At 36.4% G+C, this 144179-nt stretch overlaps 8 protein-coding genes across 15 annotated transcripts in view; 2 read left to right on the forward strand and 6 right to left on the reverse strand.

The window, feature by feature from the left end:
• LOC100892039 overlaps positions 1-5286 on the reverse strand; it is a 14830-nt gene extending 9544 nt beyond the window's left edge. Inside the window, exons 1-2 of the mRNA XM_030975734.1 lie at positions 4984-5286; positions 1-135 (exon numbers count right to left, since the gene is read on the reverse strand). The exon at positions 1-135 is cut by the window's left edge and continues 33 nt beyond it. Coding sequence (XP_030831594.1) covers positions 1-48 — 48 coding nt within the window. The 5' untranslated portion in view covers positions 49-135; positions 4984-5286. The remainder of the gene's footprint in view (positions 136-4983) is intronic.
• An 8894-nt stretch (positions 5287-14180) lies between these two features.
• Positions 14181-36061, reverse strand: LOC574654 (centrosomal protein of 76 kDa). Of its 2 annotated transcripts, none has more exons than XM_775003.5 (13): positions 35646-36061; positions 31515-31785; positions 30508-30732; positions 29196-29381; positions 28616-28713; positions 27210-27338; positions 26601-26792; positions 25824-25987; positions 24886-25006; positions 23220-23324; positions 22218-22325; positions 14761-14978; positions 14181-14535 (listed from the first exon to the last, which is right to left on the reverse strand). In XM_775003.5, exons 1-13 carry the CDS (start codon positions 35712-35714, stop codon positions 14397-14399), a joined length of 2025 nt encoding a protein of 674 aa, XP_780096.3. In that variant the 5' UTR covers positions 35715-36061; the 3' UTR covers positions 14181-14396. The 2 variants fall into 2 exon arrangements, with proteins under 2 accessions (XP_780096.3, XP_030831321.1); XM_030975461.1 differs by lacking the exon at positions 35646-36061 and adding an exon at positions 34096-34234.
• Positions 36062-37620: 1559 nt separating this feature from the next.
• LOC574714 (adenosylhomocysteinase) lies at positions 37621-47795 on the reverse strand. Its single transcript, XM_775079.5, has 8 exons — positions 47663-47795; positions 46270-46460; positions 44310-44538; positions 43366-43478; positions 42280-42487; positions 40354-40556; positions 39339-39533; positions 37621-38730 (listed from the first exon to the last, which is right to left on the reverse strand). The coding sequence occupies exons 1-8, from the start codon at positions 47685-47687 to the stop codon at positions 38599-38601; spliced, it is 1296 nt and encodes a 431-aa protein (XP_780172.1). The 5' UTR covers positions 47688-47795; the 3' UTR covers positions 37621-38598.
• Positions 47796-49776: 1981 nt separating this feature from the next.
• On the forward strand, positions 49777-60582 carry LOC574666 (V-type proton ATPase subunit d 1). The gene is made up of 7 exons (XM_774842.5): positions 49777-49993; positions 53959-54130; positions 55044-55222; positions 55963-56120; positions 56721-56897; positions 57306-57383; positions 57848-60582. Exons 1-7 carry the CDS (start codon positions 49873-49875, stop codon positions 58007-58009), a joined length of 1047 nt encoding a protein of 348 aa, XP_779935.2. The 5' UTR covers positions 49777-49872; the 3' UTR covers positions 58010-60582.
• A 1058-nt stretch (positions 60583-61640) lies between these two features.
• Positions 61641-68338, forward strand: LOC763415 (dual specificity protein phosphatase 22-like). Of its 2 annotated transcripts, XM_001199374.4 has the most exons (7): positions 61641-61699; positions 63264-63297; positions 63915-63997; positions 64376-64425; positions 64791-64865; positions 65667-65838; positions 66970-68338. In XM_001199374.4, the coding sequence occupies exons 1-7, from the start codon at positions 61679-61681 to the stop codon at positions 67273-67275; spliced, it is 741 nt and encodes a 246-aa protein (XP_001199374.3). In that variant the 5' UTR covers positions 61641-61678; the 3' UTR covers positions 67276-68338. The 2 variants fall into 2 exon arrangements, with proteins under 2 accessions (XP_001199374.3, XP_030831132.1); XM_030975272.1 differs by lacking the exons at positions 63264-63297; positions 63915-63997 and having other exon boundaries at positions 61658-61699.
• A 4352-nt stretch (positions 68339-72690) lies between these two features.
• LOC574839 (arylsulfatase A) lies at positions 72691-79374 on the reverse strand. 2 transcript variants are annotated; one of them, XM_011677918.2, is made up of 5 exons: positions 79270-79374; positions 78107-78385; positions 76340-76963; positions 75674-75926; positions 72691-74934 (listed from the first exon to the last, which is right to left on the reverse strand). In XM_011677918.2, exons 2-5 carry the CDS (start codon positions 78340-78342, stop codon positions 74464-74466), a joined length of 1584 nt encoding a protein of 527 aa, XP_011676220.2. In that variant the 5' UTR covers positions 78343-78385; positions 79270-79374; the 3' UTR covers positions 72691-74463. The 2 variants fall into 2 exon arrangements, with proteins under 2 accessions (XP_011676220.2, XP_030831133.1); XM_030975273.1 differs by lacking the exon at positions 79270-79374 and adding an exon at positions 78987-79061.
• Positions 79375-90142: 10768 nt separating this feature from the next.
• On the reverse strand, positions 90143-116984 carry LOC590813 (cytoplasmic dynein 1 light intermediate chain 2). Of its 4 annotated transcripts, none has more exons than XM_011677916.2 (12): positions 116851-116984; positions 116697-116770; positions 114195-114311; positions 113104-113334; positions 104516-104697; positions 103772-103865; positions 103118-103253; positions 102317-102428; positions 101429-101527; positions 100471-100578; positions 99380-99500; positions 90143-97061 (listed from the first exon to the last, which is right to left on the reverse strand). In XM_011677916.2, the coding sequence occupies exons 1-12, from the start codon at positions 116949-116951 to the stop codon at positions 96958-96960; spliced, it is 1479 nt and encodes a 492-aa protein (XP_011676218.1). In that variant the 5' UTR covers positions 116952-116984; the 3' UTR covers positions 90143-96957. The 4 variants fall into 4 exon arrangements, with proteins under 4 accessions (XP_011676218.1, XP_011676217.1, XP_011676219.1 ...); XM_011677915.2 differs by having other exon boundaries at positions 99380-99497; positions 100471-100581; XM_011677917.2 differs by having other exon boundaries at positions 99386-99500; positions 100471-100581.
• A 6096-nt stretch (positions 116985-123080) lies between these two features.
• On the reverse strand, positions 123081-134670 carry LOC590859 (nuclear factor of activated T-cells 5). 2 transcript variants are annotated; one of them, XM_011677914.2, is made up of 11 exons: positions 134425-134670; positions 133083-133118; positions 132310-132769; positions 131872-132064; positions 131329-131695; positions 130951-131147; positions 130650-130788; positions 126786-126836; positions 126071-126331; positions 125585-125899; positions 123081-124690 (listed from the first exon to the last, which is right to left on the reverse strand). In XM_011677914.2, exons 1-11 carry the CDS (start codon positions 134561-134563, stop codon positions 124665-124667), a joined length of 2184 nt encoding a protein of 727 aa, XP_011676216.2. In that variant the 5' UTR covers positions 134564-134670; the 3' UTR covers positions 123081-124664. The 2 variants fall into 2 exon arrangements, with proteins under 2 accessions (XP_011676216.2, XP_795539.3); XM_790446.5 differs by lacking the exon at positions 125585-125899 and having other exon boundaries at positions 134425-134668.
• Between the last annotated feature and the right edge of the window lie 9509 nt (positions 134671-144179).

Here is a 144179-nt window from a genome sequence, read left to right on the forward strand (position 1 = left end):
TTTCTTCCCACCTTTCTTCTTTCCTTTCCCCTTTTTCTTTGCCGGCATCGTCCAAGTGGTAATTTCACGAAAGAGATCTCAGCATTAGTGTGTAAATCTCCCGAGGAATTTGCTGCTAATTAAATCCCACTCATCCTGTAGAAATGAAAAGGACGCAAACTTGCTTAAATTTTGCCCTTTTTTTTTTCTCCTCACAATTTCATTTGATTAATTGCTATATATACATGTACATTGATTTTTGTGTACGGTAATAAGTTTCATGAAACAGGGCCATGGGCTGACAGTGGGTTAATATTCCACAGAGACTTGTAATAGACTTTGAAAGTTCAAATTCAAGGGTAACATCACTGGGTTTCTAGTTCCAGAGAAATGCAATTATATACACCTGTACATAGAGAATTGTGAATAATATAGATGACAAGGGAAAGTATATTACTAGGTAGGAAAACATAAAGAGACAAGAAAAGGAAACAGTACGTAAGAGGCCTAGTAATAGTATTAGTATTACTAATTGTATTAGTATTAGAAAAATATCCCCAAAAATGGAAATATAAAAGGAAAAATGAAAGAGGCCTGAAAGAAAGGGAAGTAACCATTAGACTATACATTAAGATAACTGAGAATAAAACTAAAGGAAGAAAAGAACGTGGAGAAAACAAAAATGAAGCGAAAATGGGGACTAAGAAAGAAGATCAGGAACAATGGAAATAGAAAAGAACATCGGTAGGCCTAATTAGATGTAAAATATTATAGTAAAACAGATGGAATTAGAACAGAAGATGAGAGGAATCAATCAAAGACAAAGCAAAGGATATATTAAGATATAGAATAGATCTATGAGATTAACACTGTAAATGACAGAAGGAAGAAAATAAATGCATAGAGTCTAGATCTAGTCTAAAGAAAAAAGAAAAAAGAAAAAATTAGATAGGGTCTAGCTAGAACTGCATAGATTCTAGAAGTAGAAGGGAAAAAAATAACATAGGCCTAGATTACCTAGGTCTAGATCTACATAGACCTACAATAAAAGGAAGAGAAGATGAAAAGAGAAAAACAAGGAAAGGTAAAAACAGATGATACCATGGCAATAAGGATAAAAACAAAGAATAACATAGGCCTAGAGGCTAGACTCTAGTCATAGGAAAGATTTTTTTGAAGATAAGCAGTGGCGGATCCAGGGGGGGGCCGAAACGGCCGCGGCCCCCCCTATTGGCGGCGCAAAAAAAAAAGAGAAAAAAAAGAAAGGAGAAGAGAAGAAAAAAAGGAGAAGAGAAAAGAAAGGAGAAGAGAAAAGAAAGGAGAAGAGAAAAGAAAAGAGAAGAGAAAAGAAAGAAGAGAGAGAGAGAGAGAGAGAAAGAAAAAAAGAAGAAGATCCCCCCCACCTCACTCCCACTCCGGGGTCGGAGGGACCGATTTTGTGTTTCCAAAATTTCTGATAAAGGGTTACTTTTCACGCAACGAAGTCCGGCCCGCACTGACTTTCACACCGAAGATAAAGGGGTGCTTTCAAACTAAGAGAGGGAACATACATGCGCGTACCCTAGATAACACTGAGTGGGTGGGGGGGGGGAAGAGAAAAGTCGGGTGAGAAAGGGGGAAAGACAAGGAAATGGCGCTAAGTGACAGTAACGAAGAATAAGGGAAAAACTGTAATCGGGAGATTTGGGGTCATTCCAGAAGGCTTGGGAAACGTTATTGAATAGAGGGGGCCGGGCCGGCCGCATAAAATCTAGAGCCACGGATTCAAAGTTAAACGTTACAAACAGCCCCTGCTTTTTGAAAAAAATTGAAAAGGGCACAATATTTTGGATGTCTTTCAAATAGAAGCTATATACTGAGCAGCCAAATTTTAAATTAACGGTAGGGCCGCTTCACAACTCTTATTTTGCCCTTCATTTGGATTCAGCTCATACCAACTCGCTTGTGCTTATATTTGAAGTCATGTTGGTAGTGATAATGGACAGCGGCGGCGATCCAGGGCCCGATAGAGGGACACGTCCCCCCGGAAATTTAGATATATAGCTAGAAAGAAATATACATGTAGCGGAAAGAACGTACATATTGGACTAAAGGATTTTCTAGAATGCATAATTTCAGCATTCTACACTGCAAAATCTCGCTTGGTCGCTACGCCCCGGCCCTCACCCGATAACACAAAACTAAGATGCTCCCGGTCGCGATTATTTCATGGTTGGTATATAAAAAGATTTTTTTTCCCCTTTCATTTCTACTGACCTAATTGTATGCTATCACAATCATGATTGTTTCATTTTCCCTTTAAAGCATGCGTAGCTAGGGGCGGTAGGGGCAGTAAGGGGACATAGGACGAAAAAAGGAGCAGACAAAGAAACATTTTTGACAAGTCTAAAACGGTACAACAAATCATCTTCTTTCTCTATTAACTTAATGAAACGTTAAGCTTCTGCGCTTTGCGCTGGAGGGGGAAACTGAATTCAGAGAAGGATTAAAAGTCGGGAATAGAACAACGAATTATATTCTTTCTCTAATAATTTCATTAAACTATGAAAGGTCAAAGCTTCCGCGCCTCGCGCGAAAGGGGGAAAATGAATTCAAACAAGGATTAAGAATCGAGAATGGGACAACGAATCATCTTCTTTCTCTCATAATTTAATGAAGCGTCAGAAGCTTACGCGCTACGCGCGGGAGGAGGAAAACTGAATTCAGACAAGGATTTAGAGTCGAGAATGGAACAACGAATCATCTTCTTTCTCTAATAATTCAATGAAATGTCAAAGCTTCCGCGCTTTGCGCGGAGGGGGGAAACTGAATTCAGACAATGATTAAGAACCGAGAACGGAACAACAAATCGTCTTCTTTCTCTAATTATTTAATGAAACGTCAAAGCTTCCGCACTTCGCGCAAAATAGGGGGGAACTCAATTTAGATAAGGATTAAGAGTCGGGAACGGTACTCTTTCTCTAATGATTTAATGAAACATCAAAGCTTCCGCGCTTCGCGCGGGAGGGGGTATGGAAACTGAATTCAGACGATGATTAAGAATCGAGAACGGTACAACGAATCGACTTCTTTCTCTAATAATTTAATGAAACGTCAAAGCTTCCGCGCTTCGCGCAGGAGAGAGGGGGGGAGAGAATTCAATTCAGACAAGGATTAAGAGTCGAGAACGGTACTCTTTCTCTAATGATTTAATGAAACGTAAAAGCTTCCACGCTTCGCGCGGGAGGGGGTATGGAAACTGAATTCAGACAATGATTAAGAATCGTGAACGGTACAACGAATCATCTTCTTTCTTTAATAATTTAATGAAACGTTAAGCTTCTGCGCTTTGCGCTGGAGGGGGGAATCTGAATTCAGAGAAGGATTGAGGGTCGAGAATGGAACAACGAATTATCTTCTTTCTCTAATAATTTCATTAAACTATGAAGGTCAATGCTTCCGCGCTTCGCGTGGGAGGGGGAAAACTGAATTCAGACAAGGAATAAGAGAACGGAACAACGAATCGTCTTCTTTCTCTAATAATTTAATGAAACGTTAAGCTTCTGCGCTTTGCGCTGGAGGGGGGAATCTGAATTCAGAGAAGGATTGAGGGTCGAGAATGGAACAACGAATTATCTTCTTTCTCTAATAATTTCATTAAACTATGAAGGTCAATGCTTCCGCGCTTCGCGTGGGAGGGGGAAAACTGAATTCAGACAAGGAATAAGAGAACGGAACAACGAATCGTCTTCTTTCTCTAATGATTTAATGAAACGTCAAAGCTTCTGCGCTTCGCGCGAGAGAGGGGGGGGGGAGGAAACTCAATTCAGACAAGGATTAAGAGTCGAGAACGGTACAACGAATCGTCTTCTTTCTCTAATAATTTAATGAAATGTCAAAGCTTCCGCGCTTCGCGCGGGAGAGGGGGGGGGGAGAATTCAATTCAGACAAGGATTAAGAGTCGAGAACGGTACTCTTTCTCTAATGATATTATGAAACGTAAAAGCTTCCGCGCTTCGCGCGGGAGGAGTATGGAAACTGAATTCAGACAATGATTAAGAATCGAGAACGGTACAACGAATTGTCTTCTTTCTCTAATAATTTAATGAAACGTTAAGCTTCTGCGCTTTACGCTGGAGGGGGGAATCTGAATTCAGAGAAGGATTGAGGGTCGAGAATGGAACAACGAATTATCTTCTTTCTCTAATAATTTCATTAAACTATGAAAGGTCAATGCTTCCGCGCTTCGCGCGGGAGGGGAAAAACTGAATTCAGACAAGTATTAAGAGTCGAGAACGGTACTCTTTCTCTAATGATTTAATGAAACGTCGGGGAGAGCAGGGGGGGGGGGGAGGAACTAAATTCAGACAAGGGTAGGAGTCGAGAATGGTACAACGAATCCTCTTCTTTCTCTAATAATTTCATGAAACATTAAAGCTTCTGCGCTTCGCGCGTAATGGGGGGGGAGGAGGGGAACAGCGAGCTGCCCGAATATGAATTTGTTATATCTTTTCTCGTATATTTTGGTGATAAATAACACTTTCACAAAATACATATTATCCTCAAATTTTTGCTCGCTCGCTTCGCTCACTAGCCGAATTGTGAAACCAGAAAATTACTTTTCGGGCAAGAGGCTTCAGCCCCCCCCCCCCCCCCCCCCCCGATGAAAATGTCAAAAAAATTACCGGTAGACCCTCTATGGTGCTTCTAATATGACCTCATCAGTATTGGTAGGGTCTATGTTGAGTTGAAAAACGGTCTGCGCAATTTTCAAATTTCCGGCCCCCCCTATTGGAAAATTCTGGATCCGCGCCTGGATAAGGGCGTCTTAGAGATAAAGAATAACATAAATGCAGTTAATGGAGAGTAGATCTAGGTCTACTAAAGTAAAGTTAGAGTAGGCCCCCGAGTAGCCCTAGGCATTATCTAGCCACGTTACAAGATCTAAACATTTACTAACTCTCTTTACTTTAGACTAGTCTACTCGTTGCATTGTATCTGAAAAATCTGTAGTCTTCAACTTACCACTAACCAGTAGATAGGGCTAGGCCTAGACCTATACGGTACAAACGGTTCAACTGCCGATTTGTATCCAAAGCCACATACTTTTCTAGTTAAAGACAAATGGTAGCCGCGGCTCTTGCAAACTCCCTGGGTTACGTTAGCTAGCATATGAGTGTTGATGTACGTCGTACACGTAGAGTTAGCGGCACCGGCCAGCTAGGCGACCCCGAGCTAGCGGGGCTGCTGGAGATCGGACGAGCAGCGGCAGCGCGAGCTTGGAGCTGGAGGCTAGGCAACGATGATTGTTGATGAGCTACATGTATGGTATCCTCAACCAGCAACCAACTACGATATCTTAAGAAAATACACTGAATCTCATACTGAATTTTTTGTTTGGGGGGGGGGGGGGGGTCCATTTCAAGAATATTAATTTCTATCTTGAAAGGCATTTCGCTCTAGACCATCTTCCATTATACATTTAATATTGTTTTTCAGTGTTGTAGGTTCTACCATATGGGCAGACCCATGGCACCCCCCCCCCCCCCGGCTCAACCCCGGCCTTCAACCCGCCTGCGTCATTTTTTTCCTGCAGCACAGCTAGATTGGGGCTTTTTTTTTTTTAAAGAGGTCTTGATTTAACCCTAACCCTAAACTTTCCCATAGGCTCAACACGCACTTAACCCCAATCTATGCCGCCGAAAAAAATAACGCAACCCGCCCATTCTTACACACTTGTATTGCTGAAATTGAAAAGTAGTGATGCGCTTTAATGTTTTTGTTTCCTTCTTTCTTTCGTTTGTTTATCATTTTCTTATTAAAGAATGTTAGATCCGCCACAACCTTCTAGTATTAGCAATTCTGCATCCCCGTTGTAGTATAAAAATCTTTCCAAGGGTCCTGCCCGGCCGGATCGATCCGTATGCCAATCAAACGCAAATTCATTCATTTATGTCGTTTGGGCTCATAGAGATAGTATATATCTCTATGTTTGGGCTAGCTATATATTCCTCCCCCAATGTCCTCTTCAGAGACACCACAAATGATATTTCCGAAATAAAGAAACTATGCTCAGGATTCGAGTCACGCTTCAATGCTCGTCATTTGTTTGCATCCAATAGCAACGGTCGAGGTCATTTCTACCGCAAAGGTAAAGTCCGCGGACTGCAGTGGGCATGCAGATCCGGAAAGATTCTCCAAATGTAATGATTCTGAGGAAAACAGGCGCGAGCCAGTGGGGGGGGGGGGGGCAGTGGGGGCGATCGCGGTCGCCCCCCCCCCCCCCAAAAAAAAACAAAAAAAAAAACGCCGGCTAAAAAAAAAGGGGGAAAACAAGAAGAAAGGAAGAGGACGTAAGAACAAAAAGGATTAAGAGTCGAGAACGGTACAACGAATCGTCTTCTTTCTCTAATAATTTATGAAACGTCAAAGCTTCAGCGTTTCGCGCGGGAGGGGGGGGGGACTGAATTCAGACGAGGATTAAGAGTCGATCGAGAATGGTACAATATGAATTGTCTTCTTTCTTTAATAATCTAATGAAACTTCAGAGCTTCCGCGCTACGCGCGAGGGAAGGGAAACTTGATTAAAACAAGGATTAAGAGTCGAGGACGGTACAACGAATCGTCTTCTTTCTCGAATAATGAAACTTCAAAAGAAACTGAATTTAGATAAGGATTAAGATTTCTCTAATAATTTGATGAAACGTCAAGGAAAACTCCCCCTCCCTGCACCCACCCCCCCCCCCCCAGGGAGCGCGTTACGCGCGCTCTGTAAGTGGTTCGCATGCTTTGCGTGCTCACTACCGCCCCCCGCCCCTAAAATGAAATCCGGGCTACGCGCTTGGAGGAAAATGCGGAATTCTGGAATGGTCAAGGAATGTTTAAAGGAAATTAATGTAAAATCAAGAAAAATCAAAGGGTCAAGGAATGTTTAAAGGAAATTAACGTAAAATAAAAAAAATATAAATATAAAAGAAAAAGTTAAGTTAATCCCCCCCCCTCAATTTTTGTTTTGTGTGTTTTTTGGAAGAAAACTTTCTCCACTCAATTTTTCTTTTAATTTTTAATTATAGTAATGGGTGACCAAACATAGGTGACCTTTACCCCCCCCCCCCCCAACGGAACGAAATATCGATCAGCCAAATTTTCAGGACAAACAAAAATGTGCTTCCCCCCCCCCCCTTTTTTTTTTAATGGCGACCTAGCTAAAAAAGTATCAAAATGGGAAAAGTGAGCGACGGAAGAACGAGAAAAGAAAAGAGGAATTTCAAATTAGACTGAGGAGAGAGAGAGAGAGAGAATGAAAAAGTAAAGATCATCAAACTTAAATTTACAAATACAAATTACATTTCCAATGGGTTGGCTCAAAATTAATAACAGTATGGGAAAAAGAAAGTTCTATAAACTTGTCTTTGCACTACTTGTAGCTATTTGCGGCATCATCCATGACCCCCTTTTTCTTATTTGATCGAGATAACCACCTGTCAGTGCATGACCATGCAGGGAGGTCTAATCCCTCCTGGCCAAACTAGTACAGATAGGCTTTAAAAATTAAGAGACAAAGGGAGACGATTTTTTAATGGAATGATAGTTAGGGGCTATGTAAGAAATTTGTCTAGCTCATGAAGGCCATTTTGAATTTTCTAAATTGGAAATTTTTTAGAACTTCCGGGGGCTATAGACCACCGGCAAAGGCTCTGCCCCTGGACAACATTTCGTTGGATAAAATTGTCCTTAGGAGAGTGTTTGTTTTACGTAGTTTAAGCTTTTACCAACCTTAAAGTTTAGTAGGCAAGCTTTCGTCCACTCCTGTGGACATTTGGTTATTCACACCATTTCTTGCTTTCCTTCTCAGTGGCGGATTCAGGGGGGCACAGGGGGCACGTGCCACCCCCCCCCCCCCGGTTAACAAAAGGGGGGAAGAAGGGGGAAGGGGGAAAAGAAAAAGGGAGAAAAGGAGAGAAAGGAGGGGGAAATGAAAAGGCGGGGAAAAGGAAAAGAGGGGAAGAGAGAAAGAAGAAGAAAAACGAGGAGAGAAAAGGGGAGAGGAGAAAAGGAGGGGGAAAGAAAGAAAGGGGTAAAGACGGAGGAGAGAAAAGGAGAATAATGAGAAGGGAAAAGAAAGAAAGGGGGATGATATTATAAGGTTGTTTTTTTTTGCCGGGAAAGGGGCCGGAGGGGCACGCAATTTTGCAGTGTGCATAATATGGGGTCTCTCTTGCCAGGCGTGAAACAAACAAAAAAGAGATAGAGAAAAGGGGGAAAGAGATAGAAAAAGGGGGAAAGAAAGAAGTTTTGTGAGTTAAAGGAGAAAGGGAAAAATAGACGAAAGACTTCATGTATGGCTGACTGTCAATGAAACGGAGTTAAGTCTTTTGTCAATTCTGCTCGTTGCTACGGCAGGCAGCCAGTGAAAACAAACATTTTAAATCAAATTATATGGAAATGCAAGCATCACTTTAAACAAACAGAACTTTGTTATTCCTTGTTCATTTTTCCTGATTGAGGTGTCATATATGAAAGGGCAGAAACTGAACTTTCTAGAAATGTGAATTTTTCTTCGACATTCAGATACCGGAAATTCTTTAATTGTGATTAAGTTATGATAAAACATTGATAATTCTCGGTTTCGTTTTTTCTGGGTCGCACTGTACAACAGCTTTTCCTTCTTTTTTTTAAATCAATTTAATTACTCCATGTTTCTGGGACGTCGATAATCTTCCCATATATCAACGGCTTTATTGAAAACTTCTACCAAATTTTTTTCTTTGCCCAAGATGTAAGACAAAATTCTACTGTAAATCCAGAATTTCCAACTTTCCAATGCTTCAAGAGATTCCACTTTGATAACTACCCCTTCACATGCAATTCTACTTGCATCAGTTAATTTGGGGATATTCTTACACATGTTTTCAAATTCAAATTCAAATTCAAATTTATTCATGTTTCCAACAAAACATTACAAATCAATTATAAGCATTTAAAACAAATTTAAGAAATACATGTTGGAAACAGAGGGGTCCACTAAAAAGCAATGCTTGTACAAGTGTGAACACCTCAAATGAAACTTAGGAATAATGAGTAATTAAATTATCTAATATGTAACTACAAAAGGAACTATAAAATAGGGGAAATAAAAGGGGAATGCCAACAGAGACGAGAAAGGGACAAGACAATACTTTACACGACAAAGATAGAAGAACACGGTCATAATACAAAGAGTAGACAATGAAAAAAAGAAGTGAGAGATCGAGGGTACAGAAAATAATACTAAAAGATGAGCTGCATGTGGGGTTGAGAAGAAGATAAGGAAAGAGAAAGGAAAAAGAAGTGCACGTTAGAAAGGAAATAAGCATGAGAAGGAACAATATAATATATCAAATTACATCTTGAGTCAGTGAACGGAGAATGATCGTATATTAAGCAAAAAGCAATAACGGCATATAATTCAATGAGGTGTATATGATTTTAATAAAAACAACTTCAAATTTTTCTTAAAAGTATTAATCGATGGAGCATTTTTTATTTCACTGATTTCAACGCCGAAATAATATCGTAAATGTTGCAGTATTCCCTTGAATGATCCCATTTTTCTGCATTTCAGCAATACAATATTCTCTTTGATCACCGAGTACCACCTCACATTGTTTTACCCTACATGCATACATGTACATAAAAGAGTTACTCTACGGACTACCCATGATCATGGGTGTCGATCCCGGGGAGGGAAAAAAAAGAGAAAAATTAATGATGAGAGCCCGGTGAGAGTATAGTTAATGGTTATTACAAAATGACCATGCTATCTCATTTTCATAATACATACGTAAATGAGAGAACCGTATATGAGACAAGAATAAATTGAATTCTCGCTCATATGGCTTCATCAGGAATTGATGAATTTATTCAATTTATTCAATCAACAGCATCATAGAAATGCAGTGAGTCAAATGCAAAGCCGCAGCGTTAAAAAGCAACGAGCTAAATGTTAGCACGAAGCGCAAAAGTGCAAAAAAAAAGTAGAGAGTGGGAGAGAGAGAAAATAAGAGACAGAGAGGAAACAGGCGTGTAGCCAGGTGGGGGGTGGTGGGGGAATTCGCCCCCCCCCCCAAAAAAAAATAAAATAATAATAATAAAAAAAAAATAAAAACGCCAGCCAAAAAAAGAGAGAGAGAGAGAGAGAGAGAGAAGAAAGGAAGAGGACGTAGGAAGAAAAAAGATTAAGAGTCGAGAACGGTACAACGCATCGTCATCTTCAAAGCTTCCGCGCTTCGCGCGGGAAGGGGGGGGGAACTGAATTCAAACAAGGATTAAGAGTCGAGAATGTTACAACGAATCGTCTTCTTTCTTTAATAATCTAATGAAATGTCAGAGCTTCCGTGCTACTCGCGGAGGAAAGGGAACTGAATTCAGACAAGGATTAAGAGTCGAGAACGGTACAATTAACGCATCGTCATCTTCAAAGCTTCCGCGCTTCGCGCGGGAAGGGGGGGGGGAACTGAATTCAGACAAGTATTAAGGGTCGAGAATGGTACAACGAATCGTCTTCTTTCCCTAATAATATAATGAAATGTCAGAGCTTCCGCGCTATGCGCAGAGGAAGGGGAACTGAATTCAGACAAGGATTAAGAGTCGAGAATGGTACAACGCATCGTCTTCTTTCCCTACTAATTTAATGAAATGTCAGAGCTTCCGCGCTACGCGCGAAGGAAGGGGAACTGAATTCAGACAAGGATTAAGAGTCGAGAATGGTACAACAAATCGTCTTCTTTCTTTAATAATTTAATGAAATGTCAGAGCTTCCGCGTACGCGCGGAGGAAGGGGAACTTGATTCAAACAAGGATTAAGAGTCGAGAACGGTACAACGAATCGTCTTCTTTCTCTAATAATTTAATGAAACATCAAAGCTTCCGCGCTTTGCGCGCTCTGTAAGTGATTCACACGCTTTGCGTGCTCACTGCCGCCCCCTAAAATAAAATCATTGCTACGCGCTTGAGAGGATAATAACCCATATTCTCTGAAATGTTATCTTTATTGAGGGTGACTTGAAAACAGTTAATAACTTGTAAGGGAGGGGGTGCAACCTGCCAAACGCTTCTACCTCTTGGCTGCTTTGATCCATTGCCAAAAATATTTTGACACCTATCATCCCCCCAACCACGGATACAAATCGACACCGTTGCCCATGATGCATTTCAGTCAAAGTTCACTCTTCAAAGTTACAGTCCCAGGAATAGAAAATGCACTCAGGGACATGCTATTACAGAAATGAAATTTACATAATATTTGCAACAAACAGTAACTCATAAAGTAAAAGCCATAAGTTTGATAATCAAAGCTCTGTTTATTGTCATCATGTCATAACAATGGGCATTAACTGTGACTAACAAGGAAATACAAAAATATGAAATATTTGTTAATGCATATACATGTATGTAAAAACAAATAAGGTACTACAGCTCGATTGTTAATAAATAATGGTCTCAGAATAGAGAGAAAGAGAACAATATACAATTTATTATTTAATAATAATAATAATAATATGTCTTGTTTACCCAGGGTAGCCTCATCAGTATTCATACTGTTCTCCCTGAGGGCCCTGCAATCATATTATTACCCCGGTCATCGGATTCAGGCTTACCCACACACAATGTATGCACATTTTCCACTCCCTAGGGAGCATTCCAGCCAGTGCATCATTTTTACAAGCGCACACTTGCTAATCTAAGCCCATTAGCTTTTGCTAATTCGCTATTTAATACAGCGTACAAATGTAACCTTTTAGATGGCTTGAGGTCTCCTTGATGATCTTAGCATTACAGGTAAAATACAATAATGAATACATTTTATATTCTCAAAATCTCATAGCAAAAGGGTTTCTATGCGGAGAGCATCATCTCACCGCGGCCGAGGTGGGGGTGTTAGTTAAAACCCCCGAGACCACCACACAAATTAATACACAATTAAACAGTTTCAATTACAATTTCATTTGGTCGTTTATTTTATAAAAGGTTACAATTTCTTGTGTCGTGTTTCTTCAGTGTTTATCCCTTACCTAATTACTTAACTACTTGAGCTCGTTTACCCACGCAGCCACATCAACAATCACTCACTTAAAATATAGTTATTAGTGGGAGGAGGAAGGGGAAAGGAAAAGGATTATTTAAATTACTTGGGCTTTTAGAGTCTTTACTCGATCGATAATTAATTGTCTTTAGAGTTTATAGGCCTTTTTAATTGGGGAACGGGTTGATCACTTAGCTCTTTCTTGTGTTCTCTCTCTCTCGACTCGTCGCACTCGTGTCGGGGCGTACTAGCAGACGTCAATGTCCTGGGGGCGTCGTAGGGTCTTACCGGTGACGTCAAATTTGTTGACTTTCTCCACAAAGAGCACAAAATAATCAGCGGTCTCCTTTGTCTCTTTCTATTACTCTGGGTTGAAAGTGTTCTCTCTACTGGCGAAGAGCGAAGTGCAGTATTATATATTGGTTGTTTCAGTCCCTTTCTATTATTGACTTGTCAGCACACAGTGACCAGAAGATGTGAAGTCCCACAACTTTCAAAATATTCCGTGGACGAAGCTGTAAATTGGTTGCAAGTCGGGGATCTCCAGACGTCTGTGGTGGCTGGATTAAACTTAGGGTGGAAGGAGAGGGGTGGCAAATGCTTGGGGTCCAGGGATGCAAGTCTTCTTGGGAAGGGAGGTTTGGGTCTTTTTATGCTTAATTAACACACCGTTCAGCCATCTAGCTCGCACCTCGAGTCCAACAAATTCCTTATTAATTTCCTTTGTTTTTCCATCCCATAATACTTTTTGGTCACCTGATCTCCCACCACTGTCGATTTCTTAATGGACAGGGCTAAAACTTATTCCATTGGTCCAAACTCTCTATTCCAAAACTCTCACAAACTTTTTACCTGTTTTTATTCCTGATTGGTCAAATGAAGGGGAAGTCCTTATACTTTTTAGCGTGGGTATGCTGGATTCACTCGTTGGGATATTCTCGAGATACCAGTGACAGCTCAGGCTCTAGAGTGTCAATTAACTACTGATACAATGACTCTGTTATCATTCACCATTTTCACAAACACCTAACTAAATTCTATCAAAAACAAATCTGTTGTCCAAAGTATTTTTATCGTTCTTAACCCCACCCGACCTATTGCTCGACCTATTGCTCTACTCTTTTTCCCTTGTCCCTTCACCTACATATAGTTACATAGTCTATCCCAAAGCCATTTATTTATCAATCAAATATCCCTAGGACTCATGATCCTTTTAACGCGGCTACTTTCAAGTTCAAGCACAACTCCGCATGTTCACACACATCTTTAATCCCAGTGTATTCCACCATGCTACAGTAGTATATTTTTCTTATACATTTAAAATGTAGGTTTTATATCCACCTACACAATTATGATGTCTCATTTGCATTTAATTATTAGGATTTGAGATTACAACACTGATAACCTATTGGCCTGTTCAACAAAAGTATAAAGGACTGATATACAAATACTTATACGTACAGTTCACGTGCATTTATTGGTAAATTTATATACGTTTAGTTAAAGTCCCACTGCACTACTTTTAGCTATGTGCGCCCTCTATATAGTTAATTGAGAGCTAATTTGATGAGATAACCACCTGTCAGTGACCTTGCAGGGAGGACTACACCCCCTGGCCATACTTGTGCAGGCGGGCTTTAATAGAAAGTGGGACACAGCCTTTATTGGGATCAGCATACAGTGTACTATTCAAATCAAATTGAATATATTACAAAACAGACACATCCCTCCCTATTCATGGGTTGTGAGAGGCATCTGGATATAAAATGCACTGTCTTAATACATAGGCATCAAGCTCAGATTCAAACTCTCCAAAAATAGATTTTGTCAACTAAATGAACCACTATCTCACTGCATAAATTGCTGGTCAAGGTAACAAATTTAGTTTGGGCAATCACCCTCCGGCTGATGACCAGCAGGACAATTACCGCCTAAAGACATTTACCCCCAGAAAATTATCCCCTGGAAAATTACCATCTGAGGACAACCACTCCCCAAGGTCAATTACCCCCCCCCCCCCCCCCCTGGACAATTACCCACCAAATATGCTTTTATTAAAACCAACTTATTATCGAGATAAACTTCTCCTTTACTTAACAGATGGGGTGGTCATTTTTTTTTTTTTTTTTTTTTTTTGGGGGGGGGGGGGGGTGTAATTGTCCTTGGGGTAGTTTTACAGGGGTTCCTTTTCCAGGGGTGATTATCTAGGGGGTAATTGTCCTGGTACAAAGTTACAAACAAATTTCACAATATATTTTTCCCTGTGCATCTGGATAACATCAACATTTTGTCATTTGGACCCAGAAGTGCATTAACTCTGTCAAATAACAGGAGTGAATTCGCTTCCTGCTCAAGAAAGACATTATTTTCTTCTCTACAGGACCGACTTGTACTTGCAGGCAAACATGACCCAAACTGCACAGGCCGACTCGGGATAGGTGAAAGTTCGAACTCGCACAGCCAGCCTCACATGGTCGCCACGGCAACGGATGATTTCCTCACAGACAGGTGATCTGAAAATGATAAACAAGCAACCATCAAACATTACACATTGAATAAAATAAGAGCTTCATTTCAAGGAATAAGCTTTATTCATTTTTCTCAAATAAGACAATCACTTTATTTCATTAAAAAAATAAGACCATTGAAAGATGGCTCTATATGAGTGTAATTTTCTGTGTCTTTATACATGCTCCCTTGCAAATGGAGTCAGCAGAGCAAATATGATCCATCCTTACCTGAGGCACATTGAAAACACTCTTCGAGCATTGCGATGAACAAACTGGATGGGGAATCCCTTGAAGGTGTGACCATCAGGAACAGCCTGTCTCATGGCTTGCTGGAATTCTTCGTTCCCTGAAGACAGTCCTGTCATTCTCTCCAGCTCGTACGCAGCCAAAGCAGGATTGAGTAGGTAGCTTAGCTCATCGTCCCACACACTCGTTAATCCGAGGTCCTTAATATAAAAACAAATATGTTTATCTTATGAATCTGTTAAAGAAAGGGATTTAAAAGGGGTTTTACCTTCAAATTGGCAATGCGGAACGGTACAGCAGGCTCAGCTGATCATCCCCCATGCTTTGCAATTTTCCTCTGTACGTCATATCAAGAAAATCTATGCTTGTCTTATAAACCTTTCAAATAAAAGGATTTGAAAGGGATGAATAACTTGAGCCCTCTTATTTTAATTGGCAATGCAAATCTTACAAGGTAACTAAGCTCCTCATCGCACACTCCTGTGGGTGAAAATCTAAGAGATATGAAATATAATTTTGTTTTAATTCATCAATCTCAATTGATGCGAAAGTAGGTCAATAGTAGAGGAAGGGAATTGAAGCGGGGAAATGAATTTTAAATTTGCAATGCAAGTTTCAGGAGGCAGCTCAGTTCATCTCCCCCACAAGCTTGCCAGTCCAAGGTGCAAATTTAAGAATACGCAGTGCTTATTTATATCATTTACCAATCAAATAGGTATTTCAAAGGGACAAATAAATCAGTTTTCCTTTTTTATTTCTTTTTTAAATTTGGAATGCAAGTTTTAGGAGGCAGCTCAGTTCATCTCCCCCACAGGCTTGCCAGTCCAAGGTGCAAATTTAATTTTCTTTCTGTTTTAAATTTGCAATGCAGGATTTAAAATAAGTACAATTGGTGCTGGTCTATATCAAAGATAAAAGAAAGGATTTTGTTCTCCTACATGATTCAGCTTTTCTTTCTTGAAGTGGCAAGGCAGGATTAAGAAAGTACATGATATAGCTTTTCTCATCTAATTTCCTTCTAAACTGCTTAGAGGCATTATGCAATTTGTGGTATAGATATTGATTAATCTTCCAATAGCTTGTCAATGCTCCCACTTTTGAGGTTAGGTGTATTAAAAGTTGCAAATTAAGAGTAGCAGTCTAGCAGAAATGTGAATGAAACATCTTTCTACATCATGATTACAATTCCTTTGGGGCAATGGTTTTTAACCATCGCCTCAATGTGGCTCAAATTAAGCTCTAGCTGGCGGGTAAAATAAGCAATCTTTGAGAATGAATTCTGATGACTTGACCCCAGTCACCTGATTTTACTGTGATAGTAAAGTACAAAACAGTTGACCATTTATGTTCATGATGATTACACTTGTAGCATAAAGAAAGTTTGTGAATGGAAAGTAACATCCAGTCATCTTGAAAAATCTATCTGTATTTTGAAAAGGATTTAGAACACATTTTTTGAGTTTTCAAAATGATTTGATAGAAATGTAAGTATGTAACTGTGCTTACATTGAAAACTTCCAGAGGAAATTCTACCACAGAATAAATTAAAGGCTATTTAGAGGTCCAGTGTGTGGCTTGAGCTATTGAAACCTTATCGCCTTGTAATGCTGAATTTGCCCTGGTGTGCGTTACCCAACACTGTCTAAGAATAGAGGTGGCGTAATACAGGGGGGGGGGCGTGTCATCAGTGACAAATGACAGTTTTTGTTATAAGCCACTGAAATCCTTGCTTCTGATTGGTTATCAACAGATTTGTCACTGCTTTTTGTCATTTGTCATTTGATGATTACACTTGTACTTATATCATAAAGAAAGTTTGTGAATGGAAAGTATCATCCAGTCATCTCAAAAAATCTATTTGTATTTTGAAAATGTTGCATGGAATTCCTTGTCCTCCTTTTTAAGAGAATTCCCATTTCTAAATTCATTTAAAATAAAGCTTGAATCATACCTGTTATCTTCTTCAGTTGGTTTTCATTTTCATTTAATACCTTTTATTTTACTTACTTTTACTCTTTCACTGAAATAATAAGTTAAAGCCCACGTAATATTTTGAATTAAGTAAAAGGGAAGCTTAAACAAATAATATAATAATATGCAGGTGTAGAGATTTACTGAGCTCTGAAAAGTTCTTAACAAGCTCTAGCAACAAGAAAAATATTAAGAAAAATAAGCAAATATTTAACCAAAATATCCCAACTGACAAAGCTGGGAATTTATTTGTCATGAATTTGAAGCCACTCTAATGAACTACCCTAGAGACACTTAATCCTTACTGTACTGGGCTATTTTGAGCACCTCACTGACTGGGGTTCCCAGCCCCAGCCCCCCCCCCCCCTATGATCTTGGCCGTCGAATGTCCGAAGAACACGAAAATTTGCATGTTTGTAAATATTTATGTAAGGAACAAAATGGTAAAATTGTTTTTTTCCTAATATGCAATTTTTTTTCGTTATAGCCTAATTAATTATGCAAAATGCTAATTTTTATACATTTTACAGAAAACTCTACATATTTGTCTGTAGACTTGTGAAGAAACTTGAAAATGTATTGAATAAATGTTTCCTTCATCCATGAGGTTTCCATGAGGTTTCATTATTTTTATGATATTTGAAAATGCATAAGTAAATTTGCATAAATAATGAATATGCAAATTACGCATTCATGAATATCAAATCTGGAAATATACACAAAACTAGAATCATTACAAAAATTGTCAGGCTCCACTTTTTGAATGTTGAAACTCATTATTCATATGAAACTTCTTTTCTAACACAAAATAGTTATTTTTATGTAATTAATAATGATAATTTATGCAAATTTGATGCGATTTTCAAATATTTATTTTCTTATGTATTTTATTGTTTTTTATTTCTTATTATATCTATTGTTTTATTTCTAATGTATTCTTTTGTTCTGGAATACATCAAGTTACTTTGAAAGCAACTATAACAGCTATAAAAGCAATTTGATATCAATTCATACACTGTCGCTCATATAGTTGGAATAAATTCGTTTCACCCCAATTTATGGAATTATTTTAAAAATAATTTAAAAATAATTATCTACATTATAGTAAACATTCTCAGATCATTTTATTGAATAATAATTTGACAAAGTGTGTTTTACGTGACTGCTAAAGCATGTGTACGCTACTATGCTTTTCAACCGTAGGGGACCTTCGCCCTTAAGTCATAAATGACAGTAATGAGGATTAATGCCCCACAAAAGGGCACTAATATAGCACATCGACACGGTTTGGATCCTTGGGCCTCACAGATACGAGGTCATTGCTGCTTGTACATGAATATATGCAATCATAGCACTTTTTGACGACATGCGCATATTTATTGTTATGTAACACCTTACAGGTATATCCTATTTTGACGGAAATGGTATCAAAATGTCGATAAGATTTCTTAAAAAGTCCTGAAACAAAAATTTGAAATTCCAAGCGGTTGCAGCGCAATCTCGGAAAATGTCGAGGGAGGGCCTCCCAGCCCCCCCCCCCCCAAGTACAGTAAGGGTTAAAGGTTGGGTGACATCCAAATTCAAGTTGAATCCTGTTGATGTGCAGGGCTGCATATAATTCATATTTTGTTATTCAAACATCTAAATATATTTCATGAATTTTAAATATTTTTTAAAATAAATTTCTCAGACCTGCTAAGCTCTACCCTAAAAAAAATGCTCTAGATCTCATTCATCTTGTGCCATCATCTGTCAGTCATTTATGAGCCAACAAGAGACAGTGGTATGTAGCTTCACCAGAGCTGACCACCGATTTAGGATAGACCATACAATACCAACATAGGAGTTGCTATGTCAGACGTGCTGTAGCATCACCAGGAAAAGAAAGGTAATGTGGAAGTATTGTATGAAAGAATGCAATTCTTTGTTGAGCATGGGCTGAGCTGTGGGAAATTACATACCACTGTCTCTTGTTAGCTCACTTATGATTGACAGATGATGGCACAAGATGAATGAGAGCTGGAGCATTTTTTTTAGGGGGTCTTAGGAGGTCTGAAAAAATTATTTAAAAAAATACTTAAAAATCTATAAAATAAATTTAGATAATTGAATAACAAAATATGAGTTGAATGCAGAAGTGCATATCAACAGGAATCAACTTGTATCTGGATGTCACCCGACCTTTAACCCTATCCAGCTTTAGAAGCCCCCCCCCTTCTACACATTTTCACGATAACTTGTAACACAAAAGAATCTTGCGCTGCAATTTTATGACTTTTTTTCTTTAGAGTCTTGCCCATCTCTTTAAATAATTTTTTTGAAAATCAGTCCTACCGTTACAAATCTATACACTTCACTTGACATACATGCAAATTTTCGCGGCGATCAGGGGTCTTAAAAGCCCCCCCGGCCGTGTTATGAATTTTCAATATAACCCGTGGCAGGGGGCATCTCACTGAGTGGCGAATGCTTACAAACGTTGCGAATTTTGGAACTGCTACTTCAGCAACACCATCTTACAACCGTTTGTAAAGGCTTACAACTGTTAGCAGAAAAATAATTTTGCATTGCAACAAGAAAACTAATTGCGAACTTTCTTGCAACCTTTTGCAAACTATCTTGCAACCTTTTGCAAACTATCTTGCAACCTTTTACAAACCTTGGCGAAACCCAAAATTTGCTACAGTCGCAAGCATTTACCACTCAGTGAGATACCCTCTTAAAGGGATTACTACTCAGATCATTGTTAGTAATTTAAACTTCTCAATTACAATTGACTTCGATATTTTATTCATTTGTTCAGTCACTTATTGTATTTGTTTTCTAATATGCATGCATTGTATATCCCTTGCATATCCCTCCCACACTTTACAGAATTAACAAATAGAAAAACCCACGAAAATCCACCAAAGCTAAGCAAATTCCACATCGTCTACAAGAAATAGAAATGTACATCTACAGCTCATCTATAGGCAAGTGATTGCCCCAAAATATGCCTCCAATAATGGATATAAAATTTGCTAAATATTACTTCATTTACTCATTTCTATATGTTCTTTATTTCAGCTTTATATTTTAAACGAAATTATAATAAATCTATGCAATTCACTTCACAATGTCAATGAAATTCAACAGCATAACCACAGCACTGCCAACCCCAACTGAACACAAATCCTATTCTTTTCCCCAAAAAATCATATCTTTGATCGATAAGTACTTTCTTTTTGTTGGACTGTTTTCGTCTACATTTTGAAGAATTATGCACGAGTACATTTTACAAACATTTACTTGAATATGCAAGAGTTTGTCATGAATGATTGTTCAATGAACCAATGAACATCCCCAAATTTCTGATGTGATATGCTTGTAGGATACTTTAAAGGTACTAAGTCCCATTTGCAGGCCAAAAAAAATGAAAAGGTTAAATTCCAACAGCATTTGAAAGATAATACTAATTTAGAATTTCCCTTAAAAAAAGGGGGGGGGGGCTTGAAAATGTCTTTAAGTGGGAAAATAACGACTATTAGTTGTCAAATCGACTTAAGAGCTATAGAGCCAGTAAGTAAGTCTGATTTTTATACCATTGTACCGAATGGTAGTATGTTTTATGCTGCGCAAAGATTCAATCGGTTTAATTTTGGCCATTACAAGAAGCGGGTCATTGATGTAGACAAATGCTCATGTACCCTTTACAGCTCATTTTTTGTATGTTATTACCAAAGAAGAAAAAAAGCCAGTCAGTCACTCAATAGTGTCTGACAGTGAAGTCTAGCAAGTTAACAGGTTTCCTTGCATAATTTGAATATTAGGACACTGCTAATGTTTAAATTTCACAGATAGGACATACATGACATATTCATAATTCCTGCAAAGTTCTGCAGAATTTGATGTTGGCTGCAAAAGGGACATAGTATCTTTAAAGGGGAAAATGGGCATTTTGCTAATGAAAATGGCACACATGCACAAAATACACAAGCACATTCAAATTTTCAGGAAATCGTATATTATTGAGGAAAAATCGTACTGTCGTATTAACTTCTAAAAAATGTACTGGTTGGCAGCTCTGTAACCATGCAATGGGGGCATTTGGGCACATCCTTCCTGCTAATCTCCAGTGTTTGACACCCCCAGTTGAGTGAGTAGCTCCCCCGCCCATATATTGAATGTATCCTCATCATATATGCTTTTTTAATGGTTTTTAATAGGTAGATGAAGAATATTCTATGTGGGCATAAGATTAGGATAACGATTCAACTATATATATCTACAGTTCCTTGATTGAACAAAAATAAAACAATTAGCAAAATATCTATGCCCTAATTTCAGAGGGAGAGGGGGTGTCACAACACCATGTAAAACAAAGAACTCCTTTCACACATTTAGAAACAAGACAAATGCGATTGCGTCTCCTACATGCTTCCGTGCTAAATGCAGTATAGGAAATGGATGGATGGATATTGTGCTAACGAGGCTAAAACCTGTAATTTTAGAAATTGACCTCTGTGACCTTTGACCTATTTACCGAAAAATCTGATCTGATCACCTTACTATCATGATATATTTTATAACCAAGGCTGTATACTGTATAAAATTTCAGAAATTGTCCTCCTTGACCTTTGACTTCTTAAAGGTAAAGACCAGTATTGGAAACGCCCCAATTTTAAAAAGTGAAATGGAAGCTCTCATTACCAATCATGCGAAAGAATATGTTTTGACTAATACATGATGATAAAAAATTTGCCGGGAAACCGCCTACTTATTCATATATTTGGTAAATTTGTTTCTCTCATGGTCTGTGAGAGATATAGGGTAGTCCCATATACATCTTCCTGTGTATAGTGCTTGTAACTTTACGAAGAATGGGCCAAATTTCTTATCATTTTGATGATTCCAGAACCTTGCAGATGCTAGATGCTAGATGATCAACCTTTTCTGATTGATTCCACAACGTTTCTTTCACAATGCAATCGCCTGACCATAACTGGTCTTTACCTTTAAAGGCATAGTTTAACAATGTTAAATCTGAGATGCATTGCCCTACATGTTATTAGTGTCTGTGATATGGTGTAATATTGATGCCCTAAAAAAATTGGGCTTCAAAATGATCAAGATCAAGAACTGCCTCAAAAAAGTAAAAATCTTTGAGTGACCGGTTTTACCATGCTCGTTTTGTTGTCCTGCAAGGCTCTGGAGTCATTAAAATCATAATAAATTTGGCCCAGGCAGTCTTTAAAGTAACAAGCACTGTACACAAAAAGATGTATATGGGACTACACAAATGGTGTCGGGTCTACTTACCTTGATTTCCTTATCTTTAAATGCTCATCTCAGCCAATATACATTTTCTACCCAAATTGTTTGGCAAATGACATTTATTTGTAATCTTGAACATTCAGTGTAAGTTTCATTTGATTCTGTGAGAATTCATTTTCTTTTTTTACCAGAACTCAAGTTTATCTTTAGCTCACCTTCCTGTGGTCTATGGTGAGAGCTCTAAGCTGTAGCTCCAGTTCATTGCTAACCTGTGCTGCATCCAGGTGAGATGGGACCAACGGTGGACTGTTGGGCCAGTGAGTCTGAAATCAAATATGGGAAGGCCAAGGGGAGTAACAGATATTGAATTGAATTGAATTGAACTTCCAGCAAAGAAAAATACATTGAAATATATATACATATATTTTTTAATATTTTTAAAGGGAAAAAAAAAAGAAGACATGATTAAATTTACTAATAGCATAGGATGGAAAAAGGTGCATCCGTAAAAGCCACAGGGGCTTGATGAATGGGCGCACCCTGAGCAGGTCATAATATAATCAGCAATAGAAAAAGCTCAGTCAAGTGATATGCTGAACTTTGAGGACAGATTGCTTTTCAATCTGTTAAAAGTGCATTCAAACCTGCTGCAGTAGTCCCCTTTCCATAGTGAAAACTTAATTTCACTCAAGAGAAGAAGAAGAAGAAAAAAAAAATTTCTACAGAACGGCCAGTACAAAATAGCTAAAGGGTATCTGTTTTATAGGAAACAAATCCCCCCAAATATATATTCTCATTGGTTTGGCTTTCCCTAGTACACTAAGTTCAGAATATTATACCAGTATACTAGTTTAGTTCATAAATCTTTTTGTTTGCACTACATGGCATGTGTTAAGCAACAATTATTTTTCTTTTTATAAATTCCATAGTTGACAATATATATATACTTTTTTTTTAAAGTTTCTTTATTTACTTGATTTAATGTTTGTAATGTAATAATGATTTTCGTTTCATTTTGTGCTTTGTTTGGTTTCTGTATTTGCTGTTTTCATTACTATGATTGTAAGGCAAGGGGAATCGCTGTTTTATTGCAGGCCATCAACTTTTTAATGCGATTCCCACAATTTTATTATATATTATATCGGAGTATTTCATGAAATCAAATAAATTGAACTGAACTGAACTGGACTGAGAATAAAAGTAGAAGCATTTCTTACAATGTTAGATGGCCCACAGACAGATGCTAGTGCATCAGCACTCATGGCTTTCCATACTGATGAATCTTGAAGATCAAAGCAGCACAGCTCAACGTTGTCAGATGGCTGGAATGAGAAAATAAATTGAGGCTTAGTTTTCAGTAACTCAAGAAAAATTATGATTTGAGAGATATTTTCACATCAGGATCACATCTTCTGCATGCCTTCAGTGAAGTCTTGGACTATCAACTTACATTTCTTACCTTGTTTTATACATATATGTATTTTATATTAATAAATCATAATATCTTAAGGAGCATTCCTTCATTAAAGGCATCGTTTAGCAATGTTAAATCTGAGATGCACGGCCCTACGTGTTATCAGTGTCTGTGTTATGGTGTAATATTCAAGCCCTAAAAAAATTGCGCTTCAAAATGATCAAGAAGTGCCTCAAAAAAGTAAAAAAATTTGAGTGACCAGTTTTACCATACTCCTTTTTCCCCAATAGACTGTAGTGTTATGAAAACAGTTAGGAAAATGCAAAATTTGATTTCGATTTCCAATCATAAATATTTTGATGATCAGACAGGCGATCGGCTTGTAAAAGACATGGGGTTCCTAACTGACCTGAAGGTTTATAATTATCATTGCAGCATGAGCTAAATCCAGGATTTTGTTTCAGAATCTGAGACAAAGTTACCCAAATGTTTTTGCTACCAGAAGGCTACATTATTAAACTCAGTTAACAACAATATTCTTCCAAATATGTGATGGAGTCACAATTGGAGTAAAATCATCTATTTTTCATGATGATTAGACAATACTTCTTCTATATTTTTTCTATTTCTATCTTATCCTTTTTCACTGCATTTGTGTATTTTTGGCTTACTTTTCCACTTGACTGTGTGACACCAGCAGTTCTTGATCTACAGATCTAGTTCTAAAACTGTTACTAAAATCAAACCATAAGTGTAATATCACTGATAGTAAATCATTATAGGTCCTCTAATTTTCAGTCATTTTGTGTGATGAAACAAATGTGAAAGTTGTCTGCCACTAAATCACTGAGACATAACCGATCTAGCTAATTTGAAGAGCCCATATCCACAGTGATTACAACTTTCACAAATTCAAAACTTCTCATTTTTTGTCCAATTTCTTTCAAACTTTTTGCTTTCCTCAAGAGTAGTTTGCTATTAAGGTTGGATTTCATATTAAGATTTTGTGTGTGTAGTCCCACGTATCTCAATCCATGTACAGCTTCATATTGTCCATGGATTGGGGCACGTATATAAATGGTCGAAAATGATTCCATTATTCTATTTAGACATATAATTCTAATTTCAACCATTTTGGGCATAGAAGGTGGAAGAAATAGTGATTTTAATTTTGTTTGGGTCATATGTCTCATAATGCATTGAATGCCCTTCTGCTCAAGGCAGGGTTCTTGCAATGCAAGTGGATGAAACATGTGTACGTCAAGAAAGAAAAAATATTTCAAGTAAAAAATACCAAGGGTAAATTCTTTCGCACAAGGGTGTAACAACAGATATACTAAACAGTGATTCTTACTTCCACAATTCCCAGAAAGACTGTGTCCTCCAACCCTTCTGTTTGAGACACTGTAAGGCCGTTTTATTAAATTAGAACCATTGGTAGACAAATGTCTGCCAAGAATTGTACCTACCTGACAATTGGCAAAGAATGCCTTGTGATTGAAGACACAGCCTACTGTCCTGTAAGGGTGCTGTGGTCTGGGTTGTTCTACAGAAGGAGGATCATTGGGATTCACTTGATGATGAATATACCTTGACAAAGAACAAAGAATACAATACAATACAATAAAGTTATTTCTATGGTGCTCTTAAAAACTAACTGTTTTTTCACAGCACTTAACATAAATAGTGTGCTAAACACTACATACATGAATTTCAAATGCTGTGTTATTAGTTTAGTTGAAGAATCACTACACAACAATGAAGAGAGAAATATTTGATTAGGAAGCAAGTCTGAAAATCTCAAAATAAATATTTCTCAAAAATAAAGTGAATGAACATTACCATGGTGGTATGAAAAGAGCAAATAGTATGAAAATCTTCTGAAAGGAAAATTATGCCTTAACAATATCCTAAACAAGCTGTGAATGAAGGTATAAGCTTCATACAGCCACAAATTTAGTATACCATGTGTGTGTAGCAGCTGTATCACTGTAGAATGATAAGTGTGTTGAAAAAATGAACTGCATTGGTTCTTATGATAGTTTTACTGAACATGTTGATCAGCTGTAGCTCTTTTACAAAATTTATCATGCAGGAACAGAGTTAACTTTGATTAAACTTCTGTGCTACCCTCCATATGAAAACAGTCTTTCCCTCATGCTCTTTAATCTTCAACCCTTTGAATAGTTCAAACAATATGCAAACTAGTTTTTGGATAAATGGTCCCTTTAATTTAAAAGAAGCGAGTGTGCATTAAATACCTCTGACAAGTCAAGCTTTCCCAAAAGGTGACCAGTCCATCTGACCCCAGGGTCATAACCCAAGAATGAGCTTGACCTTTGCCCTTTGTGCCCACACAGATGAAGGCATTGAGACCAAAACCAAGAAGAAAGTGTGCATTACATACCTCTGACAGGTCAAGCTTTCCCAAAAGGTGACCAGTCCATCTGACCCCAGGGTCATAACCCAAGAATGAGCTTGACCTTTGCCCTTTGTGCCTACACAGATGAAGGCATTGAGACCAAAACCAAGAAGGAAGTTGCACAGTAATACGGCATGGTCCTCACAGTCCTGAATTCAACAGATAGGGATGTAGAGAAATGAAAGTGTTTCTTTGTTTATGCCCAAGAATTCATTGATTGGGAACATATTCCAGCACTTCCACTTGAATACTGACAGAGACAGTATACAATACAAATCAAAGAGTATTTCTGTCAAAATGACCTTAGTAATTTGATGCAAAACATTACATTGAAATTCATTGAATCTACAGTGAGTAAAAAAAAAAGTTTACACCTAGAAAATTGCTAATTATTTTGAAAATCAGCTATGAACGAAACGAAACGAAAAGAGTGTTATATCCCGAATCATTTGGTATCATTTTGCTTGGTATGTGTTCACGCTTGGATGAACAGCAGGCATTTTTAAGAGAGTGCAAAAACTAAAAACTCTCCCCTCCCTGCACCCACCCCCCTAGGGAGCACACTTTGCGTGCTCACTACTGCCCCCCTAAAATAAAATCCTAGCTACGCGCTTGTTCACTTCAATAACATACCATTTCACAAAATTGGTAGATTCCTGCCAGGATTCAAATAATAACAGCTATACAGTATTTTTTTGTAAAATTTCCTGTCCAAAATTTGCATCATGCAAAAGAACTCAATGGAAAGACTGTGTGACTTACCCCTTTGTTTTTTGAGAGGAAGGCGTGGATGCTGCTCCACATCTCTCTCGGTTGGCCACCCCCTACAGCAGACACTCTCTCATAGCCCATGATGCTGACGAAGCGGGCTGCGTGACGAGACGAGTCAAGAAGACGACCTCCACGCATCGGCTTCACAAAGGCACATACCGGTCTGTTGACTCCGTTCTCGTCCTGATTAGATGGACATATGATATATGAAATGAAGAACAAAAACGTTTTATATTAAGAGGAAGGCATGAACACTGCCAACGTACACTGCACGATGAGACAAGTCACGGAGTCCCCACCTATAATGTTCCTGTATCAAAAGAAACAGTTTTTCTTTCTTTAGTCAAATCAGAGTATCATATGGGCATGATATGCTGCCTATAGCAAGGATGGGGTGAAGCTGCAAGTTAGATAAGACCAATTCTGTGATAACTGATTGTGGTAACCTCTATCATGTACGTAGCTATTGAATCTCTTTTTCAATTTCGAAGCTTCAGCTAACACGTGTGTCAAACATGCCTTGAAATCTAAAAACCATAGTCAGAGAAGAAAATCTCCTTGGAGGGAATCATTTGGTATGTTTATAAAATGAAACCTCACCTGAGCAAATATTTTGACAAGCCTGTTCTGATGAGTTGATCTGATTTGAAGGAACTCCCGCCACCATTGCTTGGCATAGACCAGAAAGAGACGCTCTCGCTCAGCAATCCGATTTCTTTCCAAAGATATCTAAAATAACAAATGGGTTTCATAATAACTTCTTGTCACAGAAACATGGGTCAAAATAAAGTTTGGCAATCAATACTCCTACTCTGCTCTACATTACCCTACTAAAATGTTACACATGGAACCATACTCGCAGTTAATCTAGAACCTGGGCCCTGTTTCATGAAATTTGCTATCAATATCAAGTTACGACAAGTATTATAAGCTATTGAAATTGTGGCATTTGATTGGCTGAGAGTAACTTTGTCATAGAAACTTAGCATTAGTTAGTGTTAACAAGTTTTATGAAACAGGGCCCAGGTTTGGAATGCAGTGATACTCTGCTATACCTGACCTAGAACAGACTTGGTATTGGATTGATTGCTTTCCATCCTGAATAACCAGAAATATGCTTGATTATGTTTACATCCATAATCAGAGCCCAATACCTTGGCGATTTGCTGGAAAAATAAGAATAATCTTGATCGCAAAGGGTGAAAATGTATATTGTTGGTATGGTTGGCTACAAATCTCATATCTCGTCGCCAAAGATTTGATACAGTATTCCTATTTGTTTCTAGGCTGAGATAATATTTGAAAGTTTTAAACATTGCATGGTATATATGATCATTATGCAAGAAGCCAATATTAACATTGTTATCCATGTCACCCGTCCTCTGTTTGTATATATTCTTAACATCTTTGACAGCTCATGCATTAAAGGGATAGTTGAGTTCTGTTTTCAGACCGCAAATGCCTTCAAAGTGCGTGGTTATTGCTCTTATTCTTTCGATGACATTTCTAGTGCCCTTTAAGGACCTAAAATTGCTATGAAGCTAATTTTAGACCCCAAAATGTGTCAAATTTAGCCAATACAATCATACCAATTAGGCTCTACTTTAAAAAAAAATATGGTGACCGTTAATTAATTAATTAATAACAATACATGGGCCGGCTGGTTGTGCGTACTATAACCAACACAAAAAAGCCAACATCAGCATTGGCTGAAATACAACGTAAAAGGCGCTATTTCGTTTTTTCAACGGCTGGTTCAAATTATCGAATATTTGTGGTAGTACACAAATATTAGAAATTGTTATATTTATGGATATTTCAGCCGTCTCTCATCCGATTTTGATCGAACAAAGATGATTTTTTCATTTAAATTGAATGTTCTTTCAAATTTGACACTCAGTTTTTCACTCAAAAATTATTTTGAGTAGTGCCCTCTGCAACAGAACTCAACTATCCCTTTAATGTCTGGGGGTTTTGATGGTTCTATCTACTTAAAAGCACCTTACCTGAGTAGCAACAACTTCTTCAGTCAGGAGTTGGTCCATTTTAGGCAGTAATTCTAACTTGATTTCTAAAATACCCACTGGAACCTTAGACTCAGACCCTGGATAAAAAAGAAATGTACAAGTTCTGGTAAAAACAAAGAGTCAAGGAAAATAAAGACACAATTATTTTAAATCTGATGAACAATACATTTTTCTTTAAATGCTAGAGTGCACCTAGCCTGAAATATGAGTGATAGGCGTACATTCTCCAATTCAAGTGATTTGTGTGCAGGATCTGCAGCTCATTGCCATGATATACCAAGAACCTGATCCCTGTTCTTATTTATTAACCATCACTATCTAACATAAAAACCACTAGCAGTTTATAACTTGTTATCTGCCACTTATGCCTTCAAACATATCACAATTAAAGGGACAGCTCTCAATCATTGTCTCCTTTCTACGAGAGATGTTGTAGAGCGGTAGTAATGGCAGCATATGATACACCTATAACCGTCCACAGGAACATTTCCAGCCAACTGCACTTTTTAACACTAATGAACCTGACAAATGTTTGGGTGGGGGATTCCTGTCAACTCACCTACTCCTAATAGCTCAACAGGGATGTTCTGACTGCCAGCGGTGGTGCTTAGAACCGTTCTCCACTCAAGAAAGTGCGAAGACATGAGAGACGTTTCTCCTGAAGGATCCGTCTTGATGAGTACCAGGTGGATGGGATCAGCGAGTGACAGGAGGGTCCCAGCATCAGCCATTCTTGCAGCATCTCCTGTATAGAGACAACCATAGTATTGAGACGTGTTGAATAGGAAACATAGTTCAATACATTATATCTAGTATGGGGGATTACAGGTGACAAGAGGGTCCCAGCATCAGCCATTCTTGCAGCATCTCCTGTACATAGACAACTATAGGATTGTATGACTTGTTGGATAGGAAACATAGTCCAATACATTATATCCAATATGTGGGATTACAGGTGCAGGAGGGTCCCATGCAGCAACAGCCATTTCTTGCAGCATCTCCTTTATACAGACAACCATAGTATTGTACGACTTGTTGAATAGGAAACATAGTTCAATACATTCTATCTAATATGTGGGATTACAGGTGACAGGAGGGTCCCATGCAGCAACAGCCATTTCTTGCAGCATCTCCTTTATACAGACAACCATAGTATTGTACGACTTGTTGGATAGGAAACACAGTTCAATACATTATATCTAATATGTGGGATTACAGGTGACACAAGGGTCCCAGCATCAGCCATTCTTGTAGCATCTCCTGTATAATTATAGACAACCATAGAATTGTATGACTTGTTGGATAGGAAACATAGTCCAATACATTATATCCAATATGTGGCACTACAGGTGACAGAAGGGTCTTAGCATCAGCCATTCTTGTAGCATCTCCTGTATAATTATGGACAACCATAGAATTGTATGACTTAATTGTTGGATAGGAAACATAGTCAAATACATTCTATCTAATATGTGGGATTACAGGTGACAGAAGGGTCCCATGCAGCATCAGCCATTCTTGCAGCATCTCCTTTATACAGACAACCATAGATTGTATAACTTGTTGGATAGGAATCTTAGTCAAATACATTCTATCTAATAATTTTAGAAAAAACAGAAAAATTCAACATGCAGTCTATGAAACTTGATTGTTCAATAACCAATTATTTTATATTACTGTATAATTAATAATGGTTTATTGATATTAATAACCCATTTATCTTTGTAAATTCAAACAGATGGTTAATACGTTATTATGATGTTGATCATAATAGAAGGTACAAATTAAGTCTATCAAAATACCACAGGAGAATGATTTTTAAATTTCCTTCAGGTACCGGTAGTCACAAATCTGTGATTTTTCTTTCTTACCTCCACTCCACCTGTGCATCTCAAGTACAAAACCCTCTCGGAAGTCTGGTTCACAGGCACAAGGGACCGGTCTGGATGTGAACCTCTGTCCTCTGAAGTGTATGTGGATTGTAAAGGTCGATGTGGTTTGACCAGGTAAGGCCTCGGGTTCCTGCAAGTGCTCTAGGAATGCCTTGCCACCGAGGAGGTGAAAGTACAGTTGGCGTCTTGTGGGGTCTATGTTTGCTGTAAGAAATCAAAGCATTTTAGGTGATTAAACTTTTAAAATCATAACCTTTATATAAAAAACATTTAATATGTCCAAGAATTGTATTGAGTATTAAACGAAACATGACAGATCGTGTGTTGAACTGAATTTTTCTGCCTGAAAAGGAAAAACAAAATTAAACGCTCGATAAAGCCTCTTTCAGATATGATGCGGCAAAACCGCAGCGTTTTTATTTTTTATTTTTTTAAAAAATAATATTGACGATAAGTGTTATACAATTAACATTTCTGTATCTTATAACACAAGGCTCAGTGAATATGCTCAAGACCTTTAATACTTGCAGTTGCCATTCATTTACACCAGAACAAAACAATATCTGAACAGGCCGTAAGTAAACAATTTCTTAATATGCTCAATCCCAATCAAAGTAGTCCATCTGAAATATTGTTTTGTAAAGTATTCACAAAGAAAAAATTATGAAAATACATGTACAACAGGAATGTCACAAATTGGTGTACTTCAGGAAGTACGGATTCGAAACTAACGTTGTGTTTGAAAAAAATTAAATTGACATCTTAATATGATATCAAATATTTTCCAGACTATAGCAATAACTCATTCAAAGAATGACAAAGTTTACGAAAGAATGAAAGGATTTACTACCTGTTTAATCTCTTTCAAGAATGACATATTTTTAAATCACATTTTGAGCATAACTTGGTGACTAAACACATAATACAGCTTTTAACACTGACATGCTCTTCAAAACCCTAAGACCAAACTTAAATAGCCTACAAACCTTTCTTGAGAGGCACTGTAGTCACTGGAGCCTCTTTATCTAAAAAGTGAGTAGCTGGCTTGACCCGACCCCTCGAAGGCTGACCCACGACCTTCGACCTCACATTGCTTCTTCCTTCTCCGATTTCAAGCCTTTCCATAATCTCCTCCACCAAGCCTCTCTGGCGGACCGCATCCAGTAGCTCCATCTCTCCAAACTCAGGTCCTCCTCCCTCTCCGTCGTCTTGTAAAGATTCAGACAGAATGTCTCGGATGCGAGTCTGGACATCCATCTATATCGAAGAAAAATTTATCATTTAATGGGATTTCTAAAAGATGGAAGAAGTAGATGTGGATCTTTATTGATAACAACATACACCTAGATTCTAATACTAATATTTTACTAAAATGTACAGATTACTATAAAAACTATGTTAAAACTTTACATGTTCTACATTCTAGCTGTGTAAAAGGCAACTGCTCATAAAATTAAATCCAGAGAGAGGTCTATATACTCCATACAACAGAGTGACCTACATTTCATCATTTTCATCAAAAACATTTATTGGACAAAATTAACTACAACACACAGGTGTATGAGTGTGCTATACGCTAACTCGAGGGAGCTCTACCAGCAGAGCTCTACCAGCAGAGCCCCACCAGGTGTGCAGGGAGATGCGAGGAACTCCCTGAGGTATGTAAACATGTACACCAAGTCACTGACACCTCCAGTTCCACTCTGGTACTATATATTTACAAAGGAAGCTAGGCAAGATACAAAATTGAAGGTACAGTACACACTAAGACTGGAGCTGATACCTTGATGCACATGCACCTGCACTCAGCTTATGGCCCGGTCCCACTGGCCGATGGACACAAAACGTTTTCCAACGGATGGCAAAAGATTTTTTTACATTTTACATCCTCTTTGCATCCGTAAGTGCAGTGGGACTGAGCCTTTAGCAGACATGCAGGCAGTCGAGCACTTGTGGGGAAATGGAATCGTTCAGAATATGCAAAGTGGTCTTTCACACAGAACACTCATCTATATGAAGGGGTGACCAAAGTTCGCAGACATTTTAGAACATATTACAAAATATGATATTCAATCTATGATTTCTCATATTATACACAAATTTTTTATTTCAATTATTACCAAATGAACGGCAAAGTTTTACTACTACAGATTGGTTCAACTAGAAAATTTATAGGCGAAGGATTTTGGAGGTATCTCAATCTAAAAATTTGATGTCCGATCGTGCGTGCACGCTGCATCTAAAAAAGTCATAAAAACGAGACCTAACTTCACGCACGGGGGTTTACAGTTGATTTATCAAAAAATATGTGTAAGGTAATATCTTAATTTGCAGGGCAAGATATTATACAATCAGTTGGTACCACTTTTTACTTACAATTTTGAGGAAATCTGCTCTCAAATTGAAGAATTTCAGACCCTTTATCGGTAAGTTGATAATTTTTCGGAACGGACGCAAAAGATCGCAAAATTTGCCGATCTTTTGTCAATATTTTCATAATTTTGTACCCAATTCCAAAGAAAATTTCATATCTGGGTAATTTTATGTTCCTCTTTCCATTTTTTGAGATAGCGAACTTAGGTCACGCGCGAACTTTGGTCACACTACCATACCCCGAGAGGGTGTCAAAGAGTCAATAAAATGATAAAACTCTACTGCAATAAAAGATTACCCGGTAGTCAAAGTTTACTGATCTGCATGCCAAGCAAACGTTTTGTTTGGGTTTCCCCAATGCCACTTTACTCAGTCTAGTCGATAGGCTAAGACAAGTTTTCTCATCACAGGTCACTACAATTAACAAGGTGCATGATGTGTTTACCTACTAGGGGACACTTAATTTTATTTCTTCATCCTACAGAAAAGCTTTTTAATGAAATGTCTTTAAAAGTTTGTGAATAACAAATAAGATACAGATGAATGAACTCTATTTACTTAGAAGCGGTGAATCCACAGCACTTAGCGAAGATCATCAAAACAATGGAACCATTCAAATTTGCATGAATAAAAAAGCCTACTCTTATTACCGGACGCTTAATTTGTCAATGAACCTCAATCAAATGCTGAGAAAGAAGTAAATCATTACACAATAATTCCAATTCCAAATGATCAACAATATCATAATTATACAAAATCTAATAATGTAGAAATAAAGACCATCTCTGAAAATGTTGTGCTTAAAATAACATTTCTCCTGTACAAATATGAGATCTCCTGTTTTCCCTATAGTATAAAAACTGCACAATTGTGAACTTTACCTATGGTGTTAGTGTAGTTAAAGAGAAGATTCATTGATTTAAAAACTAACTTAATTGACATTTTTGCAAAGGTGAAACTTTGATTGGACAAGTTATCAAAATTCAATGCTTGCCAACATTTGAAGTAGTGATTATCATCAATTACAAAACACTTAAATACAGCCCCGTCATAGCACCTGAAGAGCTCTCCGAACGCTGTTGAGATGTGTGACGTCACATGTTGAACACTATTTGCACAAGCAGACGATGTCTCATGACATCTCACACATTTTCAACTTCTTCTCTTCAGTTATTTCTCTTACTTTACCTTTACCTTTACCCAAGATTCTGGAAGAATGCTGTGTTCTCAGCAGTCGGGTAGTTGGGTGTCTTCATCTTGGTAAGTTTGTCTGGCTCAGTTCTGTGTCGGGTATTCTACTCATGTGGGGAGCAGAAACGCTTGTCTGTCCATGGCATACTCGAGCCAGTCTGGCTTTAAAGGCATTCACCGGGCCGTGGTAGCAGTGACTACCTCTTCAGGAAGTGTGTTCCAGTCATTGATGACTCGTTGGCTGAATGCATCTTGCCTAATCTTGGTTGAGCATCTTTGTTTTAAGATCTTTAGACTGTGGCCTCTTGTGTTGTTAGTTGAGTGTTCAAAGAAGGTATTAACTGGGATATGCGTTTAAGTCCATGGATGATTTTGAAAACCTGAATCATGTCGCCTCGCCATCTACGATATACGAGGGAGGGAAGGTTGAGCACCCAAAGTCAAAGGTGTGTAAGGACGGTTGTGGATGTCTTTTCATTTTGGTGGCTCTCTTCTGCACCCTCTCGATGGTTTTGGAGTCTGTCTTGAAGCGAGGGTACCATATGGAATCTCTGTAATCTATGAGAGGTCTGATAAGGCCTAATTTGTACAGCTTTGGGATTGTGGACCTTTGCTTTCTTGACAGCATATGCCACATGGTTATGGAACTTTAGCTCGTCATCAATGAGGATGCCGAGATCTTTCTCCTCTGATGTAGCTTCAAGGACATCATCTCCAAGGGCATAGGTGTGTTTGACGTTACCTGGGCCTATGTGTAGTACTTTGCATTTTTGTGTGTTGAATATCTATTGCCTCACTCTAAACCTGCGCATGGTATTATTTTGATGAAAAATGCAGCGATAAAAAATTAAGGAATCCGTCACTTGTAAACAAAATAAGACTCCCTTGTAGTCTAATTGTACTTTCAGCTGCATACACTGCGGTATATTCGGCATTGCATGATGGATCACATTTTTTTATAAATCAGCTGCAAACCCCCATGCGCGAAGTAAGGTCTCATTGTTTTTATGACATTTTTACTTGCGCGCGAGCACGCACGATTGAACATCAAATTTTTAGATCGCGATATCTACGGAATCCTTTGACAATAAATTTTCTAGTTGAACCAATTTGTACTAAGAATAAGATCTAGTAAAAAATTTCGCCGTCCATTTGGTAATGATTGAAATAAATAAATTTGTGTAGACCCTAAGTCACCCTATAAAATATGAGAAATCATAGATCGATCATATTTTCTACAAGTAACAGTTAGATCTACAACTTTGTACAAGTAATAGAATCTAGATTTCTAGTCTAACGTTAGACTAACAGTTAGACCCCAACTACATTCTAATATCTGCGAACTTTGGTCACCCATAGTTCATACATGTGTTTGAGGAAGGAGATAAATGTTAGTTTTATTTAAAGAAATTCCAATGCCAGACGGTTATGAGTTGATTTCATCACTACCTTACATCACCTCATCAGTTAAACTTTCAACTTCAAACTCAAGTTCAATCAACTTTATCAAGTTCATGTTTTTTCAATTTCCAGTTTGCATTTTATCAAATTACCTGATTAAGCTGGTTATGAATGATCTGTTTCAGCTCTGTAATTTTTTCAGGTGACAGTGCTCCAGCCATGGTTGAAAGTCTTGAAATTCTGAATTTCAATCTTTGAAAATAGGAGTTCCTCCCAAAAACAGCGAAGAGCCAGGATCTACTTAGTACTTGCTATCGCTTTATCGCGGCCGGAGATCTCAGGTCATGCTAGACGCTCGGGGCCGGGCCGGGCCGGGGGATCGGAGCTCCGGCGGTACGGTGTGTGCCGCGTTCGAGTAGATTTTGGATCGGCGGAGCGACCGACTGGCGCTGTTTTTTTCAAACGACACTATTGGCCCTCTACGACAAGTTCTCTCAAATATAATATATATATATTTTAATGTCTTTTTATGTTCATGCCTTCTTCATGCATGCATGTTTCATGCTTTATTTGATGTAAATAGTAAAAGTTTAATTGTATTATTTAGATGTGAATGTAAAATCATATTCTGTATAATAATATTAAATTGCAGATTATTTTATGTGTTGATTTTGTTATTGTTTGTGAAAAGCAATGGAAAAAATAAAATATCATTGGAAAAAAAAAAAAAACAAGATCAGAATATCACACTTTTTTAGTTGATTGCCAGTACTTCACAAACTAAGAACACCTTGTTAAATTATTTGAAATGTTTTATCATAATACACAATATTTCGGATTGTATTTTGTTTGTCTCTGTAGCGGTAACCCCCCCCCCCCCCAAAAAAAAGGAGCCCTTTTTGACGAAAATATTTTGCAACCTCTTTTTTAGTAATTCAGAAAGTTCAAAGGATTAGGAGTGTTGAGTGGAATGCAAGTAATATTCCTATAAATTGCGGAATACACTGCTCTTGTTCTTATGCACATTTTTCTTTCTTTAATGGGTGTAAGTCAGATGTGTAGTACAGGTACACTGCCTGGAAACACTGGTGCTTACCAATGTCAATGCACTTTGAAACTTTTCACTTTCGACCCTGCCCCTTATTCTGATGTACTATTCATTCTAGGTCTGCAAAATCATAACAAATATGGTATCATTTTAAAGAGGAATAAAGATACTTTCTAATGGTACCTAACAAACCATCTATGATTATCCCATGACAAGAGAGATATGATCGATCAAACTTGAGTTTCCAAATAAAAATTAGGGGTTTATATGATCTCAGGAGAAATGTTTCTGAAACCAAAATGCAATTTGTTTTTGTTAATTTGAGCCAGGAAAATTTCTATCACTAGACACTCAATATTTTTGCCTTTTCTCTTTCCAACACCCTTGCCTTTTCCCTTTCTAACACCCTTGCCAAGCATTATACCTTACATTTGTACACAATTTTTACTACATCGTTTAAAATTTCTTTCTAAACTTCTTCATTTAAAGTAGAATTCTATGTATTACAACTACATGTACAGTATTACCTATACAGACTTGAGTTGAGCCAAACACATAGTGCTCATATAAAGTATAGGTAGTAAACATTTACACTGTATCAAGTTTTACCGAAATATATAAAAATAGGAATATATGAATACAGAAATATAGAAATAATAGAGATTGAGAAGAAATGTATAAATAGAAAATAGAGAAATATACTAGTAATATAGAAAAACTGAAATATAACTACCGGTATAGAAATATAGGAAGAGAATCATTATGAGGGCTGGATCAAGAAAAATACTCTTTAGCCTTGGCTTTTTATTTTTGAAAAAGTTATCAAATCCCAAATGGCCATAAGTCCAGACCAGTTGAAAAGGAAAAGAGATTCAAACCAAATACTGTAGATTTATCCATCCACATACATATACATCTACATCTATAGGACTATCATTTCTAAGAAATAATCATCACAAACCACATACATACGACACACATATGACCACGTCTCCAAAACTGGCATTCAATATCTTCAGTATTCACATCCAACAATGAAAACAAAAACAGAGAAAAATAACACTGAGTCAGACAATAAATTATTTCCACGTTTCTAATCATTTTCAAAATCTTGACATCACTAATTCCACATAAATTAGATTCATCATGGAACTCGAAAGAAATAGTATATAAACTTCTTGTCAATAATAAACATACAGTAATATGTGAATACCACAACAATCAGCTGTTATCTGCCTTTATCAAACATGTTGCCTTAAAAAATAAAACTGTTATAGGAAGGAATAGAACTATATAAAGCCAATATAATCACTGAAAATAATGACCATACCTGGATTGTATGTCTATAATTTTTTGTTTTCATTAAATGAGTTTTGTGTAGTACATGTATTCAGAAAAAGAGACTTTAGTAGTTGATGTATATCATATGTTTGCAGCAAAATTATGATATTTCCCACTATGCAGATCTGGAATGTAAGCATAGGTAATATACTGCTGTTATCAGGAACCATTATACACTTTCATAAATCTTGATTAGCAGAAGTTAACTATATGCCCGCTTACTGAATTTTAGAGTACTGGACAAGTGGTGATTTCATTTACATTGGTTTACTTGTCCTTGGAATACAAATCACAACAGAAGGATGAAGGAGTAATACAAAAGCATCCCCTCATCCATCTTTCATTACATAAATAAAATCTGAATTTCAGAATAAAGTAATCTTGAGTGCATAAATGCGAGATGTTATACCAACTCACAATGTGTTAATAGGAATACGGATGTCATTACAGACACATCAACCCACTAATTGATATGTGTTAACAATTACAAATTTGACTAAATTGCCAGATACATCCCCTCAAACATTAATCAGAGAGAGATTAAAGTACCTAAACAAAGAATTGTGGTATTTGTTTGGGGATAGAATACACAAGAATCCTCCTCCCATTCATCCTACAATGAAAAACTATTCCAAACGCAGGGTCATGCAGCGTAAATGCCAAAGCGGCGGATACATCATATGAAAGAGAAGGGAACGAGTGTGTGCAAGACGGGTCTAATAACGGTAATGATCAGGTTTGAATGGTCCCTGTGTGTTCAGTCCAAGGTATGTGGATTGTTTGGTGGTGAGGTGGGTCAGTTTGACATCCAGATGATCCAGATGAAGACGAGCTACCTCCTCGTCGAGCTGAGAGGAAAATCAAGTAAAAAAAAGAGAGAGATGGTTACCATGCATGAACTCTTAAATCCCATTCAGACACTCGATAATCATTCACTTTGTGCATTAATGTCAGGCACAAGGCAATATTTTACATAAATAAGAAACAGAAGTTCCGGTAAGAAGCATATTTAATCTTTCTCATTCAGTTATGCAGGAGCGGGGAGGGGGGGGGGGGCACTTGATTTCATATACCACTTGTACAAAAATTATAGTATTATCAGAATTACGTACATTCAGAAAAATAGCTAGTTAAGCAATGGACTGCCCTGATGACAAGCCAAAGGTGCTTTAATAGTTGTATGCCTTTATCAATGTGGTGTAATTGTGTATAACCAAGGAACGGACACGGATAATTGCACCAAGCATTTAATACGCAGATAATTGCACCAAGAATTTAAGACACAGAAATTCAAAGAACGTTTGTGTAATGGCCACTTACTCATGCATGTAATCATTGTCTCCATTTGTTGGCCATTAGAGCCATACCATTAGAGCCTAGTTTGTCTGTAGTTCCCCTCATTATTACCCAAACCCTTAAGAAAAAACACTGTGACTGCCCATATGAGAATACTTACCGTCTTGGGGAGCATAACAACGCCAACCTTGTACTGGTCTGCCTTGGTCCAGAGCTCAAGCTGGGCCAGGACCTGGTTGGTGAATGAGTTTGACATGACGAAGCTGGGATGACCCATGGCGCAGCCAAGGTTGACCAGACGGCCCTCGGCCAGGACAATGATGTGCTTCCCACTGGGCATAGTGTAACGGTCGACCTAAGGTGAGAAAAATTGGGTGTAATCACATCGGTATCGATAATAAATAGTTAAATTTAAACCAAGGTTTAAGGTTTGGAAAAACACAACATTTTTATAAAGAATGTCATATTCCTACTTCATTTGTCCTAGGCATGCATGTATGAACATCTTTTTTAATTTGAGGGGGAGGTTTGGGGGATAGTTTGGTATTGGTTATGTAAATAAACACTTTGCATACAACTTTTTTCCATATAATGTGGCAATGAAATTTGTGTAACACACAAGATCCTATCAATTTAGAACCTCAAGGTACGATGTACCGTATGCAGAATCATTAATCATACCAGCAATATCTAGATATGTCTAAAGTAATTTTATTACAATCATACTCAGTTATTCATATTGACTGTGAATATTTCTCCTTTCAAATTTCACACCAGTTCAATTTCATTATTCTTTTTACACAAGGTACCATGAAGCGTATGCATGTCGTGACAGAATCATTAGGGACTTTTAGATTGGCACGAAGACAATAGGTCTATGCTACGATCAACGTCCTTTTAATGCACTGCCTTGAATGGACGTCACACGTATCAGTCCACGAAAATCTAAAAGCCCCTATTTATACCAGCAATATCTAGGTATTGAATATTTCTACTTTCAAATTTCACAAAATTTCAATGTTTTTTCACTGCAAAGAACTTACTTCTTACTTATGTCTTACAGGGTAGATGAATCATCCATCAAATTGTGGTTGACCAGAGCAGGCATTAAGTACCAAACACCCTCCCTGGAACCTTTACTGCTCGGGTCAAAGGTTAAAGGTCATTCAACTAACCTGTGGTTTGATGGTGTCCTTCTTGGCATTGGCATTCAGCCAATCCAGATCAATCTCACAATCGAAATGGCCGATGTTGCAGACAATGGAGTCATTCTTCATCTCGGTGAAGTGACGCGCCTCGATGATTCCACTGCAGCCGCTGGCGGTAACAAAGATGTGTGCCTTCTTGCAGGCTTCATCCATGGTTGTCACTTCATAACCTGACAAAGAAGGCGTTAAGTAATGGTGGATGTTAAGAGTAGCATTGGTACAGCATTCAAAGTACATGTATTTGTAAAACAAGAAACTTCAAAGCATCACTCTTTTGCGATTGGTCAAAATTACTAAGTTTTGTGCCATGAAAATCACAACAGTAAATGTTTGCAAAATGTTTTGCTGGGAAAAAAAGCTCATAACAAATCTCGACGATTTGTGTCCTGACATTTTCTAGTTTTACAGTACTGGCCTCTTGTACAGCACTCATATCCATTGAGTGTTGGTGCTCAGAACTTGCTACAGCTGGCTACCCGCATTTCAATGAACCTGGGGTTTGCTTGCAAGAATGCTGCATATCATGAAAGGATGTAATGGCAGGTGCTCTGTCGGCCACAGCCATACAGTCAATTAGTGACACTAACTCCTAATTCCTGACTTCATCCCTGAAATAACCTTAATCCTAAAACCTAACTGATAATTCAATCACTACCAAAGCCCCAATGAATAGCCCTATACATTTGACAAAATAAAACCTAAAGAACAAGTCAGCTCACCCATTGAACAAAATGGTATTCTAATTCATAATAAAACAGTACTTTTATTCAATATATCTACACCCGACTACTTTAACAAATCTAAAATAGGTCCTCGATATGAACAGGGCAGCTCTGATAGGAATAAATTAAACTGAAAAGGATATTCTGGGTTTTTTTCTTGATAATTCAAAACCAGCAATGTGAACAAGGTGACTCTGAGACAAATGCAATGAATAATGCATTATCTCTTGCTTGCTTTCCTGCTCTGTGCATGGTTTAGTTTAGCAGATGTGGACACACCCAGACTGAACAAGAAAATGCTTAGACTGCGAATGTGACCTGCATTTCATCTAAAGGAAGATCAAGTATTCTAGTATAACTTATTCAACCTAACACTTTTATCATTTCAACCAATTTTGCTCCATCTTGGATTTCAAGTGAACAGCTTCTTAGAATTTCTTCCAATATCACAATATGATTCATAATAGACCACTTTACTCCTCACAACTAAAAAGTTTGCCTGGTTCCTGCATTTATAATGCAAGTATACGATGTGGACTCTGCCCAAAGTAGTGGGCTCTTATCATGGGGAATTTGACACCATTCAGGCGTTTAATAACTTTGTTGTTGTCAATCACCAGGATTAGCCTTCAGTTTTAAGATCAACATGCCTTGTTTAATGCTCTGCATTTTCCACTAATGGCCCCATATTGAAAAGTCATTATATAACATTTCCTTCCATAGAAGAGTACCAGAGGGGGGAGGGGGTATATTTTATGGGACTACTGGCTTGCTGTGTGTGAGACTTGTTCACCCAAGGTATTTCCATCAAGTCTGGTGTCAGTACATGGAAACTGACAACCATTTCCCTTTAATAACAGATGAAGTTCTTGCTGAAGCTCAGAACAAGTAAATGAAATGTCTTCCTAAGGATTTGTTCCAGCTGGTTGAAAAGATTTTGACACTTGGTCATTTAGAGCCCGTCTGTACTGGTTTGGCCATAGGGGATTAGACCTCCATGCAAAGTCACTGACAGGTGGTTATCTCATCAAATCAGCTCTCAATTAACATAAGAAAAAGGGGTTCATGGGGGACCAACAGGCACCGATTAGGCATTGTTACTATATAGAGAGCGCAAGTAGCTACAAGTAGTACAATGGGGCTTTAAGGTACTTGGAACTAGAAAACTCACCTTCCATGGAGGCCTGAAGAGCGTTGATTGGATCGACCTCTGTGATAATCACACGAGCACCGAAAGCCCTCAAGGACTGGGCACTACCTTTGCCCACATCACCGTAACCAGCGACAACACAGGTCTTTCCAGCCAACATGACATCAGTTGCCCTCTTGATACCATCGACGAGTGACTCACGGCAGCCGTACAGGTTGTCAAATTTGCTCTGTAATGTATAATACATGTGTATGTGTTACTGATGATTATTTTGATTCTAAATTTCATCTTCACATAGATTTCATGAACTTTTCAAAGTGCCACAATACTCCAGTTCATGGTCAGCACATTACTTTAATGACCCTGAATATCCACAGATCTTCAAAACATGAAGAGGTCCCACTTTGTACATTTTGAAATAATCACTCCTCCAGCGATGGAGGTGCTGGATAAATAGCCTTTGTTTCCCCTTTTCAAAGCAGGGCTTAAATTAATCCAAGGCCACCAAGGCCATGGCCGTGGATGCCCTTTTGATTGGCCTCAATGCCCCTCTCATTGGCCTTGGAGATTTTGTGTGCCCTTTCAAATTATTCCTATTTGTGCTGTAATATAGGAATGTGCCCTTTTGAAAAGTGGCCTTGCCCTAAAAATATTGAAATTTAAGGCCTGTCAAAGAATACTTCCACCTGTGTATCATGAAGTGCACTGAATGTGCATGAATGAATAATGATTACATAACTTTCATGAGCGCGTATCCAGTATTTCGTCCTCGTGTATTTCAAAATTTGTTCTGCAATGACCTTTTTCTGCTCATGCTCAGACTGAAACTGGCTTATTACAGTCAAACTTGTCTTTAGCAACCACCCAAGGGAAACACAAAAAGTGGCCTTTGTAGACAGGTGGTCTTTGTAGACAAGTTCCTTTAGTACATGATTCAATGAGAAACCATTTCCAAGGGAAACAACAAATGTGGCCTTTGTAGACAGGTGGTCACTATAGCAGGTTTGACTGTATTTCTTCACATGAAGTCTATTCAATGTCACTCATATATTATTTAAAATTTGAAATGGGCTGCATTAATTGAGAGGATTGTGTTTATTGCCTTACCTTAGTTACTGAATCATTGACATTGATGGCTGGTATTTTAAGCTCTCCCTTCTCCATCATCTTGTAGAGGTTGTGGACTCCAGTGGTAGTCTCCTCAGATAACCCCTTGATGCCTGTAAATGCAATAGTTTGATCATAATGCATATCATATACTCAAGACAGCTGGATTTTCAGTCTACTAATCATGAAAGGAGTGTCAACAAAATGAAAAAATTAATAGATTTCATCATCGACTGAACACCAAACAAACATAAGTTCCATATGGAGAAACTTGATCGCATAAATGAATAATGGTTTACCAATTCATTTGTCAACAATGAAGCTAGAATCCAGGTGAATTTTTTTCTTCTCACATAACAATGAGAATAAAAAAAAATTTCTTCATCACCACCTGTACAAAAATAAAGCTCGACTTCAGAAACCAAATTCTTTTTTACACACTTAATAAATGGCAAAACAGACATCTTTTCTGTGGTACCAGTTTCTAAAAGGGTGATAATACAGGGGGGGGGGTGTTTCATACAGCTGTTCGTAAAGTTACGCATGACTTTATGAACAACTATATGTATATGAAAAGCCAAATGGGATGCTCAATCATTATTGATTATTATTTATCAAATTGAACTGTGCAGATGTGGATTAACATTCTTATTATAACAACCATTTTTAATGCAAAGTCTATTTTTTGCCATAATTTAATTGAGGTTATTGGAAATATCAGAAAAAACTTTAGACATCCTATCTGGCACTTCATAAACAAGTCGTTCGTAAAGTCATGCGTAACTTTATAAACTCTTTATGAAACACCCCCCTGGAAACACAATTAAAAATCTGTTGGAAAGAGTTGTGCTGTCATCTTTGAGGTAATCTGGGAGGACTTTGGGTGTATGAGATTTGAAAATTTGCAAATAAATCTGTCTAAACAAGGCTGTATTTGTTCTGACCTGGAAGGTACTGTGGGTATTTGGTGTGGACTAGGTTGGTGAGATCACCGCCATCATCAAGGATCAGGTTGAGTGGCTGTCCATCAGGGAAGACAATGGTCTGCTCAACGCACCAGATGTATTCCTCATCGGTCTCTCCCTTCCAGGCATACACTGGCACCCCCGTCTTGGCAATGGCAGCGGCCGCGTGGTCCTGGGTGGAGAAGATGTTGCAGCTGGACCATGTGACCTGTTCATTATTAAATAGGGAGGAAAGGGAGAGAAATTATGAATAAAGGAGTGATTCCAGTGGACAATAGGAAATCTCCCTTTTGTGCCTCCAAGGCTCCAAGTATAATAGTAGATTTATCAGACCAAATTTTCAGTAAAAATTTAGAAAGTGTTACACTTTTCAGATTAAAAATGCAATTATTGATAGCTTGCCAAATTTCAGTAGTCTATCATTTGCCTTGCAACTGTGTTAACGTTGAGCTTTAGCAAAAATTCCCTTTATTTTGTCATTATTTTCCATCATTTTGAAACATTCATTAACAGCACTTCATAAATACCATGTACTAACTATTATCTGTAATATAATAACAGAATTTGTGGTGGAAAAGTTGTCAATGTGTACATCTTCCTAGTTCCTACACATAAATCTTTGTGAATAACCTTATAATGGCATAGAATCAGAACTCTTTAAAGCAAATATGTTAAAAAGCACACACCCACTTGGATTATATAACTGATAAGACAATTGTCCAGATGATAGCTTGGAGGCCATACAAGGATTAATTTAAAGATGATCTACACATTACAAAATTATCTTAATTTCACAAAGGAGAAAGGCAATTGCAATTAGTCATACAATTCTGCAGAAATTTTTAAAAATATTCAAGAGATGAACAAAGCAAACAAGTTGTTTTCTTGTTTTTCCAAATCAGTTTGAGCATTATTAAACAGTTGGGAGTTGCTATGCAATGCTTTCTGTACAGACTCCTTTAAAGATCAAACAAGAATTGCATGATAAGCACAGTCTGTTTCTTCACAACTCAAACAAAGAGGTAGAATGATCTATAAAACAAATATTCCAGTGAAACTTGGGATGGGAGTGAATGCAAAGTTTGCTGAAGGGCTCGGCGTAAAGGTCGTTGCATGCATAGTAAACAAAAATGCCAGGTCAGCAGTTTTTCTTGTGTTGCAATACTTAGTTTGGGGGCTTAATTCTTTTACGACAGAAAACTTTGCTTCATCAAAAGCCTTATTCATCTTAATTATATCAAATTTAAAAAAAGAAATAATCCACTAGAATCCAGAATGACACAAAAATAAAGTGAAAACTAAAAATACCATTTGAAATTTAATTTGAGAAAACTTATGCTAATTCTCGGTATCGCCAATATATTTTTTCAACCTACACTGTATTACATTCACGCCCAAGTTGTCTCTGGTCTATTTCGGGCGGCTGCACTAAGAATTTTTTTTTTAATGGCTGCACTAAGCATGCCAGAGTTGATTGTGTGTGCATGTGTAATTTATTTCCAACAGTAATCACAGTGATTTATCACGCTTTCAAGCAATTTCAAAATCATTACAGAAAATGAATCTATTGTTAAACTTATTGACAAAATAAAGTACTTGGATGTTTGATTTGATTTATTTATTTCTGTTTGATTTTCTTTATCTTTTGCATTTTTACAAATATATAACAAACAGACCATTGCAACTTTGGCACATTTCATAAGAACATAATGTCAAATAAAGTAAGGCTGGCTGTAACTAATCGAAAAGGAATCAAACAGGAGGGTTGACAAAATAAGCAAAGCTACCCTCAATGGATACATAATAATACAAATACTTGGATGTGTGATGGGCAATTGTTGTTTTTTACATATAAAAGAGAGATGATCATAAAAGAAAAAAGGTATGTTAAACTTTGATTTGCAAAAAGAACAAGATTAAGATTTGTTATCAATCTTACTTCAGCTCCAAGCTCTGTGAGAGTTTCAATGAGGACAGCAGTCTGGATGGTCATGTGAAGACAGCCAGCAATGCGGGCCCCTTTGAGTGGCTTACTGGGTCCATGCTTCTTCCTCATCTGCATCAAACCTGGCATCTCGTTCTCAGCAAGTTCCATCTCCTTGCGGCCAAATTCGGCCAGGCTGATGTCAGCTGAAGAGAAGACATTGCAAATCAAATAATGAATGATCATGCTATAATCCTGTCTGGTCGTACAAGGCAAGTAATGCACCAAGCTATACTACCTCTGTTGAATTAATTTGGTACAGTAACAAAAGATCAATTTTTATATATAGGCCTATTAACTACAATTTTTCCTTTGGCTTCTTGTGTCAAATAAATATGATAAAGATTTAGTTTTCAAACTCATCCGACTAGATCATATTCTTATGCACACTTATTTAGAATTGTTTTGCCTTTTGGGGTTTTCTAACATTTAATTTCATAACAATTTTAAGATTCTTTCTCAGCTTTTGTTATAGGCCTATGATAAATGATGAATTATGAAGTATCATATCAGCAGGAAAATAAAGGAAAATAAGTACCGATTTGAGTGTTTATCACTGGCCACTCAAGATGTGCAGTGGTCATTTGGAATTAGTGTGTGAATGCGAGTTAAGGCTTTAAGCATAGAAAAAACTAGAAAATTGCCTGATTTTTTTATTTTTTAAATAACGAATGAACAATGAACAAAAAGAAAAGTCCTTACTAGTCCAATACTATTCTGATTGGTTGAAAGTCAAGTTACAATAAAAAAAAAAAAAGATTAAAGAGAGAAAGGGAGAGAAAGAAAGAAAATTAAATAAATGATACACAAAGTATGGGCACACTTGTGAACTAGCACCGTCGTACTTACGGTGTACAAATAGGGATTGCTTTGACCTGAAAAAATGCCTAATAGACCCTATATTTGATCATTTTAGTATCTTTTTTTAGTTATTTTAGAGCATTTTTAGGACGTTCTGGAAGTTTTTACTAAAACAATAATCTGGCCAGTCTGTAGATCTACAACTAACCAAAAATACTATAAGACCTGTGAAAATAGATTGTATAACTCAAGCTCATGATTTTAGAAATACTACAGATTGGTTCCTTCAGAAAAGCATTAAGCCTACTTACAATTACTGCAGCTGCATTAAATATCTGAAACGTTTGTACTATTAAAAGTAAAGAGTAAACATATAGTTGAAAACACAAGATGGCGCTATTAACAGTATACCAAAAATTCGGAGAGAGAGGCGAGCCTGGGAGATTTAAAGTTCCGAAAATCGCTTGAGTTTTATTTCAGATAATTACATGCAACGCAAAGTCACAATGTTACTGGCTGATTAATTAGAATACTGGTATATACATACCGACTTTGTATGTGGGCTTAGACATGACGTGTTAGGCAACGGTCGAATTCAGAAGAGGATTAGCACGTGGAATGCTGGCGTGTCCGCTCTCGATGAAGGCAAACTGCGAAAGAGGACGACTGTAGAAATACATCGGCATTTTCATCTTTCTGATTTGCATAGGCCACGCCCATATGCACACACCTCCAAAATCACAGCTGATTTATGTAAAATATTGCAGCGTTATATTCCGCAGTATTGAATGACACATACTCTCCAAAATACATATAAATTTAAAAATACATGTAACAACGTAAAATATACGAATACCTATTCAACAAAAGCTTTAAAATGAAGCAAAACATGAGCGTAAATAGATCAGGCCATCATCAATATAGTTAACTGTAATTTGATTGGTTAGAGTGTGTTATATGCACACGAATCCTCCATTCAGCGTGCATGTTTCATTGAGGTGGTAAGAATCACATGATAACGTCGAAAGGTAAACGAGGTGGTGCTAAATATCAAACCGAACAAACGTTGTGCTATGGTCGATGCTGCTGAGTTCAACCATGTAGGTCCATGGTTCAACCATCAGTTCAACCGAACTTTTGCAATGAAAATAAATACCAATATTTTTATAAAATCTGTAACTGCTTGGAATCTTGTGCTGTGTTCGACATGTGTATGATTCTGAATAACTTGTTTCAACCATGCCTTTTCCACAGAAATTCTCTCTCCTTATCTCTCTCTCTGCCTCTTTCAACTCTTTCTCTTTCTCTCCCTATCATTACCCTTTCATCTCTCTCGCTCTCTATCTCCCTACTCTTTTTCTGTCCTCCTCTCTCTAATTCCATGCATCTCTGCCCTCCCCTTGTCTCTCTCTCTCTCTCTCCGACCACCTCACATCTCTTCCTCCTATACTCTCTCTCTAAAAATGTGAATTTTCAATCTATTTTCAATTTTCTTTGAAATGACGTCCGTGATCATATTTATGGGTGAATATCAATTGATTTTAGATTGCCCTCTAAGAAGAAAAAGTGAATTTTCACTCTATTTCACTACATTTACACCCTCCAGAGGAGTGACGTCCGTGATCACTGATTTTTTTTTTAGAGAGTAGAAGAAAGAGAAGATAAAGTTTAAAGAGTTAAAAGAGTAAAAAGAATAAAGCAAAGTGGAAATATACAACCATGCCTAAAGTGGACAAGAGATGGGGGTGAAGAAGGGTGATAAACTATTAACACGACAGATTCAGTTCAATTCAATTAAGTTCAATTCAATATGGTAAAACTAGTGTAAATGGAGTTTTAAAAAAGTTTTGAAATAAGAGCATATTTTTAAAGGTCCAGTTTTGAGGGGAAAATTTTTGCGCCGACTCAGCCGGCCGGTGGATAAGAAGCGGCGGGGGGGGGGGGGGGGATGCTGGAGAGGAGGACCACTATTTTTTTTTTTTTTTTTTTTTTTTTTAGGGGGGGGGGGGTGAAGCGCCATTTTTACATGACTTTCTTTTTAACTCTCACTTTCACCTTTCCCAGATAGTTTTGTGTTGCTGATTTCTATGTAGTTGATAATGCATGATTAAAATGAATAATATTTCACCTTCTTCTCACTTTTTTTTTCCTCCTTTTTTTTCCTCCTTTTTTTTTTTCCTTTTTTTTTTCCTTTTTTTTTTCCTTCTTTTTTTTTCCTTCTTTTTTTTCCCAGGGGGGGGGGGGGGTGGGCCCCCGGACCCCCCCCCATGGATCCGCCACTGCCCATACGTATAGTGATTAGGTGATTACAATTTTTCAAAAATTCATAACTTTCTTCAGATTTAATTGAAACTTTCATCGGTAATTAACTGATTTTTATGCTTTCTTTTTGAGTAGTTGCACGCATTGCATCTGATGACCAAATTTATGATATCTCTACAAAAATCGCTACAGGACTTTTAACCTGGAGAATTACCCAGGCCTATCCATATCGCAAGGAAATCGAGATATTATTTTAAATTTTAAATTAGCGCTTTTAGCACAAAATATATTGGCATTGTATACGTATATATGGCACATGCACGTAATATTCTCTACATATTATTTAGAATAGAAAAAACCGCACGTAACATATCGATATCGCAATTAAGTTATCGATAATCAACTAGCACTGGATCGCTAAATTCTGCTGCATAGAGGTTCTGACTGTACTACTGAACAGACTTCGGCTAATTTCGTGTCAAAAATTATAAAAAGATGAATGACGCAACGTTCAATATCGATGGTGGTTATCTTGAAGGGCTTGTGAGAGGATTTAAAGGCGGGATCCTCAGACAACCAGACTACCTGAATCTTGTACAGTGTGAAATCTTGGAAGGTATGACTAACATGTTTGCACTCAAAATAAAGTCGCACTGCATTAACTGCAGCTGCACTGGCAATGCTGCAGCAAAGCTAGCTGAGCTGACTGTGTGTTGACTTGAATGATAATGATATGGGTGCGTTTGTCATAGTTTTGCCACTCAGATCCAGCGTTTCTATACATGTTATCGTACCCCACTAAGCCTATACGAATGTGATTTGCGGGATGTGGCATTTATCAACTTGTCACTATTCAAAGTAAAGGCTAAAGCCCAAAAGGCTTTGTTTGTTGTTGTCTGACTTTGCGCAAATTTAGCCTTTGCGCAAATTTGGCCTTTGCGCCATTTACCCGGGAAGCAGAGAGTTGCTCGGAGGTCAATGCCGCTAGTCGTATCCATTTTTGTACTGTAACTCGGTCGTGGAGATACCCTACTAAAACATACCAAAAATCAACTTCATCTTCAAATAATGGACATGATTAAAGTCGTGACGTTATACTTATAGGTCTAGATTCTAGAGTCTAGAATAGACTGACCAGATCCTTTAATTTATTTCTTACCCCTTGCTTGTCAATTTACTTATCTTTTTTGGAGTATTTTTCCTAAAAACGAAGACATTCACTTTCTCACAGGTTTCACGGCAAACCGCTGCACAATTACTTACTTTACCTTGGTGTCGAGGCTTGAAGCTTCAGCTTATGTGCCCCTCTTTACTGCATTGGATTCGTGTTGGTATGGGTAGTATTTCAGCAGACGGTGCTTCCAATGATTTTCAAGTTCTGACTTGAACTTATTGATTGATGAGGCATTTATGGCAATTTCAGGAAGGTTATTCCAATTATTTATGCTCCGCACTGAAAATGACATCTGCCTTTGGGGGCTTCCTTATTTTGAGCATGTGTCCCCTTGTTCTGGATTCTTCGATGATTTGAAACATGTCATTCTACTCACTCTACTGCCTCAAATCCATGCATGATTTTGTATATTTGAAGAATATTACAATACAATACAATTGCGTACCATACTGACGAAGGGCTAGGGTGCATAAAGTTATCAGCGACGCGACTACCGTATTAATAGACTTCACGCACGCATGCGCATAGGGGTTTAACACTGATTTATCAATAAACACGCAAAATATGGTCACACCATCATAATTGTGATGAGCACTATGAAATCGGTGAAGAATTTAACAAAAAAATTGAGACTTTGATACCGGAGTGATAGCAATTTGCTTACCTTTCACGCGCCCGTTCTCCTGATGATATTAAATGCTAATTAGAATTGTCTATCAGAATGGCTGCCTTTAATCACTCCAGAAATTTATACTAATCAACCAGACATGGTACATGTACATTAATGAAGTATGTTAGATGAGGCATATTGATCATCATGACTCAGGTATCACTGTAATGAATTGTAATTTGTTTTTCTAACTAGAGTTGAAACTAGGCCTGAGTCATGTCGGGATTTTCATAAACCGGGTCCCGACGGCCTTGCACCGATCGGGACCCGGTGTCCCGAAATCAGCTCGCAGGATTTGTCACTTGCCTCTATAAAAAGCGCATATCATCAGTATGTCCCTTAAAAGTGACCTTTTTATCAATCAAATAAATCAACACATGCATACCTCGCCTCAGATCGGTATATTTTTCCACTTGACATTTTTTTCATCGATGATTGGCGATTTTTAGTGCCATTATCGTGCCTCTAAAAGTAAAAAAACTGGGGCAAAAATGGAAAGACAACATTCGAGCAGCCATTTTGATTCATGCAGGTTGAATAAATCGGGTCAAAAAATATGAATGTTAGAATAATAAAACGGCTTTCTAAAAAATTCTTCTTGACAATATACCGATCAAATAATTTTTTAAAGACAAAATAAATATTTATCTCTTATTTTAAACATTGCATGCTTTTTTTAAAAAGCTGAAAATTACTTGGTAATCACAAGAAGTTTCGATACGGATAACTGTTGCAAGGGAAGTTCAGACTAGTCTCGGAAAAATGCGCACTGCACCTCGTTAGCTGTATAATGCGTGCCCAAACGAAACCAAGCAATGACGTGATCGTAACGAGAAAAAAATCATTACAAACTACGAGAGCACAATTGGAAAGACAACTACTCAAAATTATCGTAAGCAGATACATAACTTGGAGGAAGAATACAATAGTTGTCCAAGAAAAGCCACAGAAATAGTGATATTTAAGGAGTTACTATAGGTACAAAACCGTACAATCATTATCTGAATGGGCCTCCTGCAAATACTCGAACTACACGTGTTTAAATTGAACACGAGGCTAGAAACCAAATACCGCCCTCTACGGTAAAAAGCAGTATAACAAAGGATTCGAGTATTTGTAGCAGGCCCCTTGCGATAAAAATGTACCCAGTTTCTCCTCGATTATCACTATTTCTGTGGCTTTTCCTGGACAACTATTGTATTCTTCCTCCAAGTTATGTATCTGCTTACGATAATTTTGAGTACAGGTAGTTGTCTTTCCAATTGTGCTCTCGTAGTTTGTAATGATTTTTTTCTCGTTACGATCACGTCATTGTTTGGTTTCGTTTGGGCACGCATTACAGTTAACGAGGTGCACTGCGCATTTTTCCGAGACTAGTCTGAACTTGCCTTGCAACAACTATCCGTATCGAAACTTCTTGTGATTACCAAGTAATTTTCAGTTTTTAAAAGAAGCATGCGGTGTTTAAAATCAAAGAAAAAATATATATTTTGTCTTTTAAAAATTGTTCGATCGGTATGTTGTAAAGAAGTATTTTTAGAAAGCCGTTTTATTATTCAAACATTAATGTTTCTTTCAACCTGATTTATTAATCCTGCCGAGAGACCCGGCCAGTACAGTAGCTAGCTAGCAGCTGGCAACAACAACCCCATGGGGCGAACTGCTTTGCAACCCATATTTATATCAGCAGTTCGGATTGATTCAGGATGAGCTAATTAAATACTTAAGTTTTAAGGTGGATTGATTTTAGTGGTGTGCAAAACTGCAATTTCTTACATATTTCATTATTTTTTTCGGAGCGTCGGTTCTCAAAAAACGAAACCGGGACCCGACGGCAACGGTCGGGTCCCGGTGTGATCGACCGTACCGACTCAGGCCTAGTTGAAACTTGTCAAATTTTCTTATGAACCTTCTAGAAAGTCTGAAATTTCTCACATGGTCAAACGCAACTTAAACTGAACACTCAGTAGCCTAGGGTTTCCAATTTTCAGTACTTGGAAAATCAAGATTCTATTTCTTTATACTATAGCACTGGTTGATAATGTAGTGATTAGATAGAAATAAAAATGTAATATCATGAAGAGAACAGAGAAGAATGTTCAATGTTTACAACTATTTTCTAATGTGTATTTGTGACAAAGCACTGGATGGCTATCATGTGAAAGATTGCCTGTCAAAATTGGAACAAGGAAAGATTATTTTTAATGTGAATGATCACAGATAAATACAACTATGCTTCAAAGAGTTGGTTGATACATGTACATACAGGTATGATCACTACGGTATACCATAGATACCAGTACATCCATTGTCATGCAGGAAATAGAGTAGGAAGTACATGTAGAAGTCAATGTGGTTGTGTTATGAGTTCACTCACTGGTTTGGTTTTGACTGACATGAGATGCTGCTGTTATCTTTGGTTTATTTCTGTTAATTGATATTATTTGTTATTTTAATATGAGTTGGATTCATGCCTCCCCCCCCCCCCCCCCCCCCCCCCCCCCTGTGTTTAAAAATGGCTTGGTTAAGATGTGTTCTTTTGTAAGTTTTGTCACTTTCATGCAAGCTGCAGTGTCCTCCAGCACACATTTAGAAACAGAAAGTCTTTATTTAAAAGTTTGGCCAGGTAATATAACACCCAACAAGGTGTGTAGTATTGTTTGTTTGCTACCTTACCTCTAAAGAGATACTCAGTCATCAATCATTTTAAAATTCACCTTTTTCATTTTTCCATTAGATTTGAAGCTGCATCTGCAGAGCACAGACTATGGTAACTTCCTGCAGAATGAGCCATCCCCACTCTCAGTATCAGTCATCGATGACAAGCTCAAGGAGAAGTTAGTAACAGAGTTCCAGCACATGAGAAATCATGCAGTTGAACCCATGTCAAAGTTCATGGACTTTGTCACGTAAGTCACAAGCTTTAAACATAGTTCACTGATGAGAATATCACTAATTTGTGTTATTAATCATTGATCTATATGTATAACAGGGCTTAAATTAATCCAAGGCCATCCAAGGCCAGGCCTTGGATGCCCCTTTGATTGGCCTCAATGCCCCTCTCATTGGCCTTGGAGATTTTTTGTGCCCTTTCCAATTCTTCCCATTGGTGCTGTAATATAGGAATGTGCCCTACAGAAAAGTGGCCTTGCCCTAAAAATGTTGAAATTTAAGGCCTGGTATAACTTATATAATCAGATTATCAGATAGCAGTCTTTTTTTTTCTTCATTGCTTTGTGTTCAAGAAAAACATGTGTACATGTTCATGTATGTGCACAGAAATACATTTTTACTGTATCTGACCTGTCAGTGGAAGTTTAATAACCTTTGTTCTGTGTAACATAGCTGAAATTGTATTGGAAATAACAATCCTTCTAATGAACAATGTCTCATGTTAATCAAGTTTTGCTTAATCTCAGTATAACTTCATGATGTAGAATATTATCATGTTATAAATGTGATGAATGATATACATGTATACTGTATTGCAAATAGACTTATCGGAATAAGGATGGAATTTAATTCCAAAGTGATATATTTAACAGGAAACTACAGCATTTTATATACAGTCAAACCTGCTGTAGTGACCACCTGTCTACAACCAGCACATTTTTTGATTCCCTTGAAAATGGTTTCTCATTGAAACATGTACTAAAGGAACCTGTCTACAAAGACCACCTGTCTACAACAAGCACATTTTTTGTTTTCCTTGGGCGGTCGCTGTAGACAGGTTTGACTGTACCGGTAATCTAATTATGTTTTATTGAGAAAATTTGAGATATAGTTGGTCTAACCTATTTCTTAACTGCTCATTCTCTGCAGGTATAGCTACATGATTGACAACATCATCCTGTTGATCACAGGAACACTGCATCATCGTTCCATCTCTGAACTCATCCCTAAATGCCATCCACTGGGTAGCTTTGAGCAGATGGAAGCAGTCAATGTAGCCCAGACACCGGCTGATCTCTACAATGCCATCATTGTCGACACACCTCTTGGTGAGTACCTTTCCCAAGCTGCTCACCATTGTTAACCTCTCGAGTACTCAAGCCGGAGATAACCCGCACTGGAGACTATTTGTGTTGTATCAAAATCAATTATTACATCAAATGGCTTAAAGGTGAACTTGACCATGATGCCAAGAGAAATGGATAAATTGGTTAAATTTTAAAATAGAATTACCTGGTGTGATTGCGGGACATGGTAAGACAATCATGTTTCCCATACTTCATTTTCAGCACAACAATGTGGGATATGTTTTCCCAGAGAGAAACCCTTTGTTTTTAGAATGGGTAATCCTTGATTGTCACAGGGAATCCTTCTTTAGTACACTGTATTTTGAATTTGAGATGATACATCAGGTGTAGGTCATATTTCTTCAAATCCTTACAACTACATCCTCCAAGCCTACCACTACTTAACTCGTGGACATGTACATACTTTAAAACTTTCAACATCAATTTGCTTACTGTGACAGTGCTGAAAAACCACATCCCTTTAATATTCTGAGGAGGCGCGATAGCTCAGTCGGTAAAGCAGTGGTCTCGTAATCCGTTGACCTGGGTTCAAAACCAAGGCAATCAGTACCAGGTCTCTCAGAGAGGACCTTAAGCCGTCGCCCTCTGGTTGCTTACTAACAAGCATTTATGCTTTCTTAGCAGTCAGGTAAAATAACCACCACTACTATTAGTCCAAAGTTTTCTTGGAAATAATCACGATTACTTCCTTCTCCTTACAGCTCCTTTCTTCCAAGATTGCATCTCAGAGCAGGATCTGGATGAGATGAATATAGAGATCATCCGTAATACCCTCTACAAGGCCTACCTAGAGGCCTTCTATAAGCTGTGCAAGGATATTGGAGGGGCCACAGCAGACTCCATGTGTACCATCCTTGGGGTAAGTTTTATTACAGGGTGTCTTTACCAACCCTACAAAGATCCCATTTTCTCTCTAGGAGGTAATCGCCCTTTGCCTCAAATACTGTGAGTTTTAGTTGTATTCCATTGATGACCAACATAAAGATAACTCTTGAAATCCCAGAGGTTTTGTATATGAATTTAAATGTATCTCATCAGTCTCTGAAAATTTTGATCATGATCGTGGTGCTAAACCTTCCATATTTCTTTATTACTGGTACACTGGTGTAAAATTTGAGCAAAACAAATTTCCAATATTGGACAATAAATTGAAATTGAAATAGAGGTAAATATTTTAAAACTCGATTGCATTTATTCAGACATTTTAATGTAGATTTTTTTTTTCCCTTCAAAACACCCAATACATGAAAAAAAAACTAATCAATAGTAGTAGTATTTCTTAGAGTCTACAATATGTGTGGTTATGAGTGTTACAAATGGGAGACAAGTCATATTTAAAACAAGAAATGTTTATAAATAGTACAAAACTACCAAACTTAGTTATTGAAGTGTGAGGATGAGTATTAGAATAAGAGAAGCCCTAAAATCAATATGCCTTACCACTTCAAATTCCCTGTAGTTTGAAGCTGATCGCAGAGCATTCATCATCACCATCAACTCATTCGGGACAGAACTGACCAGAGAGGACCGATCTAAGCTGTACCCCCGATGCGGTCAGCTCCACCCAGATGGTCTGGCTGCCCTGTCTAAGTGCGATGACTATGATCAGGTCAGAGCAGTGGCAGAAAGCTATCCAGTGAGTATCTAGTTTCATCATATATTTTCCTTAACCCCTTCTGTACCAATAAGTTCAACTATCAATAGTCGAATATCGACTTTTAATTGGTTGTTTCATTATTAAATTAAGTGTAAATATAAAGCATGGAATTAAACTCTCAAATAGAGGAACCTGTTTTTGTATTAACGAAGAAAAATGTAGCCAATGTGAGTCTCAACAAATGTTACACTCTTACATTCTAGAGCAGGATTCACCACCAAAAGCAGGATATATTTATCAGTACCAACACTGCAATTATTTACAGAGGCATGCACATAGGATCCTTGGTCAATACTCCAAAGTAGCATCACTAGAAAACATGTGAGTGTTCTATAGCTGTTTCTCATGTAGGGATTTCACTGATGACATGTTCTCTTGTTTTTCCAGGAGTACAAGATGCTGTTTGAAGGTGCAGGAACTAACCCAGGTGACAAGACATTAGAAGACAAGTTCTTTGAGCATGAGGTAAATATAGAGAAGCCCCCTTTGCATTGTATATGTAGTATTACTGATTCACATACACTTGTTTCATCTGCAAAAATCTGCAAAAATTGCCCATTCTGAACAAATATTTGAAAAATATTAAGATCTCAAAAATTGTATATACCGGTATAGCATATGCCTCACAAGCAATCTGTGTAGTGGATCTTAGAGAAGTGTAATATGGATACAGTCAAATCTGTCTATTAAGGTCACCCAAGGGAAACAGAAAAAGTGGCCACTGTAGGCAGGTGGCCTATCTAGACAGGGTCTACAACACACATTTCTATCTCAAAGGAGACAAAAGACATGACCACTATACACAGATGGACTTTATAGAGAGGTGGCCACTAAGACAGGTTTGACGTCACAGACATGTGTTTTTATAACTTAAATGATTATGTTATAATGAAAGTCTAACGCATTCTATGCTCTTTGTATGAAAACAGGTCAGGCTAAACATCAATGCATTCCTCCAGCAATTCCACTTTGGCGTCTTCTACGCTTACGTCAAGCTAAAGGAGCAAGAGTGCAGAAACATTGTCTGGATCGCAGAGTGTGTAGCCCAGCGACAGCGAGGCAAGATTGACAACTACATTCCTATCATGTAAAATCAGAGATTTTTAAATTATATCCACATGTGCAGGGTGTTGGGCGAACCTACTAAGTCTTAATAAATCATCCTTGATTGGACAATCACTTTAACCCTGTGGAAACTGATGTTACGTTTTATCAAAGGAAGACCCATATAGATGTCAGTTTAAAGAAAATCATGTGGTATTGCATGGGTTATGGTGGTAGATGTTCAAATATTCCCAAGTGTTAGTTAGTTTATAAGATCCTTTTTCTGGTTAATTTTCTGGTCTGATCTGTCACCATATTGTCTGTTCAGAGCCAGAATGGTATTAATGCTGTGTTAAAGTACCTGTATATGAAAAAACAGGATACTGACAGGAAAAATTTGGGGAAAGAGAAGCACAAGGAGATAGTGCATCAAATACATGGATAAGTTCATTGGGCTCACTGGTAATAGAAGTTTTGTCACATTACAAAGAACCAGAGCTAGAAGTAGATAGAAAGCCTTGATCGCCAATACCTGGAAAAGACAAGGCACCTAGTAAGAAGGCAATATATATGAGTTCATGCCTATCTGGTTCCAAGCAGACAATATATTCAGGCAAATGTATCACAATGCAACTTTCAGAAAATAATCATGCATGGATCCGAAAAAGATCAGATAAGGAAGAAGAGTATATTGTGTTGTTCAGCACCCTGCATATACATGTAATTTTGAATAGAATCCATGTGTTTTTATTTGATGTCTTATTAGTGGCATTGATGCCATGTCAAGTTTATTTTGTTCTTTGTGTATTTTTTGGACAGTGGTATTTCAAACAACGTACTCTATAACAAATGTTTTGTGTTATTCATTCCATCCCCAAAGAATATGTATGAAGATCAATAATCATGCCCTCTTAGTAAGAAGACGAATATTATAGTGAGAAGATTTGATAGGAGTCTCTGTTACTGTGTCAGAATTTCAGTTTTTGCATCAATTCATCTTCCTGTGTTGATCATTCATCAGCACTTCAATGAGCTATTCTATATACTGTACATTAATAGTTGATCAGGTGATTAGTGTTTCTATTATTGCTTCTATAGCCCATACAATAATCAGCTAGCGTACAACAGACTTTGAACTCCTTTTGTTTGTAAAGCAGAGAAAATTTGCATACGGTACTTATTCATACATTAGTAATTGTTATTTGATATTACAAGTGTTATGGCATTAATTACCATGATCAACTAAAAAGGTATTATAGTTTTTAACATTAATGAAATAACATTACTTTCAGTGTATTATGTCGCAGAAGACAGTGAATATGTCACATTATTGTTTCAATCTTCATTTTATAACACACATGTGCAATTTTATGTAAAATGTAATCCAAACAAATTGTGTACAGTAAATGCCAGTTCTTGGGAAGAACAGATGAAACCATGTATGGTATATTATGAGGTATTTAGTGTATTTCAGGTTAATGTACGTCAAGGTTATAGATTTCATTCATAAAGTCGAGTCATGCTAGTTTTTAGGGGCTCATATACATGTATATGTTCCTTTCATCTCTATTTTAATTTCTATTTGATAAAAAATGCAAATTTGTTCACTCTATAACATTTAACCAAACCATATGTAAGTACAGGGGAGGTATCAACACTGCATGTATGTCATTTTATGAATCATCAAGTTTTTAAAGAGTGGTTATTTAAAATCAAATCAGCATTATTTTTGGATTTTGGACTTTCCTAATTATACATGTATGTATCTATCCTAATCTATTTTGTTTTAATCTAATTAAAAAAATACATAAGATTTTTCAATGTTATCATTTTATGCCATTGAGGTTAAAAGGTACATGTATTACTAAGTAATGTTTGTCATGATGAACATTTTAGTTTCAGCATATCAGGAGGCTGATTGTATAGTTAAATTAGAATGTTTTTTTTTTATGAATCATAACTTTAAAAGAAAAGAAAGAAAAACATAAAGAAATCTATCCCTTCTCTTAATGGTACAATTTATGGAAACAAATATGACGTAATTATAACAGCTCTGTACAGTCATTTCAGCCACATTAATGATTAGAATATCATTCTTCAACAGAAATTGCTCACTTCTCTTTTGATTTTCATGGCTGCTTTGGTAATGGCTACGTTGGCTACTCTATCAAATTGTTGGTGCTAGCATTATGGGTTACCTATTCCAATTCAACTTTGAACATATTTCATAAATTAAATACTACACCACATGGTAAATACAATCTTGTAAGTTGTAATGATCAATTTGGTTAGGTTTCTCATCATTTCCTGTTGATTAAACTCTGTTTGATTTTATTCCATTAACACTAATTCTGCAGCATTTATTGAGTGGCCAATATGCTGTTCACATAAAAATGCAAAAGTAGAAGTTCAGCATGGAATCTAGATTATATATGTGTTGTCATAGGTTTTAGAGAATGGTCAGTACTTGTCAATTAAAAATGTGGTTCTATAGGAGGTGAAAATTGACATTGGTATGGATGTACATGTACATTGAAAATGTTATGTCAGATATGTTAGCTATTGTTATCAGAATTATATTATATATCAATAAATAAATAAATATATCATGTAATGGAAACATGTTTTGTCTGTTATTTCATGAATTGCATGGTTTCCCCTATCTACAGTTGACATCACTGTTTTAGGTTTTACACAGGTTCTACAACACATCCACCAGTGACAATTGCTGTAGAGTCAATTTCTTACACAATATGAATTTCTAACTCTAAAACAATACATAGCCCTAACTCTAAACCTAGCATAAAACGCACTGCAACCCTAACACTAACCCTGTACCTTTGATGAAGCCCAAAACAAGTGATACCAGAGCATATAGATTAGCCATGCAAATGTAGCATGAGCAGGGCAAATTCACTAATTAGGGCTATTGTGATCACCACACATGCAAGTGTTCACTTCAAGTAAAACATTGGGCTCGCAAATAAGAAATTAATTTCATTGTAACAGGAAAGAAACTTGCTGGGATGGGCAAAGCTCTGCAAATTTCTTTTTTTTTGAAAGTTAATATATTGTTTAATTGCAAGGTTATAACGGACCAATTATTTTCCTTTCTTCTTCATCCTCTTTCTTCTTCATCTTCTTTCTTCTTCTCCTCCTCCTCATCCTCCTCCCCCTCCTCTTCTTCTTCGTCTTCTTTCTGATTGATATTGACTGAGTGCATGAGCGAGTATGTACATTTCATGAAATATACAACTTGACATGGTATACGCCATGACCACAAAAAAATCAGAATTCATTTAAATGTATATCCATTTGAAATTCTTTTTATTTATATTATATTTGTTTTCATGACAGAGGGCACGACTTCACAATGAGTTACTCAAAGGATTACGTAACACAATAATGAAAAATGACAGCTTTGAGAAAGACGTCATTGGAGGAAGTGAATTGTAGTCTGCAAATACAAACATAAATTTGAAACAAAGCCTGTGGTAAAGGCGTTTAATCAATTGTTGTTTATAGTTTCATCTCGATTTCCTGACATTGCTTTTTTTAAATAATAATAATACAATTTTATATCAGGATATTGCTTGATGTAGGCTTGGTGCTAGTATGGTGGATGATAATTATGGAGAGTATGTGAAATAAGTGATTGTTTATGTAGACTAGTGTTGTCAACAAGCTGACAGACAGAACTGAAATCAGAATCCGAAATGGGGAATGGAATGAGCGAGGTAATTATACTTTTATGTTATTTTTTGACTAAAAATCGATATCATAATTGATGTGCCGTATTCTTCAGATGTGTACTTCAAATAATTCAAAAGCAATAAATTTCATGTGTGTAATCGTAATTTGATCATAGCCATTTATAAAATGACAGGATGTCAGTCCCCAATAATACGGTCCCATTAGTTGAAATATATGTTAGCAGATATTATAATCCCAGCATATCGCTAATCAATCAAATTTTGTTCATATGCTGCTAAAGCTATCCTTAAGTCAACCTTAATTCCATTTTGAACAGTATTGTCCAGTTGTTTATTTAAGCATGTTTTTAAAATTGTTATACAAATAGACTTTAGAATGAAAAAAGAAACTGAGATTGAGAACTTTGTGTTGGTTAATAAGAATATGATTATGAATGATTGATTATGATGTGAAAATAAAATTGATATGTATGTCTATGAGTATGATGCAGCGGTTGAGAGAGGGCACATGGGTATTAGGTTTGTATAGTCAATAATCAATACTTATTAGTTGGGCATAAATTCACTTTCGCTTTTAGAACTCGGCTTCACATTACTAGTTATTCATTGTGATAAATGGAGGACATCAGAGATGCACGACCAAATCGAGATACAAGTGGAGTTATTGGATATTTAGCTTACAAAAGGAAAAAATTAAATGACACCAACAACTTACAAGGCAGTGTTTCCCAGCAAAACGTTTGCCTCGATCTCTGAGGTCAGGAGCCTATTGATGTGTGTGTGGATCAGAACAAAAATCATGTTATGAAAACAAAAGTAGATGGTGATTTTAATGATGTACAGTCTGGGTGACTTTTCATTAGGAATCTGCTTGCTTATCATATTTTCATTTTGATCTGAGGTAATCCCTTTGCAGCAAATGTAAACAAAGGAAATTGCCACTAGACTGTCTCCCAAATGGGCTACCAAAAATCTTGACAAGTCTCGACAAAAGAGACAGTCTCCCAAATAGAAAAGAATCTCCAGTATTGGGCATGCACCTCCACTACAGGAGGAAGGAATAAACTAACAAATTTAAAAAAATGACAAAAAATATCTTCACTTTCCTCAATTGTTAAATTTTAAATATTATGCAGTAAAATCAACCCAATAAATCCTCAGAATTATACTCGAACTTCAAGATTTAAAATTGATTATTAATTGTTTCAAAGGAATGTGATGTAATTTATTTATGATCTGCAATCTGATACTTAAACGGTATGCATTTCAAAAAATAGTGCAGGGAAAAAATCTATTTGCATTTATAATTCATACAGTTTTAGATGGATGCAGTTCCAGCTTGAATGAATGAGCACTCGCACAATGTAAACAAAAAATTGAAATAAAATGAACATAAAATGGGATGAATACCTGGAAACTTTAGTGATCAAAATTGTGTGTTAAATATCATTTCTGAAGCAAGTGTCTTCTTTTCCAATTCATGTCAGTAAAATGTTTTAATTTTGAAGCATATATTTTTCAATGGTGTTTTAAAGAGATAGTAAAGCCTGTCCTGCATTTTTCTCTGAATTAATTACTTACACTACAGGTTTTGAAAGGGATCTTTGTTGGCAACTTCAGAGGTAAGCTTGTAGACAAATCTAAAATTGTTATATGAATATTTGTTCTTGTACTACACTATTGAAAAGAGAAAATGATATCTTCATCTTAACAGATATAATATTAATCATGAAATTTATTACTTGAATTCCTTTCCTTTCCATTGTCAAATTTGTTAGCGTATGGTCACTTTGAGCTACACTGGACTCATTATAATACACCCTTCATATCTTTAGAAATAGAGATGCATTTAACTAATATTCCTAAGATTGTTATCAATTATAAAGCTTGACCCCCCCCCCCCCCCCCAAAAAAAAAAAAAAAAAAAAAAAAAAAAAAAAGTCTATCATGTTTCTGGTGTTGGAGCAAATTTTCAAAATGATAAATGTCCATCAATAACTATATTTGTGGGAGTACAGTGTCACACTGATGCACTTACTTGCCTTGGGGGTTCCACTGTCTACACAGTGCGAAGGTCTTTATAAAGTACATTTTAGCTGCTGTTTTCTCTCCACCCAGACGTTCAGTGGGTACCTGTCAGGATTTATTATTTGAAAATAAAGGTATAATGTATGCTGATAACACTTGTTCATCTCATCATATTCCTCACATTAAAATGAGACAATTGTTTTTATTACAGATTCCAAAGATGAGACGCAGCTGGGCAATAATAACATCACTCATATACTGTCAATACATGACAATGCCAAGCCTATAAGACCAGTAAGTTGTGAGCAGTTAGATGTACTCCGAAACTCGTTCATTTTGGAATTAGCTCCAGAATAACAGTGTCCTTGATAGTCATACATGTAGGTTCATATTGCACATCAAGTCATTTGTTTTTAATAGGTAACTTTAAGTTTCTATATTTATAAATTTTGTGTTGAAATGTTAAATTTTATTTGATTTTATACAGTGTGGCTCAGAAAAAAAGGAAACCCCAAACCCTAACAATGATTGTAAGTGACTTGTGAGCTGTATGAAAATAATTCTGTGCTGTTCATAAAATTAAAGTAATTTAATTTTGAATGATACTTTGATTGAATTAATCTATACATGCTTTATTGAGCAACATCTTTCTCCATGTGTTCCTTTCAACAGGATAAAGAATACCTCTGTTTTTCTGCAGATGATGCACCAGGACAAAACTTGTGAGTACCAGTAGATCATAAACTTTTAATTGCAGCTAAGGGATGAGAATACATTTTTCAAACAATAATATCCTGTGAACAGAGATGATATGGAGATCCAATGTCATATTTGTCTAAATAAATTATCTATTATTATCATTATGCTCTTCGTTGATTAAATCACATTTCTGCATTTCCTCTGTACTTCATGGGGTGCAGTATATAAATTTATATGACCGTTATGTTATTATGATGTAGGATCTTTCTTTTTTCACTGTCAAGTACATTATTCTATATTCTAACATTATGGTGTTTAACCTTTTGCTCTAATGTTGATTCTGTTCATGTTGATGACTGATTTTTATTGTATTGCTCTTTCATTACAGAATTCAATTTTTTTCAGAGAGTAATAACTTTATCCATAAATGCAGACTAGAAGGAGGCAATGTTCTCATACACTGGTAAGATATTCTTTATTTGCAACAAACTGGGTAGTTCAACATTAATTTCACATATCATGTATGCTTTTTTAAATTTGCTGTTTCCAATCCAATCCAATCCGAAAGATATTTGATATAGCGCCTTTTCCTTGTGGTTACAAAGCGCTGCACACATGCTCCACAATGTTTGGGCCACTTAAAAACAAAAGTTAGTCACTTAGTCAGAGATCAGCCAAGTATATGTAGACTGGTAATAAAGTAATTTCTAGCAGAATAGATGTGACTTGAGTAGTTTCTTGAACTGGCCAACAGATGAGGCTGTCTGCACAGCAGTAGGTAGCTGGTTCCACAGTTTTGCAGCAACCGATGGGAAAGACAATTGATTTGATTGATTATAACATTTGTCTGCTGTGATCCTGCATAGAACAGTTTTTTTTTTTTATGATGATTTAACAAAGTGGGTATTAATGCACTCTGATCCTCCTTTATAAAAGTAATCTTTTTAAAGCTGACATAATTTCATTATAATTATCAGTACAAAATTTCATTATAATTATCAGTACTGCAGGTACATGAAGTAACTCCCTTCATCTACCGGTATTCATCTCCCCCTCCTTATTTTGTTTGTTTTTGTCATATTTCTATATCAGGCACCCTCCCCCATTTTTTCATCTATGCATGTCTCTTCCTCGTCTTTCCTTCTCCTCTTTCATTTCTGGGAGGGGGGTTCTATCAATATATGCACGAATTGTTATTTTACAGACAAAGTTTGTCAGAATCTGTTTCCTTTTTCTCTACACATGTCCCACTCAATGTCCTCAGCCTTGCTGGTGTATCTCGTAGTGTCACCCTCACTGTGGCCTACATGATGACTGTTACTGATTATAAATGGGAAGATTGCCTTCGAGCGGTCAAGACATGTAGAACGGTTGCCCATCCCAACTTTGGTTTCCAGAGACAACTGCAGGAATATGAATACTCAAAATTAGCAGAGGTGAGTTGTATTTATTTCACATGGTATAAAGCAGGGTAATTCATTCAGTAAAGCTGATCTTCCATGAAGTCCTGTGATATAGCATGACACAGTGTGTTAATGGTGTGTCTTAACCCTACCTTCATCACCGAGTTTAATTTGTTTTATCTCAATTATGATTCCATCTGAAAATTGTCTTAAATTAAACAGTACTCGATGGCATAAAATTTCACAATACACCAACCCATCTTAAATTTCTAGAAGACAAATAAACTGTTCTTCAGACCGAGTCCAATACTGCTAATTCACTTTAAACCTTTGTCCGTCATAAAACTTCTAATGCCTCTGATAGTGCTCAAGGACAAGTGTAGTCTTGGAACAGCATTGAGGGACTTCTGTGTAACCTTGTTTATCTTTCCAGTCCAATCCAATTCAAAGGATATTTCATATATTGTATCCTGGCATTCCTTGGAACAGCTACAGTGAAACTTGTATATAAATACCACTGAAGGGAGGTGGTCTGTCACTGGTCTTTATGTATAGGTTCCTTTACTACATGCTTTACAGGAAAGTTTAACGATGGCATTGTATAACTGTTTTTTAAGGTCCATTCCAATTTGTAAATATATATATTTTTGTGTGGTAGCCCCTTCAACTCTAACGTAATTATGTTAATTTAGGTTTTAAGGCTTTTATCGTTGCCTATTCTCAAAACATAATTTTCCCCCATATTTTTTGATTGTTTGGTTACTCCACATTATTATTGTCTGATTATCTGTTATCATTACCCTATAGCAGTTTAGTAATTTAAAGATCTTGACCATTACTTTCTCTTAGTTTATTTTGGTATTCTATTGATTGACATGTATTATTTTTTCATCTGTACTGCCATCTTGTACTTGTTATGTACCTGTCTGTTTGGCTCAGTATTGCATATTTACTGTATCTATAAGTTTATTGTATTACTTGTAAACATGATCAGTTTTGGTCCTTGGACCTTTGAATCATGTATATTTATACTGAAATGAATAAAATAAATAGATAAAATGGAGAATGTGGTCATTATAGACAAGTTATTTTTTCTATAAAGCGGGTTTTACTGTAAAGTCACTGTATTATATTATTATGTATTATTATATTTTTTCTTTGTAGTACAAGGAGGACATAAGGCTCAAGTTCCCTGAATACTTGCCAGAAGAAGACATCAAGAAGATGCAGGCCCTCCTGGAGAAGTACCACCAAGAGAACAAGGATCCAAACCAGGGCAGAGAACCTCATGAGGGGTTCATCTACCCCCTCCCTAGGAATGCCTACAACATTAGAATCAAGAAGGAGAAGGAGGCCAGGGAGAAGGCAGAGGCACAGGGATCAACAGGAACGACTGAATCAACGGCATCAGCAACCTCAGAGGACTCATCGGAAAACGCAGGAATGCCCTTTGCAGATCAACAAGATTGATACATAGCAAGGATTAGATTCAATGTTTTTGTAATTTCTTGATATGTTTATTATATAGCCGCCTATTTAGTTCAAATGAAAGACTTCTAGGAAGAAAAACGTGCAGTTGATCAGAGGTTTGCCCTCATTTGAGTACCGGTATGTTTCCAAGTGAGAGTGGAATCAAAATTTGCCTTTGTCTTATTTCAACAAAGGCCTTGATGCTGTAGGGAAACTTGCAATGGATAAGGGAAGAAAGCTATCTGTAAACCAGCCTCACATCATGCAATTATGTCTGTTACATGTTTACATGACTGCTATCTTTTTTCATCAGGGATATTGATAGCTTGGTAGACATACCAAGTCAAAATAGGCTATGAAGTGTAGTTTATTAAATACATGTAGTAGTGTTTTCAGTGTGGTGAAATATCTTTGCTGTAAGGTATTGACATCGATTAAGTGGTCATTGTAGATCATATTTATACATGTATGTATACCGTACACAGAAGACCAATTCAGATGAATTTGATCAAAATTGATCAAATAAGCGGCCTTTACCAAAGATATTGATTCATATTCTAGTCTGCCATTTTGATTCTTTTTAAAAACACTTCATCAAGGCCCCTACTATTGCATAATACTTTTTTAGTATATTTTTCTGCAGATACTTAGATATTGGGTACACCCGTTTATAGCACGTCATTTGTATTCTAGTATAGTGTAGTGGAGCGCAGTGAAATGTGTTCTGTGTAAGACTGGCTTTAGAAGTATTTATGCAACTGAGAATAAGAGCTAATGCTTGGTGAGTTCTTAATGTTGGTCTTTGATGCATGTGCTTGTGCAGCTCTTGCATCTAAGGTATAAATACAGCCTCTTCCTAGAGACGGGATATCTTCAAGCATGTCATGAAGCTAAAGCAATAATTTTGCAAACAAAGCTCGATTGGATCTCTGAAAGCATGTTGCTTGAAGACACTTTATGATCATTAACCCAGGTGGCATGTGTAGTGGCATGTGTATCTCTCTCTCTCTCTCTCTCTCTCTCTAAGTGCCATATCGATTGACTTTGGCGATCATGCTATTCCACAACCCTCGGTTCCTAGCCTTCTGTATTAGTACCACTCCCAGTTCATTCACTCCTCTCTCTTCCAACAATTTCTGCAGACTGTCCATCCAAAGTATCCTCCTTCTTCCCCTACTCCTTCTTCCCACAATTTTCCCTGTCAGAGCAAGATTCTCTAGGCCTTCTTTACGTGTAATGTGACCCATGAACTTCAACTGCCTAATCAACATCTCACGTATCATTTTCCTTTGCACTCCAGCTCGTGTAAGAACTTCCTCATTACTAACTCCGTCAGTCCAGGGGATTTTCATCATTCTTCTTAAGAACCACATTTCGCAACTTTCCAAATGCTTTTTAGTATCAGAGGCTAAAGTCCACGTTTCACAACCATACATAAGTACCGGGTATATGTAACAATTCAATACTCTTATTCTGGTCCTCATACTCATTGTTCGATTTGTCAGAATTTTGCCTAGCTTTGAAAATGCAGATTTAGCGAGATCTATCCTTCTCTTGATCTCTGTCTCACATCTGGCATCCTCGGTGATCTTTGGGCATGTGTATGAAAGGATCAAATGACCGCTTACTTTTATACTGCACTGACCTCACAACTATTTTTTAGGCCACAAGTACTTCATTCACATATCTAGGTCATATAACTTTTAAATATTCCATAGAAAATCACACTGTAAACATTGTTGAATATGTTAATTTGAACCTATATCTCATGTGCTGTCAAATTAAAGATAGGAATATTTACATATTGTCATACATAACATCAGCAAAGAATAAGTGTTAGACATTCTAAATTCTTGTTTACATGCTAATCATTTAGAACAACATTTCACTTGATTTGGCCTCAGTAGTGCGACTAAAATGTGCAAAATTACCACTATCAACGTCAAATCAAATCAACTCAAATTGAGAAATATAGATAGGTATAACAATGTTCACAGACTATTGGCGATCAGTGCTTTGACCACTGAAAACATTTGGAAATGTTTGCAACTGTGTTACTTTATCTTTTTCCATCATTCTGGCAATCATATGTTTTTATGACTGTATTATCAGGGACTGTGCTATAATATTGTAGATTATGGAGTTTAGCATATAGTGTTTGCATGATTTCCTACCAATTGACTTGTGATTGTGAGAGTCACAAATGTGTAATGGAATTTTAATAACAAGATGATGACTTATGCTAATGTAGTCTGGTTTTCAGATGCTAGTAGTTGAGACTAAAAAGGTTGAGGCAAGAGGGTGAAGATTGGGGTGGAGTCAACAGAATTGATAAAATGCATGCCATTAGCAGGGATGGTGGCACATTTTCTGAAAATATATCAATGCTGGGCCCGTAGTCTGAAATTATTTTTTTATGTAAGGGAAAAACAAATTCCATTGTCTATTGTCATTGTGTAGAATTATTACTCATCAGTGATGCTTATGCAGATGTCTTTTTTAAGTTTACATGAATGCAGCCAATTCAGCACGAGGTTGAGGTCTTGTTATAAATTTGATTTGTTATGAACTTATGACAAGTAACATTGTTTTACTAACATCAGAATACCACCCTTAATCTTTAAGATTGGTACATGGTGATTGATGATTGAGTTGTTATTTGTGACTGTGATGATGATGTTCATTATGATGATTTTAATCTTGTTGATGATAATGATGATGATGATGATGATGATGATGATGATGATGATGATGATGATGATGATGATGATGATGAAGATGATGATGTTAATAGGGAGAGGTCCGGGCTCTATAAAATGGAATATGCACTTCTTGGGATTTGTTGTATTTTTACAAATTAATGAAAATATGTTTCTCAGGTTATTCTCATGTTTGAAGTAGTCAAAGAGATATTATTCAGTCAATCGGTAGGTATTTATCAGCCATCACTGTCAATCAGATATTAGAAAAATGATATTCAATCTTCTTATTATAATATCACAACAATGAACATGTACATGAAAGATTATTCATAAAGTTACTTAAAGATAAAGACCAGTTATGGTCATGCGATTGCATTGTGAAAGAAACGTTGTGGAATCTATCAGAAAAGGTTGATCATCTAGCATATAAGTATTGGTGTGTACTGCAAGGTTCTGGAATCATCAAAATGATACAAAATTTGGTAAAGTTACAAGCAATGTACACAGAAAGATGTATATGGGACCACGCACATGTGCGTTATATCTATCAGGTCCAAATAGATATAATAATTTACCAAATATATCAATTAGTAGGCCATTTCTAGGCAAAATTTGTATGATCACATAGTCAAAACATATTCTTTCACATGATTGGTAATAAGAGCTTCCATTTCATTTTTTGAGAGGGGCCGATTCCAAAACTGGTCTTTACCTTTAACTTTCATATTTTTGTTTGTAAAAGTGCATGTAGTTACATAAATGTTTAAGCAAATTTGTTGTAGCATTATTTTTTGGCACTATTCCTGGTAGCTATTAAAGCTTGTCTGTGTGTAAATGCAATATATCATTCTAATGCACAGTCATGAAAAATTATCTTATAGTTGGCCTAACATATACGTGATAAAATGTAAAGCAATGCACAAGATTTTTTTGTTATATATAGTCGGATAGATAGATAGATAGATGACTTGTTACACAGTTTTGAATGTATACATGTATGAATAGAAGCTGACGATTCAATATTTCTGATTAATTCTGACTGTACATGTAACTTATCAGTAACGGCAGCCATCAATGTGCAGTTGTTTGAAAATACTTGACAAAAACATAGCCTTAGGTTAATTTATATCTATTTTTGAGCAGTTGATACATCAGGGCTTGAATTATTCAGGGATCTTAATATCATGCATTTAAAGCCAACTCTGTCAAATGTAAGCTGTTGTAATACTTCAAATATGTTATGAATTCACAAAATATGTAATACATGGCAAACAAATGAAAGTAGATTTGTGAGAGATAAATCATGAAGGTGTTTATTATTTATGCAAAAGTTATGCATCTGACACCAGTGAATCACTACAAGGCTTTAATGCTCATCTTGCAAAGATTGCAATTTTATGACAACATTTAGGTGAGGGGATGGGGGATGTCCTGATTTTTCTTTTGACAATGTGCATATAATTATCTCTTTAGAAAAGAAAATTACAATTATGCTTGGATAAGTAATAAAATTACTTAGTCCTGTATAATTATGTAGTAAAGATGCAATAATGTGAGGTTGATAACTACTGAAATAGTGCACTACTCTAATCTTGTTGTTTAAGTGAGACTAAAAATATTATTGTGGAAGTACGGTTCAGACTTGTTCAGTCCTAAAGATAATAGTATCATATCTGAATTACCTTCAACATATCTATTCAATACCATTTTACATGATAAATACAAGCACCCCAAAATGAGAAATTTAATATATATAAGGTTACTTGTAGAGTTTTAGGAAGATACCTGTTTGTTTTTTCATGTGCTTCTGTGACAGGTTTTGTGGATTGAATATTTAAAGGAAACATTAAAGAAAAATTCTATTCGTCCGATGTAGTGGCTGTCAATAAAGTATGTATTGAAGTATAGGTTTTTGCAGCCAATGTTTATATAATTTTGCCCAGCATGTTGTAACATTTATTCCGCACTTGCCCTATTTTTATAGGGTTGTTGTTCAACTTTTTTTGTCATCAAGAAAACGTAAACTATCATTTTGTTTGTGACAATACTCATGATGAATACCATTATATAACTTGTAGAAAAACTACCGGTAATAATTTCAGTGATCCAAATTAGAAATTATGTCTTTCGTGGGGGACATTAGAAAACAATATATTTTTTTAAAATAAGTTTAAATACTGTAATTTGTGATACATTGTATTTCTATCTGGATATGATCCAAACTGCAAACTAGTGCCAAATTGTTAAGGTTTAAAGTACATGTAGGAAGGCTTTTATTTGTTTGAAATCTAAACAAGAAAAACTACTTTCCATAAATTCTATAAATACTACAAATACATGTAGTTTGTAAATGAATAATATGCTACTTGGAAGTATTACACTATCCATTGAATTCTATATTTGTGATAATGATCTGATAATAATTCTTTCATTTAATTTCTAAAGACTAGCTTTATCTGATGTATGTGGACTATTTTTCCTTTAAGCTGTGATATCTAATAATCATTTGTGATTAAGTGCTATATGTTTATATTTTATATATCTTTAATCTTGCACAATTTCAGTTAGAATACATTAATTTTAATTGATGCATGTGAAATACTTCTAACTGTAATAGACTTTTTATATGTAACAAAATATTTTTGCTATCAGCTGTGATCAAATTTTGGCATTAAAATGCATTGTACAAAAGTACACAAAACAAGGTTTTGTATCATCTGTTAAATATTTTAATTGAAACCATAAATCATTATATACATATATTTTCTTATTGCTGATACATAAAGTGATGTATTGCATCAATGACATATTCATGCATTGATACATATACATAATATCTTCATCTAAATACCGGTAGAGAGAATGGGGGGGGGGGGAGAAAGAGAGTGGCGAGTGAGAAAAGGGTATCAACATATTTAAGACATAGAGGGGACTATTGAAAAAGAGAGATTGTGAGAGAGGGGGAGAGAGAAAGATTTTTAAAAAGAGGCAAGGAGGAGGAGGGGGGGGGGGGGGGTTGGGGAGGAGGAAAAAAGTCATTTCATCCAAATGCATTTTACATTGCATACAAAAAAAAACTATAAAATTATCCCCTCCATGTATGTAATTCCAATAAATTCTGTCAATAAAATCAGTCAAAAGAAGCCCATACAATTTCCACACACATTAAGCACTTCTAATTATACTCATTAGAAAAATATACATGTGCTCCTTATAATCAAGACTTGCAGTTTCGGTACAATATTGCACAAAGAACAAGACAGGACCAAACCATTTAGTTAGTGGATTTTATCTTGTCACATACAGTGTTTTGAATTGGAATAAAACAATGATAAAAAAGAGATACCGGTACAAGGAATATCACGATAATGGCACGTCATAAAAACTACAATTCTTACGATTATACCTTATATACATTATAACTTTGAAAGGTTGCCAATCAATCACAATTAAATATAGAAAACCATCAGAACGAAAGGAAAATACGGCTTTAAATCCTAAATTGTGCTACAAAATCAGCAGGCCTTATAATGTTTGGGAAATTGAACCTCAATTTTGAAGCAGCATGCTCACTTTATTGTCTGTTATACTTGTTTTAAATGAATGTACAAAGTTTAAATCTTTTTGCACCGAGTCATTCTATTTCATAAATAATTTGTTAACCCATTCAAAGCCTTACATAAAGCATTAGCATTATACAGTGAAGTGTTAAGTAATGTAGGATGCATGTAGAGGTGTCATGGTCGAGTGGATATGTCGCTGGACTGTCGATCACAAGGTCTGCGGTTGAAGTCCCGCCGCCGCACTAATGTTCTTTGTGGGGACCTGGTATGAATTTATTCCTTGAAACGCAGAGCGCATGACAGCTGCTCTGCTAAAGTTGGGGTATTTATGCTGCATTATTGTAGAGTGCTTGGAGACTTCTGATAATGTAAGTGTTAGGCGCTATATAAGCAAAATAGTTCAGAGTTATCAAGCAACCTTAAAGCTGCATACAAGATCTGTACATGCATACATGACCAGGAAACCAAACCCAATTCAAGGTATAACTATGCTGGAGAGCATGATAGTGATATGGTTATAAGATGCAAACGAGATGTATATCATAAGAATTTTGAAGGCAAAGTGTCAAACTTCCAAATGGAAAGTAAAAAAATAGTACAAAATATAGATCTTATATTTGCATCCCATAACAATCTAATAATGGAACGAACCAGCCACCCATCTTTACCTGAAGTAAAGCTAGATCTTCTTTGTTTACATACAGTGAAACCTGTATATAAATACTGCTCTATGGAAACAAGAAAAGCAGTCTTTATGTACAGGTTTCTTTAATACACCTTTTAGTGAGAAAGGAAACAAAGATGTGGTCTTTACAGACAGTTGGTCTTCCTATACAGGTGGTAGCATGCTAAAGCAGGTGTCGCTGTATCAGCCAAATAATTTCAAACTGGGCAATGAAGTCAAATGATAGTCAATAGTCCAATTAATTCCTAGTCCATCTTAATTTGGCAAAATCTTTGTTACCAAGGGTTGACAAAATTGATGACGACCATGACGGCCGATGGCATTGACAGCAATCTGGGAACGGAGTACAGTCCTTCTTACAGCACGGTTCAACTGCTGTACTCGTAGGCTTTTTCACTTGAGACTCACCCCAGACCATAGTGCTCTCAAACTGTGATTTAATCTCTTGGATCTTGGCTAGAATCTGGCTGTACTCTTTTGACGAGAGGTTGTAGTTCTCGCTGGGGTCAAGGTCGAGGTCGTAGAGCAGGGGAGGATCGTGCAGCGTCCTGTTGGCTGAAGGTCGGCAGTCCTTGTCATGATTAAATTCATCCGAGTTCTGCTGGCCCTGGGTGTAATAGTGTGCCTTGTATTGATTGTATCTGACTGCATAGATTCCATACTTGGGGTTGGGTTCGGTGAAGTAGTAGAAGAATGTGTCCCTTGCACTCTGTGAAGAAAACACAGATTACATGTAGTATGAGCATGTAAAATACAACTCTTAAAGCTTATCTGCCATAGTTTACAGGAGGGATTAGAGCACCCTGCAAGGTTACAGGACAGGTGGTTATCTCTTTAACTCAGCTCTCAGTTAACATAAGAAAAAGAGGATCATGGGGGACCAATGGTCACCGATTAGGCATTGTTTGTTATATAGAGGGCGCAAGTAGCTACAAGTAGTGCAGTGGGCCTTTAAATCTAAGACTATGAGTAAATTAATTTTTTAAAGAAACAACATGATCTAAACACAATCATAATTTATAATTGGATTATAAAGAGATGAGGCTATTTTTATAAAACTTTCTTCTCATTGAAATTTTTTATTTTATATCACAATCCCACGCACATAAAAGTGGGAAAACTATCCATGCTCTTCAGACAGAGTCTATCTGAATTATTGTTTATGTCTAGTACACAATTAAGTACAATATCTGTGGAAAATCACTTTATAGATTTTGTCTCTAGTTCAAACATAATCGTGAAATGAGAGAATAAACATTGAATGATAAAATGTTGGTATGAATCTCACAAGAACCCTGCCCTAGCTCCTGCTCCCTTTACTTCAACATTCAAATGAAACCGGAGAATACCAGAACCTTAAATGATAAAAACTTGGTGGACAGCAAAATGTAACCACTTTTTTAGCATATATAAATGAATAGCTTGAGTATTGAACTTTAGAAATTCACCTTCTTTCCTTCAAAGAGAATAGGTGCCATGTCTACTCCATCTAAAGCTACTGAGGGCAGCGTTGCACCAACAAGATTGGCAATGGTAGGTAGAAAGTCCATGTTGCCAGCCAGCTCAGTGGTGCGGCCTGGAGCGATGCGCTGAGGCCAGTATGCAATAGCTGGTACCCTCTGTCCGCCCTCGTATGTGGTGCCCTTCCCGCACTTGAGGAGCCCAGCATTCCCGCCTCTGTTCTCATTTCGCAAGCTAGGCCTGTTTTAAATTAAATGTGAAATTCTACAGATTTAGCAAGCATTCTTGGACCTCTGTAAATTTATTTTCTATTCCTTTTGACTGATAAAATGTAAGGTTAGATCTACTTTGTGTAAGGCTCTTATAAATTATAATAGAATGAATCAGGACAATCAGCAGGTGAACTTAGGACACCGCTGGTGATGTTCTGCACCCTCTTCTGGTTGCATTACAATCTACAGGATGACAAAATAATTTGCTACCACCTGTAAAGTAATTCTAGTAATTACCTACTTGAAAGTGACATCATTTTGGTAACAAATAAAATACATTATTTGTCAATCTTTTTTATAGCCAAACTTCTCAAACCAAACTTTCTTATTTGACAACCTTTCACCACTTATTTCTAGACTGCATGCTAAAATCCTACATACCCATTATCAGATGTGAAGAGAACAAGAGTGTTATCAAGGACTCCACTTGACTCCAGCTGCTCCATTACTTGACCAACGCACCAATCCAACTCCGCAAGTGAATCTCCAAATGTCCCTCTGGCCGTGGCATTGCGGAACTCCTTGCTTGCAAACTGTGGATGGTGAGCATGCTGGAAGGCATAGTAAAGGAAGAACGGTGTGCCAGCATTGGCATTTCTCTGGATGACTGATTTAGCTCGCTGGACGTACGTAGCATCCAGAGTGGTCAGGTTGACTGGTTGCTCTAGGATGTCCGTGTTGTTGAACAAGGGACAGTAGGTGTAGTTCAAGTCACAGGTGTTCCAACAGGGGTCATTCGGATAGAAGCAGTTGTAGCAAGGGCACATGTCATGGGAGTAAGGCACACCAAGGTACTCATCAAAGCCCTGGTTGGTTGGGAGATAGGTTCCGTTCTCCCCAACTCCTAGATGCCACTTCCCGACCATGGATGTGCTGTAGCCTCTGGTCTTGACGATCTCAGCGATGGTTGTCTCATTGTGGGGTAGGCCACCAGTACTGGTTGGGACCAGAACTCCTGGGTAGATTCCTGAGCGTACTGCATAGCGACCCGTCAACAAGGCTGCCCTGAAATAAAGGGAGAGAAAATAAGAATAGGAGGCAATGATGATACCATTCCCTATGAATGTGTAATTTGCTATATTTCCTGTACAACTCGTTTAGGCATGCATGGTCCGGGGCATGGTACAATAACTATCCATGAGCTTGCAGTTACACCATTTATTCTTTTTCCAAACTACAAAGTGCCTTAAATCCAGCCTTGAATGATTCAATCTGTCAATCTTATTCTGCCCTCAACTACCCCTTAGGTCAGTAACAAATCCAGCTTAACATACCGGTACTATAAAAAAAAGTGAATTCTGCAGAGCATTATTATACACCTTATGGGTGGTACAGTGTGTGTATCAAAATGTATTATAAAAAAAAAATTATATTGACTTGTGTTTGTAAGAGCTAAGAGTTTGATTTTCATCGAAGATCTGTTATGATGAAATTTCCAAATGTGATTCAGAAACTTCTCGCCTTATTTCACATTACCTATAAAAGCTATCATTATTTCACCTTCTCTTTCTATCTTTCCTTTATATGTTATCCTTTTTTATCCTAGATCCTCTTATTTTTCTACATTTCCTTTTGTTATTGTTTGTATTTCCTTCTATTATCTTATCTTATATCATTCTTTTTTTTTTTATCATTCTTTGATTTTATCATTCTATCACCTTCTCTTTCCATCTTCCCTTCTGTTTTTCTTTCTATCATTTTCTATTTCTGTCTTTCCTTATTTTGTTCTTTGTTTTCCTTCTTTCATCTCCTCATCTATCTTTCCCTTTGCTATTTATTCTCTTTACGCTCAGTCTATTTGTCTTCCCAACTTGTCTTTCCTTATGTTATTCATGTTTTTATCCTGTCATTTTGCTCTTTCTGTCTTTCCATGTGTTAACTAAAATGTGTTTATCATTCAATCATGTTCTCTCTATCTTTCCTTATGTTATTCTGTTTTTATTCTTTTACTATTTTCTCTTTCTCTATTTCATTACTTTCTCGCCAAAACACACTCACTTCCGGTTATGCTTCCTGGCTCGGTTTGCTTTCAAACTGCACATAAGAGAGGCCTGGAGCAGTGAAGAAAGCAAACAATTTTACAGAAGAAATAGAAGACACCTGAAATAGAAGACATCAAAGATCCCAATGGATAAAAAGTAACTGTACCTGGAAGGACTGCACACTGGAGCTCCTGCATAAAACTGAGTGAACACTAGCCCTCCTTCAGCTAATTTTGTGAGGTTCGGAGTCGACGATGTCGGATGTCCGTAGACTTCCAGGTCTCCATAGCCAACATCATCAGCAAAGAGGATGACTATGTTGGGCAGAGATGCTTTGTCCTTTCCATGACAAACCGTGAAGATGGAGAGAAAAACTAAGATTGCTACTGATAGCAAATTCATCCTCTTGTTTAAGATGTGTACCCTTTAATATTCAGATGATATCCTGTAGGAAAGAAAGAAGAGAATGAAAGTAATATCGTTAGACTTGGAGAAAGAAGACTATGTGTTGCAGAGACGCCAAGTTCAAAGATCAGCAATGCGTGACATTTTCATGACTCGGCATGCGAGCGCGCGGGCAAGGGTACAACACACGTATCAGGTATAGCGTTTTTTTTTAAATCTAGCGCGCGCGTCATGCGCGAGAGCATTTTCAGACCCTTGAAATGCGTGACGTCACCGTCGCCTAATGGGTGACACTTGGTAGCTCTGCGTCTTGTTGCATTTACTGCAGAGACTGTAGCAGGGCCCAACACCGACAGTAGATGTAATCAAGCTTTAATTAACCTGACCTAGATCTATGTTCATATTGTAATAAGTTTAACATGACCATTTTAGGATACAGCATGTCAGCATGTCAAACGGAATTAGCTCACTATCTAGTATCTAGGCTCGCGCTCTAGTCTCGACCACATTAGAACTAGATCCTTTATTCAGATATAAATATTACGGATAACATCATAGACTACATAAATATTTATAATTTAATTTATATTTATAATAAGGCAGTGTATGTAGTGTGTGTGCTTGTGTATGTGTGTGTTTACTATCGCATATCTGCTCCCGACGAGTGAAGTACCCAAAGCGAGTTAAGTGCAGTTGTCATTCGGTAAGCCGAGCGCGAGCAGCTAGCAGCTGAGCAGAGCGGCCCGAGTCGCAGTTGCAGTTGAGCGTTGCATGTTGCTTTAATCGCCCGTGCCGTGGAGCCGAATGAGAAACTGTGAGTGACAGTGACGATATCAATCATTCCCTAGTCGATCTAGGTTCCAATCAAATGTTTAGTCAATTTTCAAATAATTGAAAGCATTTTCGAGCCATATCCTGACTTACCATAAACAGCTAGACCTTGATTTCTTAAAAATAGATCTAGAGGTCTAGATCTAGATCACAATACCAAATCTGCACGCACCAGGTCACATGATCTCACAAACATCACGTGATTTCTGATGTGTTGATAAAACGTGGGCGTGGCACCTCCATGAGAGATCACTGGGCTAAATCTGTTTCTCTGTGACCCCTTGCTTCATTCTCGTACCTACCCCCGCACCCCCCCCCCCCCACCCCACCCCAAGCCCCACCCTATTGCTCTCTCTCTCTCTCTCTCTCTCTCTCTCTCTCTCTCTCTCTCTCTCTCTCTCTCTCTCTCTCTCTCTCTCTCTCTTCTCTCTCTGTCTCTTTCTCTCTCTAAATTGCCAGAGCTTTTTGTCCCCCAGCTAGTATAGCATCTCATTTCATCCAACATGTATGTTCGCTTTTACTTACTATTTTTTCGTTCTTTATCCCAATTATTGTAAATCCGATCTTTTTTTTTTTCTTCTTTTCTTAGTTTTTTTTCTTCCTCTTTCCACTTTTCATCTCCTCTTGATGCTTTTGTAACACACGTCTTCTTGATCTTCCACATGTCTCTTGTTCCTTCCTCCGATTCCTTCCCCGTGTTTGTTTTTTTCTTCCTCTGTCTGTTCTTTCCCAAAAGAGAGAAATAAAGGGTTCTATTTCAAACAACATGTCACATGTTAAGCATTGGATAATGAGGGACTGTACCATCATTAAAAGGTACACTAAGTGGAGAGTGTTCTATTATTCACCATCGAAACTATCTAAATGGTCTTAATAACGCTGATGCATGCGTCTTTATACACCCAAATTTGGACATTATACGGGTGTCTCAAAATAAATGCAACAAGGACATGATTGACATTTGACAACATCTTAAAAAGCATGAAGCCATTCTCAATGGAATTTCATAGGTATCTCTTTAATAGTCTTCGATTTGTCCTGTGAATTTCAAAATAATTTAAGCGAAAACTTTACAGCTATGTTAATTTTTTATAAACGTAGCATTGTCCAAAAGTTACAAGGAAAGTGAATTGAATTGCATCAGTGCACGACAGGCGCATACATGGCATCTGAGCATTTCATAGCAACCTCTCAATTAGAAATAAATTCTTCCTACTAAAATGATTCAGAACTAGTATTTAGTATTTAGTATCTCTTTTACAGAGACATAGTGACTGCATCACATAAAATGAAATTGTGGAGCAACCTAAAGGTCATTTTAGGTAATGTTAGATCTTCTGAGAATGGATATCGTAATATAATTGCATAACTTGAAACAACTATTTGAAGAGTTGAATAAGTAAACATTTGTTATTTCATTTCAAACGATGCTTTATGAACTGGAAGAAAACTCACAATTTACTTCAAAAGTTTCCTAGATTTTTGTCTTGTTGTTCTTAAAAGATGTTTCTAATACAACTCTGTTCCTGACTTTTAGCACACGATTAATCAATCTAAAACGTATCAGTGGTCATTTTACCAACAAATTATGAGTTGGAATGACTCCAATGGAAAAGTTTGCCGCGAAATGACAAAAGCAAAACGGAAAAATTCGCTCGTTGTGATCATAACTTTGCATTGTTAGTAAGTGTTCTCGTGAAAGTCACACAGAGTTTAATGTATTTTACTAACAGATTACCTACGAAATTTCAATTCGAATGGTTAATTGCTTTATAAGATATTGCCAATCAAAATATCGTTGCATTTGTTTAGACACTGTATCATCAGGGTATCATTGTTGATGTAATCTAAATGTCTAAATGCTGGTTTCATCTAAACTGGGTCTTTTACTTTCATAGGAGTGCATGCGGGTGTCACTAGATCAGGGGGGAGGGATGTCGACAAATGGCTGTTGTTTTTATTAATCGTCAATGAACCATATGTGACATTTTTAGAGGATGGGGGGGGGGGAGATGTTTATTTATCTTTAGTCGAGAATCTTTTTAACGCATATTTGGTCCGAAACCCCATCTTCCCTCATTCAAAATAATCGGGCAACGCCCCTGATTACATGGTGAAAAGACAACCTATGATTATTCGGATGATTGGTAATTATAGACTATGATTAGAAAGGGCAATTTCTAGTAGTATTCTTTTTGCGAAAAAATACACTGCTTTTTACAATCAATAGGTCTCATCTGTAGTTTATGTCTAGTTTATAAATCAATTGAATTAATTGATTTATTGACAGACCAATTTCTATTTGTGATTTGATTCACCAGTAATCATGCGCATTGATTTTATGTGACAATAATTAATACATGAATTCATCCTTGAAAATATATTGCAGGTCTGTGACATGCTTTGAATATAAAAAAGACGGATAAGGGTTGTTTTACAAGCGAATACAAGCGGACAAAATATGTCTTTTGAAGTTTGAAATTTGAAATTTATTTGATTTCCAGGTACATGTATAAACAAGATAGAAATGACAACACAGAGCATATAACATTAAGAGTTACAAGACAGTGAAAAAGCCACCAGCGGACGCCTGAGGATTACCTAAAAGAATTTCCATTCTGTCATGAGGTTCTCCACATCCACTGGCGTTACATATAAATAGATTTAAGAAGTAATGTTCATATTTAAGAGGGGAAATTATAACCTGTATAGTCATCGGTATATTCTCCCCAATTAACCCAGGTAACCCAGATGGTTTATGTGCCTCTCTGACTACACTTTCTCGTTAGTCGGCAGAATATGCATGTAATTTGTCAAAAGGCTTTTAATGCAACGGCTTCTCATCACGACCACGACGCATGCAATAATGATTAGGCATACAGAATACGTGAGAGCAATAACCATTAGCCTTTATGTAGCCTATATAATACCGGAAACATAGTAGAATGAAAAAGGGACAAACAAAGTCGTATTAGCCATTTTCATGATTGATGTGCATTGAGAAAATCGATATTATTTACCATTGGTGATGCAGTTTGGAGCAAGAATATATAAATATTAATAATAAACAAACACTGGAGAAACCGAGCATGAACTAAAGAAATAGAGCAGGAAACTATTACCATTATCCTGATGAGACCATGCAAGAAAGAGGACATAAATTATAAAATGAGTGCTTTCATACAGTAAACCCATAGCAGTAAAAACATGAATAATGTTGTCAAGCTGCTACACACGAAATTTATAAGACTCTTATGCTAGTTACGGGAAAACAAAGTGTTATTCTTATTTTTATCTGCTCAAAATTCATTAAAGAACTCGAGATATCCACGCCTTGTCTTTGTCTCATCAATAAAATATCATGCAAGATACCTCATAGAGGGAAGTAATAATTATAAAAATATTTTAAACCCATTTAAGCCTCATCAGCATCAGTAGCCATGTTCAGACGGGGGCTTCATATTATAGTCGGCGTAAGTAAATCCCTGCCAGCGGCGAATCAGCCAGCCGGCGAAAGGCGAATAAGCGGGGGAAAGGGGGGGGAGCACCTTTTCCCCAATTCGTGAGGAAATATTTAGCAGCGATTCATCCATCCGGTGAATAAGCGGGGGGGGGGATGCTGGAGAGGAGGACAACTAATTTCTTGGGGAGGGGGCAATTTTTTTTTTCTTCTTCTTTTTTTTTCCTTCTTTTTTAGTGGGGTCAGGGGGTCGGTTTTTTTTTTTCAAAGGTAAAATTTACGTCACTATTTTTTTACCCTTTTGGGGAGGGGGCGGGCCAGTAGAATCGGCATGTGGATCCGCGCCTGATCCCTGCAGCAGTAAATATCCCAAGAATATTTGACTTAGGCCTACACCATTATTTGTCCATACCGTCTTACTCGGACCAACTTGCCACGATTAACGTAACACGATCTTCCACCGACAAAATCTTACTCAGTGTAACTGCCGGAAGTCAGGGGCGGAGCCAGGATTTTCCAAGGGGGGGGGGCGTGTTCTTGCTGTTTAGTGTTCTTGCTGAGGGTCCTGCAATTATAACTACCCAAGCAATAAATTGTCAGGTACCCAATTAAAGATACTATTATGTCCCTTTTGCAGCCAACCTCAAATTCTGTAGAACTTTGCAGGAATTGTGAATATTTCATGTATGTCCTATCTGTGAAATTTAAACGTTAGAAGTGTTCTAATATTCAAATTATGCAAAGAAACCTGTTTACTTGCTAGACTTCACTGCCAGACACTATTGAGTGACTGACTGGCTTTTTTTCTTCTTTCGTAATAACATACATAAAATGAGCTGTAAAGAGTACATGAGCATTTGTCTCAACAATAACCCACTTCTTGTGATGGCCAAAATTAAACTGATTGAATCTTTGCGCAGCATAAAACGTATGACCATTTGGTACAATGGTCTGAAAATCAAGACTATTACTTATTGGCTCTATAGCTCCTAAGTCGATTTGACAACTAATAGTCGTTATTTTCCCACTTGAAGATATTTTCAAGCCCCACCTTTTTTAGAGAAGTTCTAAATTAGTATTATCTTTCAAATGCCGTTGGAATTTAACCTTTTCATTTTTTTTGGCTTGCAAATAGGACATAGTACCTTTAAAGGACGTTAGTAACGGGCTCGGATTTGAACCCTCAGTCCTTGGAATGAACCACTATGTCACGACACCGCCACAATTAATATAAGCTTGATATAAACATAATTTCTGTGTATGATACTAAAATGGGTTTGAATAATGTCCTGGTGTGACTGAGGCATATTACAAGATTTCAAGGATTGTCAAGAAATCAACTTGAGGGCACTTCCAATGCCCTATTAAATTGCTTACAGTAATCACGTTCGGATTACTAATGTGTCATTGTCATGTTCATATATTTCCATAGGTGACGCACAAGACTAATGAAAGAGTGCCAGAGCGAAGTGTGTGTGTTTTTAAAAGCCTTTGAGATCGTGTCGGGCGCTAATAGGAGAAATAATTAAACTGTGTAAATCAGCCTTATAGGCTTTGGAATGAGGTTTGTGGCGATAATCTTTAAGAACGTTGAACAACAACAACAGCAATAGCAATAAATAAAAATATCGAACAATAGCAACAAAAAGATTGAAATACTTGTTGGAATAGCCTACCTTATTCATCAAGTATCAGGGCGAAACAGACAATCCTCGCATTTTAGCGATCTTTATAAATTATGCAGAATATTAAATATACATGGAAAAGGTATTCATAATAGATAAGGCACCTTTCATTGATTTTCTATAATAATTTTGTTTTTCTCCCCCTCTCTCCCACCCCTCACTCTCTTCCGTATACCCCCCCCCCCTCTCTCTCTCTCTCTCTCTCTCTCTCTCTCTCTATATATATATATATATATATGTGTTGATACTTTACTTTCAGAGGGCATCTTTGTGCATTAGCATTCATTTAAAAAATATATATTTGTATGTGACTATGTAACCTTACCTGTCACCGTTCACTGGGAGTCATCTATAGAAGATATTAACACCAGATCATTTAATTTCCTGTTCATTTAATTCTATGTCGTATGTCGCATACTTGCATGTGATGGATGATTTTGTCTGATAAGGGTATCAATCAAACCAATTCTAATTCCTTGGATCCATGACAAGCTTCATTATGAAGAAACCTTTGAAGAAAAAAATGTATAACAGATCACTGATGTAAATGGGCATTAACACCGGAGAGCTGACTGCATTAGAAAGATCGAAAAAAAAAAAAAACCTGTGGGTTGGCATTTGTAATGAATAATCGAATGCAAGACTGCAACTGGAGCATGATGAGTTATGAATTCGTAATGAATGTAAATTAAGGTTCGTTGTAATTGCTTTACATGGCCATCCCATATTATGTTCTGCAGGGCCCGCTGGAAGAGCAGTTTCATAACTGAAGTGGCTACCCTGGGTAAATAAAACGTGCTTATTATTATTATTATTATTATATTCTACAGACAGCATTGGTGGATTCAGAAATAAGAAGCAAGAAATGTGTGGGCCGTTTATTTTATTAACGTGTTGTTGTTTGTTCTCTTGTTTTTTTTGTAAAATCTCTTTAAAAAAAAATAATATTCGAGAGACATTCGTGGGTCTATATCCAAGGATAATCAATAAACTAAAACTATCATGAGTATTCTTTTAGCTAATAAACCTATGAAGTATAGTTTCGTTTTTCGTCAAAAATATGTAAGACATGTCTGCATCTCCATTCTGCACTCTTCATGAGAACTTAGATCTAGAATTAAACACTGGCAAACAAAACGAAATGATATATCTATGGCGTATTAGGTCATGTTTTCACAAGGTCTTTTTGTGTATAATTACCAAACGAAAGAGAAACGTCGATAAAGTTTTTTAAAGCGGGTTCGTTTTATTGGTCACCGGCAACCTTATTATGTTCGATAAAAAATAAATCAAATTACGATAATGAAAGCTATATAGCGAACATCTGGAGAAAAATCGATACGTTTCGTTTTAGTTTTATGTACACAGGCATTGCTCGGAGCATTGTTACACATCGGTAATGGGAAAGAGCCCTTAATCATGTTAGTAGCACGCCGCACTCAATCTGATCAAGAGGAAGATGCACATGCTATGGAAGCAATAGTGGTCTATCATCAAGCTTTTCGCACGGACTGCAAATTAAGATATTCTATCCTTGTATTTGTAATGGACGATAATGTTTAGACAAGTAATAGCTACGAACGACATTGACGTTCGGAAAGATGCGATTTGCTTTAGATTCATTATTGTCGTCAACCCATTAGGAAGGTAGGAGAAGACAGTGATCTTGTGACTTGATTTTAATTGCTGCAGGACAATTTTAGCAAAACTGGATGGAAATCGATAATCTTTTTATCACTTATGTCTCGACATCGTTTTGGCTTCATCATTTATTTGCTTGGCCGGTTGCTTGGATTCTGAAAAAAAGCAATTCCAGTATCTTTTTAGCTTGGCTCGCTACCGAAAAGGCAAAAAGATAACGCTGTTATTTCTTATTGTTAATCATTCTGAGAATCGAAATGGGATTTTAGCATCTAACACATTGACAACTTTCAGATTTTAAAAAGTCATTCTGCATGCTTGTCTAATCGTTGATCAGTTTTGGGCTAATCATTGTGAATGGCTTCGAATTCGTCGTTCAAGGATTGCTGCGAAATTACGACGACGACATTCTCGGCACCATGGACGTCGCCCGATTCATTGGCAACACAAAATCCCTCCTATCGCATTAACGACTTCATTCAGCGCAGCATCGTCGCAGCCCTACTATCCCTCATATCTATCATCGGCCTTGGCGGAAACATCCTCGTTCTCTTTTCGATACTTCTTTCTCGTAAGCTGCAAACTCAGACAAATATCTTTGTGGTCAATCTCTGCGTCGCCGACTTTCTAACGTGCCTCTCGCTGCCCTTCCAGGCGGCTGCGGCCGTACTCGATGATGATACGGGTTTGTTTCTGTTTTCTGATGGCTTCTGCGCCCTGGTGACGATGCTGGAAATCACGTGTCTTGGGAGTAGCATACTGACGTTGACCTTGATAGCTGTCAATCGCTTCGTGTTGATCACCAGATCGAAGGCGACCTGCAGGCGAATCTTCTCGCCGCTTGTCCTTGTCATCGCGTTTTTGATGACGTGGTTGATCCCAGCTGCAGAGTTCGGGATACCTGCCGTCGCAGGATTCATCGAGCTAAGTTATTATCCTCGATTTCGTATTTGCGCTTGGAACGAAAATTACCCACTTTCTAAATTCCTGATAGGTCCCACCTTAGTCCTAGCACTTTCCGTCACGCTGGTTTGTTACGCCAAAACATACCTCTTCGTCAGACGACACGCTAGATCTGTGGACAATTTAACGCCGGCAGTTTCGCGTCAAAATGTCAATCGTAGTCACACCAGTTTGGCAGACACACCACGTATAGGAAATGTCGAAGACTCTCGTCATACCGATATCGTACACCAAACATCAGGTGCGAAGAGCTCTAACCGACAGGAATCAAACACTATTCCTCTTGTTATTGAAGAAGATCTACTGCAGAGCACGACACGATCGACGCGATTTGGATCAAGTATTATTGAGGACAAGGATGACGACGTCGGGATTAACAGGCTCGATGTCGAACCTATGAGCGCCACCAATGATATATCGAAAATTAAAACGAAATCGAGTTCCCGAAGTTTGGAAACGGAGATCAGCAAAAACCTCTTCGTAGTCGTTTGCGTTGTCCTCATCAGCATCGTACCTTTCGTTACTTGCTTGTCACTGTCGTCTTGCCAGGAACCTTTCATCTATACCGTGGTCATCTTCTGCATGGGGAGTTGTGTCAATCCAATCATTTATGGGTTCAGGCACCCGCACTTCAGACCGGTCTTTGCCTCTATCATCATGTGTCGGCTGTCTGACATCCCACAGCCTTCGGCACTGGCGCGAAAAATCATCAAGAAATCTTAAATGACAATGTTTTCTAGTATTCTGTGGAACCTATCGCACAGCTGTCTACTAATTTCACAGGGGTTGATCTAAACAGTTTTATAATGATCTTTTATGAATGATGCGAAGTGACATCATCTGTAATGATAATAGCATTAATAATGTACTCATTTCTGTTGATGATAGTGCTGCAGAAAATCCTAAACACTGTGATGGACTTCATGATTCTGGTTATCACATTATTTATCTTTGTAATAAAGATGTCACTAACTCATTTTGCCACTAACTGTTCAAAATATATTATTTTAGTATCATGACGCATCATGATCTCATCACTTACTTATAAAAATATATTGCTAAAAAAAAAGCCTGAAGTTGTTTTCATACACAGAAGTTGTCAGTAAGAACAGGGGAAGGGTAGAAACTTGCTTTCATTTAAAAAAAATGAAGAGTTGAAATGACCGGATTTGAATACCGGTAGCCACGTTTTAAAAAAGGTCTAGTTGCTCCGGCCGCAAATGTTCACTACAGGAGAAAAGAAAGAAAAACAATTCGCGTTGGAGATTCAGGCAAATCATACGGGGTAACGGTGGAATAGATTTACTCAAAAATATTAAGCATGGTGAAGAAAAAAACATGCAAAACGCTTTTTTCTAGTATTGTAGTCCTTGTAGATATTTAGGGTTCTGTTCTGCTATTTGAGATGAAGTCATTTCTTGCACAATTTACGTATTTTGTATTTAACATCTCCACAAGCACAGCATTCATGTTACATTCGTGAACAAGCACATTGTTGCTGCGACCCTATGTTGATCATTAACTCTTCAAGTCATAGAATAAAATTCACCCTTTTTCACATAACTATTTCTGAGAAGGTCATTGATTGTAAATAAGTAACACTAATTGCCATGCTAGAATCATGAAAAGAAATTACACGACGAGACCAAATATGAATAGATTGTTAACACAAAAGAGCAATTTAGAGATCGAGAACAGGATGAGAATGAGGGAGGATGGCGAAAGAAAGGGATGCTTAATGAGTGAGAGGGGGAGTGAGATAGAGAGAGAGAGAGAGAGGTGGAGGGGCAGAAGTAAAAGAAGGGTGATCACACTGCCTGTGCACACAGTCTGCCCCATGCACATACATACACACAACAGCAGTCAGTTGGTAATAGCAATTTTCGTAAATTTATTTTTTAAAAACTGAACAATATTTTTAAATTTTTATTTCACATATCTTTCAAGCATACCTTTAACTACAATTCTGTGTAGTTTCATTGTTATAGGCATGTGGGAAATATGTTAAATTATCAATTAGAATATTGTCTTTTCAGCCACGTGTGACATGGCCCGCTGATCGCCCATTGACTGTTATTCTGCGTGGTGAAAATGCACGTCAATGTATAAAACTCCCCTACAAAAATGCAATATCCTCATGTGTTTTATTCATTGGATCAAATTGTTATTTACACTCAAGGTAGCCACAACTGTACTGGGATCACCAAACTCTCTTTTTCTCTGAAATTCAGTCCCTGTGGAATGTTATGGCCTGTTGAATTAAATGGTTTCTCGGAAAATCGTCATAAATCCTTAAATCTGACATTTTTTTAAAAGAAACTATACTGTGATGTAGCTGAAAGTCTGCAGATTCTTATCATTTGTTCGGTTTTTCTGAATAATTTGTGAAACATGAGAAAATAGCTGTAACGGTGATCCAAGTAATTTCCATCGCCATATTTTATTGGCATTGCAAAAATATTTGGAATTAATGTTAATATTTGGTGTAAATATGATCTTTTTTATGATTTTAAAAAATGCCAACAAAATGAACAGTTTGACTTTCCTATATAGATAATTAGCTGAAATGACCTAATTTGCATATTTGATGAATATTCATAATTTTTTTTTTTTTCAAAAAAAAATATATTTCCATATTTTTTGTCTGATATACATAGGTTTCATTGATGTATCACGTTGTTTTGATTTGATTACATATGCGCATATTAATTAGACGGACTTAGTTATTTAGATTCGCAAAAATGGCAAAAATGACTTATTTTGTTTGCCTCCGTTTTCAAAACGGTAATAGAAATATGAATTTTCTTTTTTGTATTTTTTACCACAAAGATGATATTTTAGTGTCTAATAATTTAATTCATTATTTGTGTCCAAGAAAGTGATGAATTAAGTTGTCAACTTTGTCAAATTTTGCCATTTTTGCCAATTTGACCACTTCTGGCAGGTTTTTCGCGATATCAAAAAAATGGTATAAAATCACAACGCATTGAACGATTTCAATTCTGTTTTTTGTTTGTTAAAGCTTTCATAAAGCTTGATCATTTGCAATCATCAAATAAAATGTGTTTGTTGTACTTATTTTTGGTGTGCTATACCTAGTAAAAGGAAGATATAGAGAAACCAGAGAAAAGGGAGAGTGTGAAAGAGAAATTACGCATTCGACACGTATCAGTTTTCATCACAGAAGACGGAGAATAATAAAATCCGCTCAATCATATTGCTTGTTACCATTACTGGAAATTTTTATTTTACCTCTTTTCATATGATTATTCCATACGACATATTATTAGCTTTTTTGTAATACAATTTCTACACGAGCACAATACCTTTTTTTACCTACATTTTGAGAGCTACACACAGAGTTTATATTACAATATAGATCATGCATTCTGAGATATTAAATTTGCACTTAATAATTTCTCCTCCATTAAATTCAAAGAGCAAGGAGAAGCAACAAGTAAATCATATTTAATTGTTTTGATTGATGCTGATGATGCAGAATAACCAAACCGCTTGTGCACAGAGTTACGCTTTATTTTAATCAAGTGATCTCTATTTCATCATTTTTTCCCCTCAAAATATAAGCAAGGGTATTCCTAAAGATGAACAAAATCATCCATACCCACTAAATTTGCACTTGCCGGGTCTAATAATTTTCGTTTTCCAGAAATTCGCCTGATAAATATATTTCACAATTTCTCTTTCATTCTCCACTTTAGTCTTGGCATAAAAGAATAACAAAAGCGTGGTATGTTTTGTTGCATCGTTCAGCCCATTAATATATTACAAATTTTACATTGGTCGAGCTGAAAATAAAAAGGAAAGATAAATGTTCACAAGTACACATATATGTATTTACAAATCTAGTATTACAAGATTTACAGCCACATTCCTTTCATATTCTTAGATTACATTGAAATGCAAGATATAATTGAAATAACATGGTAATGCAAAGATCCATTCTCTCTCTGCATGATTAGACAATTTATCATTTGGACGTTAGTATCATTTCCTCAACTTTATTTAACAGATATGGAAACAATTACAATTTTATAAGTCTTCCTCATAGATTTTGGTAAGGTATTTGTATTTTAAAGTTCTTGAACAGGAATGACTTGCAGAAACAATATGGTTGCTCAACTGTGCACAAATACATTCACTTTGTTCTTCACTTATGGCTATTAAGAAATCTGTTGTTACATTTCCTCTTCACTTTATGAGCCATGGCACATGAAGTTATAAGCCCAATTTATTTTTTTCTCTTAGTGGTAAGACTGCGTTAAAGTTGCAATCAAATGTTGAAATCAGAATCCTCCTTTAAATCTGTGATGGCAGAAGCCTTGCTCCCCCACTGGCTAATATTACATCTATAATTGATTACAAGTGTTCTGGTAAAGATCAGTGACTCGTTGGACCAATGGAAAGTCCATACTGTGGTACCTTATGATTACTCAATCAATACTTGTTTGGTGCTGAGCACAGACTAGCAGATAAAAAACATTCACTACAGCAAAAATAGAGATGCAAAACACTGGGACATACAGTAATGTTCGAGTCAAACAGGTCACTCGGTACATGCATAGTAAACAACTGAATTATTCAGATCCTTTTTAATTTTAAGGTATGTGAAAACTTGATACGTCCAGCTTTAAGTTTCTTGAAAATGGGACGTATTAAAGCTTACACGTAAAAGCATTCAACAAAGGTTTTAATTCAACCAGTCCAACTTTCATTTTTGACTTAGGAAAAACACAAAAACCTTATATTTGCAAGGGGTATGAATAATTAAGTTGTTGACTGTATATTGCATTTTTATACATAAAACATGTATGAATTATTGCAAACTCATTACTGCAACATAACCAGACTGATGTATTCTTGTGAATATAAACATGCAAATGTGTGGATTTATAAAACAGAAAGAAAACATTAATATGGGCCATTCCAAGGCAATATAAACTTTATTTCTTTTGGTAACCTGAAGATATTGATATTTTCCTTGTGGGTATAATCATATGCATCAACCTTAAAAGGTGTTCCATGCAAAGTTAAATTATTCTCTGCTACCACATGCATGTATAATGTGTCATTGTCCCAAGGTAAGTTTGGCTTGCACTAGACTGTAGAACTCAGACAAAAACATGGTTCAAAGAAAGCACTACCTACCAAAATGTCTGAATCTAACACTAACCTCTTACATGTATATAATCAAACCAAGATTTTCCAATTTCAATATGCAATACAACAAAGTAATGCTAGTGTTCTAAAGGTGTTTTTTTTTAAACAGTCTTGAAGACCATGTTATCAATATTTTCTGTAGAATCACGACTTCACAAAGCAGATATTGAATAAAAAGGTATTTCTTTGGAATTGTATCTTATGGGAAAGCAAATGAATTCCAGCAAAGTGTTACCATCATAGTTGATCTTCAAAAGGAAATCAAACTATTCTCAGGAATATTACAAAGGAACACGAGATAGTCATCTAGAGAAATTTGAGACCCTGCTTAAGTCACTCCCTACATCAAAATAAATGTCACAACTTCCCATTGAAATCTAAAATTGTAGACAACATACAAAAACATAAATACATATATATATATTTCTATGGAGAAAAAAAATGAATGTACAAAATTGCAAGATTAGAGAAAAATTTATAATAGTTATCTAAACTGAAAAGGAAGTAGAAGAGTTTCCTAAAAACTAATATCATTCACATAGATCAACTAATTTGTTCTTTGTCATAACATAAGACTAAGATGGAATTGTATTCATTCATGGCATTGTTAATTTCATTCCACCATTGCTAAAATGATATGACTAGATCTGTTAATATCTTAAAACGAGAGGACAGAATTATGCATGTAAGGACAAGAATATGAAATTACCCTATTATTTGATGTGGCAAAACGCCCAAAAGAACTGCAGTGTTTGGAGGGGGAGGGGGAAGGGGGGGGGGGGGGGGGGTTGGAGGGGAAATAAACGGCAACTGTGTACAAAAAAGGTCTTGTATTCACTTGAATAGCTTTGTGTTACTAGATCAAGAAACTTGAATCATATTACACTTAACATCATCATTAAGAGAAGAAGAAAAAAAACGGCATGGTTTATCGCGGTTTATCGCAGTTTATCTGAGCAAGGATTCTGACCGAGTGGCAGACAGCATTGGGGAAGGAGTAGACATGGTCTTTAACCTTGCCACAGATATGAGGAGACATTATACAGATTGTCCTCTGTGAGCCAAAAAGGCATTAACTCATATCGTTTTACATACATGAAGTCGTAACACCCTTCTGGCTCTCAGCATTCAATAAAATCAATGATATCTTGTACAAAGAGGGTTCCATCCATCAACCTTATACACAGCCAAACAGTCCTTTTCATCTACATAAACATCAACAGGAGAGGGCAGTCTACTGATAAACCCTTTTCCCTTCATCAAATTCTTCCTGGAGAAGAATATGCAACCATTGCTATCATCAGCGAATATCATTGATATTGGGCAGGTTCAACGTCTTGGACAAGCTGCATCATGAAATGAGAGAACTGGTGGGAAATGGAAATCCAAATAAGACAAGATTCAACAATAAAGTAAATCATGACTGGATCATTCCTGGACTACTTCATTTCCACACAGACTGTATTTGGAAGGCTTGAGTGATGTCATGATAAACAAAAAATGAAAAGGAAAGAATTACAGTGAAGTACACAAATATATCTTTAAAATTTAGGAATTATATACTATAGGTATCGATTCTACATCATGTACAAAATAAATAAGTATATTACAGTTACACACAGAATTGCAAAACTAGTCGAAAAAGGAAACCCTACTAAAAGAAATTCTTTCAATCCATCTTGCCATCTCAGAAGATAATATATCCAATTTGCCAATTGTTGAAAAGAAATAAATACACAGCCTTATTACAGATTAAAAATACTGTTGAATAGCTAGCTCTATTGTGGATCTAATTGTTATAGCACTTAAGGCGTTGAGGGCGTGTATACCAGTTATTAATGGCTATTATCATTATTATACATTACTGATGATTACTTATCAGGGGGTGGCTACGGATTTCTACATTCCATATCAAATTACCGGTACCTCTACTGCTACAAACTTAATTCATAATAGTTACTCCAGTAACTCAGACTTCTTTACTACTACATGAGTTGAAAAACAAGCCCGATACGTCATAATTTTACAAAAGACATGGTAATGATTTATCTCTACAATTGCACTCATTGCAGAGTTAGAGATAAAACATACATGTAATAGCAAACCATAGCTAATTTGAATAAGCAAGCAAACACAAACATAAATCTTCAAGTTATTCCAAGAGCAAAGCTGCTTTACCATGTGAATTGACAGGAAAATCACACAATGTTAATTACACAATATCATATCATCATCACTCAATAAAGTGACTTCAAATTTCTTTGTTAATGGAATAGAGTTCATATCTAGATAAAGAGTAAATTTACAAACACAAAGGGCTAACTACTAGGACTTTAGGATTGATTGTTCTAGAGATTTACTGTTCAAGATACCCGATTTTCACCAGTCATTGGCTGACAAAAAAAAATTATAGACTCGTCCCTAATCTAGTAAGACAACACACACTGTGTAAGAAATAAATTAGATCTGTTTCTTCTTTGAAATTCAATATTCACAACAGTAGTACACTCTCCCCATGTACATTTTCATACTGGCACAGATTTAAAAAACAAGTCATTCAAACTCAGAAACAAAAGAACCGAAATCATACACAAAACTCATTTGAATGAATGTGGCACATAATCCAAACAAAAAAACTGAAGTTTAACTATGTGGAACCTACTTCATTCCTCTGAAAAGAACCCCTACTGATCCTATTTTCAAGCTCCTATCTTTCAACTTTTTAACCTGTATTTTTTGTCTAATTTCTTCAATATGGCAAGAATAACAGTCACACAGATGAAGAACAATAGCATCTCACTTTCTTGAAAGACTTTTTGTCTAGAAGAATTGAAGAAAAAAATATCCAAAATACTTGGACGTGTCAAAACCCTATTATCGTATTATTGTCAATCAACTATAATTCAATATCAATATACTGTTCAGATGCTAAGAAACACTTGCCGCTAATCATAATTTTCACTTTCTTTTGAATAAGTCATGGACTTTAGGTATCACATGCCCTTGATCAACAAATTTGTTGAGTGGATGACTTACATCATAACATTAAGTACAAAGTCTTTTCATACAAAATAACCTCACAAACCTGAATATCATTTTCATCTCATGTTTCTGTACAATAATAAAGAAAATTTCTCCTCCCGAACCAAAACTGTCAGCTCAAATTCTTTTCTGGACTCTTCAATGAGGTCTTCATAAACGGATAATTGGCAGTAACCTGGAAACAAAAACCCATAATTTTTTATATCTTTTTCTATGTTTCTGTGTTTTTTTTCTGTTCCTTTTGCAAACATCTATTAATCCATTGGCAAATGCAAACAGATGTCTTATGAATTTGCCTGATACCATTCTTGCTGGGCCATTTACCAAAATATCTTGGCATTAAAAACTTCCTTTACTTTTATACTTGTTCATCAGATGGGAATGATAGTGGACCTTATCCAGAAAGGATATAAAACATGATAGAGCATGAAACTCTATTTTATTCATTCCTTTGCCTAAAAAATACAACATTTTTATTTGCAAGACTCTGATACTCTAGACTTAGACAGGTACTGACAGACATGAACAATATTACTCCAACATCTACAAGTTTCTTTTCAAAGCAGTATTGGAAAGCCTATTAATTTACATGATTTGGTTACAATCCTTCATTTTCTAACATTTCTATAGTATACATTCACAGGAACTGTCGTCACTTAAAGGCATACATCATTGATACTCTTGTAAATGGCACAAGTAAGAGCGGTGGGCAAACCCTTTGATGGCATACATTGCTATAATGTTTACACAGCTTAGGCATGGCCGGACAGTTTGGACAACATTCATGCTGATTGCTTTGCTTTGTCCATACTATTAAAATCAGAGTTCTTGGAAGTGTCAAATCGTAAAGTTTGAAGGGTGGAAAAGGTGAATGAGTGCATCATAGTGTTAAGATCTAATTTATGGAAAGCTAGGGCTATTATCTTGTGGGACTGATTGAATTACAGAGTGCAATACTGGTGCTTATACTCCTTTACAATGTCTGCATAGCCAGATTACAATGACCATGAAGAGACACCATGCATGGTCAAAACAGTACTTATTCCTTTCCTGTGCAACTGAAATAAAACAAAATGGAATTGTATGTTTGGCACCCCCACTCCAGTTCACTGCTCTAGGCTACACAGTGGTGGCATTATGAGACATATACTTGCAACACTCTTGTAACAAGCTTCTGTGCATCTGTAGTCAGATATGAAAAGACAAGGAGAGTTTTCTCTCTCTCTCTCTCTCTCTCTCTCAGAGCTTTTCATCGACAAACAGAATGCAGTGAACACCCAAAACGTTGTCCCGAATTTTGCATTACAGGAAACAGTTTGACCGAGTTACAATGCCAGCTTTACGCAAGGCTAATCAGAGCTTGATGTACCAGGAATGCTCTATGTAGTTTGCCACAGACCACAAGCCTTCTGACATGCCTTCACAGCCAATCAATGCAACGATCAACAGCCACCTCCCTGCTCTGAGGGAAACTTTTCGATGGTGAAAGGATTCAATCATGTCTTAATAGATTGAGATGTAATATGAGCATCATATATGGGCAATGCTGAATATCTTAACCTGCAGACGCACCTACACAGTCAGTCAGATGCAACAATCAACAGCCACCACACTGCTCTATGAATCCATGTCAACGATGAAAGGATACAGTCAAGCTGTTGCTGCGAGGAATGTAGCCTCTTGCGCCAAGTTAGACATCTTTTTGATAATTTAGTATATAAGGGAATTGACCTCAATGGATGCATGTAAGAAGATATAGTGTCTTTTTTTTTACTAGAAGAGTTGAGGGTTAGCTGATTATGTTGGTCTGTCTTATGAGACGTCTGAGCTTGGAGCTGTGCCTGCGACAGGTTTCCTTCCTCTTGTCATTCTGTCAAGCTCTGCGGCTGCATCGTTCCGTACCGCCTTCTCACCACCTGCCAATCATAGAGATATGAGAAATGATGGTTTAGCCACTCAAAGAAAATCATTATCAAAGTGACAATACAGTGACAATACTGCACAAAGCTATGTGCACTGAAAGAGAATATGTGACCCTGCATCATAAAACCACCAAAAAGTCATCTAAAAAGACTTTTTAGTTTGGGGTTGATTCTGACAGAGGTGATTCTTAGCTTTAATATTTATTTATAACTCATTACAATTGGATATCCCTAATTCAATTAAAAAAGTGAAGACTCTCTAGTCCCACAGAACGTTACTTTAGAGAAAAGGGTGTTTAAATTATGTAGTCAAGATTGACTACATAATTTAAACACCCTTTTCTCTAAAGGTCTTGTGCAAGGTGACAAAATGAGGATTAAAACTCTATAGAAGTTTATATGAATGGATAATCAGATTGTCCTAAAACTTGGCACACTAATTCAGCACATCATGTCCTTTATTTCTTCAAGAAGTCAATGTAATGGCTTACTCTGTTTTAAAGTTATTAGAGATTACCAATATGAGACCAGTAGCAAGGGTTGTAAATAAATAAAAACTACTACAAACTAGATGGAATTCGACTGCGCGCAGTCGAAAATGATGCCTCCGCCATAGAGCAATTTTACAAACCAAAACAGAAGACATTTTTCGAATTCAAGTTCAATTGTAATCCATTAACAGGTTCTCAGAATATCGTGATTACAAGCAATTTCTCATATACATATATGACCCTTTGATCTTTGACCTCATGACCCTAAAATCTACTCAGTTCATTGGCTCTGCAAGATGTCCTGAGTTAAATAGTAATCCATCTGTCAGTTCTAATGAGAATGTGTTCACAAGCTATTTTTGCATACATAATGAGCCCATGACCTTTGACCTTTGATCTTATGAACCAAAAATCTACTCAGTTCATTGGCTCTGCAAGTAACATACATGACCTAATTTTGGCAGGAATCCATCAATCGGTTCTTGAGAACGCGATCAGGAGCTGTTTTTGCATACATAATGTGCGTTGTGGCCTTTGACCTTTGACCTCGTGACCCCAAAATCTAATCAGTTCATCTGCTCTGCAAGTAACATACATGACCTAAGTTTAGCAGCAATCCATCAATCGGTTCTTGAGAAAACGCAATCACGAGCTGTTTTTGCATACATAATGTGCGCTGTAGCCTTTGACCTTTGACCTCGTGACCCCAAAATCTAATCACTTCATCGGTTCTGCAAGTAACATACATGACCTAAGTTTGGCAGCAATCCATTACTCGGTTCTTGAGATAACGCGATCACGAGCTGTTTTTGCATACATAATGAGCCCTGTGACCTTTGACCTTTAACCTCATGACCCCAAAATCTAATCAGTTCTTTGACTCTGCAAGATACATACATGACCAAAGTTTGGCAGGAATCCATCAATCGGTTCTTCAGATAACGCGATCACGAGCTGTTTTTGCATACATAATGAGCCCTGTGACCTTTGACCTTTGACCTCGTAACCCCAAAATCTAATCAGTTCATCGGCTCTGCAAGATACATACATGACCAAAGTTTGGCAGGAATCCATCAATCGGTTCTTCAGATAACGCGATCACGAGAACGGGACGTACGTACGTACAGACGTACGTACAGACGGACGGACGGACAACCCGAAAACATAATGCCTCCGGCTACTTCGTAACGGAGGCATAAAAACTCAAAATCTGAAAAACAGGTCTACAAAATACTGCCAAAATAACACTTAAATATTTTGTTGAGCTTCCAAATCTTTAAATTAGATTTAAAAGTATACTTTTTTAGGATATGCTGAAAACTAAAATTTGACCAAATACCCCATTATTGAGCTTTAACTGGAAACAACACTATGTGACTTTTTGTTAGTTTTGTGGTGAGCTGTCACATATTGAAGACAGGACAGCTAAATGTTTACAACAGCACAAGCTTTCAGGATGAAGGGCGGGAAGTGTGTTCAGCAGAACTGAATTTAGTGACAATAGGCAATCTTGAATAATTGGAATCGCAAATCTTAGCTTTGCCCTGAAAGGAGTGATACCCCAGTCACATCAGATACACCAGATACAGATACACCAGACCAACAATAAACAATACAACATAATTTTCCTCAATGGCCATGTTTGTGTAGTCCCTTATACATATTTCTGTGCACAGTGCATGTGACTTCTAGCAAGACTGGGCATGAACAGAACTCAACTTTATCTTTAAAGAAGTATGAGAATTATGGCAAGCTAATTTCCATGTTAGTAGGGAATTAGTCAATTCACTTCTAGAATCCAAACCGACTTGATGTATTTACCGTTACCTGTCCTCGGGCTACCTGGGGCAGGTGAGTTGACGCTCTTCTTGCTAAGTAGACTGTTGAAGAAGTTTGCTAGCACACCTTCATTGGCAGAACCTGGTTTGCCTGGATCAATCTGCTAAAACAAAATAGGACATGGGGAGTATATTAGGCTATGTGACAAATGCACAATTTGGAGTAATATACATTATATATGGTTAATACAAGAAAAGTTTAAGTGACCAGGAACAGGGCTGTTCCTGAGTGTTGGAAGACCTGTCCCTCGCGTCAAGGATGTGTGCAAGGGGGATATGAAGGCCAGTGTGATCAACCCTACAAACTGGGAAGCATATGCTTCAGACCGTCCTGAATGGAGACGCGTTGTAAAGATGGGTATACAGAGGAGTGATCAGAGGAGAGTAGAACAGTGGGAGGAGAAAAGACAACAAAGACGGCAGCTAGGTACGGCTTCAACGTCACAGCCACAAATGACATTTGTCTGCAGCAACTGCAACAGGACCTGCTTCTCTAGGATTGGACTGTAGTCACAGCAGGAGCTGCACACCAAGAAACTAACTAATACAACTAGCGCAATATTCTATTGTCTTTAGAGACAGACAGATACCAAGGAAATGAAACAATGAACATGATAAACACTGATAAGGCTATCAATTCATTCAATCACCAGGTTTTAATCTATATGGTCAATTGTGGGGCCTTACACCTTTGACTTGCCAATAAACAAAAATCGCTGAATGCAATAAACAGATTGACATATAAATCATCTCAGAAAACCTTTTGTTGACACTGAAAATCCAGAGACTTTGTGAGGAGGAAGCATGTAAAAGCAAAGGTAATGTAGATGCTGTAGTTCATGGCAAGCTAACTCATTGGCAGGTGATCAACTATCTACATAGTAATAAAGAGAGGTTTTCATCATAATACGTTAATATCATGTTCAACAAGTTTACATCAGGGTATACACAAAGCAGAACATACTGAAGTCTCTTAAATTGCTCTTTCATACTTATTATTTCTCAAAAGTGACTCAGTGCTGTTGTAAGTTAAGTTACAGTTGAACTGAAACCCAAACTTGTAGAGAAACTCACTTTTGGTTTTCCTTGTGTTGTGATTGGCGACGCAGCAGGGGCGTTGGTTGGGTTTCTCTTTTCCGGTGTTCTCATTGCTCTTGGGTCTGCGGCCCTAGGGGAGGCCTCCTGCTGAATATGAAAAAAAAAAAAATTTTGATAATAACCGTTTTCATACAACGTTTTTCAAATAAGAACTGAACAATGTGACACTATTATCCGAGTCACACTAGTATTTATATGAAATCAAATGGACTTTATGATTCTATGGTTTGTTTGCTTGAGATATTGCTACCGGCTTGCAAAATCAGCACTTCCAAGAAAACATATAACTCTATACAGCCCAATATCACAGGAAATGAGCATACTAGTAAATGTCTGATTTGTTGAAGTATTCCCCAATGAATGAACAGTGGCTTATTTCCATGTTGCAGTAACGTTCATCGGACAAATAATGACATCTAAAAATAAGAAATTTGAAGATGCTCCTGTTTCTCAAATCGAGAGTTTGTGGCTAAAAAAACTTGAGATTTCCTGCTTTAGTGAATGCTTAGTTCTCTATTACCTACATGTAACTACTCCAAACTTTGAAATTAAAGTGACATGTGTTCAATCCTATTTTACAAACATGCATCATTGGCACCTTCCACAGAGCCCTCAGATGCTATTTGACTTCTCATCAATCTATCACTCTATCATCACACCCACCTAAACAGTGATCAAGGCCACACGAATGTCATGACTATTCAGCCTTTATTTTCCTATCAATCAATCCCCCATCGCAGGGAAAAAGTTAATATTTATTTTTCAGGGGCTACTTTTCAAGCTTGCCTGCATGAAAATAACATTCTAAAATTTGTTTTTCATTGAACTCTATGCAAGTTTAAGGGGCTCTTTTCTGATTTTCGGGGGCTCTTTTGGGCATTTCGGGGGCTATTTGGCCCAGAGCCCCCGTGTATTTTGCTGCGTATCTACTCACCCCTGGTTTGCCTTGTGCTGCATTCCTGATGGTTGCCTGTTGCTTCATGAGGAATACCTGCTCATCTTCAGCTATGATCTCCTTGTTATCTTGGAGTAACTACGATAACATAGATAAAAATGCAGTGTTAACATCAGTCAAACTTTCAGATATATCATCACCACATATAAGATACATTTCAGGATAGTGTGCAGTACATAACAAGGTGCCATATTCATCATTCACTGGGAAGCTCTTCTCAAACATGGACAAAATTGCATACCTTAGGCAGGGCTCAGCACCTACTCACAATCACAGGGCAACAATATGGACTGTTTGGCAAACATAAGAAGACATTGACGGACTTTGTTTCCTTGCCCATGTTTAAGTGGGGCAACCAATATTGTTGCTAATACACTCAGCACAAAAAGAAAGTGGACAGTAATTACAATTAAAATTTTGAAATTAATATCTAATATAAAGTTATCTATGCATTATTTTTTTTTTTTTTTTTTTCCTTCTTTTTTCTTCCCCCTTCTCATTTCTCTATGTATCTCATTCTAATTCTATCCCTCTGCGCCTCAGAATAGTTTACTAGATCGATGGCACATAATAAATGCTGTATTATTATTATTATTATTATTATCTTTCCAATCTCAAAATTAACATAAATTAATCCCCTTCCGGACGATGTGAACTCGGAATACGCACAAGTATAAGATTTTTAAATTTGAGGCCTTTCACTCAGTCACGTCATGGTCGACTTACGTGAGGTTGACTGTACCTCTAATTGAGATACTGTACATTTTTGGTTGGAAGAATACAACTGACAAAATGATATATCAGTGATGCCAATTTGGGAGAGGAAATGGTGATTTATTCTTGTCCTTGAGACGATAATCTACATACCCTCCGGACGACTGGCTTGATGATGACTTCATCGTAGGGTTTCTCTGGATCTATGTTGGCCATGTTCTCGTATAATATACTGACCTTCTGTAGATTATCCCACCCTGAAGGCCTGCGGTATACAGTTATAAAGAATGAAAAGAATATCAAGTATTTTACAGTACATGTACGTTCAGTGATTCATACATTAAATTTAATCACAGCAGTTTCTCGAAACTGTACTTTTTTTTCTTCAATTTGACATGACCGAGAATGAAAAAAAAACATCACAAAAGTTTCAAGAAAGCCGTGTATATTCAAAGGACCATTGCGATAAAGGATGAAATATGACTGACCCATGTCAATAACTGTGTCTATTTGGTGCTTCACGGCAAGGTAGAGTAGGAATGTTAATATGTTCAATATGTTACCATGTGGAATCAGCTTCGTCTACTGCAATGGGACCTACAATGCATGTACCAATAATACATGGTTATTGCATGGCTGTACACAGGCGCGTACACAGGCGCGTACATGTACGCAGGATTTTTTCAAGGGGGGGGGGGGGAGTGTACGCGCCTGGCTGTACATGGCTTTTCATGGTATTAAGTGGCAGTACGTAGCTGTTGATTGGAGATTACATGGCTTTACATGGAGTGTACAGCCAACTTTTATAACAGGTCCCAATTTGTCAAGTGTATGACTGTATTGTGGTCAGGGGCAGCAATATGCCCCCCCCCCCCCCCCTGTGGTGTTTAAAGCATTTTGGGGGCACTACATGGCACTAATAGCCACTAATGGGTGTATCTTTTATATACTTACACAAACAGGGCATCTTTCTCTACTACCAGTGCTGCTGAGTTGAACGGGAAGTCATATAACCTATGCAGAAGATACCTGTTCAACAGATCACAGTTCTTGTTCTCTTTCACAGATACATAAAATAAAGCTGCACCATCTGAATGAATATTAGGGTTCAGGAATTTGTATATTTATCAATTGATTTGTTTTTTAAATACAAAGAGAGTTAATCTAAAAGTGTAGAGAATAGTACAGGAGGTGGAGAAATGAGGGCCACAAAACAGATAAATTACATTAGAACACTGTCCCAAGTACATGTTAAGCTTAATTTATAAAAAAACAGGCAAATTTTGTTTATAACTTATAACAACATGTAATTAGAAGAAACAGAACAAACATATTTACATACTTCTATGATAAACAAGGGCTCTACACTTTAATTTTTCACAGGGATGGGACTGAATGCAGATAAAACTGTATGAATAGAGCCATTTATAACTTTTTACATTTTGAGAGATCTAAAGTTGAGATCTGATGGCCCTCGTTAGTGTCAAGCCCTGACTAAATATGTCACCATTATAAAATTACTACCGGGTATACTCTTTGTGACAGAATATACCCTTCATATCGTTACACCAATGACGCCAACAAAAAAGAGTGAAAAAAAAAGGATACAATTTAGACAGAACTTCCGGACGTTCTGTTGTAAGAAATCTAAATGTTCATCGCTGTAGTCTTGTTCCTTTTCCAATGTGTTCACATAGTCCGACTGCACATGAAACAAAGGATAAAAAAAGAATGACCCTTTATTCGCCATCTCTAATACAGTTTCAATGTAATTCCAGCAAAACTACAAAGAGTTGAAGTTAAAATAGAGATTAAATTAGGGGGAGGTCCTACATGCTGCACTAACCATTATTATTAGAAAGCAGGGTTAACAGAACAAAAGTACATAAAGCTAGAAATTTGAATATTTTCATTGATGATATTCTCAAAGTACTGTAATCTAAGATTCTTCAACTCACAATGCCCTTTTTTGTTAAATCTCATGCAGCATTACTAAACAATTTATTAATACATCCAAATCCATGAGAGCTACACATATATTTATATAATCTAAATGTATACATTTTTTTCATTTTTTTTTATCATTGACACCCAATTTTGAAATCCAAGCTTAAAGCCTAATGGTTCAAGACCTAAAGGCCGTCTGTACTAGTTTGGCCAGGGGGGATTAGACCCCTACAAGGTCACTTGACAGGTGTTTATCTCATTAAATCAGCTCTCAATTAACATAAGAAAAAGAAGATCATGGGGGACCAACAGGCACCGATTAGGCATTGTGTGCTATATAGAGGGCGCAAGTAGCTATAAGTAGTGCAGTGGGGCTTTAATGAACACAATGAGAGTTCAGCTTACCTTGGTCACAACGACAACGATTGGAACACCTAGATTGTGTGTGAGAGTGGTTTCACCTAGAGGAAGCACTACTGCCTCTTCATCCTCGGCCCCTGTGGGCTTGGTGACACCGGACGTTCTCCTCGTGACGGACGAGTCTTGCCCTGTCTCAGGCTCTGTGTATGCTTGGAATTGTTGTACCACTAGAGGGAAGATAGAGATATGCAACTTTGAGTTACAGAGGCATCATATAATGAATTAAGGTTTTATACTTTGGCTGTGAAGAAATACCTCAAAAGAGTGTGTAAAGGTAGTTCTTTCTCCTGTTTTGAGCTCTGTGTACATGTATGCTTGGAATTGAAGCACCTCCGCAAACTTACTGACTGGTGTGTACATGTATGTTCAACTGGACATGTGAAGAATGCTGGTATATCAACTTTATAGCAAAAGGGGAATAACAGAATGGTCAGGTCCCATTTTTGCTCTGTGTAATGTTAACTTGAAATGTTACCACCGCATGGAATAAGCAAAGATGTAAGTAACAAGAAATATCAGAGAAATGCCATCACTGTCTCTTCATACAATATTTTTACCACTACATAAAGAACGGTTAATTCATACAACTTGCCACATAGAAATCAAGAACATTCCTTCAAGAGTCTACTGGTATTTTAATTTCAAATCTTTCTTATACTTTTATGACTTGGTTAATCCTGTTGCCAAATGACTGCTTTCCCATTTACTCATTACCACTGGCAATGATATAAACTCCCCATAGTCCTGAAATGCGCTATAGCAGGCAAGCTAAATTTCTGGTTAATATTAAATACTGATTTAATATAGGCATTGGTAGGTAACATTAGCAGATCGTATCAAAAGCTAAATTCTGACTCTAATCGCAAATCACATTTGACAGCTGTGTATCTACATGTATTACCGGTACATGTCAAATACAAATTCTGGTTTGAACATACAGTATATACAGTATGTATTTTGCAGAATAATTATCCCTCCCAGACAAAGAATATACAGATATCGTGTCTTCTCTATTAATGATATGCATGAAAGTAATTTGATGCTTTAAAGGACTAGCTTCCATCTCTCCCGCCATGTCTGCGCAACCAATGGTTTATCTCATTTCACTTTGGGAAGGCATGGTGGTCTAAATGAACAAACCTCTAGCTTGTACAGTAAGAGTAACCAGCTTTGGATGTGCACAGGTGGGTAAAAGCATAGTGGCTGTGCACGTCAAGCAAGAGATATATTTAGACATCACCATGCAGTCTGCCACATAATGACAATGACATACAGGAGTAGTTTAGTCATCATTATGTGACTCGGATCCAAGCCAGCGACCGACCATGCAATCAAGTCACATTCTATTGAGATGCTATTGACTTTAACTGGGGGTGGGGAGGGAACAGATCAAACAAGAAAAATACCATAGACGTAATTAGCAAGATCAACAAGACGAGGTTAAATTCAGTATAAAAATATAATATCTCCATTTTCTAACGTATGAAAAGTGCTACATGTAACTCCCTTACTTGTACTGATTTCTCATGTTTTGCAGAGGAATACATAATTTCACAATGCATATTGTGCTCATTAATTTCTGCTATCCATTAACATTTACATGTACCAGTATATAAAGACAAAATTGGAGGGTACAAACAGAAAGATAAAAAAAAACTTTCCCCTATAGAATTTCCATTAAAAATCTAGATTTTCTAATTGTGGGAACTGGGGAAAAGTGGGCCATGCACAAATTTGTATGTATGCAGAAACTTCATATTTTCCTCTACAGTATGTATGTGCATTAATAGTCTACACTATCATGCAAAAAAAAAGTAGCATGTGGCACAGGAACCTCTGCTTGATTTAATCAATTAATTCAATTATGAAGCCATATCTTGGTTACCAATAAGTCTCTACTAAAACAGACTCTTAATCTGACAGATTACATACTTTAAGCCAAGGATGAGAGTGATGGGCTCATTAGTTTGGACAATACTACAAATTCACTAGTAATTAAACATTTAGCTTTCATTTGTAAGATAGAAGGATAGTGCTACCAGTTACATGACAACAAAGGCACTTGTAGTAGAAATATTGAAAACATGAACAAATACTGTGACATTTCAACCACACTAAGTTCAGAGTCGGGCCATACCTGAATAGAGTTTGTAAATGTGAAAGTACATGTAGTTTAATACCATAGATCAATGCCAGGTTGGCCAGGGTCAGTAGCACTGAGACCTCAAATTTGTACATACATGTAGAACGTCTTTAGAAGAACTATGGAACAGAGTGTAGATTTGTCGTCATTTAGTCTGCATTCAATCAAGACTATGTTACAAGTGTGAAAGTAGTTAAATGCATACACTGACACCTTTGATAACCTCTGATAGACATGCTTAAGCATGTAGGCCTACAGGTATAAGAACCATGAAATTAAGTCAAGATTTGTCTGCATTGAGTTCACAGTGAATCAAGACTAAGTCACAAGTGTGAAAGTGGTTTGCTCTCATCCAATGCCAGATTGGTCAGGGTCAAATGCACTGAGACTTCTGATAAACAAACCATCTGTTCAGGTTTCACCTACTGAATTCAATTGTAAAAATGGACGGGAACTCAATAGTAAATAGTCTGCTCTGCTAGATAACCAATTCAATTTATTTCATTTCCCCTCTCCATTTTTGTTTTTTCCTCTCTTACAGTGTAAATATTATAGAGTCCAACATCTACCTGTAGCAAAAAATATATAATTTCCCCCAATATTTCAAGATGTACATGTACAGTGTATGTCCACATACACTGTTACAATACAGTGGATTCACAATCCACAGTGCCATAGGTTGGCACCAGAGTTAAAGATAAAGACCAGTTATGGTCATGCGATTGCATTTTGAAAGAAACGTGAAATCAATCAAAAAAGGTTGATCATCTAGCATAGATGTACTGCAAGGTTCTGGAATCATCACAATGATAAGAAATTTGGCCCAGTCTTCATAAAGTTACAAGCACTGTACACAGAAAAATGTATATGGGACTACGCACACGTGCATGACACGTGCGTTTTTATCTCTCACAGGCCAATAGATAAACTAATTTACGAAATATATATCGATTAGTAGGCGGTTTCCCAGCAAATTTTTTATCATCATGTATTATTCAAAACATATTCTTTCACATGATTGGTAATAAGAGCTTCCATATCATTTTTTGAAATTGGGGCGTTTCCAATACTAGTCTTTACCTGTAAGTGGATTTTATGTGATGCATAATGGGGGAAAAAATCTACAAAATATCAGCTGGGGCACTGATGTATACCCTAGGAGATACAATGTAAGGTGATTTAATCAATTTCTGTTGTGGAAGGTCTGAATATCTTATCCCGGGTAAAATGTTGCGATAATTCCATATTGACCTTAGTATCGATATTTTGGTCATTTTTGCCGCTATTGGCCAAAATTGACCATTATCATTGTACCTTGTAGTCACTTTTGGTCAGGGGTAATTTTTCCAATCGTTATTATCAGCGAAGGAGCTTTGATGGGCCTAATGTAGAAATGTGCCCTGATGCTAGGAAAAAATGGTCAAATGGACCTCCCATCAACAACAATCTGGTCACTTCAGTCACTTTTTGGCAAAAATTATGGATGCTTGTCTAAAATCAGGCCAAATTTTCAGTCAAAATCATTTGATGGGTGGGTTTGGAACTTTGGACATCAAAATTCAATGTGCAAATGTGCTCTAATAGCAAATCAATCTCATTAAAATGATCACACTGTAAGAACTACTTTGGTGACTTTTGGTCATTTCGATAGGTCGCTAGCGTACTGCTTCGCCTCACTGGTTTAAAGATATCAACCTGCGAGCTGAAAAATTTGCCTATCGTGGCTTGCTAGTGGGGGCGCTGTTGACTATGAATCCACCATATACTTATAGTACTTTGGAATGTTCACAATTTTGTTCTCATTGAATTCCTATTAGTCTAAATATAAAGACTAGGGATATAATACAAATGAAATATGATTCCACTATCAGAGCCACAGTCAATACAGGCCTTGACAAGTGAAACTGAAGTCAATATCATTTTCAGTATACATGTTCTAATCACTATAATTGCATATATGACAATTTCCTGATTTAGGCTTTCAACATGGATCAACTTGATTTCTTTTTAACCTCTTTTTTAATTTGGTTTATTTATATTTTTGCTTCTTCTTTTTTAGGGGCATGTATATGTATTTTACAAGTTTCAGGTTAAGTGATAAATTTTTTTTTTTTAATTATTACTCCAAAAAATTGGGAGAAAAAAATAAAATCCTTTTTCTAAAAACATAAATTTACCGGCAGCATTTCAAATCAGATACTTTGCAGCTGAATTTATTACCAACATACATTTGTCACTTTAATACATGGACCTTCAGCTTTAGCTTAAGCTTAACTCAAACACACAACAAATTTTTCAGCAGAAAAAACACTGTTAAATTTGCTTTCTAGATTAGTAAATAAGTGCAACCTAACATATAAATATTACATTTACAGTATTTATATTTCAATCAAAATTCAGAAGCTCACTGTTGTCAAAGTTATTAAGGAGCACAAATGAACATTACGGTACCCATTTCCAGATATGTGTAAATACATCTGTGTGTAATTTGAGCTGGAAACTGTGCACTCGTGGAAACACACTTTATTCCACATTTGATGACTCATAAGAATTGTTATTTGATGAACACACACAAAATCCCCAGCACCTTGGGTGTGTACACAATGTGATACACTGACTATAGAGGGTACATGTATGCACACTTTTACAGCTGGATGTGTATAATTATGTCTGCCCCACTGCCTTTCAATAAAGGATTCAGTTACAGCTTCTGAATATGATACAGTAACACATGGTGTGTATGAAACTCTCGTACAGTTGTATGTAGAGAAATTACATGTACTCCATTTATGAAAAACAAACATTGAACAATGGTTATTCAAATAGATAAATTTGGTGTTCAAATTAGGGCCCTCATCACTTCTCAAAGATGCCCACTTCCTTACATGTATAAAACATATTTTTTCTTGGGGGAGCTGGGGCAGAGAGGGGGGGGGGGCATAAATGAGTGTAGTAATCTCAAAGGGCAATCCAACCTTTAAAGAGAAGGTTGAGTTCTGGGAAGAGGTGAAAAATAATTTGTGAGCGTTATCATTCTTATTATGCAAGTGTGGAAGAACATCAGATAAGACATGTTCCCTGAAAAGCATGGCTCTTCAAATGCCTTTATATTCTATATATGTCACGTAACTCGTAAAACTCGGGGGGGGGGGGGGGTAGGTTTTTTACGCCACGTGTTCGTGTAGTCCCATATACATCTTTCTGTGTACAGTGTTTGTAACTTTACCAAGACTTGGCCAAATTTCTTATCATTTTGATGATTCCAGAACCTTGCAATACACACAAATTCTTATATGCTAGATGATCAACCTTTTCTGGTCGATTTCGCACTGTTTCTTTCACAATGCAATCGCATGACCAGAACTCAACTTCATCTTTAAAACAATTCATTTCAATGAAAACAGAAAAAACATGAGAAACAGAATGGCAATTTTTTTGGATCAAATTAGACCAATAATAAGAAAATTATGAGAGTTTGAAATATGAGATCACTACAGCTTTGCAAATCTGGAATCTACAATATGGTCAGTGGTTTGTTACATACAGTAGTGGCTGATGATTCTCTTCATTGTCATGTATAAAAAATACTGTAAATTTTTGTTTTTCTCTGTTAGGATAGGGTATTTCTACTAATATCATTTTATCATATAATGTTGTCATCAATAAATTAAAATAATAAGAATAAAATTGGAAGATAAATACAGTAATATTTGGCCTGCATGTACATATTCAAACACCTAAAAGTATCACCTATGGAAATAACAAGAAACTGCATATTCCAGAAATGAGCTAAAAGTAATTAAATCTCTCTTGAGGAATTTAGCACAAATCAATCCCATAGCTTAGAAAGCATTATACATTTGTCACTTCTGATCAAACACATACTTTCACCGACAAATTGAGAGATATTTGTTTACCCTACATGTACATGTACATGTACGTTCATGAGTATTTGCTTTCATTGCAAATCAAGCCCTATACTACTATCTGATATTCATACAATGAATAACCCAATATTATCATACGTTCATGAATACAATGATGTACACATCTTTGTTTAATGTTCACTCTGGACATTATCATGTACAGAGCTGCCAACCTTGTGCGACCAAAAAAAGGAATCATGATGGCAAAAAAAAGGAATTTCAAGCAAAAAAAAGGAATTCATAAAAACGTAACTTACAACCACGCACGATACACTTTCAATGCAGAAATGTTCATTCCTCATGCTGTTTTTTCCATACAAGCAGGGTTTTTTTTGTTTGGGTTACTTTGGTATTATCAGCATTTTATTCTTTTTGAGAATATTTTTCTCTTCAAGTATGTTTTAAAATTAGTTTTCTATTGAATTTGTGATGAAATCACCATTTTAGGGCAGTTGTTTGATGTGTGGTTTGTAGTAAAAAAAAAAAAAAAAAAAAAAAATAAATAATAATAATTAAAAAACATATTTTATGAAGAAAAAACGTAATACTGTAATTTGGAGAAAAAACTGAATGGTTGGCAGCTCTGCATGTACGTTATCAAATCAAAAGTAAAATTAGTTTATACAAATCATTACTTTCTTTCTATGACCTCTATCATTGTTGATTATAATTTGTTTGGGTGGATTTTTTGTCAATCCTGATTACCTTTTTAGTTTACACCGGTATGCACTCTGTCATTGTAAAATCATTGCAATTCGGCTTTGCCGCGATGACGTTTGTTTTTCTTCAATTAACCATTTATCTATAGATCTATCTTTCTAGTATTCTTCTTCTGATAGATTGAAGAGTCTGCAGGCATGTACATGTACATGAACAGTTCAAAATCCTTGACATGTCATTTTTTTCTTCTTAAGTATCTCTTTAAAAGCAGCTACAGTACATGATTCCTTATAAATAATTTATTTCAGGATTTTTAGCACTTCATTTTTCAGACAGTTTTTTAACAGATTATATTAATCAGAAATTGTATGTGTCAGGAAATGTGTTTGGGTCCTTTGGGATTCATACATGCACCGACTAGTTCACATATTGTGTCCTCTTTTAAGTAGTTCATTAAATATTAAACAAATATTAAATTTTTATAAACACCAAACCATTGACTAATTATTTATTCTATGAGGTAAAAAAAAACTTCTTTTTTTTCTTGTTAAATTCCATCTGAACTACAGTTTAAAAAAAAATAAAAAAATAAAATAGTGATGAAAATGAAAAATCAATTGTCAAAAATCAATAATAAATAATTCTATTTGGGATTATTTTGTTGTCGTCATATTACAAATGTATTGGTTATTCATTATAGATTTTGAAGGGAAAGAAAGGAAGATGTTTTGAATAACATGCTATAAACCTTTACTCCTAGTTCCATGCTACTTTATTACTCTGCTATACACAGTATATTAAAAATGTCCTCCATATTCATTACTGGTATTCATATATTTTGTCATGACCTTCAAAGTATATTACAAAATAAATACTGCTTTTATAATTTATGGATGACAATATACAGTTAGGACCAGTACAAATACAATGTCAGTACTCATCAAGCATACATTCAAATATATATATACATGTACCAGACTCATGAATAAATAAGAATTATAAAGTGTGGATTAATATCAAATCATCATCACAACATCAACTCATTCTCTTTTAATGTCATATTCAGTGTTTTCCAGTTTAATAGCATTAAACCTAACAATGTTTAATAACATTAAACCTAAAAATGTGCAATTACGTCAAGTGGGCATGATACAGTGTCCTTTTCAAATTATCTTGACAAGACAGTTGGCCATTGGCCATCGCACACAATACCATCCTACTAAATTACAGCCAAAATATCAAGAAACTTGCATTTATAGCAATTACCAATTAAAAGAATAATTCATAGGTATCTTGAATAGTAATGCTCAAATGGTCACAGAAATACTGAAAGAAAAATGGACTGTGCTGTGTGCATAACAAAGTAAGTTATAACTTTAACAATTTGTAAAATGGTCAAGTGATTAGAATCTCTAACCCCTTTCCTTCTTCAGTGGAGTAAGAGTTAAAGTAATTTAAGTTATAATTGATAGAGCTTGGGATTCTTTGTTGTACAGCCTTTTTGTAAATCACAAACAGCAGTCATGAAGGGCAAATTCCACCGTGACGGAATCACAACAACAAAAACAGGACGTAATATCATCTAATGTAATTACAAGAAAGGTTAAATCATTTACCTCCATAAACAAACAAGGATCATAACTCATCAAGGCCAAAATTAATGAACATAAAATTCCTACATGGAGACACTTTTACCAAGAGGATACACAAATGCATTCAAACCTTTATGATGAGTGAATTAGTCTTTCTAGTTATCTGGCAATCTCTTTGTAACTCTGATACGATGGTGATGACCATACAAGGACGATTCGAAATGAACCTGACAAATTATTTGTGATACTTACATCTTTGTTCCAGCTCTCGTAACTTCTCTGGTGGGATTCTGAGTGAGTCAACATGCCTCCTGATTACTTGCGTCCACTTCTGTAGTGAGTCCATGATATTCCATGGCCTACACATGTCTACTGCAATAATAACGAGCATATGCTCTAGGTTGTCTGCTGTTAGGGCATATCGTAGTAAGTCTTCGTGTTCGTTCTCCCCTGCTAATATCCATACACCACACCGAGTTGTGTCTGTGAATGAATGAGAAACGTGAATGTACATGTAAGAGAAGGGACAATAATTGCTGGATGGTCTCAAGCTAGACAACTTCAAGCATGAGCCTCAGAAGAAATGGTCCATTTCTAATCCAATCATCCAAGAAAAAGAATAGTCTTTTTCAAATATATCAAAATATTAATAGCTGCATTATTCTTGGCTGCTTGTAACATACCAGTAGATCAATTTTGGACAAAGTCTGAGGACCGTTCAAAATTGTTATAACAATAATAACTTCAATCAATTCTCGCTATCACCAAATATAAAGAATACCTGTGTGTTACATTCAGGCCCCATTTCAAATGCACTCTTGGATAATTCGGAGACAAATTTGCTTTCGGTCTATTTCGCGCGGCTGCGCTCTGCATGCCTGCATCGATTGTGTGTGTGCAGTTTTTTTTCTGACAGTAATCACAGCAATTAATCATGATTTTCAAGCGATTTCAAGATTGAATCATTACAAAAAACATGTGAAAATATTGTTAATCATGCTAAAAATATGATATTTGGATATGTGATGGGCAAGAGCAAGTAGGAGCATAGAAGAAATAATAATAACATAAACTTTATTCGGTTTTGTTTGTTGACAAGTGCGAACCCCGTCTAAAATACTAATGGACTGGACTACAATAACTTCCGCCTGTTTTTCATTAATGCTGTCACAAAAATTGAGGAAACTAGAAATTAAAGAATGAAAAAAGAAATGAATGAACAAGTCTAGTCATATGAAAACAAATGAATAAACAATTTTCTAAGAATAATGAAAGTAATGAGTAAATGGATGTGTGGATGGATGGAAGGATGGATGGATCGATGAATGAATCTAAAAGCTCACCATCTCTGTCTTCATCCCTGACATCAAGGTAAAGATACTCTAATCCATAGCCTTTCTTAGGGTCCTCAACTCCTTGTAATCTGGATAACAAGGTTGTCTTTCCCGTCTCATCTTCACCTGTTCATTAGAAGGATAACACAAGAAAATTATGTGACACATTCACAAACATACGCCCAAGGTTTTTCCAACAGCATGAAACTGTCTTCATGTAATAGAATTCTACTAGACTACTCAAATTACAAAAAGACAAACAACATACATACAAACAAACAGCAACAACAACACCAACAACATCACCTGCATTCAAGAATAGCAGTTTGTATGATATCAGCAATTCACTGGGTGTGCCATCCAAATGTTTAAAAAGTGTATTTCAGTCCAACAAATTACATAAAGCAAGAAAGTGAAGAAACAAGAGAGTGACTGAAGAATTATGTGCAATATTAATGCTGTACTCAGTTGAAAAAAACAAACTTCACTCATTTCCCAGATCTCGTATTAAATATTCATATTACAGTATTTGCCGGCGTAAAGGCCGCAGTATTTTTGGAAGAAAAAATATTTAAAAGTCTGGGTGCGGCCTTTGCGCAACAACTAAAAATTCAGCAGTCAAAACAGCATGTCCATTTGTACATATGGGACTACAATGACTATACAATGGTACAGGACATTTCTAGAATAACTCCACACATCTTACCGACAATTTTATGTTGCATTGTTGTTATGAAGACGAAAATAAACTGCAAAACTTATTATTCTAACAAAATCCGCCGGTAGATCTAGATCCAAGTCCGTACCATTGCATCGCCAAAAAGTAAAAGAAGGGACCGGTCCGTTACGGAGCTGCCGCGTTACATCTACAGTACATGTAACCATGAGACAATGCTCAATAAAATGTATACTAAAGCTCTGGGTCTCGGACTATTTCTTTTCATATGAACTTCAATCCTTAGGCCGATGAAAGTTGATCTCATGGTTCTCGTCAGGCTTTGTTGAGATTTTGATGAGGGATTTAGATCAACTTTCATCTTTCATCTGACTTTGATTTCATGTTCTCGCGGGCATATTTGGAATTTGAATGAGGGATTTTGATCCAAATTCATCTTTCATATACAAACCAATAGAACTTGTCGAGGGTATCGAGTCTTGTACATTATACATGTAAATCTCTTACACCAATATCATACTCCAATGACTATTTCTTCCAAATTTTCTGTGATATTTGGGTTTCTGTGACACCATCTTCAAAAAACCTTTCAAATGTCAAGGTTTCATCAAAACTATCTACACAAACTATCTTCCACTTGACAAGCAGTCTGCTGCCTTGAGTCACACAAAGTGAAAGAATCATTTTGACTGACAGTGCGGCCAAAAGCGATCGATAAATAGTACAGATGAATTGCTGTCCTGAGCTAGTATATTGGGCAACGTACACAATGCACTGAACAGTTTCATACGCGTTAGCTCCCACCCGGTACGGTAGCGGGAAGCCGGAGTACGGCGTGAGGCAAAACAATCGCCCCGTGTCTAGCCGCAGACTATTCCTGGCCTACGCGATAGGCAGCTAAAGTAGCGGATTATGCCGCCCGCTACTTTAGACCAATCAGCGATCGACTTCGCAGACATCGCCATGGACGCGTGTCACATGGGCCACGCGCGGCAGCCAATCAAAAATATTGTTGATTTTTTGAGGCAGCAATTTCATATCTGGACTTTTTGGTGCGCGAGCAAAATTTTATGCGGGCGCTGACGAGAACCATGAGATCAACTTTCATCGGCCTTACGTATGAAAAGCTGAAGTTTCAGAATAGAAAATTTACTCTTTCTACTTACAAAAAAATACAAGCACAGCCAATTTATTTATTTTCATTTATTTTTGCAACAACAATAATGGTGGGTTAATTGCGGGTGGGCCTGTGTGAAGTTATCTACTGTAATGAGGATTTGAGACATTACGGTAGATAACTTCACACAGGCAAGCGCCCGCCCGCAACCCACCATCGGTATGCACTTGTAAGTTGTATTGCGCAGCGGTTTGCCGTGAAACCTGTGAAAAAGTGTATAGGGGTCTAGGTCTACTAATCAGCGTTAAGCTGAAAAATACTCCAAAAATAACAAGAAAATTGACACAAAACAGGTAATAAACATAACAAATTTTAACTCATGATCTTTATTTGGACATTTAATGAATCTTTACCTCATTTTGGGTATGTTTTAGTAGGGTATCTCCACGCTGGAGTTACGGGTCAAATTTTGGATAGGTTTCTGAACAAGCGCCGAAGAATCAGTGGTTTCCTATTTTAATAGATTCTAAATCTTTTTATGCAAAATGCCCAAGATCTGACACTCACAGAGGATTGTTTTTGTTACAATAATTAATTACAGATATTATACAATCTTGCCCTTATATCACAGGCATTAGTATGTTAGGACATTCATTCAGTCATTGACTCTGTGTGCTGAAGCTGCAGCTGTCTGGGCAAGAAGAAAAATAACACTCACCCAACACCAATATGGATTTGCATGACGGCAACTTCGAGCTCGAATGCGAAGAAACTTCGCTCAATATGGACGTCCTGAAAGAACAAAAAGGAAAATAATTGCAACACTGAGCTTCGTCCACGTCTTCTAAATCTCGACAGAGAACTGAACTTACCATAAATTTTGAGGTTCGTCGTCGTCATTCTCCTTTTCCGCTGACGATGCCTTCGCAGACTTCTCTCCAATCGGCGCCATGTTGGAAGAGTGTAGACGCATGCCCAATGAGGATCTAATCTACGGTGATAGTGACGTCATATGACCAAGCCTATATCTAGCTCCCGCGAGCTGTCTTCGTTTAATATGCTTTTTGATTGAAAGTTTGAAACACTCTTTTCAACTACATTCTAAGTTTTATATAACAGATTTCAGCTTATTTTCTAGGTAGGTTGAAATGAAATTAGAGGAAGACAATAAATCGGCTCAACATATATGCCGACCCTGGGATGCCACTATTGTGTATGAACATTGCCATTCTCAGTGGCGGATCCAGGGGGGGGGGGGGGGGCCCGGGGGGCCCGGGCCCCCCCCCCCCTTGAGAAAAAAATCATGTAAAATGACGTGATTTTTACCTTTTTTGGGGGTTGGGCCCCTGTACCCCCCCCCCCCCCCCCCCCCACTGAGCGACTTTTCGGCCGGCGCGATTTTCAAATTTTCAGGAGCAAAAAAAAAAAAGTTGGGCCCCCTCCCCTAAGAAATCCTGGATCCGCGCCTGGCCATTCTTTATGACTCAAAATATAGTATTATTTTCAAGAGATAATACAGAAGAGGATTGATGTAGTATTATGCAGTTTTATAGTGAAGACGAACCCCGAGACGTACATACCCCGATTACCCTAGCTCCCGGATCTCTGTTGGAAATGATAGGTAATACAGATATATTTTCTCTCTCATAAACACAAGTGATTCTTCATTCGGAGTAGGTCCATGATTCTTCCCACCAACAGGTCATTTCTCATTACGTTATTTCAATAATGATTATAATAATAATGATGAAAATAATGGTAAGAAACTGAGAAGAAACGGAGATGATGATCATATGATAATGATAATGGTAATAATAACGATAACAATAATGATAATAATAGTAATAATCAATTTAAAATCATTAAATAAATAAGGCGCCGAATGCGATTTGAAATCAAGTGCTCAAAAAAAACAAAAAGAGATCACATAAAAGCATCTGCATTATAAGCAAAGGAACAGAAAATTGAATATAGAACATACTAAAACTACAGAACAATAAATGATATGCCAAATTAAACAAATACGTTTTAAGATTATTTTTATTTTCATGCGTATATCAAGTAAATCTCAATGTAGTATTATTATTAATGGGCTTAAAAACAGAATCTAAATTTCATCCCTTCATGATCATGGATTGTTTGCTTCAAAAAAATTGTTCTTCCTTTCAATAAAAATAGGAGCTTTGTAATAGGCCTCTTGGTCCAGGAATTTCATTTAATCTTGAAGCGAATTTGTGGCCATTGTGATTTACAAACTGCAATTTTCATTTATTGACTGCCTCTCTGTTCTATCTAACAAGATTTAGTCGAGCGAGAAACCCGTCATCATTAATTGCCATTTTCATCCCATCTATGTCAGACAAGGCCCTTCACTCTCTCTCTCTCTCTCTCTCTCTCTCTCTCTCTTCCTTTCTTCATTTCTAAGCTCTTTATTTCTTCTCTCTCTCTGTTTTTCTCTGTATCTCTGTCTCTCTCTCTCTCTCTCCCCCTTTCTTCATTTCTAGGCTCTTTATTTCTTCTCTCTCTTTCCGGCCAGTGTCTCAAATATAGTCTTATTTTCAAGAGATAATACAGCAGATTGATGGAGTAATAATGAAGTTTTATATAGTGCAGACATACTAGCCCAGCCGCCTATAATACTGCGTTATTCATTTAAATGTATCTTCTGTCTGTCGATCTACACTGTCGCTCATAATAGGTAGAATATTTTTGTTTTACCCCAATTTATGGAATTATTTTAAAAATAATTTAAAAATAATAGATCTAGATAAAAGTATACATTCTCAGATTTTATTGAATAATAATTTGACAATGTGTGTTTTGCGTGACTGCTAAAGCATGTGTATGCTACTATGCTTATCAAATAGAGGACCAACGCCCTTAAGTCATAAATGACAGTAGTGAGGATTACTGCCCCCAGAAAAGGGCACTAATATAGCACATCGACACGGTTTTGATCCTGGGACCTCACAGTTACGAGGCCATTGCTTTTTCACTGAACCATGACTGTACGCAGCGGGGGCTATAGGGTAGGGGGCAGTTTCCATAAATAAAAAAAAGAAAAGAAAATGCAATAAATTTTTAATAATTTATTGCATTTTACCCCGGTTCCCAACATAAAAAATCCTCTGTGTGCCCATGCCTTGAGCCATATTGCATGGCCATCCAGAGGATTTTTTTATGTTGGGGACCGGGGTAAAATGCAATAAAATATTGAAAATTTATTGCATTTTCTGTTTTTTTTTAAATTTATTGAAACTGTATATATTTGTTTAAAATGTAAAGTTAACGTTACCATCTTCTTTAAAAACAATTTTTATTCACTCATTCTTCTTCTCCCTTGTCACATGTACCCCTTTTCTCTCTCCTTCTTCTTCTTATTATTATCTTCCTCTCATACTGATTATGTTTTTCTCTTCTTTTTTTTCTCTCTCTCTTTCTTTCTTTCTCTCTCTCTCTCTCTCTCTAACACTCTCTCTATTTCTCTCTCTCTCTATTTCTCTCCCTTGTCCCATCTACCCATTTTCTCTCTTTTTCTTTCTCCTTCTTATATACATATCTTCCTCTCATACTGATTACGTTTTTCTCTTCTTTTTTCTCTCTCTCTTTCTTTCTTTCTCTCTCTCTCTCTCCCTCTCTCTATCTCTAACACTTTCTCTATCTCTCTTTTTCTCTATTTCGCTCCCTTGTCCCATCTACCCATTTTCTCTCTCTTTCTTTCTCCTTCTATATATATATATATATATATCTTCCTCTCATACTGAGTAAATTTTTCTTTCTGTCTCTAGACTATTCATATATAGTTTCAGTTGCAAAATACACCTATGCATCATACCATTATTCTTGTTAAACAAGTATGTCAGTTGTGATATTTTCGCAATTAGGCTAATAGCCGTGACGGATTAATCTTACGATGTATTTGTACATTAGTATTTGTATTTACATATTTACATAATAAACCTTGAATTAAATTAAATTGAATTGAATTGGATTCAAAGGGCCCAGTGCACCTAATTCACTAGCTCATATCAAGTTTCTTCCATGCAAAGAATTACCCACTCCTCTAATTTAATTATGTAACTCCATTCAATATTTGTACTTGCAAAATATTTCCATTTCACCACACTCTCCCCTACACAGAATAACATCTGCAGTCAAGAGATCTGATTCTCACGCATTTATTATAGCTTATATACAAAGTCTAGTCGTTTGAGAAGTCAGTGTCCGTTGAAATCCGATTTGGATTTACCCCATCTACCGTCGAAGTACATCCAGCTCGTAGGAAATGGAAAGAGTGTGTGTGACTGGAATACATTATTTTGGTCATGTTTGAGACTTTGAATGCTATTACCATAATTGATAAATATCGGGCATTGCACGACTTGAAAATAGTGCACGCTATTATAATCATGCACAAGATCTGAGGCTGGCTTTCGGGGGGGGGGCACAGTTTTACCCTCTCATTATTTGGAGAATAATTTAAAGATGTGAGCATAGAATCCAGTTTTGCTGGTTTTGTATTTTAATTCAATTCATTTATTTCCAAAATCCAACATCAATTAAAACAAAGTGTTAAAAAACAGCCAATGGGCAATAAAAACATTACAACACTATGCCATATCAATCAAACGATTAAGAAGATAACAAAAACAGGTATAGCATTCAATGAGAAACAATGTGAAGAAATGGGAAATTAGACCGTATAATGCATAATTCAGTATTGACAGAGTATTACAATTACATGTATAAGTGGATAATTGTAAAATGGTGAACACATTGAAAGCCAGGTTTATGGTCTGTTTGGGTGTGTAAAACTGTACACCTGTGCATTTGTTTGTTTTTACATTATCATAATAAAATTTAGAGATTGGTCGAACAATACATAAAACATCAAACATGAGAACATAAACAAAAACATATAAAAGCATCTAACAGTATGGTCTGGTTCCACAGAGATATTTGAAAAATTGAAAGTAATCAATAGGAACAAATTAAATGTTTCTTATGTTGCCTCCTGAATGTATTATTAAATGAAAAATTGATCTGGTTACGTTTTACATTATTCCAAAGAACTGGACCTAAATGTCTCAGAGAGTATCTTGAATAATCACCATTACAATATATTTCCACCGTTGAAATTTGTTTGTATTTCTTGTAAAATAACTATGGATCTTAGAATTTAAAGAGAACATATTCATGAAATACAAAGACAAAGTGTGGGTATTGAATCATTGCATAAGGGAACATATTTGTAGTTTGTTTATATCGGCTTATATCGGCTTATATCTAATAACTTAAAGTGTACATCATTTTTTAAATAGTGAGGATGAGGGTGTTCATAATTATATGTATTGCTTTTTTCTGTAATATCATTATTAGTTTAAGTGTGTACAATAAGTATTTGCCCAAACAGTGTTGCAGTAAGAAATAGTGGATATAATAAACGTATTGAAAATATTAAATAGGACAAAGGCAGGTAAAATGTTTTTCAATCGATACATAATTCTGACATAACGTGCAACCTATGAGTTTAGACATAAAGAAGTGATAATGATCCTTCCAATTTTACAACATCTATATCAAGCTTTTCCTTTCTCTCTCGCTTTTTTTTTGGGGGGGGGGGGTGGGGGGTCAAAATGGATTTTATAAACAAATACGTCGATCAAATCTGTTTGGAAACTGGTGGTTGACAGTATCCATAGAAAAATATTGTTCTAAGTATTAGCAAATCATCATAACAAATTTTGAATGGCGATGCAGTCTGTCATTTGAAATTCAACGAAATTCAAAAGTGAGTCCACAATTTAGCGTAGTCTCAACCCCCCCCCCCCCCCCCCCCCCCCCCCCCCCTCCTCCAAAATAAGGACGTCTTCGTAATCCTGTATCAGAGGCGTATCCACACTTGGTTTTGAAGGGGGTGAACGGGATGCGATGTATGGAAAGGGGGTCTTCAAAAGCAGGATAAACTACTACTTGATATCTTGCAGTGTGTTAAAGGGCGTTTCTTATTTTGTTTGCAACCTCCTCCATCTGATTTCCACAACTCGAGCTATGTAGACTTATCACCGTCACTTCTACAAAAAGTATGATTTTCATTACTATTAATAAGACAGTAATGGATACGTGACCCATTTCTCGAGCAAGAACTCGGAATTTATTGCCTTCTTCGTAAGTTCAAACATGGACAAATATTACTGGACCAAGCAAAGGTACTGATGCTTTTTTTTATGGCAAGAAGGAAATAAAATACCAGTACAAAGGTAAAATTGCTGTAATATGTTATTAAATAATTAACTTTTTTATTCTAACTTTTAATTACTTCAGAGCTGTACGTACTGTAATCTGTAAATCAGGATATTATTTTCACATCGATAACAGAGCCATCAATAGACAAGAGTATGGCTAACTTTGTTTCAATTGGGTACAACATGGCCTACACGACTTGTATATTATTTTGTTTCGTGCTTGCCCAAACGAAGCATTACTCGCCATAAAACTGGAACCGGGTTGGCCAAACTGTCCTGATCAATCATCAATGGCTATCGAACAAGGAAACACAGTATTAACTACATACATGTACTGTTGCACACTCGCAATTTCATGCTCTCCCTCTCACAACATCCCGTTTTCTTCCTTGAACTTATCTCCTCTTTCGACAACTCGTCATAATCATAATCATCACCAACACCACCACCTTAATAAAAATACATTTAACTCCATCCGCCCGTGTCGTCCATTCATCACCAATCATTATTCCTCTGCTGCCCTCATTTCCAAAGTCATTATAAGTTATCAAATTCACCATCAATCTTATATGCACCACACTCACTCCCTCCCTGTGTTTTCTCACTCTACCGACATAAATGTATAATCTCTTTCAAGGTAAGCGTATCAACAGTTCACTCCTTTCATATTCATCTTGTTAATACATGTACATGTAAATGCCCAGCTTTGGTTCATTACAGCCTCATTCTACTCTGTACAATCAAATGAGGTCGTCTATCTGTAGAAGTGTTGATCATTACTGTATCACATTCACAAACATCAAACTTCCGTTTCTGCTCACAACCAAAAACCAAAAACAAGACATTTGAGAGAAAAATTGTATTTATATTCTTTTATTTTTTTCCAAGCTCTTTGTTTACAATGGAGTGCTTTTCATAAGACACTCTTTATGTTGTTGTTTTTCTTTACACAGTTGCAACAACTTGTGTATCTTTGTTTTAGTAGCAAACAGTAATACAATATGGTTATCATATTAGAAAACGCGATCCCTAAAGCACTGCAAGTATGTAGTATGAATAATGCTGGCATATTGTTATGGGTTGAATGTCACGTACACTGAAGTCCCAACAGAATAAATTAATGAATTCCCGTTTTGACACCTCAAAATACATTATCCCTCCTAGTCTCAACTAAACACGGTATGGAAGGACTAGTACATTTTAACAATTTCTCAATAGCAACTCAATTACCCTTTGAAATCCTTCCCTCCCAAAATGTTTTTTTTTAATCAGTTTGGCAAAAGCAACTTCCATCTTTTAGAGGAATACTTGGTAGCTCCATTGCCCCCCCCCCCCCCCCTCTTGCATAGCATGCCAGGTAAGATTTATCCCTTCCCTTCATCAGTGCTAACTAAAAAGATGATTCAAAATTTGTGTCTTTTTTTTTCGTGTTAAATCCCCAGATAGACATTAGTTAAATTCAGCTCCCACATGTGGCAAGTATTGTAATATCTTCAGACAAAATTGTGAGAGTTGTAGGCATCATGGAAGGCAACTTGCTAACATTGTTTGGATTGAAAGATGAAATACTGTCCAAAAAACATGGCAACCCTTCTCTGATATTTCAAAGTAAAATTACATAACAGTTAGTACTTACTTAAACGTGAAAATGTTTGTTTCACAAATTTTTTATGGGGTAATTTTTGCATTTTTCATTAATATCCAAAGGAAATAAATTTGAAGAAAAAGTGGTTCATCTATAGCAATTACAGGGCACCTTCCAATATCCAAACAATGTTAATACAACCCTTCAAAACAGTCATACAAAAAATACACCTCACACCGGAGGCACAACAGTACTGTATATTTTGAACACAAAGCATAAATACAAAGCTATAAAGGTGACTTTCCTCCTCCTCTATAAACTTGGACAAAGTTTTTCATTCTGGTTGTAAAATGAGTTTGCTCAAGAAATAAAAAATAGACCTCTGTCAAGTAGCACATGAATATGAAACAAAACAAATGAGGGCAAAAGCCTCATAATGAACACATTTGGCCCATGAATAATCTGTATAGAAATAATAAATATCGCTGTACAATATATTTGTATAGATTACATATGAACAAATTTACAGCAAATTACAAGCTGTATCTACACTATGTACATGATGGACCATCCATATCCTTTCCTGTCCATTTTTTGTTATAAACAAATTTGGATTTCACATCCCCCAACCCCCCCCCCCCCAAAAAAAAACAACAACAACCTAATGCAGCATCAGGAATAGAAAATATACAAAAGCTACATTGTTTCCCGCAGCATGCCCCTACTCCTGCCCCCTTTTCCCAGTTGTATAGATCCCTACAAATCTGTTTCAGATCACTTCGTAGCTGGATGATTTGTCTACATTCTTCAGGCTGGAGTCATAGTCTAGGCACCACGTATGCAATGATACATTACCTTAGTTATTACTCATGACGTCAAGAACTGTGGATAAAAGGAATAGAACAAAAGAAAGAGATAATAAGATGATGTTCTGCATCACAACATGACCTACTTAGTATTCAAGATGACAATTTCTCTTTGTCAACAGAAACTGAAAAATAAAAGCCTGATGTTTCAATCATTCAAGTAGTAAATACAATACTCCTTGATGAAAAATGGTGCTGTGATTTCAGCAAATATCCATCTACTTACAAATACAAAACAAAGGGGAAATGGATAAGTTAATCACAATTATTTGACAAAAATGATACTCTCTGCATTATGTCAACAGCAAAGCCTTACAGCCTTTTTAAAAAGAAAGTATGTAATTAATGGAAGCAAACACCACAATAAGTCATGCAAATAAAAAATAAAATGGCAACTCAAAGAATCAAAGCATAGCATTTTCTTTTTCTTTTTCAATAGATGTACTTTTGTCTTATAAATCATATGGAATTCCTAGAATACCAAATGCATATCCAAATTCTCGCCTAGTTTCTGCACATCAGAATGCAATGCTTAGACTCTATGAATCAACAAATACTTATATATCAAAGTAATCGTTCAATTGATATGAGACGATAACCTTGACAGCACAGCCTATCACATGTCTTTTTGTGAGTAACATCTGGAGTTCAAATCAAGTAGTAAATTATATTTTTAAGTGGATTTTGACTGGAGACAAGCTGCATTATATTAGGTTTCACTGTAATTCTTAGAGAGCAAGTTTCAAAAGCATCATTGAAGAGAGCTACGTTTTGTGCTTCTTAACAAAAGCTGTTCTGTTCTGCATGAAATAAACAAAATGTGAGAAGGAGAGATAATGGTATGCAGTTATTATACCAGTATCATCTTGTATTCTTACACATTCAATTAGACATAAATGATATACCGTACCATCATCAATCATGTGTGGATCTGTAAAGCATGGAAGGTCAGAATTTGAATAGATGACTGCTAATTCTGCAACTTTGGAAAGATCGACCTCTGTGTTCATTAGGAATTGTGATTCACCATTCCCTGGATTGACTACTGCTGGCACATCAGCTTGAACTTGGACCATGTTACTAAGAGCAACGTCACACCTTGCCTCTGGCTGTTCAATGATCATTTCTGCTGATTGTCTCTCGAACACCTGGGGCTGTTCATTGATCATTTCTGCTGACTGTATCATATCTTCTATTTCTGCCCACTGTCTGTCGAACACCGTGTCTAAAGAATGCATGTACAGGCATAAAAAGAAGGTTAATATTGTACAAAAGATGGCAAGGGGGGAAGATGGAAGAAGCTACGCGAGTTACTGCTACACCTGAACTGCAGCTTATCCTGTAGAGAAAAAGTGATAGGATTACAAGACACTAAAGAAAGGAGAAGTGTATTTACCTTCAACATGTGTCGTCTGTAACAGATTGTTGTACATATCCTTGTTCTGCAGGTAGGCAGTAGCCAGCATCTGCAGGGTAAGAGCGAACTCTTCCTCGTTTGCCTGAGGACTGGGTGTGGGTGGTGCTTGAAGTATCACAGGTTGTGGCTCTACCTTGACAGGACCAGACGACACGGTGCTCGGGACTTGCATAAACGTTTCAACCGGCGATGTTGGTGTTGGTGGCAAGACATATGTCGATGGGGCTACTGCAAGACCAACTGTTAATTTTTGGAAAATAAAATTCAATTAGAATCTTGGTAAAACAATGATTCCTCTCCTAAGCGCTGTAAGAAAAACATTACATGATTTTTTTTTTAATCCATAATTTCTTGCAATAAGAGCTACTCACTTACATTGGGCCAAGTGAGCTTTAGTTCTGCAAAAGAGGAACATTTGTGAATGAACTCAAACATTAGCCATTGTAATTTTAGTTCATGGCATTAGGTTTCACATCTAGTGTTAGAAAAAGTGATATGTCTGGCTGACAAAAAGCACAGGGGAGGTAACTAGATATATCAATGTGATTTTGTGATTCAGGCAATGCAGGAGATGTATTGAGGTAGATTATCAAACCCCACAAAAGTCAGAGCAAGCATGAATACATATTTTCACACATCATGCAACGATATGAAAATAAAACATTATGGTACATATTTGTCTTGTACACCTTACCTTGCATCTTGTCCCCATTGGCAACAGTAGGTGTGTGCATGACCACATGATCTGTTTGGAAGAAAAATAATTGTAACCCATGTTAATCATAATGCAAAGATCGCCTTGCAGATTGAAAAGAAGAGTCATGGTCAGGTCTCGGGAGCCATCATAAATGAACCCAAAGCTCTTACAAAGTTATCAAAGATGAGAAGAAATTTTGAAACCAGGCATGCCTTTTAGTTGCTCAATAGCTGATGCAGAAGGTAATGCTTCCCAACTAACTTACAATATTAAGTACAGTTACTAGTAAAACTACTGTCTTTGCTTCTTCAAGTGAACAATCATCATTTCTTTTGATATACTCTCACCCACTTTTTCTCTCAATTTTATCTCATATTGCCAAGATATGATTTGATGACCAATGGTGCACACAAACAAAAGAGGACCACATCATATCAGACATGGCTTTCCTGCAAGAGATTCTCAGTGTTTTTTTTCCACTGGAAATCACTCTTTATCAGCAGGGCAGTAATAACCAATGTCAGATGATTATAATTTTGGTCCAAATAACTTGATGAGGGTCAATTGATGAAACAAAGATAACAAGTACAATCTACATTCCTACAAATCAAGGAAGCATCACCAAACTGCAAATATTTTCAGTTCATTCAATTTCATTTTTTTTTATGCCATTAAGGTCTGGGCAAACATTTTTCAGTTTCATTTGCCTCAGACTTTGAAATTCATTAAATTTAGTAAGTGCTTTGGTTTTTTTTTAAATATTCTTGTTTTTTTCAATGAGGAAGGAAGCGTTATGAAATTGACTTCAACTTCCTCTGATTCAATTCAAAAGTGACATTTATGAAGACTCCCTTTCGTCCAACAGAAAAGTCTGAAAGAATCCAACGATGAAAAACGCCAGCTGACCTCCGAAGGGGACATATCCCTGTAACTTTAAAACGGTCCTTTTTGTCCACAGAAAAAGGATCAAAAAGTAGGAAAGGGGGAGGGCAGAAAAAAAAGGCAAGGGGAGGAATGATTCTAAAAGAATAGAGCAAAAGAAGAGTTGCAACAACCAGTACCTGTCAAACAAAACATAACTCTACCATACATAACATTCAAAAATATAATAAAAGATAAATAAAAACGAACAAGATCACACCCAATTCTTTTTCTTAACTTTGCCGCATATAAAAGAAAAAAATCAAGTTGCCCGAAATCATGCATTATTTAGATGACATTTTTCTCTTTAGATCAATTGTTCTATTCTACTTTTAGGCAATTGATAAAAATGGATGTGAAGAAAGTTCCGATTTCACTCGAATTTTATTTAAATTTTGTTTGTATCTTCTGACAAATTTAACTAATCAATTGATGTTCTTTTCCTTGTCGTCATGTACCATAAAACTTCAGCAAGTAGGAGGTAGCATTGTCAACCTCTGAACTTAAAATGATTTTGCACACTTGTCTTGTATAAGGAGACAAGTGTTTCAACCAAATAGAAAGGTTTTGAAATGTTACTACAAGCATCAGTATTTTTTATTGTGGTACATTACAAACCAAGGTAAAGATGACGTTTTGTAGAATGATTAAAATGCTGTACTGTACTGTCTGCCGAGCCTTGCGAACTGCTGAGTGCCCAGAAGCACATTAACAGAGTAGCCTGTTAACACCTCAGCCGGAGTGCTACAAGAGCACTGAACAATGTGTGCATTATCCAAAAGGCACTGAGGGGGAAGAGCAAAGTTCATGTGATGAATACGCAACCCACCCCCATTTCTAACTAACTAAACCCAACCCACAGGGCAATATCACAGGGATGGGGACAAAAAATTATATTGCAAGCCAAGTCTTTTGTACATCACATTAGTAATTTGTCCTTTAATGGATTAAAACATAAAACATTGTGTTGCAAGATACACTCTGATGTCTCATTTCGTTTTTATTTCCTGACTTGCTGAGCTTTCACAATATGAAAGACAGGCAGGATTTGTTTAGTCCTTGATTTTCTTCTTCGATACTTCAAAAAAGTGTAAATCATGTATTTTTTTCAATGGAAAGTTAACATTTTTACCAAAATTGTTCAATTGTAATTTGGTTCAATTTTCAGTATGAATGTGTGAACAGACCTGTCTTGCAACTAAAACCCACCTAATCTAAATCATACACAAAAGACAATGCATTCAATAAAATATACTTTTGACAGTTTTGTTTAATTTATTGATATCTATTTGGTTATTCAATTTTTGATGTTTTTGTTTAATTGCAGAAATGGTACTTATTGGGATTTCCCTCTTTTTTTTAATCACCCTCAATAACAATTGTGTTATTATTAATTTTTTTTTTTTGGGGGGGGGAGGGCCTCAGTTTCTTTTTCGGTTCATTCTTTCTTTTTTAATGTTTGAAAAATGTAAAATAAAGATATCAGATCTAGAGCTTGGAATTAAAAGCATTAGTCGATAAAAAGCTGAAAATAAATGCCAAGGTATTTACTGAATGCATTCTCAAAAACAATTATTGAACATTTTATCACAAAACATGATAGAAGCATGCTGCAAATGCTGTGTAAAACAGTAAGGAATTCCCAAACATTCACAACTGAATTTCTGGAATCTTTAAATAAAGTACCCAACAATTTTCATTGGTTGATATCTTTCAATAAATGCGATGCAAAGGGCTCATTAGTTTAGAACTTGTGAAAAATGTACACATCCGAGAATAGTACGAGCCACATCTTTTAAAATTTAGGTTTGGAGAAAAAAGATCCTCATTGGTAGAATATAACAATGAGTACATTGATTTCTCTTTTGGCCGAAATAGATCTGCAGCATTCTTCTTTCAATACATGGGTCGCACATCATGGATTTGCAGGTGTAAGACACTCGTGTGATATATTAGAATGGTATTTGTCATTTCTTGTTTAGTCTTTGACATTATTTCATGGCATAGAATAGTCTCCTTTTTAAAGCCAATTAATGAAGAATTCAGATGGATGTAACATTTAAATCATGCAGTATAATGCTGACAAATATGTTTGAACAAATACTCAAATGAGCAATTTTTCTTTTGATACCATTAAATGATGAATGCAATCAGTGACTGTCCATTCTAACTTTCAAACGAGTGACCAGAATTCTTATTGATAACTGAATATTGTCCAGGAAAAAAATGAGCAGAAGTTCATTAATGTTGCATATCAGTAAATATTTTAATTACTAAATACCATACAACAATAATTCAGTCTTCAATTAAGCAAGTAATTAGGTCATCAAAATCATGACACAAAGGACTTTTTCAAATGTGAACTCAGAAATGCACTTTTGCCAAAGCTCCACATATCTAACTTACAAGAAAAAGGATGAAAAATGTTTTATGTATTTTGGCAAGATTTCAAAATAAATGACCTTCAAACCCTTATTTTGTTACTGGACAAAATTGCTTAATACAAAACCACCACCAACCTGCAAATCCAAGAAATTCTTGTCAGTAGAAACAATGTGTCTATCACTATTTTCATTTTTGCTCTTGTGACAATTTTGTGGATGAGAATAGACCAAAAATCAGTTTGGATACTTTGAACTCATCAAACTGTATTATAAATTCAGTTTTTTTATTATGAAGATGACAAAAAACTTTCCACATGGAGTACATTAGGCTAAATGGCACAAACATTAACTTCCAAGCACATTGAATTGTCAAGTCTCTTGGAAGTCTCTGGGAGGAAAAAATTATCCAGAAATGTTCTTGTGCAAAATTTGGGTGGAATTTCTCTGGCGAGAGACACATTGGTCATTTCCATGCACATTTCTAATGAGCTGACAAGAAAAACCTGCACGACCAAAATCTCTCCTTGTCAGGGGACTTCGAAATGGTGTCTCTTACCAATCTTTGGCTGATACACAATAGGATGGGCGTCCGAGTCGCTACATTGGTTTGGTTTGCCCGTTACTACCAGGTACACTGTCGCTGGTGTCCTCAAGTTCTGGTTTGGGTATGGAGGGATCTTACACACAATGTGGTTCTGTAAGTCAAAATAGAACAAAATATGGTTCAACAACATTTTCAAGTCTATTCTTTTAAAAGTTATATACTTGCAACATAAAACACCTTATGACAAAAGTATCTAAGAAACATAACAGAGACTTTGCTCCGAGAAAAAAAAAACATATAAAATTGAACTTACATTCTGAAATAAGGCCTTGTCGATCTCACAATTCCCTTCCCAAGTCATTTTGCCACTGCCATCCAGCTGCCTAAGCTTGACTTCTGTGTTGGCCTTTGATGTGAAGTTCTTGCCAATGATGAACAGTTCTTCCCCGCCAGCCACTGAGCACTGACTCAAACTCTTCTTCAAAATCTCAGGATGCCCAAGCGGTTGTGCTGTTGATTGCAAGACACAAAGGAATATATTGAGTTGAGAGATATCACCTTGGTAAATTATAACCAGGATGCACTACATTTAAAAAGCTCATCTTAAACATTGTGTTCTACATGAATTTCACATCAAATTTACAAAGGTATGAGCTAACTAAAAGAGAAAAAAAATTCATAGAAAACTTACTGCATGTTATTGACCGTGAGACGGTTTGCACAACATTGAAGGAACCATCTGAAGCAGGCACGATAACCCTGAAGGCTAACCGGACACAGGTGCTTTTTCTCTTTGACCTGAGTGGCCCTATCCTCTGCTCAACGTCAGCATTCCTCAGCTTCAGGATGCCAATGCAGTCGACACTGATTTCCATCTTGCCATCGACAGGCTCCCACGGAACCTCCAGAACCGTTGTTCCTTCCACGTCCTTCTCCTCAGAAGGGGTTGTGTTACGGCCAGTCACTTTGCAAGCCTGGTAGTAGCCATGAGGACGAACTTTCCCTTGGTCAGTGACAACAAAGACTTGAAGAAGAACTTGTTGGTTGATGCCAAGAAGCTGCAAAGTCAAATTTAAAAAAAAATTACATCTAAAGCAAACATTGCTGGTAGCAAGGAGAAATCTGAAAAACTAATTAATGTGATAAAAAGACAAAGACAGTTTCAGAACGTATTGCATTTCACCAAAACAGTACTTAAATTAGTTTACAAATTACACAACAGAGAATTGCTTACTTTGAGTTTGGGAAAGTTTTCACCGCTGTCATCTTTGACACTTCCTCTGCTTCCTTCAGTCCTGTACCTTGCTCTATGGTGTTTCTCTGGCTGAACAGTAATGTGAATCTCCCCTCCATTGAGCTTATCTGGCAGGGTCTGGATTAGACTAGGATATTTCCTTGCCCTCTTCCTAGGGGTGAGTCCACAAGAGCTATAATTCAAAAGAAATAACAAATCGTAAATCAGACACGTTCTTAAAGTCTTACAAGTATTGTGTGGTTCAGATTGATGACTACTTCCATTGACTCTGCTCCTGGTATTCAGACTGCAAGAGATGAGGAAAAGTGATTAACACAAAAAAAAGTGTATAAATGATATTAGTTCACACAGCATGAAAGGGGCATTCATGCTGTATGTGTAAACACGACCATAACAAACATAGGGGGTTGAATGTACCTTAATGACGTTGCTGAACGTTTCCTAATGGGCTTGGATGCCTCTGATGGGGTCTCAACTCCTTGTTGGCTGGGCTGCAAGAGCTTGTGAAGAGCGACAGTAAAGTCATTGGGTGCAGCAGAGGAATGCAGGCCTACCATGGGACTTCTTGGGGACAGGTCCAGGATTGGTTGGTTTATGGCTGGGCTCATGGCTGGGCTCTTGCCCTGACTTTCATATGACTGGTCCCATGAACTGTAACATGTGTCCTCATCCAGACAAGAAGAAAATAGGGAGCTTGTATCGTCAGCTAACAGGCCTTCATCATGGTTAGAGCCAGTACTTGAGGGTGTTGATGCATCTCCCCAGTCACTTTTGGCAGACATGGGCGATGACAAATCAGAGTTTGTGTCATACCCATGGTCCAAATCATCCACTCCACTTACCTCACCAGCTACTATAAGGTCTCCACATTCAGAATCTGGATATTATAAAATGTAATAATGTATAAGCCTTTGAAAATTTGGTCCTAGATTGTCAGTCACCTGCATGTTAGTGAAAGATTTGCAAGAAATATGTGCCTTACAAGAATAGTCCTTAACATATTACTTTTCACAGCATCCTGTAATGTGATCATAAATGCTTTACATCCATTAACATGCATAATTTTGTAAATTAAGAGCTACTGTATGCTTTTTTTTAAAGTTTTCATAAAAATAGAAAATGTAAATGAGAACGAAAGGATCTAAATTTACAGGACTTAAACTGTTACTTGACATGCAAACATATCTTACCTTCATTCAGCATCACATCTTGCATCAAGTTTGCACCTGCAAATGAACAAAGCAGAAAAAAATAACAAATAAGTAACCTATCAATATTCACTTTCACTGAAGTTATAACTTAAAGCGAACCTTAAAGTAAACCGGTAGCATTGTGGAAGCTTGATGGAAAAAAAAATGTAATTTTTGTATGAAATTTTACTTAGGGTCTAGTCTACTATATTCCTTCTACTGTACTAACCCTCTACAAAAAATCCTGAAAAATTTCTAACCACAAAGATTTTTAAGGTTTTCTTTGAAGGCGTCAATGTGTAACCCCCTCTACTAACACCAACAGTGGATTCTCCCAAACAATTTTTGAATTTTACCCAACCGATTTTCCATGAACAGAAGACATAAAATGGGCTTTTCAAAATATTTCAACAATTAAAGGTTTGGAACGGTAAATACAGCCAATTCAATGCTTTGTGACGATTTACATTCACCTAAAATTGAATTAAATTATAATAATATAGTTGGGAGAATTTAGGAATTGATCAGATAAGTTTTTCCAGATTTTTATCAAATGGTCTGGAGTTAACATTTCATAAGTTTCAAAATATTGAAATTGTCAATAAAAATACATTATAAAAGTCTCAATGCAGAAGTGCACCTCATCATGATCATTATCAAGTTCATATTCAAAACAAAAACAAAAACCAAATTGAATGTCCTATAAAATTCTATTGCATCAATTATTTAAACTCAATCTCATGACAAAAATTGTTTGCTTGAACTCGATCAGTCTCACTCTCACTCAGTCCGGACCCCCAAAACTGACAAGAGACGGACCATCGACCAGTCACCATGGTCACACTCACAAAAAGATGAAGACATGATCATGTTTGCCAGCTCTTGTTAGCTAGATCCTTCTAAATTTACACATTATTAAAAATGACTTCTGATTGGACCCTCTCAATTCTTGCTTTACTCTTTACAACTTACAAGTTTCACTTGTATTGTAAGTTACATGTGTGTAAAAAAATGTAGGCCTAACGCAAAATCCAGCAGCTGGCGATGGGCGAGAGCGCGCGCGCGCGCGATCCAACACAGTAACGGACAAAATTTGCATAAGTCACGTGATATGCAAATAAGAAGTTCGCTATTTTTTCGTGGTCGCCATCTTGAATCCGACACTACCGCGCCCAGAAGCGCCCAAAAGCGCATGTTTTTCTGAAAATAATTGGACAAACTAGAATTATCCACGATTCTGACACGATCTTTGGAAGGGAAATAAATTTGTCGTATTATACACACACATCGATATTTTCAATGTTTTGTTCTAAAACTAAAATAATGAAATTTTCATACACACCTTTCATGAAATCAGATTGAGTCGAAGAAAACAGGGTTTCAGACAAAATGTTTCCCTGCAGAGAGAAGAAATTAGAACCCCCAAATGACTGAGATTCCATAGACATGTTCGGTACTTGTTTTATCAATGGCTGGAGCATAAAAAGTCAGATAATTCACAAAATTCTTGATATTTGGTTTTAGGATTCACAAGCGTAGTTCCGTCGGCAACGAGAGACAGACCACGACTGATGAGAAAATGTGATTCCGCCCGATATATAGAAAGCTCGCAAGGATCGCCATGACATCATAAGCGGTGTATTTGATTGGTCAATGATGAGGTAATAGGTTAAGCCATGCTGTCACTCACACGGGATTGGTCCACTAGCAATTAAGTCATGACCAATCACCGAGCTCTATTTAGAGGTATTGCAGGGGCTCGAATGTTTACGTCATAAAAATACCCTCGAACGCGGATCTTTCCCAGCTGCTTCTCAGGGCGAGCTCCTTCGCTACATTCGCTCACAATGCGGGTTGATTATGGGCCCCAGGCTAGGCATGCACGTATCACCGCGGCGATTGCGGTATAGCTAGGCAGGCAAGCATAATTATGGCTCGTGGCGTCTGGGGGTACAATTCACATTTTGTCGAAAGAAATATCCCTGCGCTGTATGTATTTGTAGGTAACGAGGAATAGAATACTAATTTCCTTCATCATTTCTTGCTTTGGAGGGTCTTTTTAAAAGATAAAAGAAGATAAACATAGAGACCCTTGTGTGAAGTTTCTGTAGTAAAAAATTAGCGGTTTTGAATATTGAATATTTGAGCTTTTCCGTGCGTATGTGTAGAGTTTTGTCTCGCTTTGATTTATTATTTTATACAAGGCCTACTAAATATAATGTCATTAAAGAATAATAAAACAGAAAATAATTGCAGGAACATTTTCTCAACAGTCTAAATGAACATCATCGAAGATTATATAAATGGTAAACAATATCCAATAAGATCATTCTACATTTTTCTCCTCGATTTACAGCAACTTCGTTGAATCCACACTCTCACTCTCAGACTCATCAAACAATAATAACTGACATCCAAATTAATATAATCCATGCATTTTTGTTTAATACTAGGCTATGATGAGGCCTGAGGCCTACCTTTAGCGAGCTTCAAAAGAAAGATCGGCCATATATAATTATAAAAAATAAATAAATAAATAAATAAAAAATAAAAAAGTAAAACAAAACGAAATCCGCACTTCCTTCTTAGTTACTTTTTTCTTCAAACTCAAAACTGACAAAGATAACGTGTTTCTCGTCCGGACATTAAAAAAAAAAGGAGAATGCATGCAGGGCATTACTATTTAGGCCTACTATTTTGCTATTTTTGCTCTTTTTTTCCCAAGATGGCTTCAATGCTAATTATAGCTGGACAAGCCTATTTATTTACAGATATTGTGCTATCTGAGTATACTGATGCTATGTGTGACAACACAAATGAATTGTATCACTTCAAGTTAGAAGCTATTTAAACAAAATGTATATCACAGGCTTTTTTCAGGTGGGCTGTATCTAATACAGACCACCTTATAATTTTGTTAAAATTGCCTTTATTATTATCAGGTGGGCTGTATCTAATACAGACCACCTTATATTTTTGTTAAAATCGCCTTTATTATTTATTTATTAGGTGGTCTGTCAACGACAGATCACCTATTGTTTTCGTCAGAATTTTCTTTCTTTATTATTATTATTATTATTTATTTTTATTTATTTTCACACTTTTTTGTTAACAGGATAACTCAAGATCAGTTTAGTCAATTTCGTTCAATTTTGGCACAGTCATAGGTCATTGTCATGAGACGTTAGAGTAACATTTTCAAGGTCATCAAATCTTCATGACGTCATCCAGGCGCCATTTTGTGTTTTTTTTGGTACTTTCAACTCATGATCATATCTTCATAACGGAAAGGCATTTCTTATTCATATTTATCATGATTTAGGTCAATATCCGTCCGGTCAATTTCCGGTCAAAAAACGCGCGCGCATGCGTACGTCCGCGCGTAAGCGCGCGCGCAAAATTTCAAAATGCTCAAAATCGTCTCAAATTTTTTTTGCATACGTTTCATGCCATTTTAAGCATTTCGCAAAAAAATGCGCACACGCACATGCGCGCGCGTTTTCGCGCGTAATGGCATTTTGCAACATAGAATCGCCAAATTTTCTATGACATCATATTTGGCACATTTTTTCAAGCATTTTGATACCTTGTTCACCTTTTTCTGACCATTAATAACGGAATGAGCGTCCGTTTAAGATAATTTCCGTGCGTGCGAGCTCTTGTAATACATAGCATACATGGGCAAAAACATGCCTATACAAAATCCATTGTAGCGCTTTAGGATGGAAGATGAACCCAATTTTGTTTTCATATTTTGATAGAGTATGAATTGAAAATATGATTTCATGTCTCATTTGACCCTCAATTAACTCATGACGTCATCATAATGGCCTCCCAACTCAAAATTTCAATTTGCATATTATGACGTCAGCAGATTTCTTGAAAATTGATTGTATCTCTGTAAATATTGATCAATTTTCATCCAAATTTTGATATGTTTTAGCTGAGACAATTCCCTACAGATGCAGTAAACACGAATTTTCATTTTGACGAAAGCATCATGGCGTATTTTTGCGATTAAAGGAGGCATGTCAATTTTTTACATTTAGCGTGTATTCTCTATGGGACATGACTTTTTCTCAAAACTGGATTCTACATCCTGTCTTTTGCGAGCAATATCTCCGTCGTTTTAGCTTTGTTTACGCTGAACTTTGAGTATGTTGTAGCTGAGACAATAAGCTATCACAAGTGTGCCCTTTATTTTTCGATCAGATGCCGGGATCATGCTCATATTTCAATTACAAAGTGGGATTTGTGCATTCCATTTTCCGTTTACGTGTAATCTCCATGGGAAATGTTTTGGTATATCGGTAACGCACTTGACTTCCGACCTCGAGGTCCCTGGTTCGAATCCGGGCGTCTCCAACAATTTTTGTTCTTCACTTTTTTTTCTTTTTGACCATTCACTCTACCATCTCCTTTGAATATTAAAACACGTACAATCGCAAATAATGTAATAAACAACCATATTTACTTTATTATTACCCTATTATCAATAGATCCATTACTTTTTGCGTGTAATCCTTATGGGAGATGACTTTTTCTCAAATCTGGATTCTACATTCTTGTCTTTTGCGAGCAATATCGCCGTTATTTCGGCTTGATTTTTGTTGATTTTTGAGTATGTTGTAGCTGAGACTATATACTATCTAAATGTTCTCTCATTTTTTTCAGTCTGATGTCATCGTGGTCTGTTGATGATAATCATCAACATCATCATGATCATCATCATCATCATCATCGTCATCACCATAACTATCAAGAACATCATCATCATCATCATCATCATCATGATCATCATTGTTTACATGTCTATATAACTTCTCCCTTTCTCAATATAGTAAATATTATAATCTATCATAAGACTTGAAGACAGACCACCTAATTCGTCCCCATGACGAATTAAATGTCTAGTTTATTATTTATTTTTCTTATTTCGACCCACTTTTTTGTTAGCAAGATAACTTTGTAATGATTCAATCAAATGCTTTGATATTTGGCACACATATGTATAGGCATATGGACAAAACACGGTAAGGTTTTCAACCTTGACCTTGACTGATGACGTCATCTAGGCGCCATTTTGTGAAATTTTCTGAAAATCAACTCATGATCATATCTTCATAACCAAAATTCATTTCTCATTCATATTTATCATGATCAAGGTCAATATCAGTCCGGTCAATTTCAGGTCAAAAAACGCGCGCGAGCGCGTACGTCCGCGCGTCAGTGCGCGCGCAAAAATTTTAAATGCTCAAAATCGTCTCAAATTTATTTTGCATACGTTTCAGGTCATTTTAAGCATTTTATAAAAAATCGCGCGTACGAGCATGCGCGCGCGTTTTCGCGCGTAACACCATTAAAAAACATAGAATCGCCATTTTTTTTTCTTTCATGATATTTCTCATACTTTTTCAAGGAATTTGATTCCATGTTTATCTCTTTATGACTATTATTAACAAGATGAGCGTAAATTCAAGATAAATGTCAGTGCACGCGAGGTCTTTTAATACATAGCATATATGGGCAAAAACATGCCTATACAAAATCCGTTATAGCTCTTTGGAATGCACCGGGATCCTCAATTTTTTTTCATATTAAGATAGAGTATGAGTCGGAAATATGATTCCATGTCTCATTTGGCCATTAAGTGTATCGTGACATCATCACAATGGCCTTGGAACTCAAAATACGAATTTGCATATTATGACGTCAGCATGTTTATGTAAAATGGATTGTATCTCTAAATATTGATCAATTTTCTTCAAAATTTCGATATGTTGTAGCTAAGACAATTGTCTACAAGCGCAGTAATAACCATTTTTCATTTTGATGACGTCATCATAGTGAAAATTTTGATTAAAGACCTCATGTCAAAAACTTCATAATTTGCGTGTTATGCCTATAGAAGGTGAATTTAGTTCACGTTATGAATCTACATGATATTGTCTTTTAAGAATTTGTAAGCAGTATGTCGCTTATTTTTGCTCTAATTTGTCTCAAATGTTAGTTGACCAGCCCACCTATACTTGTTCCAAACAAGTATTATATGTCTAGTTTATTATTATTATTTATTTATTTTTCTTATTTCGACCCACTTTTTTGTTAGCAAGATAACTTTGAAATGGTTCAATCAAATGCTTTGAAATTTGGCACACATATGTATAGGCATATAGAAAAATCAAAATAATCTTTTCAACCTTGACCTTGACTGATGACGTCATCTAGGCGCCATTTTGTAAAAATTAACTCATGATCATATCTTCATAAAGGAAAGTCATTTCTCATTCATATTTATCATGATCAAGGTCAATATCTGTCCGGTTAATTTCATGTCCTAAAACGCGCGCGTGCGCGTACGTCCGCGCGTAAATGCGCGCGCAAACATTTTAAATGCTCAAAATCGTCTCAAATTTTTTTTGCATACGTTTCAGGTCATTTTAAGCATTTTATAAAAAATCGCGCGTACGAGCATGCGCGCGCGTTTTCGCGCGTAACACCATTAAAAAACATAGAATCGCCATTTTTTTTTCTTTCATGATATTTCTCATATTTTTTCAAGGAATTTGATTCCATGTTTATCTCTTTATGACCATTATTAACAAGATGAGCGTAAATTCAAGATAAATGTCAGTGCGCGCGAGATCTTTTAATACATAGCATATATGGGCAAAAACATGCCTATACAAAATCCGCTATAGCTCTTTGGAATGCACCGGGATCCTCAATTTTTTTCATATTAAGATAGAGTATGAGTCGGAAATATGATTCCATGTCTCATTTGGCCATTAAGTGTATCGTGACATCATCACAATGGCCTTGGAACTCAAAATACGAATTTGCATATTATGACGTCAGCATATTTATGTAAAATTGATTGTATCTCTGTAAATATTGATCAATTTTCTTCAAAATTTCGATATGTTGTAGCTAAGACAATTTTCTACAAGCGCAGTAATAACCATTTTTCATTTTGATGACGTCATCATAGTGAAAATTTTGATTAAAGGCCTCATGTCAAAAACTTTATAATTTGCGTGTTATGCCTATAGAAGGTGAATTTAGTTCACGTTATGAATCTACATGATATTGTCTTTTAAGAATTTGTAAGCAGTATGTCGCTTATTTTTGCTCTATTTTGTCTCAAATGTTAGTTGACCAGCCCACCTATACTTGTTCCAAACAAGTATTATATGTCTAGTTCTTTTTATTTTGCCTCCTCCTTTATGTTTAAAGTCCGGACGAGAAACACGTTATTTTTATTATTTGGCCTAATATGCCTATTACGCAATCCGACCATTATTTCTATAGGCAATACAATATATGTAGGGCCGTGGAATTACCATAGAGTCGACATTTTGAATTCATTGCCTTTCTTTGCCTCAATCGACTAAAAACAGATAATTGAGAAAATATTTAAATTGTTAATGGATTTTCACTAATTATAGTGATACTGCAATATTTCATTTCGACTATATTAAGCAATTTATAATACAATGTATGACTTTTACATTATGTCTTTTTCATTTTATTGAAAATATTTGTTTATAACTTTTTTCTTTATTATTATATTGATTATTGTAATTATATCAGACAACATGTTTTCCAATTTGCATATATTATTTTGCTAATATGAATTTTAATGTCAATTTTTATCTCATATTTAATATGCGCGATTCAGCTTTTTGGTGCAAAACATGTTGTCTAATAAACCATTGATTTGTTTGCTTTTGATTCAGTTATTGGAATAAAAAATAAATGAACGAATTAAAACAATAAAGAATGAGAAAAAAAAAATTAAAAAAAAAAAAATGACAAAGCACAACAAAATGTAGTCTGGGACAGGGCCCAGTGTTTTGTAAAAGGGGCGTGATATATAATAGCGCAATTCTGAAGAAAAAAAATACACGACTCAACTCACTGTGTTTTAAACCATGAACCTACCATCATGGTTTAATGTGCCTTCAAAGGGGGACGGTTTTGCCCCCTTATCCACTGTTTTGAATTATAATGTTACATCCTAAACCCTAAACACGAGAAAAGGGAGTGGAATAATAATTTTGATTAACAAAAACAAAAAGATGTGAAAACTGTTCAGGTTGAACTTTTGGTCACGTTATTTATTTCAAAGGCATATCATTTTTTTTGTGCACGATATCACGCTATAAAATCGACTGAAACGATTACAGGCAAAAAATACAAATTGAAATTCAGTTCAAGTTGATTGAAAATGACGTATTGTCAGCATTGACTTGTAACTTTCGAACGAAGAAAAACAAGTCTGCTTTTGTTTCGAGCTTTAATTCGTATAGCTTTGGAAATTCATTATGAATGAGCATACCATAATACATGCATACGGACATTTTGACAATTATACTGATTTTCATGAATAATTTTATCTGAAAGACCATAAACTTTTGTTGTTGTTGTTCTTGGGTTTTAAGGCTGACCAAAGATTATTTCTGCCTAAACGTATCAATTTCAAACCTTTATACTGTATTTCTATGAATTTGGTGTTTCATTTTAACTTAATAGTTAATAATTTAAACTATATTTGATACGAAAATGATTGGTTGGTTGGTTGGTTTTATTTACGATCATAATATGAAATACAAACATTATTATTAATTAATAACACGGGAATAAACAAAACACAGACATATTTTACATGGACTATTCCAGAGGGAAAAGATGAAGATCGAGGGATCACCTGCTTCAGATCCACCGACAAAGTTGATCTCTTCTTCCCCGGGATCACAAAATAACCACAATATTAATATGATAATAATTTCGAAAACATCAATAACTATATCATCATTCCCTATATTGCAACATTTTGGCCACATTCATTTGTAAAATGATAAATGATGGATGATTTCTATTTTGTTTGGTTTAATACCAGTCAATCGTTCACAGTCATGTGGATATCTTAACGACGAAATCAACAACACCCTCTCCCCAACAAAAAGAAGAAAATCCCCCATTACACATTTTCATTACAAAAATGTAATATCTTTGTTTACCTTTCTATTGGAAATGAAATAAATATGAATATGAATAAGGGCTTAGTACTCTCAAATATTATCATATGAAAATCACAATAGACCCGACATGGCCGGGACTATATTGGCTTCTTTCCAAAAAAGGAATAGGGAATTATAGTATTTATTGTCCCACCCTCAACATGTTTGGATAGGTTGAGCATTTCAATTCACATTTCTTTTGTTCCTTTATTGCATGATGATTGTATAATGCAGGCAGATTCGGCGACGCTATAGAGTGGAAAAATCCGCCACGTTGCATCCAAAGAGATCACGTGATAACTGGCACTTTTCATTACGTTTTGGGGGAAACCCCATTTTAAAATTATGTACAATAGATTTTCACTTCGTATCGATGTTTAGCGGAAGATATATTGTAAACAATTTTACTGTAACAATTTTGTTCTTGATAATCAATAATTGAAGTGGATATGAAGTATTACGGAAAAACCACTCCCGTGCGCTATATACACATCCTCTTTTTCTTGACAGTTGCAGATGACAATGCGATATTTTAACATTAGTCACTTCCCATGAATATGAAATAATGAAAATACCGTATAAGGTCTCAATAAGAATGTCTATAAAGGGGTTTGATTACTGGTATAAAACAAAACAAACAAAACATTTAAGTTTCATTAATTTCATTTTTTCTTCACATTATACATTACACATTGTCAGTTTTTTTACAAGAAATATAATGATATAATTATAGTAATAAAAATTAGGTATTTTGAATAAACATGGGTACATCAAATAAATTATCATCCGATTAATCTGGGATGCTTGTAATTATATTGACTTGTCAACTAAAAAAGTAAAGTTGTTAAAACATAAACAAAAAAGCAAAACAAAACAAAACGAAAGAACTAAACCAAATAAAATCATTATTTTGGTTTTAAAAAGGTGCAGATCTGTAACTGGAGAAATGCTATTCCTTTTCTACCCATTTAAAATAAACGTGTTACCAGCTCCGTGTTAAAGCCCCTCCAAAGTGAGTGAGCCCAACATTCGCCAAAAATTTGATGGCAAAATTTCACTTAGATTGTATCATAATGTTAAAGAGGATGTCATTATTTTGAGACACACTTCTGCAAAGATTTCCCCCAGAAAAATGTGTTTGAAGACAAAATATTGATTTTTAAAAAAATACATAATTAGGGTATTCTGTCATCGATATTCGGCTTCAAACACATTTCTAATGAAAATCCTTACAGAAATGTGTTTTAAATGTCAATTTAAGTGAACTTTTGGCATCAAATCATCATCATGTTGGGGCTCCCAACACTTTAAGGAAAAGGAATGTGTTTTGATACTCCGCTCTATAGCTGTCTCTTGTGATTGGGACACAATTCAATGACCAAAAATCTAATGAAAGAAGATTTTTATACGGAGCGCTGATTCTTGTCAAAACTTTAAGGGATTGTGACAAACAGATCCGGAAAACGACCTTCAAACATGAGTAATTGTTCTGTTCAGTAACCCTTAGTGGGGGAAATGAATCAAAAAAAATATGCTAAGTTTTGTTAGTATTATGTGCTATAGAAAATAACAAATGGTAAAGGGACATGCCAAAAGGCAATAAAAGAGTTTCCTGTATTATTGGAGATTAACAATACTATACTGAAATCACTACAATAATTTGATTCTACCGCATGCTTTCACAAATCAGATAGTAAAATGCACTACTACTGAAAGCATATATATATATATATATATATATATATTTCAAATAAATAATTCAATTTATTTGATTCTTAACATAACTTGCTCGAATCGGTAAAGAAGACTGGAAATTTAGTTTTACCATAATGAGGCATGCGTAACTCCATGACTATGTGCATGTCTTTATTGAAATCAGAACTATATCCACATAAAGTAACTTTTAGTTCAAATCTCCCCTCTTCCCCTTACCCCACCCCCTTTATCTCTCTCTCTCTCTCTCTTTTCTCTCTTTATATATCTTTCTTTTTCTCTCTCTCTCTCTCTCTCTACCTCAGCCTCTTAAGGTCCATGCTCTATACCTATCTCTCTTGGCCTAATAATTATGTTGTAG

This window comes from Strongylocentrotus purpuratus, unplaced genomic scaffold (assembly GCF_000002235.5).
Source record: "Strongylocentrotus purpuratus isolate Spur 01 unplaced genomic scaffold, Spur_5.0 spur5_scaffold_8, whole genome shotgun sequence".
In the NCBI taxonomy this organism is placed as follows: domain Eukaryota; kingdom Metazoa; phylum Echinodermata; class Echinoidea; order Camarodonta; family Strongylocentrotidae; genus Strongylocentrotus; species Strongylocentrotus purpuratus.

Bases quoted from the DNA above. Each gene is read 5' to 3' on its own strand.
- LOC763415 (XM_001199374.4), top strand. From the start codon at position 61,679: ATGGGGAATGGAATGAGCGAG. The intron at 63,298-63,914 runs GTAAGCTTGTAG...TTTTTATTACAG, and splicing joins CTTTGTTGGCAACTTCAGAG to ATTCCAAAGATGAGACGCAG. The intron at 64,866-65,666 runs GTAAGATATTCT...CAATGTCCTCAG, and splicing joins GGCAATGTTCTCATACACTG to CCTTGCTGGTGTATCTCGTA.
- LOC574666 (XM_774842.5), top strand. From the start codon at position 49,873: ATGAATGACGCAACGTTCAATATCGATGGTGGTTATCTTGAAGGGCTT. The intron at 56,898-57,305 runs GTGAGTATCTAG...TTGTTTTTCCAG, and splicing joins CAGTGGCAGAAAGCTATCCA to GAGTACAAGATGCTGTTTGA. The intron at 57,384-57,847 runs GTAAATATAGAG...GTATGAAAACAG, and splicing joins ACAAGTTCTTTGAGCATGAG to GTCAGGCTAAACATCAATGC.
- LOC590859 (XM_011677914.2), bottom strand. From the start codon at position 134,563: ATGCTCCAGCCATTGATAAAACAAGTACCGAACATGTCTATGGAATCT. The intron at 132,065-132,309 runs GTACATTCAACC...TTTGAATTATAG, and splicing joins CGTTCAGCAACGTCATTAAG to CTCTTGTGGACTCACCCCTA. The intron at 124,691-125,584 runs GTACGGTATATC...TTTTATCCACAG, and splicing joins TCCACACATGATTGATGATG to TTCTTGACGTCATGAGTAAT.
- LOC574654 (XM_775003.5), bottom strand. From the start codon at position 35,714: ATGGCTGGAGCACTGTCACCTGAAAAAATTACAGAGCTGAAACAGATC. The intron at 28,714-29,195 runs GTGAGTTGACAG...TTTTTTATCCAG, and splicing joins TGTTGAGCTATTAGGAGTAG to GGTCTGAGTCTAAGGTTCCA. The intron at 26,793-27,209 runs GTGAGGTTTCAT...CCATCTAATCAG, and splicing joins TTGTCAAAATATTTGCTCAG to GACGAGAACGGAGTCAACAG.
- LOC574714 (XM_775079.5), bottom strand. From the start codon at position 47,687: ATGTCTAAGCCCACATACAAAGTCG. The intron at 39,534-40,353 runs GTTAGTTGAATG...TTCTCACCTTAG, and splicing joins AGGACACCATCAAACCACAG to GTCGACCGTTACACTATGCC. The intron at 38,731-39,338 runs GTAAGTATTCTC...TTTTCCTCTCAG, and splicing joins TTGTTATGCTCCCCAAGACG to CTCGACGAGGAGGTAGCTCG.
- LOC574839 (XM_011677918.2), bottom strand. From the start codon at position 78,342: ATGAATTTGCTATCAGTAGCAATCTTAGTTTTTCTCTCCATCTTCACG. The intron at 75,927-76,339 runs GTATGTAGGATT...AATTTAAAACAG, and splicing joins CTCTTCACATCTGATAATGG to GCCTAGCTTGCGAAATGAGA. The intron at 74,935-75,673 runs GTGAATTTCTAA...TTTTCTTCACAG, and splicing joins TTCTCTTTGAAGGAAAGAAG to AGTGCAAGGGACACATTCTT.
- LOC590813 (XM_790401.5), bottom strand. From the start codon at position 116,951: ATGCGTCTACACTCTTCCAACATGGCGCCGATTGGAGAGAAGTCTGCG. The intron at 113,335-114,194 runs GTGAGCTTTTAG...ATTCATTCACAG, and splicing joins CAGGGATGAAGACAGAGATG to ACACAACTCGGTGTGGTGTA. The intron at 99,501-100,470 runs GTGAGTTTCTCT...ATTTTGTTTTAG, and splicing joins CAACACAAGGAAAACCAAAA to CAGATTGATCCAGGCAAACC.